Raw genomic sequence first — 109,679 nt, 5'->3', positions numbered from 1 at the left:
GCACAGTCTCTGACCTTGCCCTGCTATAGATCCCAGTCTGGGGATTCAAAGCTGGATGACATTGTCCAGCACTATGCCATTTCTTCACACCCAGCTGACCTCCATCCCCCAACACCATGGCCCATTTGCCTACAGTGAAGGCCAGAAGCAGCTTCCCACCATGGCTGGCAGGAGTGGGTGGAGAACACCCCAGCTCTCTCACCCTGTAGGAGGGCTTCTACTAGTAGCATGATCTACATGGACCCCAGCACTCCTTATCAGAACTGTGCTTAGTCACTCAGTGACAACAACTGGCTGGTACACCCTGTCTTCCAGTTCCTAATCACTTCCTGTTCCCACCTGGAGTTTTCTAGCATCACCTCCCAAGAAAACTACTTGCTAACAAATCTGGATCACAGAGTCTCCATTTTACCTCAGGGAAGCCAGAGCATGAAAGAAGGTTCTAGAAAGATATACAGTGATCCCAGTCTATCTGGCCATTTTGTGCCTGAATTTATAGTACTCCTTGGCTGCTCTGATTGCCCTGATAGGTTTAGGAGAAAAGACAAGCCATATTTTGGGATGTAAAATGCATTCAGGCCGAGTCACTTTCACTCAACCTACCAAGTAGGAGTAGAATCTCATGAAATTTTAAGTACAACAGAATGCCAAATGACTACTCATTCCAGTGAAGACATGCTGCAAACAAGACTTAGAGAAGTGTCCTCAGAGAAGATTCTGTCATTCTGCATTTGTTTCTGAAAGTTGAAGCACACAGTTCTAATGAGCCCAGGAAGAGGTTGATACCCATTTGAGTTGGCATATGATGTGCCAGAGCTCAGGACTTCAGGGCTGCTGTCAGGTGGTTCCCGGGCTCTTCTGGTCCTCACCTTCACTCAGTGTCTTTTTGTTGGTGATGTAGTTCAGCAATGGATTACTGGCCCAGAGACTTGTTCAGTATTGCTCCGTAGGAGCAAAACACTGTTACCAGTTGTAGGAAGCCAACTCCAGGTGAGAAACTTGATAGATGTTAATGCTCACGGCTTCACACCAGCAACCTGCCCCTCAGTGATCATGCTCTCTAAAATATACATCATGCTAAATTGTGTGGAAGCATTCTAGGTCTAGCCAAACGACACGATCTTTCAAAAACAGCCCAATAACATTTAGAGGATTCACTCTCCAAAGCAAGCTTGCCAATGCCTGAGCGCCCACACACTCTATTGGCGCCAACCTCACCTCCTTTTAGAATGCACACATCCACCAAGATACCACTGCCTGTGGTGGTTGAGCAGCCTTTCCAATGGACGAGGTGGATGTGAATGTAACACGTGAAGGAATTAGCATTTACCAACAACTGGAAGAAAAAAATCCATTCTCTAAGATATGATGACGGAGCTGCTCTGTGATCTAGACCATCCCCCTCTCCTGCATCCTCTCTCTTTTCTTCTGCCTCGATGGACCTCCAACTGAGCCCAGAAAGATGTGTCCTTTCTAGTCAGAAGCCCTGTCATGGCTTCCATTTCCAGGCCCTGATTCCTGGTTAACTGCAGCCAGAGCTCGCTTTCAAGGTAGTCTCTTCAGATCCCTTCCCTACCCTAACCACAGTGTGGGCTCTGGCCCCACCCTTACTCTCTACACCACCATTCCACATTAGGGTCTTCCTGTCCCTCTCTGTGACCCAGGACTGCCCATGACTGACCCCACCCAACAACAAGCTGTTGAACCAGGTGCCATCAAAGGGAAGAAATGACCAGAGATGGCTAACTTGAAGATTTCACAGAATAGTCCATGAGACAAGGAATATCCTGAACCAGTGAAATGACATAAGAGGAAGTCAATGAATTCTAACCTCAAGGGCAAATCCTACAGTACACTGGCTCTCAAATTCAGCTACACACTGGAGCCACCTGGGAGCTGTGCATAGTACTGACCGCTGGACCACCCACTGGCCCTGGGCTGATGGAATGGCTCTAGGCTAAGATGGGACACTGGGGTTTGTAAATTACCAGTTGAGTATAATATAAAGCAAACTTTGAGAACATTGCTTTTTTCCCCACATGAAGAATTGTGTGCATACAGATGCAGAAGTACACAAATCTGCAGCATAAACCTCCTTGAGGGCCATAGATTAAATGCACTGCAGTCACCAGCATCCTGGCTAGGAACACCACCAGCCTCCTATTTCCACCTTCCAGGTGATTGCAGCCCCGCCATCCAAGCATGGAGGAGTCCTCCCTGCTGAGAAATTTCAGTGTGCAGAATGGAGAGCCCTCTCTCCTAGGAGTCCCTGCTTTGACAATAAGTGCACTGGAGAAGTTGAAATCAAGTGGGAGGCACATGGGCAGGCTTCCTGGATGAGGCCCTATTGAAAGAAGGATGGGATCTGAGGAGTGGACCAGAGAGAGGAAAGATGGGAAGTACAGCAAGTACATTCAGAGCCGAGGTCAGGCCCAAAATCCAATGTTGGCTGACAAGAGAGCCCTTGCACCAGGATCAACAATTTTGAGAAGGCAATGAGGACTGCCTGAAAAGATCAATTCCACAAAATTCCATGGAAACCCACTCATCACACCTTTCTGAAAACACTGGAAATGTAGGTTTCATGCAAAGAACTCTGGGTGGCAGATGGCAAAGTTTGCCAAATGCAAACATGCCTACCAGCTCTGAGAAGCCATTCTCATTCACACTGCTTCAACCAGGGAAAATCCCCAGGTGCTCACTGAGAACAAGTTAGCTTGTGCCACTTGAAGCTGCTTCAACAAACAGCTTCACTTCTGCACTTCTAAGCTGTTCTCCTCAAGAACTTTCAGAGCACAGTTCAGGCATGAAACACAAAGGGTGCCAGAAAGAGATCTCTTGAATCTAGCATCACCAACGTGCAGTGAAAAAGAGGACCAGCTGAGAAGATCAGTTCTCCAAAGTCTCACTGACATCCATTTGTCACACTCATTTACAACATTCACTTGAAGTGCAGGTGCCCACATGAGTGAACTGTTTTTTTTTTATCAATGGCACAGAGGCTTCAATGTGTAAGCATGCCTGTCACCTGTAAGAAGCAGTTTTGAATTCTTCTAGGTCCACAGGAAAAAAAAATAGCATGTGCTCACTTACAACAAAGTTAATCAACAAAGCAAATTGAAACTGCTTGCAGCAAACAGCTTCCATTCTCCCATTCCCCAGCTATTTTCAGCAATCGCATCCAGAGTCCAATTCCAGCTCAATATAAAATGTGTGCTCCCAAGGAAGCCTGTATAATTGACATCACCCAACTTGGGGAGGCAAGGGGAATGCTGAGAAGATCAGTTCTTCAAAACTCCTACTTTTTCAGAAAACTCATTGAAAGGCAGGGTACCCACTTGCCGCCATCAGTGGTTGACAGATGGCACAGAGGCTTCAATGTGAAACCGTGAATGCCAATCATTACAAGTGCTTCTGACACACTCTAGTGCAACCTGGGACACCCCAAAGTGCTCAACGAGAACACACTTTGTTCCTGCAAGTGGAAGCAGCTTGCATGAACTGTTTCAATCAGGAAATTCCAAGCTCTTCTCAGCAATCACATTCAGAGCACAGTTTTGGCCCAATAGAAAAAGGGTCCTAGCAAGAGGGTCCCACACCTACGATCACCTTCATAAGGTAGCTTCCCATCTTCTGTGTGGAAGTGGGTTTCTCCTTGGCCCTTATGCTGTAGAGGAGACCACTAGGAGCTAAGCTTCATGCAGGACCATCTGACCCGGACTTTTTGCAAGCCCTATGAAGCCCTCACACAAGCTCAAATGCTACAGGACACTGCAGACCAGTCCATGCAACAGTAGACATTCATTCATTGTCTAGAGTCTACAGGTTCCTAAATGCATGGCATTCATTATCATCAAATGCACAATTTTGACCAAAAACCATCACAGTAGATCAGGTAACAAATCATCACAGTAGATCAGGTAACAAAAACATATATATTTTAAAATAATAATATATTAATGGGAACAACAAATACAGGATAGAGTAACAACTGTGTTACTAAACAAGGTCAAAGACAATGGCAAACTATAGATTCAAACTTTGAAGCAAATAGTAATCAATGTAAATATTCCTGGGCTGCCTCAGCCCCGCCCAGGCACACAGCAGCAGAATGGTTTTGCAAGCATCCTCAGGAGGGCTGGAGCCTTCTTTGCAGGACGAGAGGGAGGTTGAGGCTGGATCCACTCATCATTCTTTTGGGAGAGGCTCCTTTTCCTCAGCACGAAGTTGGGTTTCGTGTGAGGGTTCTTTGCGTAAAATACGTTGGCCTGCGCTGGAATCCTCAGCTCTGGGGAGAGAGGGGTGTACAAAATAAGGTGGCTCAGGAGGTGCTCCCTGGGACACCCCAACATCTGAGAGCCTGTGCCAGAAACGAACTGAGCCACACACCTGAGAGCTCTCCAATTCAGCACCAATACCAACAAGACAGCCTCCACAGTCCTCCCTGAGGAAGAACTAGGCAGAGCACTTCAACAGACCTAATGTCTGTTCCTACCAAAGGCTTTGGACTCCAAAACATCCCAGGTCCTCTTGCGTCTGCCAAAGCACACCACTAGGGTTTGCATCTGAAATCTCCCACAAAAGTGCCGAAGATTCAGACCCCACATGAGCCATCTTCACAGATGGGTTTGGAAGGAAGCATTGGATGGTGAGTGCTCTGATGTCAACATGAAATTCTCATTCAAGATGAATACACTACTGGGAGGTGGGAGGGACTGGAAGAAAGGTTGAGCATGCTTGGAGGAAGACCTAAACAGGAGTGCGCCCTGGGCACCAGTACCTTGTCCCTGTTGGCTCCACTGAATCCTCAATTCTCCAAGTAGAGGTCCTCCTTCTCCTCTCCGTCTTTCTCTCTCTCCCTCTCTCCCAGCCTTGTTCTCTCTCTCCCAGTCTATGCCTTTGTGGCAAGGGCTGAGGAGCTCTCCACTGCCACACACTAGAGCTTTATGGACAGCCTCAGTGCACAACCAAAGAGAAAGTTGTGAAACCCAGAGAAAAGGCCTAGGATTCTCAAGTATGGCCACGGTGAGGACAGGCTGACCAGCACGGATACCACATTAGAGCCACGCTTCTGCGTTGGTGGAGCCTGCTTCCATGTGAACCAGGCTTCTGAGAATGGAGGCCACATTCCAAATGCTGCCCTCCTGAGAACAATGATTCCAAAGACCAGCAAAGGGACTGCTTCCCTCCGACATGGTGTATGGCCCAGTGGTGCCATGACCCCGAGTGGGGGAATACAACAGCCAGCTTCTCCTTCCTCTGAACACCTCTTTCCTGTCGCCCTCCTCTAACCTAGAGCCTGTTCTCTATCCCTTCTGGGTTGGATGTGGGGATCTCTGCTATGAATTTCTTAGGCTACCAAGGCCCCAGACAGACTTCCTCTTCCATAGACTCTACTAACCTAACAGAAGGTTAAGATAGGAGACAAGTGATCCTAGAACTCATTGGGATGGTGGTCTTCAGCGTACATAGGCTGGGATAATGGCTGCTGAGGTGTTTGGCTCACAAAAGCCAACCAACCAACCAATGAAAAAGCGCTGACATTATTATCAGATGAGCTCTGTGGCTACGTGCTCAGGAAGCCCTCATCTGACTCTAGTTAGGGATCATAACCTGGCTATTGGGATCACTCCTTGGCTAGTGGACTCAGGTGCGGAAGACCATGGAATTGATGCAAAAACAGATGATTCAAGCTGTCTCCCAGGCTGTGTTTTCTTCCCAATTTCATCCTGTTACTGCTTGCTAGAATCTTGGCAATGCTCTGCCCAGGCAGTGGTTTTCTGGTCACACAGAAGGTTTTCAATCCTACTGCTTCAGTCCACAAAATGCCAGTTCCATCTTTAGCCCATGCATTCCCATGTTCCTCTGAAACCACTCCTATCTCAGACCACAGAACCATACTGCTCCTGGAAAGAGGCTTTCCTCCTCACTCCTCAATGATGTCAGCTTTGCATGCGTCTTCATGTCCTGGGCAGGGCACCTGGTGGGGAGCCGCACTAGCCACTGGGGTATACCAAAACACCTGGAGAGCTTACACCAGCAGAAGTGCAGTTGGCTTTGTGCACGAGCCCAACACACCCTGTTGGAGTGTTCTTGGGGGTCAGAGACTGCTCTTTGGTGCTAAGAGTCGACCTGAGTCCACATCCTGACCCTTGCTCTCTGTCATCTGATTGTCCCACTTACTCTGACGGTGAGAGATGATTTGGCCCAGCTCATATTCCTCCGGCTTCTCCTGAGTAAGCAAGTGTAGCTCGAGGGCCCTGCGGATGACGACAGGAGCCCGATCGTGGCAGGTCACCTGGAGCAGCATGGAAGACAGGCCTTCAGGAAATGGGCCTTGAAGTGACTACTCAAGGACAGTGGGCAGGGGCATTCTGGAGGCACCTCCACTCTAAATACAAGGGCAACATCCATGACCCTACTACCTGAGGCTGACCTCCTGCTCATCGCGTGGGCTCTTCCCATAGGCTACTAGCCCAATCCTTGTACATAGGACTTCCTGGACCTGCCATTGCTCTTTGTGGAGCTGCACTTCTCTCCAAGTGAAAGGACCCCACTACCTGCATACAGATGCAATCTCATCCCACAAGTTGGGAGGAATGGGACAATAGCCTCCAAGATCCTAGGTCTGCCCGAGGATGCAGGCGGCATTGGGAATGGCCTAGGCACAAAACCTAGAGGCTTTGGTCTGGATTGCCAGGGCCCAAATCAGACCCAGGAACATGACCACACACAGGAGTGACGAAAGATAGCCATGAGAGCTCCTGACCTCCAGAGGCTCAGTGCTGGCTGGGGTGTTCGAGGGCACCTGTTCCGCCAAGGGTGGTCATTGGGTTACCTGGACATTTAGTGTACTTGCTCCACATCCATACTGACTCTGCAGAGAGACCCTCTCAGCTCCTTGTTCAAGGAACATGCAGAACCTCATACTGGTGTCCTGCTCCATAGAGGCCAGCATCCCATACAGAGGAACCTGCAACCTAGGTCCTGGCCTGTTCTCATCTGTCACCCATACCTGCCTCTGCCCTTCTGGACTGCATGCTGCCACCTGACACACAGACTCCCTCAGACATGGCGGTGGACAAGCTGCTGTTCTCCCTCATCTCAGCTCCAGCCCTTCACACTGACCTCTTCCTTCTTGATTCCCATCTATCCTCCTGATCATCCAGAAGCTCCAAATCAAGAGGGCATGAGTAGTCCATGGTATTGGACCAGTGTCTGCTCCCCACCCAGGTGTAAGCACCAGGGGACATTCCTGCTCCCAGGCTTACCAAAACAGTCTTGGCCATCTTTGGACTTTGTGTTTCTAAGTGGACACGAATTAAGCAGGTGTCTCCCACCTGCCTGTGGGAAAGCGGCCTGGAGGACTTGCAGGTTGATTCTGAGAACTGTGGGGGATGGAACATCAGCAAACCCAGAAACAGAAAGCCACCCCAGCCTGTCAGTTGGCTCTATGGGCTTCTAGCACATATGTCCAGGTGCTCAGGCTTCTCATTTCCCCAGGTGGGAGTGGAATGGCAGCACAAGTACAGCTTGAATAAGGTAGGTGTTTACCTCCTTTCCCTTGACCTCGCGGCGTTTCCTCACGATGAAATAATATTTGATTTGTGGATTCATGGACAGATACATCAGTGAGTGGTCAGGGACCTTGATTTCTGCAGAGCAAAGTGGAGAGAATTGTTAGGTGGCACTCAAGGATTAGACCACAAAACACCCACAACCCCTGAGAGTCTCCGCCAGGGCGAACCTGCACCAGAATTGAGAGCCCTCCTATCCAGCTACAGTGCCACCAAAGACTCCCTCAGTGATTCTTCCCTGGAGAAGATGATGTACAGGATTCTAAACCAAAAGAGCACCTGGCAATGGAAACAGCACCTTGGGCCCAGAACTTCTCAGTGCAGGTTGGATCTGCCAAAGGGACACTGCCAGGATCTGCATCAGGATTGGCAAAGGCTCCTGTGCTTAGGCCTTTCTCCCCAGGGCAGCCATGCTCACACATGGGCATTCAGGGAAGCGTTGGATGGTGGGGGAATTCATCCCCTTGCCCTGGATGAATCCACTCATGGATGAATACACGGAGGGGAGGTGGTATCCATCAGAGGTGTGTTGGGCATGGACATGGGAGGACTTGAGCAGGGTGGTGCCCTGGAGAACTCTATTGTTTTCTAGGATCGCTCTCCTTCCCCTTGTTTCTCATCAGGAGCTGTCTGCTTGGTACTTCTATTCTGGTTCTTGTTCTACTTCTGGCTCTTCTTTCTGTCCTGCATCTTCTTGTAGTTCTTTCTGGGTCTTTTTCCTGTTCTTACATGATTCCTTCTTGTTCTTCTTCTTGTGTATCTCCCTCCACCCTTCCTTCTGTTCACCTCCTTCTTTTTCTTCTTCTGCCTCCTGCTCTTTATCGTGTGATCCTCTCCCCACTCAGGAGTGTCTCTTTCTCCTCCTCCTCCTTCTCCTTCTTTCTCTGGCAATGGTGGGGCGTCCTGAGGAGTTCAAATCTATCACACTCTTCTGCCCAGATGCAGCCTCCGTTTAGTAGTCCAAGATGAAATCAGTTCTCAATCAATGGCCAGGAGTGAAACCAAGACCGAAGACAAGTGACTTCCTTTCTTGGTCATTGTCACAGTCAGGAAAGACTGAATAACAGACACCGCATTCTGGATAGGCTTCTACCTGTGGTAGTCAGCACCTCATCTGGACCAGGATTGCTAAAATAGATTCCACCTCCATAAAGCTTCCCCAATGAAAACAAGGTTTCCAAAATCTAGGAGAGGGCCAGCATCACTGCCACCCTCCTGCCATAAGGCATAGATGCCATCACACCTAGTGGGTTCCAGGCCCCCCGTAGTCCTCCCTTTTGACGTCTGTTACACACAAAGCTCCCCTGGTCTGGAGCCTGCTCTCAACTGATGCTTGGGTTGAAAGTCTGTTTCTGAAATCACCTTTGTAGATTCTCGGTTTGGTAATTCCTTTTGACTGGCTTATTTTTTTACTAGGGATAAAACCAGAGGCACTTAAGCACTGAGACCATTCCCAGGCCTTTTGACTTGGGTACAGGGTCTCCCTAAGTTTCTGAGGCTGTTTGGAAATCCCCATCCCCCTGCACTGCCTCCCAAGGCCCTGAGATTCGCAGACACTGCCCCTTGCCCAGCTCCTTGCACCTCAGTCTTCCTCATGTGTGAGACAGAGCCAACTCAAATGAGGCAGTGTGTGAAAATGGGAAAACTCACTTACGTGCCCGACAGATGGTGGGTTCTACTGTGGACAGGCTGGGATGGTGGAGGCTAGGAGTGTCGGGCTCACAAGAAAGGAAAGAGCACTGGCATTGTGGACAGCTCAGCATTGTGGCCTCTGTTCTTCAGATGCCCTTCTTTGTTGCTGGAAGGAATAATACCCTGGCCATTCTGATATCTTCAGGAGATGGGCACCCAGGCACAGAGGACTTGGAATTGTTCCAAAAAGAACCCAAACAGGCTGTCCCCTGGCCTTGACTTCCTCTTCACTGAGTGTTGTTCCCAGTTGCTGCAATCCTGACATTCTTGAGTAGGCAGGACTTCTCATATCCTGGCCATGGATTGGGACCTGTGCGGCTTCCGTCCATAGCAATGCTGATCCAATCAGGACCCATGCTCTGCTCCTCTTCATTTGAAGGCATCCTTATCAGTGAGCCATAAACCAAACTGATGATGGATTGAGCCTCTCTCTGCCTTGCCCTCATCGATATTAGCTTTGCATTGCCAGACCAGGTCCAGGGGAGAACACGTTTAGGGAGGTCCAGCAGCCCCCTGGGGCCGCACTGAACACCTCCACATTGGACACGCCCATCACTGCACTTGGTTTCCTGCACCAGGCCCACCACACTCTGGCTATTTTAGGGCCAAGGCCCACTTTCTCTTGGCTGTGAGTTATCCTGAGCCCACTGTGGATCATGTCTCCCCACTGTCTGATTGTCCTACTTACTGTCATGCAGAGACATCATTCTCAGCAGCTCAAAGTTGTCCACATCCTCATGCTGCAAAAAATTTTGGTCCAAGGCCCTGCGGATGAGGCTTGTCACCCTCTCCTGACACGTCACCTAGATCAGGGTGGGACAAATGTCATCAGAGAATGGATTTTAGAGGAGCTACCCAGAAGACTGTGGTCAAACATTCAGGAGAAATCTCAGCTACATATACAAGGGCACAATCTTGTTATCCTGCTACCTGAGTGTGTCCTCCATATACCCCCTGGGTTCTTGCAACGTGCTACTAGAACAATCCTGGTACAAATATCTGCCTGTACCTTCCATCTCCCCTCTCCCTGGGGAGCCACATTCCACTCAGGTCAAAGGACCAAACTGCCTATGCACAGACACACTCTCATCTCATTGAGATGACAGCAGTGGGCCAGGGATCTGTGCACCAAGTGTGCTCTGGGATGCAGGCTGCCTTTGTGGGTGGAAGAGGCAGATGCACTGAAAATTTTGGTCCTGACTGCCACTACACAAAACAGACTCAGATACAAGAGTGTGCACTTGAGTGCTTCATGATAGCCTGGAGAGGCCCTGGGCTCTGGAAGCTCGGTGCGGGTCTGGTTCTAATGATGTACTTGACTCAGCACTGGCAGTCACTGAACATGTCTCCTCTGCAGCTGGACACCTGCAGCATTAGCGTGTCTACTGCACATCCATAGAAATTCTGCCAAGAACCCCTTTAGTTCTGTATTTACATACATGCAAAGACTGACATTCCGAAGCTGTGGCATGACCCCCCAGGTGATCCCGACCCCACATTTCCACACCTAGTCATGCTAAGGAGGTTCTCTTTCCTGCCACCAGGAACACACCCCTCCTACACATTTGACAAGTCACTGCCAGTTCCTCTGCTCCAACCTCACTCATTGAGAATACCAAGTTCTAGGCACTGCAGCCTGCACCCTGGACATATCTCTGCCTTCATCTGTCCACAGCACTTCCGTCTGCACTTCTGGCCTGCCAAACCCACAATACACAGGCCCACTCACCGCTGCAGCTGGGCATGCTGAGGCTCTCCCCACTCAGGTCAAGCCCTTAAGACTGACCTCTCTCTTCTTAATTTCCCACCACAGCCCCAGGGTTAGCTGTGTCTCCTGCCTTCCACTGTGGGGACACCCAGGAGGCAGCCCTGCTGTCGGGCTTACCAGGATGCGCTTTGTCTCCCTCAGGCTCTGACCCTCTAGGAGGACGTGGACAAAGCGGCTGTCTTCCACCTGCTCGCTGGAGTGAAGCAGTGAGGAGCTGCTACTGGTGACTTTTCTCATGCACCGCTCATTGGTTTGGGTGGCCTGGGGCAATGGTCCTGCAGCCACCGCAGAGCTGCTGATCACAGCTGCTGGGATCCTGGATGCCACTGCCACAGAAGGCTGCAAGAACTGTGGGGGATGACAACATCAGCAAAGCCCAGCACCTGCACCCCACCCAGCCTGGCATTGGCTCTGTGGGCATTCTACAACATCCATCCAGAACCTGAGGTTCTTGTCCCCTTCAAGGATGTGGAGTGGCACCAGGAGTAAAGACTGAAGAAGGTGGCTGTTTACCTCCTTTGGCTTGACTTTAAACAACTTGCTGGCAGCTGTTTCCCGAAGAAGAAAGTTATAATCCACTCTGCCATCCAGGGCGTAATATACGTTTCCATCTGCAGGGATCCTCAGCTCTGGAGAGGCAGGGGCAGAGGTGTGGTAGGTGACACTCAAGGAATACACTACCCAACATCCCCCACAACTGAGAGCCTCTGCCAGCTCAGGTCTCACACACAGACCTGAGAGCCCCCGAATCCAGCTACTGTTGCACCAAAGACTCCCCACTGATTCCTCCCTGAGGACCCTCTATGCACAGGAGGTCCCCTACAGGAACACCTTTCAAGGAAATAGCCCCTTGTACCCCAGACCCTCTTAGTTCACGTTGGACCCACCAAAGACAAACAGCTACACTTTGTATCTAGATTGGTCCCCCAAGACTCATGTGTTCAAATTTTTCTCCCCACTGCAGCAATGATCACAGGTGGGTTTGGGGAAAAGCACTTGATGGTGGGTGCCTCCACCTTGCCAGTGGATTCATCCACTCATACAGGGCTACACTAATTGGAGGGGTATGGTTTGGAGGTGTGTTGAACGTAGGTGGAGGATGTCCACAGCAGGGCTGTGCCATCCAGAGATATATATTTCTCTTGAGTTCCCCACTTCTGCATTTTCTCCTCATGAGTCTAATTCTCATTCACATTTTTAATCAATTTATTGTTATACTTCTTGTTCGGCTTGTGTTTCTCCTTCTTGTTCTTGTTCTTCTTCATCTTCTCCTCATGCTTCTTCTTAAAGTCATCTTGACCTTCTTATTCATGGTCTCCTCCTTCAACTTATTTTCATTTTTCTACTCCTCCTTCTCCTCCTCCATGTCCTCTTTCTCCTCGTCCTCCTCATCCTTGTCCTCCTCCTCCTCGTCCTCCTCCTCCTTTTCCTCCTCCTCTTTCTTCTTCTTCTTTCTCTCTTTCTCTCTCTCTCTCTCCAAGAAGAGTTTACAAGCTGTGAAGGGTTCTCTTCTACCACACTCTTCTCTCTAGAAATGGCCTCTGGTCCTAAGTAAACTCAGTTTGCAATGAATAGAAAGATTGGAAGCCAGAAATGATTCTTCATTGAACTGCTTTTCTCATGTACTCATCTAGGTCAGGAAAGGCCACCAAATAGGCACCCTGTGGTTGTCTGTCTTCTTTGACACAAGACAAAGAAGCCTCTCTTCTTGGCCCCTTGTGGATAATAGCTTTGCAATGCCTCCTCAGGCCAAGGAAAGAACACATGATAGGCAGGTCCACAGCCCCTGGGGAACATGAAGAACCTGCAGATTTATGCCCCATCATTACACTTTGTTTTATGCACAAGTCCCACCATACTCATCCTGGGCACTGGGTCAATGCACACTGTGTTCTGGCTCCCAGTTATCGTGAGCCCACTGTGACTCACTGCTCCCTACCCTCTGATGGTTCCACTTACTCTGATGGTTCGAGAGAATTTGCAGAAGCTCGTAGTTTTCTGGGTCCTCCTGCTGGAGCAAGTGTGCATCTAAGGCCCTGCGGATGATGACTGGAGCCCTGTCCTGGCAGGTCACCTGAGCAGGGTTGGAGAAAGCTCATCAGAGAGGGAATTTGGGAGTAGCTACCCAGAGGACAGTGCTCAAGGACAATCAGAGACAAGTGAGCTCTCAACACAAGGGCACCATCTTGATACCCTGCTACCGGAGGCCTTCATGTGATCATGTGGGGGTCTTCCTATGAGCCTCTAGTCCAATCTTGGTACAAGAGTTTGCTTCAACCTGCTATGCCCTACAGGGACAAGGGAATAAGGACCAAAAGACTTTGTACAGACACACTCTAGTCCCATCAAGATGGGAGGAATGGTCCAGTGCACTTCCATATCCCTGCTCTGGTCTGGGATGCAGCTGCATTTTTGTGTGGACCAGGCACAAACCCTAGGTGCTTTGGTCCTGACAGCCAGGGCACAACACACACTAGGACTCTTTAATGATAGGCATGGAAGCTGCTGGGCTCGAGAGTGTCAGTGCTTGCTAGGGTGTCAGGAGGTTCGGACCCAGCAGGTGCAGTGGTTCAACATAGCTCCCCTGGAGGTGGACACCAGAGTCTCATGATGGATACTCCACACCCAGGAAAATTCTGCAGAGAGAGCCGCTAAATCTCTATTCACATACATGCAAACTAGGACACTAATGGGCCCCTCCAAGGCCCCCAGTTCTCTGTGACCCACACCTACCCACCCTAATCATTCTACAATGGCTCCCTTCCCTTCAACCAGCAACATATCCCCTCCCACACACAAGAAAATGACTGCCAACTCCTGTGCTTCAACCTCCACGGTTCAATATACTCCTCCTCAATACCAAGGTCAGTAGAGGATGGCCTGTACCCTCGATATTTCTCTGACCTCCTCTGAACCCAGCACTCACTCCTGCACTTCTGACCTGCACATCCCAAAACACGCAGGCCCACTCGCACCCAGACCTGGCATGCTGCTGCTCTCCTGCCTCTCTCTTCCTCACTTTCTGCTCTCCTTCCTGACCTTCCAGAAGCTCCAGTTCAAGAAGACAGGCCTAGTCCAAAGTGTTTGCTGTGGACTCGGTCTTCCCCACTGTGGGCTCCCAGGAGACTCCCCTGCTCGAAGACTCACCAGGATGCTCCTATACTGTGTTGTCCTTTCCTTTTCCAGGTAGACGTGAATGAGGCACCTGCCTCTCATCCGCTTGTTATATTGGGGCCTTGGGGAGGACCGAGTAGAGACCCCTGATGTCCTGGACTCCGGCTCTGCCCCTTCCCTGGGAGAAGGCTCTGGCTCTGGGGTTGGCTGAGGAGCCGTGACAGGAACTGAGCTTGTAGCTAGAGGAGAAAAGATGCCAACATGACTGCCTTGCCCTGACCTTCCCACAGACAGACAATACCTCTGCTGCCAGGAAGAACTCAGGCCCTTGGCCCACACAGGACCTCTTTGCAGACTGGGGTCACTTCCTGAATGGACAAAGGCTTGTCCTAATTTCCAGCCCAACACCAGGCATACAGACTCCCTGCAGTGGGACAACAGTTGGACCTTTCCTCATATACCCTTAGGTACTCACCACAGTCCGCCTGGCTCTCAGGCTTTGCCTGGCTTGATTTGCCATCTTCAATTGCGGCCAGGAGGTGGTGTGCTTGGTGTTCCAGGTTCAAGCCTCCCAGCAGGAGCCACATGGATAGCAGCTGCTGCAGACTCAGAAAGCCTGGAGGCTGATGGGAAGCCTCGGAGTAGAGGTTCACCCAGGTCCCCAGGAAGGAAGGTGAGGCACTGTGGGGAGGAAGGTGTGGAGTCAGCAAAACCCTGGCCTTGCCTTCACCACGGCCTCCAGAGAAAACCTCTGACCCTACACTGGGGAGAGCAGTCTTTCCTCAGCCTTCCCAAGTCAAATCACCTTGCAGGTCCCTATTCTGGAAACAGGAGCCCACCCTCTTGACCCCAAGCCCATTCCATGTTGAAGTTGGTCCAGGGGTCCACCATAGTCACTGAAGAGGACAACGTGCACTTATGCCCCATGGAGTCAGGGATGCAGTCACATGTAGGATATGTACTCATGGCACCTGCGGTTTGAGGCTGACCCCCATGAAAAGGGACACAATGGCAGTCATTTGCACCCTATTTTTCAATGAATTATGAAATGTGACTGGAAACGTGTCTTCACACAGTGGGTGCTTTCTCCATGTTCATCAGTGAATGAGCCCAAACTGCTGATTCCCACATATCTCTGGGTGTGGGAGCCGCCATGTCCAAAGCCCCTGTCCAGCTATGTCCCAGCTAGGATGCTCTGTCCCACTATGGAAATTAACATGTCTTTATTAACCCAAAAGTGCTTTTCCCAAGGCCTGAGTTTTGAGACGCCTCTGGCACAGATCTACGTTCTTCACAAAGCCAATATCACACCAGAAAGACCACCTGGCCTCGCTGAGTCCACCTGGGAATGAGCTCAGTGCACACCATTGAGCTGTGGTGCCCAGTGTGTGGGGACTGCTCCACGGACCTCTGTGGATCAGCTGGAGTCAGGATGGTTTCTCTGCCTGAGAGCGGAGTTCACTCCCCTTGCAAGGCTGTGGCAGGCACCTCCAGGACTCGTCCCATTCGGGACTGACATTCCACTATGAGTGTGGTCCTCTATCTCATTAGGTATCACAAACCTTTGGGTCCCTGAGAGGTACATGGCAGCCCCAAGACCCAGGCATGAGGGGGCTACACACTTGGGCTTGGTGGTCTGGTGCTTACCTTGGGAACAAGAGATCCAGCACCTGATGGGTGGGGATGGAATCCCAGGAGATTAACCCCATGTTGCCGCTGAAATGTAGGTTCCTCCCACAAATGACAGGCAGGAGCTCATTCCTAAGCTGGTCCTGCCTGTAAGGTTCAAGGCTCTGTACCCTGAAGGGCTCCTCCGTGTTCTCATCATTTTCACCCTGTGTTGGGACCAAGAATGTTGGTTTAAAATGGAAATGGTGACAAACAGAAAAATGACTTGTGCCAATACACTAGAGTCAAAGCACAATGGGACAGTTCCCATCAGTACAAACACACACACACACACACACACACACACACAGTCAGAATAGGAGTCCTGGGCCATTCATCAGGGATCAGACTAGAGGGCCTGCTGGGCTCACCTGCCCTGTGCTACTCACTGTTACTCTTGAGCTCCTCTGCGACAATCGCCAGAGGCTCTGGCGTCTAAGATGAAGCCTCACCCAGTGCATCCACAAAAGGGCTAGTTGGCCCCCCTGAGATTCCTGGGAGCCTGAGGCTCGGCATTGTTTGCAACCACAGGAGAACATCCTTCTCCCTCCAGTTTCTCCAACCAAATGAGCTCGGATGGCTTGGTCAGTTAAGTGGGTGCCTGGATACCAGGGTTCCATGTTCTGTTTGATCCATTGTCAAGGCAATGATGTCATTTCCTGTGCCCATACCTGAGCCTCTTTTCACATAAGACCACTTTCAAAAGCCCTATGAGCTGCTGATTTCTCCTCCATGCCTAAACATCTCAGGTGCGCAGGTGTTCACCAACAACTACCCAAACATCCCCACCAGCATCTGCCCTGCTTGGTGCCACTAGAGTTCCAGCTTGGAGCCTTCAAAAATGCATTCACAACCAGTCCTTCCCTCTCAGCAGCTTTTGGACCCTGGTCCCATCATTGTGCAACTCATGGTGTGCCCAGTCTTTTCTGGAAAGTAGGGTAGCATCTAATCTCTAGGGTTTATTGTGTCTATTGGCCCATAACACCCTCTATTCTCTCTGAAACCAGAGATGGGACTCACAGGTGGCTAAAGCACAAATGTAGAGATGGGACAATCACAAGAAGGGCAGAGACAAAGAATGCACCCCAACTCAATCAGGCCTGTGTCCCACACAGGGACGTGGCCAATGTCCGTCCCATCGTGGCTGCAGTTCCCTCTCTACACCATGGCAAGTTGGAGGGGACTGAGATGCAGAGGCTGCTCCCCTCTGCCATACAACTTCCCAAGGCTTCTCCTAAGATTTCAAAAGGGCCAAGTGTGTCTAGTGTTGGGGTCTCACAGAGACTCCAAGGTACCACAGCATCCTGCTGCCCAGAACCGGTTCACCCCTCACCTCAAGGGGGCTCAGCCTCTGCATTCATGGGAATTGAAGTGGGTACAGGTGATGGGATATCACCTCCAAGACTGAGTTATGCCAAGTCTATGACCCCTGTCTGCATCCCTGTCTCCAGCACCACTCCCTTCTCTCTCTTTCCTCCCCAGAGCAAACAAATCCATTTAGCAAGTGTGTCCTGTGATAAAGACATGACAGTCACCCATCCTCTCATTGCAAAAACACTGAGGCTCAGCCAACATGGATCCTACCAGGAACACAGGCATAAACTCAGAGTCCGATCCTCCCAGCCCAGCCTCAGTGGAGCCTGGACTCCCAGCCTCCTGAGTCAAGGAAACAGAGGTGCCTAGCCGAGCCACCTTGGATGCAGCCACACACAAACTGAACTCATCAATGCCCCTTGCTCTCAGTTGTGAGTAAGAGGGGAGGTGGTGTTTCACAACCCTGGACATCAAGTGCAGTCTCCAGGCTTTGGGGTGTGCCCTGGCCTCTCTCTATCTGCCCAGGCCCTCCAACTCACACTGGCCTTTTACCCAACCTCCTCCTAGGGCCAAACTCAATCCTGCCTCTCAATTTCTTCTGCCTTCCCCAACACACTGCTCCGCAAAATGAGCAGGGCTGGCTCTCTGTTATCACGCTGGTGTCAGCAGCAATGCCACCCCACTGACATAATTCTGAGTCCCAACCTAGGCACTCCAGCTGTCCTTGCCACATGTGGCCCTGTTTGGGCTCTGGCTCTTGCTCTTTTCTTTCATGTGCATGTGTTTTGAGGTTTTGAGTTTCTCCCACTGCAGAACTGCAGCTGTGGCAGGGTAGAGCTCATGAAGGTGACATTCTGAGCCACATCCAATCCCATCAGGACTGTGAACTGGGGTGATGCTGGAACACAGTGATGAGTGAACACATGGGAGGTGGTTGGACCCACCTTGCCTCTGAGTGGTTTCCTTTCAGGACAGGAATGTAGGGATGGGAGCCCCTGGCGTGGGGTGCTTTGCACAAGGCGTGACCACGGGCTCTTTCCTGGCAAAAACTGGCTCCACTCAGCATGGAAAGCACTGTCATTCCTGGTGGCTAACAACAGCCCTGGACCCCAGAAAGGAACCCACACTCAAGATTAACGTCTGAGTGTGCGTGTCCTCGAGGAAATGAGGTCTCCTGATCCCAGGTGCAAAGGGGTAAGTCCTCTAACTCCAGGGGCCATGAAGGGACATCTGAGATTCCCTTGTCCTTCTTTCCCTCTCTGAACCCATGGTGTCCTCACACTAACCACAGTTAGGACCCTGGCCTCATTCCCCAGTTGGGATCATTAGGCTCCATAAAGGACAGTCTCTAAGATGCTCAGTAAACCACCACCCTCTGCACAACCCATAACCCTATTCACCCAAGAGGCAAGAGGATTTCTATTCAGGAAAACCAGGACAGGGAGAGCCTTTCTCAAGGACACAAGGACATTAGTGAGTGAGGGAGTGATTAATGGATGGAGAACTATTTCCACCACCAACTTCCAGGAGCATATATGGCCCTTTGGGCACAGGTACGGACCCTTTTTTTCCAATCAACTTTTTCAGAGAAGTGAGGCTGCCTTCTAGATGGCACCTCCACACTAAGGGGGTCTCCTACTTCTTCCACATGTACATATTGCAACGGGCCTCCCACTGTGCATCTGAGAACACTCTGTGGGCATCTGTAGCCTTTCAAGACCCCAGAAACCATGCGGGCACCCCAGCACCAGCAGAGCATTTGTGCACATCACAACAATCACCCCGGGTGAGAACTCTCCGTTCCACTCTGTACTAGGCCCTGCCATCTGTACTGATCAGTCCAACCCCTCTCCTTCCTGTTTCTTGATTATACTACCATGGTTCCCACACATGGATGCCAGGGTGCTTGTGGCCCCCCCAAACATTTGAGTTCCAGGAACAGTGGAATGTGTTTGGGAACTTCTGGATGACGGGAAGTCCCACCCTCCAGGGTTTCATCTTCAATGTAATGAGTGCAGAGGGAGCCAGGAGGGCTCTGTCAGGTAGAGAGAGGTGGGAGCTGATGGAGCCTCAACTAAGTGCCCAGGACTCTGGGTTCAGAGCTGGTGTTATGTGGAATTGTTGAGGGACGTGAAGAAAACCCAGCTCACTGTACACAGAGACAGCAGATGCCCTCACGTGGTCAGGCTGCTGTGCTAATCAGAGCCCCAAGATGTTCCACAGGTGTGCAGGTGGGGAACCCACGTGCCAGCCCAGGCTGTTCCTGAGCACCTCTACCTGGATTCGGAGCACGTGACTCTGCATCAGCGTCCTCACATCAATGTATCCCGGCCCCCCACCCCAAAAGTTCTCTCAGAGACAGTGAGGTTCCACTGCTCTGGACTTGCCCTTTTCTCTGGGATTCTGGGGTTCCATTAATTAGGAGGTCACAACAATTCTCAGCACACAGGCTGAGCCTACTGAGATCCCAGGAGTATCCAGGCATTGCTTCTATTTATAGTCCATCATGTCCCACCACACTGTGGACACGTATTGCACTCACCTAAAGAAACCACCAGGCCCAGGGCCTTCGTGCCACTGGCCTGCAGACACCTGGAGGAACAGGCAACCTATAGGCTGCGTGGAACCAAAGACCCTAGATCCTGGGATCTGAGCTGGACACACAGCTCATGTGCACACAGTCACCACCGTCACCGAGAGTGCAATTGAAACACCCGCAGAGTTAGCAGTGGACCTGATATGCCCACGAGTGGGGGTGAACTGCATCCCTTGAAAATGATCGTGTCCAGAGAAAGGCAAATTTTGTAGGATTTCACTTATCTCAGATTCTCAATTATCAGGTTCATAAAAAGATAAAGTACAATGTTCTTTTCCTGGGCCTCAAGGGCACTAGAATTCTGCATTGATGGCAAGAGTATGTCCACGTGACTTCTGGAGATGCATGGTGGTGACGCCTATACACCAACATGAACATGCTTAATGCCACTCAACTGTGTCCTCCAAAATGGTTTAATTACAAAACAGATGTTCGGTGTCAATTACCACAATGTAAACCCTTGGGAGACTGCTGATTGACTCATCTTAGCGTAAGTCAATGAATAAAGGTCCTAAGGTGCGAAGCTACAAAATGAGGGATGAGCATGGATGAGGATGGGCGGGAGAATCCTCCCCCTCTAACACAATTAGGGAAGGATGTGCTGCCCTCAAGTGGCTGGGGGGCCTGGGATCCTGCCACAGAGGGGGATTCCAAACCTCACATCCCCTGACCCAGGCCAGAAGACCAGGTAGAGTCCAAGGACCCTGGGGTGGCCCAATGGCAATAAAGGTCAAAAGGAACTGGGATCTGCCTGGACCCTCAATCCCCTACTCTGAGCAGGGCTGCATTATGAGGCCAGAGGCCATCCACAGCAATCTGCCTTTACAGGAAAACAGGGACTGCAGGCTGCCTCTGGCTCACTGACTCAGGATGGTGTTTTCATAAAGCAAGACCACTTCCTCACATTTGACCAGCAGCTCATGCGCTGACAGCACAATGGCTGGCTTGACTCAGGCCCTGAGAAATGAAATAGAAAATTCATAGCAAACCCATCTTCAGCTCTTCCACATCATCAGGGGGTGTGATTCATTTCCATCAACAAAGATGTCTGAAATGATGTCTAAACATGCTGGGGACTCACCTCCGTGTGGAACTTTTCAGGAAAAAGGGGATCAAATCTCATGAAGCAACTCTTCTCTCCTCTAGCCCATGGGCAATGCAAGGAACCTGCATGTTACCAGAGGCTCACTCTCTCTTCTCATGTCTTCTGGAAAGGATTCATGAATGCTTCCTTCAAGGTGAAGCAGAAGCCTGCATTCCCAGCTGCACAGAAGTGTTTGAGGGCAGTGTCTCCCTTAAAACCCAAGAAGAAAAACAGGTCATTAAACAGGCACATGGATTAGAGTACATGATCAATGATCCCTCCTCCCTGAAGCCTTCCACATGCCCACCTTCCACATTCACAGAGAAATGCTTGGCCATTCTCAAGACCAGGAGACCATGATGCTCATCACCAGGACGTCAATAGGAACATGAACAGAGCAGCATGGATTGCACAAGGTGGCACACCAAGGATCTGCAGCACAGCTGCTAGAACACCAGAGCTGAACTTCAGTATTGACTTTCTGCCACCTGCCGAGTACGATGGTAATGTCAAGCACAACATGCAGATATGCAAGTAGTGGGTGACACGGTGCATCCATTCACAGAAGTGGGCAACATCTTCATTGGAACAAGGAAGTATCTTATCCTTACTCATCAAAATCATCACAAAGAATAAAATGGATGCAAGACTTCTCATTTCACTATCATGTAGCTGTTGGATTTCCCTATTAAATAATACCTCCTCCAAAATAAAAAATATCTCAGATGTGTGTCAACTATTCGATGGATGACATTTTAAAAACTAGGCCTTTCCTTCATATTTATGTATGCTATAGCCCTGCCTAAGGCTCTTTGAGAAAGGAGCACATAGAATTGGATCTTTGAAAATCTCACATTTGCCGATAAATATTACCGACAATGTCAGGCATGGCGAAGTGAAAAGTGGGACTTTGGATACTCAAAGAATGCTATGTTGTGAGATTGGTGTCTCTGACTCATAGACAGCATGTGGTTTCTATGAAAGCTGGTGAGGGAGCAGGAGTAACGAAGCTCATGGAACAGATGACCTCAGGGAATACTGACAGATAGGCCAAACTGGAGAACATGTTCCAGCTAACATTGGTATTTGGGCTCCTGAGCCCAGTCCTGTTTTAAAAAAAGTTGCAGACAGGCAGTGTTCATGTACAAAATGTCTACCATGTAAAAGTGGGTAATTGAAATGTCATCTAGGTACACATCTGATAGAATGGTCTGCCAACCTATGGATTTCATTCTAACAAATAAAAAGAAAAACACAGACATGAGACAAAAAGATAAAACCTTGTCTTCACCAGGATGCCTAAAAATAAGTTTTATTTGCCTCATGCAAAGAGCTTTCAATAGAACTTCTGATTTCTGAATGAACCCATTCAATTTTATAATGCACAGATCATAAGGTTTTCTTTACAGAATATTCTCTTCTTCTTCTTCTTCAAGCCTCACATAGAAAATGTCTCACAGGACATAGGAGGGGAATGACCCAAAGGATGAGAGAATGGCTGGAACCGTTCTCAAATGTGCCCATGTAGCCTAAAGTTTGAAGGCACCTAATTGTACTCTAAAACAATGATGAACCTATTTGATCCATTAATTAATAAATAGCACCGCTTTACCACTTGAACCAAATCACAGAAAAATGGAAACAGATGATCGAATTCCTCTTCTCCCATCACCTCCTGGCCCAGACTCTCCCCAGAGGTGGCTCTGGTCATCTGTCTATTAGGGAGTCACCCGTGGTCCCCTATCTCTCAGAAAAGAAAATCACCTCAGCTACTGTCCCTAAAGCCAAGTGATGGCTGCGGTTTCCACACCGTGTGGATCTGGAGAGATGCACAGTGCCGCTGGACCAGCCTATGTTCAGGGCTGTGTCTGTGTCCCACAGCTGAAACATGTGGTCCAGGGTCTTCTTTCCACCCACAGGTCCTAAGAACTTGCAGTCAGCACGTGCCTCCTTATTCACTGTGGCCACAGACTTCCTGCCAATGGCCATTGCATTGTACACGTCTTATAATTTAACACGGCATTGAAATGAACTTCCTTCTGGGAGCTTCCCAGGGCACGTCCCAAGACCTGAATTTCTGTGTTGTAGGGAGCATAGCATTCGTGCATTTTTTAAGTTTCATGGATAATGTTAAATGTGCCTCCAAAGTGTATGAAAAAAGCTTATCTTCCTATCCCCTCCCAGCACATATTATCAACATCCTTAATTTGGGTAAAAAATAAATAAATAAAACACATCATTTGAGCCTGTGTTCATCTTCTTGCCAGCTGTGTTCCAGTGACCTCCTCCCGTGCATAGTGCTCATCTGTGTTTCTCCTCGTGCCTCCTATTCTACTGGGTTGCCATTTCCTCCCAATCGGTCCCTCTGTTTTGACAATGTTTGGGGCATATTTCGTTGGAGAGTAGTTTCTAACGTGGATGGTCAATTGAACCATCTTGACAGCTTTGGGTTTTGAGGATTGAAGCCAACCCTCCCCATTTCTAGGCCACAGCCTCTTCTCCTAGATTTCTACCAGTATTCCAGTAAATATTTCATTGAATTTGGTTGGTCTCTGTGTCTGGGTTCAAGACTTAGGTCCTGCACTTGCTAGCAGGGACATTGTGCTTTCTGGTTTGTTGTGTTGGCTTCTTGGGGACACTGTGAGGATCAGGTAGGCAAGGCAGGTAGAGTGGCTGGCCTAGAGCATGGCCCAGAGGGAGCGTTTGATCAACATTATTTGTAAAATGACAGCTGTCAATTATCACAACCAACATGAAAGGCCATCCTAACAATCATCATTATGAAAATATTGGTCACAATAATGTTTTCTACTTCTATGGTACATCTGTATTATACTCTCCATGAGTGAGGTCACAGGCCATGTGTCATTGTGTGCCTGCTTCTGTCATTTAGCCTGGAGGCCCCTGGCATAGTTTGCGCTTCAGGACTGGAAGCTCTTTTACGATACAGTTTTCAAGTGGCCATTGGTCGCCTGATGGTACTCCATGGGGTCATCTGAGCCTGGCTTGCATCTGGCTCCTGCAACCAACATCCTGTTTTGCTAGAAACTCCATCGAAAGAGGCTTGGAACTCCTGCTCTCTTGTTCATCTCTGAAGTTCTGCCATTTCTTCTCAGATGGCTCCACAAACCTTTCAAAACCCTCCCCTGCTCCAGGGCTTTGAAGCGGTTTCTTTGGAAGCTTCTGCACAGGGTTAAGGACAAGCCATTCCTCACATGCTCCTTCCACAGGAGGAAGAGAGGGGCCAGAGGGGCCACAGGGAGCAACCTCCTGCTCTGTTCCAGGCAGCCACTTCCAGGCTGGGGCTGCAGCCTGGGGCTCTCAGGACGGCTCTGGCTAAGGGGGAAGCCCTACCCAAGCCTGGGTCACAGCCTCCCATGCCCCAGGGCAGCTGGTGAGCACTGGTAAAGGGTGGAGGGGAAGGCTTGCACCCCAGGAGTCGGGTCTGGACAGCATTCAGGTGGGAAGAGACCACTGGTCACCAAGGGGATGTGAAGCAGGGGGTGACCCAGGGCAGCCATGAGATCTCCTCTAAAGACCACTGTGGTCCCAGCAGTACAAAGGGACTGAGTGACATTATTACTCTTCCCTGTTTTAAGGACAGAGGTGTGGAAGGGATTCCTGAGAGTCACAGAAAACGTGGCTCACAGGTTTCATTTTGCCATCTAGGAGTGACCTTGGCCGCACTGGTGGCAATTCCCCGGACCTTTGATGAGCCCCCTGGCATCCTCCCAGTGAGTCCTCCCAGGCCCAGTCTCAGGGGCAGACAGCTGCTCTGACTGCTCTCCCTGGACCTGAGGATCACATGGGGTTTTGAAATTCTTTTTGTTGCCGCACTGGGCATTGAACCCAGGGCCTTGCACATGCTAGGCAAGTGCTCTACCGCGGAGCTCACCCAGCCCTGAGGGTGACAGGTTTGGAGAGCATTTGCTACCTGAGTCTTGGTGAGGTGAATCCTCATAGCCCTGAAGTCAACACGTTTCTCTACCAGCTGCGTTTGCAGGGTTAAGATCTTAGCTTGAGTTTTGTTTTCCCTTATTTCTTCACTTCTCTCTCTCTCTCTCTTTTGGTACCAGGGGTTGAACCAAGGGGTGCTTTACCACTGAGCCACATCCCCAGCCCTTTTTAAAATACTTCATTACAGACAGAGTCTCACTGAGTTGCTCAGAGCCTCACTAAATGGCTAAGGTTGGCTTCAAACATGCCATCCTCCAGCCTCAGCCTCCAGAGTGTCTGGGATTACAGGCATGTACCACTGCCCCCCAGCTCTGCACTATTCTTAATCAGAGAACCTGTGGGGCTATGTTTACTAGGTATGAATTGAGTTGCCCTCCAGAGAAAAGAAAAAGTAACAAAGCACTGCTGTGTGGGCAAATCAGGGATGACCCCAGGACAGGGTCAGCTTTCTCTCCAAGGAAACCCCACTGCCCAAAAGGAGCCCCTTGGCCAACGCAGTGGTGCACTCCTGGAATCCCTGCACCTCGGGAGGCTGAGGCAGGAGGATCAAAAATTTCAAAATCAGCCTTAGCAATGGCAAGGCACTAAGCAAATCAGTGAGACCCTGAGCCTAAATCAAATTCAAAATTGGGCTGGGGATGGGGTTCAGTGGTCAAGAATCCCTGAGATCAATCACTGGTACCACCCCCCGTGAAATAAAAGAGCCTCTGCTAAGGACTTCCATGTTGGCTGAGGCAGCTGCCTACAGTGGGTGTCCTGCAGAATGCAGTCAATCTCCCCAGGCCTGGCCTGTGGGGAGGGGTTGGCCCGGAGACCGGGGGTTAGCCCCCAGCTAATGATCACTTGGTATTGTGGTTTGGATGTCAAATGTCCCCATTGCCCATGTGCTAAAGGCTTGGTCACCAGCCTGTGGCCCTTGGGACATAATGGAAACTTTAGTAGGTGGGGCCTCCTGGAAGGAATGAGATCATTAGGGGTGTGACCTTGAGGGGGATATTGGGACCCAGCCCAGTCCTACCCACCCTCTTCCCAGTTACCCAGAGATGAGCAGCCTCCTCTGTCATGTGCTCCAGCTGCCAGGATGTCCTACTGTGCTGTCACAGGCCCAAAGCAACAGGGCTAAGGTGCCATGGACTGAGACCTATGCAGCCATGAGCCAAAAGAAACCCTGTTTCCTTTTAAGGGGATTCTCTCAGATGCTTTGTCACAGCAACAGAAAGCTGACAGCACCCTTGGTCTGTGCCCCTGCTTTATACATAGGGATGCTGAGGGCCCACAGGAAGCCGAGCAGCCCCAGGTCACATGGTCCCATAAAAACAATTATTATCTATTCATTCACTGACTACATGGCAGGAGCTGGACTCCAGATCTCAGTGTTTGAAAAAGTTGTGTTTCCTTCCTGCCCCTTAGTCCCTCGCTCTCTCTTTTTGTATGAATCCAAGAAGGACCTTCAGGAGATTGCAATGCCATCCAGTCATCCTAGCCAGATTTGTACTTGAACATGAAATTCATGGGATGTTTCTGCTTCACATTGTGTTAGTCACTAGTCATCAGAGAGCTCTGTGCTTTCACCTACAGAGTGCCACCCCACTTCCCTGCTGCAAGGGCTCTTCCTGCCAGGTCACCTGCTGGATGGAGGGCACTGCCCAGTGCCCTAGATCTCTCCTGAATGTCCTGTGACCAACCCACTGCAGGCCAGGCAGACATCCACAGAAAAAAACAGCGAGAGGGTCTGGCGCCCCCTTCAGGTACTGTTATATAGATGCCCACAGAACATTCCTCAAACCTGCAGCAGCTTGGACTGCATCCAAATGCAACCACAGGCCGAGCACAGTGCCACCCACCTGTGATAGAGTGACTCAGGAGGCTGAGGCAGGAGGATTGTGGGTTTGAGGCCAGGTTTAGCAACTTATTGAGGCACTGTCTTAAGATAAAGAATTAAAAGGGCTGAGGATGTAGCTCAGTGGCAGAGCCCCTGGTCCAATCCCCAGTACCAAGAGGAGGTGGAGATACCAGAGATGGGAACTTATGAGTTGGGTCAATGGTAACTCCAAGCCCAATGAGACTGAATGCACAGGGGAAGCTTTAACCCGCAAAAGAAAAGGAGGCAGGGAGCTTCAGCTCCAGGTAAAGGACTAGGAATTGAACCCGGGTGCCTTACCACTGAGTACACCCCAATCCTTTTTATTCTTGTTTTGAGAAGGGGTCTTGCTACGTTGCTGAGGGTCTCACAAAATCACCAAGGTTGACCTCAAGTGATCCTCCTGCCTCAGCCTCCCGAGAATCTCTGGGATTACAGGCATGCACCACCATGCCCAGCAAGAAAGGAACTTTTATCAGTGCAGCCACACGGGGAAGGCAGGGGACCCACATCTTAGCCTGTCTTCAGGGGGTGACAATGACTTGGAGCTTTTATAGAGAGGGGAATGAGGGCAAGGGCTTGGGCTTTGCACAGCTGCCAAAGCAGGTGGTCCTGACCAGTTGAGGTCTGTCCATCTTCCCTGGATTGGCCAGGTGGTGCCTTGTCAGGAGAGCTGTGTCACCTGCTTTGGCTCTCAGATGCACATCAATCAGACCTTGTTTCTGGGACATGAAACAGACTGCATGGGGGTGGGGGTCTGGATTCTGAATTAAGAGCAACTTTCTTCTGCTGAAAATAGAGACGGGCTGCAACCCTACTCCCACCTCAGGAGCCAGGAAAGCTAAGATGGGTCCCGCCCTTCCTCAAGCCTGGGCACAGGCCATCTGCCTAGGCATTTTCTGTGTTTTTCCCATTTTTGCTTTTCTTCAGGCCAAGGAAATTCACGGATGTAGATCACTTGGGTTTTGTTTCTATAAACTGTAACCACTTCTGTGGGTCAGGGGCTTCTTCCAAGCCTTCTGGCTGCTTCTCCCCAGTTTGATCAAAGTTCTTCATTTTTTCCTTTTTATTTCTTTTTTTTTCCTGTTCCTTGTGCTGGTGGGCACTGATGCAGCCAGCAGGGTCCAGTAACAAATCCAAGGTGACTCAGGCAAAGGGGATGGATGGGCCATATATTGAGGCAGAGATGCTGCCCTTCTAATTCTGCCTTTAGCCATCCATTGGATGTCTGCGGGTAGAGGTGGAGGGCTGGAGTCCTCCTTACAAAATCCTTACAACTCAAGTCAGCAAACACTGAAAGCCCTGTCGCCCTCAGGGACAGGGCACCAGACAGTTCCTCGGTGCCTCCCAAAGGCTGCCAAGGGAGAAGTCACTTGGGGCCCGACTCCAGGAGGATCATCAAGGGGCGGGACAGGGGGACTTCAGGTAAAAAGCCGCAGCCAGCTCGCCCTAGGACCCCAGCCCTCACCAGCCCCACCGCTTTCCTGGACAGAAAGGTTTCCTCGAGCATCCTCACTGGGTGTCCCTGCAGCAGGGCCCCAAGATTGTTCTGGAAAGGGACCTGTCAGGTGGGAGCGACAGAATCTCATGAAATTTTAAGTACAACAGAATGCCAAATGACTACTCATTCCAGTGAAGACATGCTGCAAATAAGACTTAGAACACGTGCTGCAAACAAGACTTAGAAAAGTGTCCTCAGAGAAGATTCTGTCATTCTGCATTTGTTTCTGAAAGTTGAAGCACACAGTTCTAATGAGCCCAGGAAGAGGTTGATACCCAGTTGAGTTGGCATATGATGTGCCAGAGCTCAGGACTTCAGGGCTGCTGTCAGGTGGTTCCCGGGCTCTTCTGGTCCTCACCTTCACTCAGGGACTTTTTGTTAGTGATGGAGTTCAGCAATGGATTACTGGCCCAGAGACTTGTTCAGTATTGCTCCGTAGGAGCAAAACACTGTCACCAGTTGTAGGTAGCCAACTCCAGGTGAGAAACTTGATAGATGTTAATGCTCACGGCTTCACACCAGCAACCTGCCCCTCAGTGATCATGCTCTCTAAAATATACACCATGCTAAATTTTGTGGAAGCATTCTAGGTCTAGCCAAACCACACGATCTTTCAAAAACAGCCCAATAACATTTAGAGGATTCACTCTCCAAAGCAAGCTTGCCAATGCCTGAGCGCCCACACACTCTATTGGCGCCAACCTCACCTCCTTTTAGAATGCACACATCCACCAAGATACCACTGCCTGTGGTGGTTGAGCAGCCTTTCCAATGGACGAGGTGGATGTGAATGTAACACGTGAAGGAATTAGCATTTACCAACAACTGGAAGAAAAAAATCCATTCTCTAAGATATGATGACGGAGCGGCTCTGTGATCTAGACCATCCCCCTCTCCTGCATCCTCTCTCTTTTCCTCTGCCTCGATGGACCTCCAACTGAGCCCAGAAAGATGTGTCCTTTCTAGTCAGAAGCCCTGTCATGGCTTCCATTTCCAGGCCCTGATTCCTGGTTAACTGCAGCCAGAGCTCGCTTTCAAGGTACTCTCTTCAGATCCCTTCCCTACCCTAACCACAGTGTGGGCTCTGGCCCCACCCTTACTCTCTACACCACCATTCCACATTAGGGTCTTCCTGTCCCTCTCTGTGACCCAGGACTTCCCATGACCGACCCCACCCAACAACAAGCTGTTGAACCAGGTGCCATCAAATGGAAGAAATGACCAGAGATGGCTAACTTGAAGATTTCACAGAATAGTCCATGAGACAAGGAATATCGTGAACCAGTGAAATGACATAAGAGGAAGTCAATGAATTCTAACCTCAAGAGCAAATCCTACAGTACACTGGCTCTCAAATTCAGCTACACACTGGAGCCACCTGGGAGCTGTGCATAGTACTGACCGCTGGACCACCCACTGGCCCTGGGCTGATGGAATGGCTCTGGGCTAAGATGGGACACTGGGGTTTGTAAATTACCAGTTGAGTATAATATAAAGCAAACTTTGAGAACATTGCTTTTTTCCCCACATGAAGAACTGTGTGCATACAGATGCAGAAGTACACAAATCTGCAGCATAAACCTCCTTGAGGGCCATAGATTAAATGCACTGCAATCACCAGCATCCTGGCTAGGAACACCACCAGCCTCCTATTTCCACCTTCCAGGTGATTGCAGCCCCGCCATCCAAGCATGGAGGAGTCCTCCCTGCTGAGAAATTTCAGTGTGCAGAATGGAGAGCCCTCTCTCCTGGGAATCCCTGCTTAGACAATAAGTGCACTGGAGAAGTTGAAATCAAGTGGGAGGCACATGGGGAGGCTTCTTGGATGAGGCCCTATTGAAAGGAGGATGGGATCTGAGGAGTGGACCAGAGAGAGGAAAGATGGGAAGTACAGCAAGTACATTCAGAGCCGAGGTCAGGCCCAAAATACAATGTTGGCTGACAAGAGAGCCCTTGCACCAGGATCAACAATTTTGAGAAGGCAATGAGGACTGCCTGAAAAGATCAATTCCACAAAATTCCATGGAAACCCACTCATCACACCTTTCTGAAAACACTGGAAATGTAGGTTTCATGCAAGGAACTCTGGGTGACAGATGGCAAAGTTTGCCAAATGCAAACATGCCTACCAGCTCTGAGAAGCCATTCTCATTCACACTGCTTCAACCAGGGAAAATCCCCATGTGCTCACTGAGAACAAGTTAGCTTGTGCCACTTGAAGCTGCTTCAACAAACAGCTTCACTTCTGCACTTCTAAGCTGTTCTCCTCAAGAACTTTCAGAGCACAGTTCAGGCATGAAACACAAAGGGTGCCAGAAAGAGATCTCTTGAATCTAGCATCACCAACGTGCAGTGAAAAAGAGGACCAGCTGAGAAGATCAGTTCTCCAAAGTCTCACTGACATCCATTTGTCACACTCATTTACAACATTCACTTGAAGTGCAGGTGCCCACATGAGTGAACTGTTTTTTTTTTATCAATGGCACAGAGGCTTCAATGTGTAAGCATGCCTGTCACCTGTAAGAAGCAGTTTTGAATTCTTCTAGGTCCACAGGAAAAAAAAATAGCATGTGCTCACTTACAACAAAGTTAATCAACAAAGCAAATTGAAACTGCTTGCAGCAAACAGCTTCCATTCTCCCATTCCCCAGCTATTTTCAGCAATCGCATCCAGAGTCCAATTCCAGCTCAATATAAAATGTGTGCTCCCAAGGAAGCCTGTATAATTGACATCACCCAACTTGGGGAGGCAAGGGGAATGCTGAGAAGATCAGTTCTTCAAAACTCCTACTTTTTCAGAAAACTCATTGAAAGGCAGGGTACCCACTTGCAGCCATCAGTGGTTGAGAGATGGCACAGAGGCTTCAATATGAAACCGTGAATGCGAATCATTACAAGTGCTTCTGACACACTCTAGTGCAACCTGGGACACCCCAAAGTGCTCAACGAGAACACACTTTGTTCCTGCAAGTGGAAGCAGCTTGCATGAACTGTTTCAATCAGGAAATTCCAAGCTCTTCTCAGCAATCACATTCAGAGCACAGTTTTGGCCCAATAGAAAAAGGGTCCTAGCAAGAGGGTCCCACACCTACGATCACCTTCATAAGGTAGCTTCCCATCTTCTGTGTGGAAGTGGGTTTCTCCTTGGCCCTTATGCTGTAGAGGAGACCACTAGGAGCTAAGCTTCATGCAGGACCATCTGACCCGGACTTTTTGCAAGCCCTATGAAGCCCTCACACAAGCTTAAATGCTACAGGACTCTGCAGACCAGTCCATGCAACAGTAGACATTCATTCATTGTCTAGAGTCTACAGGTTCCTAAATGCATGGCATTCATTATCATCAAATGCACAATTTTGATCAAAAACCATCACAGTAGATCAGGTGACAAATCATCACAATAGATCAGGTAACAAAAACATATATATTTTCAAATAATAATATATTAATGGGAACAACAAATACAGGATAGAGTAACAACTGTGTTACTAAACAAGGTCAAAGACAATGGCAAACTATAGATTCAAACTTTGAAGCAAATAGTAATCAATGTAAATATTCCTGGGCTGCCTCAGCCCCGCCCAGGCACACAGCAGCAGAATGGTTTTGCAAGCATCCTCAGGAGGGCTGCAGCCTTCTTCTTTGCAGGACGAGAGGGAGGTTGAGGCTGGATCCACTCATCATTCTTTTGGGAGAGGCTCCTTTTCCTCAGCACGAAGTTGGGTTTCGTGTGAGGGTTCTTTGCGTAAAATACGTTGGCCTGCGCTGGAATCCTCAGCTCTGGGGAGAGAGGGGTGTACAAAATAAGGTGGCTCAGGAGGTGCTCCCTGGGACACCCCAACATCTGAGAGCCTGTGCCAGAAACGAACTGAGCCACACACCTGAGAGCTCTCCAATTCAGCACCAATACCAACAAGACAGCCTCCACAGTCCTCCCTGAGGAAGAACTAGGCAGAGCACTTCAACAGACCTAATGTCTGTTCCTACCAAAGGCTTTGGACTCCAAAACATCCCAGGTCCTCTTGCGTCTGCCAAAGCACACCACTAGGGTTTGCATCTGAAATCTCCCACAAAAGTGCCGAAGATTCAGACCCCACATGAGCCATCTTCACAGGTGGGTTTGGAAGGAAGCATTGGATGGTGAGTGCTCTGATGTCAACATGCAATTCTCATTCAAGATGAATACACTATTGGGAGGTGGGAGGGACTGGAAGAAAGGTGGAGCATGCTTGGTGGAAGATGTAAACAGGAGTGCGCCCTGGGCACCAGTACCTTGTCCCTGTTGGCTCCACTGAATCCTCATTCTCCAAGTAGAGGTCCTCCTTCTCCTCTCCGTCTTTCTCTCTCTCCCTCTCTCCCAGCCTTGTTCTCTCTCTCCCAGTCTATGCCTTTGTGGCAAGGGCTGAGAAGCTCTCCACTGCCACACACTAGAGCTTTATGGACAGCCTCAGTGCACAACCAAAGAGAAAGTTGTGAAACCCAGAGAAAAGGCCTAGGATTCCTCAAGTATGGCCACGGTGAGGACAGGCTGACCTGCACGGATACCACATTAGAGCCACGCTTCTGCGTTGGTGGAGCCTGCTTCCATGTGAACCAGGCTTCTGAGAATGGAGGCCACATTCCAAATGCTGCCCTCCTGAGAACAATGATTCCAAAGACCAGCAAAGGGCCTGCTTCCCTCCAACATGGTGTATGGCCCAGTGGTGCCATGACCCCGAGTGGGGGAATACAACAGCCAGCTTCTCCTTCCTCTGAACACCTCTTTCCTGTTGCCCTCCTCTAACCTAGAGCCTGTTCTCCATCCCTTCTGGGTTGGATGTGGGGATCTCTGCTATGAATTTCTTAGGCTACCAAGGCCCCAGACAGACTTCCTCTTCCATAGACTCTACTAACCTAACAGAAGGTTAAGATAGGAGACAAGTGATCCTAGAACTCATTGGGATGGTGGTCTTCAGCGTACATAGGCTGGGATAATGGCTGCTGAGGTGTTTGGCTCACAAAAGCCAACCAACCAACCAATGAAAAAGCGCTGACATTATTATCAGATGAGCTCTGTGGCTACGTGCTCAGGAAGCCCTCATCTGACTCTAGTTAGGGATCATAACCTGGCTATTGGGATCACTCCTTGGCTAGTGGACTCAGGTGCGGAAGACCATGGAATTGATGCAAAAACAGATGATTCAAGCTGTCTCCCAGGCTGTGTTTTCTTCCCAATTTCATCCTGTTACTGCTTGCTAGAATCTTGGCAATGCTCTGCCCAGGCAGTGGTTTTCTGGTCACACAGAAGGCTTTTAATCCTACTGCTTCAGTCCACAAAATGCCAGTTCCATCTTTAGCCCATGCATTCCCATGTTCCTCTGAAACCACTCCTATCTCAGACCACAGAACCATACTGCTCCTGGAAAGAGGCTTTCCTCCTCACTCCTCAATGATGTCAGCTTTGCATGCGTCTTCATGTCCTGGGCAGGGCACCTGGTGGGGAGCCGCACTAGCCACTGGGGTATACCAAAACACCTGGAGAGCTTACACCAGCAGAAGTGCAGTTGGCTTTGTGCACGAGCCCAACACACCCTGTTAGAGTGTTCTTGGGGGTCAGAGAATGCTCTTTGGTGCTAAGAGTTGACCTGAGTCCACATCCTGACCCTTGCTCTCTGTCATCTGATTGTCCCACTTACTCTGACGGTGAGAGATGATTTGGCCCAGCTCATATTCCTCCGGCTTCTCCTGAGTAAGCAAGTGTAGCTCGAGGGCCCTGCGGATGACGACAGGAGCCCGATCGTGGCAGGTCACCTGGAGCAGCATGGGAGACAGGCCTTCAGGAAATGGGCCTTGAAGTGACTACTCAAGGACAGTGGGCAGGGGCATTCTGGAGGCACCTCCACTCTAAATACAAGGGCAACATCCATGACCCTACTACCTGAGGCTGACCTCCTGCTCATCGCGTGGGCTCTTCCCATAGGCTACTAGCCCAATCCTTGTACATAGGACTTCCTGGACCTGCCATTGCTCTTTGTGGAGCTGCACTCCTCTCCAAGTGAAAGGACCCCACTACCTGCATACAGATGCAATCTCATCCCACAAGTTGGGAGGAATGGGACAATAGCCTCCAAGATCCTAGGTCTGCCCGAGGATGCAGGCGGCATTGGGAATGGCCTAGGCACAAAACCTAGAGGCTTTGGTCTGGATTGCCAGGGCCCAAATCAGACCCAGGAACGTGACCACACACAGGAGTGACGAAAGAGAGCCATGAGAGCTCCTGGCCTCCAGAGGCTCAGTGCTGGCTGGGGTGTACGAGGGCACCTGTTCCGCCAAGGGTAAACATTGGGTTACCTGGACATTTAGTGTGCTTGCTCCACATCCATACTGACTCTGCAGAGAGACCCTCTCAGCTCCTTGTTCAAGGAACATGCAGAACCTCATACTGGTGTCCTGCTCCATAGAGGCCAGCATCCCATACAGAGGAACCTGCAACCTAGGTCCTGGCCTGTTCTCATCTGTCACCCATACCTGCCTCTGCCCTTCTGGACTGCATGCTGCCACCTGACACACAGACTCCCTCAGACATGGCGGTGGACAAGCTGCTGCTCTCCCTCATCTCAGCTCCAGCCCTTCACACTGACCTCTTCCTTCTTGATTCCCATCTATCCTCCTGATCATCCAGAAGCTCCAAATTCAAGAGGGCATGAGTAGGTCATGGTATTGGACCAGTGTCTGCTCCCCACCCAGGTGTAAGCACCAGGGGACACCCCTGCTCCCAGGCTTACCAAAACAGTCTTGGCCATCTTTGGACTTTGTGTTTCTAAGTGGACACGAATTAAGCAGGTGTCTCCCACCTGCTTGTGGGAAAGCGGCCTGGAGGACTTGCAGGTTGATTCTGAGAACTGTGGGGGATGGAACATCAGCAAACCCAGAAACAGAAAGCCACCCCAGCCTGTCAGTTGGCTCTATGGGCTTCTAGCACATATGTCCAGGTGCTCAGGCTTCTCATTTCCCCAGGTGGGAGTGGAATGGCAGCACAAGTACAGCTTGAATAAGGTAGGTGTTTACCTCCTTTCCCTTGACCTCGCGGCGTTTCCTCACGATGAAATAATATTTGATTTGTGGATTCATGGACAGATACATCAGTGAGTGGTCAGGGACCTTGATTTCTGCAGAGCAAAGTGGAGAGAATTGTTAGGTGGCACTCAAGGATTAGACCACAAAACACCCACAACCCCTGAGAGTCTCCGCCAGGGCGAGCCTGCACCAGAATTGAGAGCCCTCCTATCCAGCTACAGTGCCACCAAAGACTCCCTCAGTGATTCTTCCCTGGAGAAGATGATGTACAGGATTCTAAACCAAAAGAGCACCTGGCAATGGAAACAGCACCTTGGGCCCAGAACTTCTCAGTGCAGGTTGGATCTGCCAAAGGGACACTGCCAGGATCTGCATCAGGATTGGCAAAGGCTCCTGTGCTTAGGCCTTTCTCCCCAGGGCAGCCATGCTCACACATGGGCATTCAGGGAAGCGTTGGATGGTGGGGGAATTCATCCCCTTGCCCTGGATGAATCCACTCATGGATGAATACACGGAGGGGAGGTGGTATCCATCAGAGGTGTGTTGGGCATGGACATGGGAGGACTTGAGCAGGGTGGTGCCCTGGAGAACTCAATGTTTTCTAGGATCGCTCTCCTTCCCCTTGTTTCTCATCAGGAGCTGTCTGCTTGGTACTTTTATTCTGGTTCTTGTTCTACTTCTGGCTCTTCTTTCTGTCCTGCATCTTCTTGTAGTTCTTTCTGGGTCTTTTTCCTGTTCTTACATGATTCCTTCTTGTTCTTCTTCTTGTGTATCTCCCTCCACCCTTCCTTCTGTTCACCTCCTTCTTTTTCTTCTTCTGCCTCCTGCTCTTTATCGTGTGATCCTCTCCCCACTCAGGAGTGTCTCTTTCTCCTCCTCCTCCTTCTCCTTCTTTCTCTGGCAATGGTGGGGCGTCCTGAGGAGTTCAAATCTATCACACTCTTCTGCCCAGATGCAGCCTCTGTTCAGTAGTCCAAGATGAAATCAGTTCTCAATCAATGGCCAGGAGTGAAACCAAGACCAAAGACAAGTGACTTCCTTTCTTTGTCATTGTCACAGTCAGGAAAGACTGAATAACAGACACCGCATTCTGGATAGGCTTCTACCTGTGGTAGTCAGCACCTCATCTGGACCAGGATTGCTAAAATAGATTCCACCTCCATAAAGCTTCCCCAATGAAAACAAGGTTTCCAAAATCTAGGAGAGGGCCAGCATCACTGCCACCCTCCTGCCATAAGGCATAGATGCCATCACACCTAGTGGGTTCCAGGCCCCCCGTAGTCCTCCCTTTTGACGTCTTTTACACACAAACCTCCCCTGGTCTGGAGCCTGCTCTCAACTGATGCTTGGGTTGAAAGTCTGTTTCTGAAATCACCTTTGTAGATTCTCGGTTTGGTAATTCCTTTTGACTGGCTTATTTTTTTACTAGGGATAAAGCCAGAGGCACTTAAGCACTGAGACCATTCCCAGGCCTTTTGACTTGGGTACAGGGTCTCCCTAAGTTTCTGAGGCTGTTTGGAAATCCCCTTCCCCCTGCACTGCCTCCCAAGTCCCTGAGATTCGCAGACACTGCCCCTTGCCCAGCTCCTTGCACCTCAGTCTTCCTCATGTGTGAGACAGAGCCAACTCAAATGAGGCAGTGTGTGAAAATGGGAAAACTCACTTACGTGCTCGACAGATGGTGGGTTCTACTGTGGACAGGCTGGGATGGTGGAGGCTAGGAGTGTCGGGCTCACAAGAAAGGAAAGAGCACTGGCATTGTGGACAGCTCAGCATTGTGGCCTCTGTTCTTCAGATGCCCTTCTTTGTTGCTGGAAGGAATAATAACCTGGCCATTCTGATATCTTCAGGAGATGGGCACCCAGGCACAGAGGACTTGGAATTGTTCCAAAAAGAACCCAAACAGGCTGTCCCCTGGCCTTGACTTCCTCTTCACTGAGTCCTGTTCCCAGTTGCTGCAATCCTGACATTCTTGAGTAGGCAGGACTTCTCATATCCTGGCCATGGATTGGGACCTGTGCGGCTTCCGTCCATAGCAATGCTGATCCAATCAGGACCCATGCTCTGCTCCTCTTCATTTGAAGGCATCCTTATCAGTGAGCCATAAACCAAACTGATGATGGATTGAGCCTCTCTCTGCCTTGCCCTCATCGATATTAGCTTTGCATTGCCAGACCAGGTCCAGGGGAGAACACATTTAGAGAGGTCCAGCAGCCGCCTGGGGCCTCATTGAACTCGTCCACACTGGACACGCCCATCACTGCACTTGGTTTCCTGCACCAGGCCCACCACACTCTGGCTATTTTAGGGCCAAGGCCCACTTTCTCTTGGCTGTGAGTTATCCTGAGCCCACTGTGGATCATGTCTCCCCACTGTCTGATTGTCCTACTTACTGTCATGCAGAGACATCATTCTCAGCAGCTCAAAGTTGTCCACATCCTCATGCTGCAACAAATTTTGGTCCAAGGCCCTGCGGATGAGGCTTGTCACCCTCTCCTGACACGTCACCTAGATCAGGGTGGGACAAATGTCATCAGAGAATGGCTTTTAGAGGAGCTACCCAGAAGACTGTGGTCAAACATTGAGGAGAAATCTCAGCTACATATACAAGGGCACAATCTTGTTATCCTGCTACCTGAGTGTGGCCTCCATATACCGCCTGGGTTCTTGCAACGTGCTACTAGAACAATCCTGGTACAAATATCTGCCTGTACCTGCCATCTCCCCTCCCCCTGGGGAGCCACATTCCACTCAGGTCAAAGGACCAAACTGCCTATGCACAGACACACTCTCATCTCACTGAGATGACAGCAATGGGCCAGGGATCTGCGCACCAAGTGTGCTCTGGGATGCAGGCTGCCTTTGTGGGTGGAAGAGGCAGATGCACTGAAAATTTTGGTCCTGACTGCCACTACACAAAACAGACTCAGATACAAGAGTGTGCACTTGAGTGCTTCATGATAGCCTGGAGAGGCCCTGGGCTCTGGAAGCTCGGTGCGGGTCTGGTTCTAATGATGTACTTGACTCAGCACTGGCAGTCACTGAACATGTCTCCTCTGCAGCTGGACACCTGCAGCATTAGCGTGTCTACTGCACATCCATAGAAATTCTGCCAAGAACCCCTTTAGCTCCGTATTTACATACATGCAAAGACTGACATTCCGAAGTTTGGCATGACCCCCCAGGTGATCCCGACCCCAAATTTTCACACCTAGTCATGCTAAGGAGGTTCTCTTCCCTGCCACCAGGAACACACCCCCTCCTACACATGTGACAAGTCACTGCCAGCTCCGCTGCTCCAACCTCACTCATTGAGAATACCAAGTTCTAGGCACTGCAGCCTGCACCCTGGACATATCTCTGCCTTCATCTGTCCACAGCACTTCCGTCTGCACTTCTGGCCTGCCAAACCCACAATACACAGGCCCACTCACCGCTGCAGCTGGGCATGCTGAGGCTCTCCCCACTCAGGTCAAGCCCTTAAGACTGACCTCTCTCTTCTTAATTTCCCACCACAGCCCCAGGGTTAGCTGTGTCTCCTGCCTTCCACTGTGGGGACACCCAGGAGGCAGCCCTGCTGTCGGGCTTACCAGGATGCGCTTTGTCTCCCTCAGGCTCTGTCCCTCTAGGAGGACGTGGACAAAGCGGATGTCTTCCACCTGGTCGCTGGAGTGAAGCAGTGAGGAGCTGCTACTGGTGACTTTTCTCACGCACCACTCATTGGTTTGGGTGGCCTGGGGCAATGGTCCTGCAGCCACCGCAGAGCTGCTGCTCACAGCTGCTGGGATCCTGGATGCCACTGCCACAGAAGGCTCCAAGAACTGTGGGGGATGACAACATCAGCAAAGCCCAGCACCTGCACCCCACCCAGCCTGGCAGTTGGCTCTGTGGGCATTCTAAAACATCCATCCAGAACCTGAGGTTCTTGTCCCCTTGGAGGATGTGGAGTGGCACCAGGAGTAAAGACTGAAGAAGGTGGCTGTTTACCTCCTTTGGCTTGACTTTAAACAACTTGCTGGCAGCTGTTTCCTGAAGAAGAAAGTTATAATCCACTCTGCCATCCAGGGCGTAATATACGTTTCCATCAGCAGGGATCCTCAGCTCTGGAGAGGCAGGGGCAGAGGCGTGGTAGGTGACACTCAAGTAATACACTACCCAACATCCCCCACAACTGAGAGCCTCTGCCAGCTCAGGTCTCACACACAGACCTGAGAGCCCCCGAATCCAGCTACTGTTGCACCAAAGACTCCCCACTGATTCCTCCCTGAGGACCCTCTATGCACAGGAGGTCCCCTACAGGAACACCTTTCAAGGAAATAGCCCCTTGTACCCCAGACCTTCTTAGTTCACGTTGGACCCACCAAAGACAAACAGCTAGAGTTTGTATCTGGATTGGTCCCCAAAGACTCATGTGTTCAAATTTTTCTCCCCACTGCAGCAATGATCACAGGTCAGTTTATGGAAAAGCACTTGATGGTGGGTGCCTCCACCTTGCCAGTGGATTCATCCACTCATACAGGGCTACACTAATTGGAGGGGTATGGTTTGGAGGTGTGTTGAGCGTAGGTGGAGGATGTCCACAGCAGGGCTGTGCCATCCAGAGATATATATTTCTCTTGAGTTCCCCACTTCTGCATTTTCTCCTCATGAGTCTAATTCTCATTCACATTTTTAATCAATTTATTGTTATACTTCTTGTTCGGCTTGTGTTTCTCCTTCTTGTTCTTGTTCTTCTTCATCTTCTCCTCATGCTTCTTCTTAAAGTCATCTTGACCTTCTTATTCATGGTCTCCGCCTTCAACTTATTTTCATTTTTCTACTTCTCCTTCTCCTCCTCCATGTCCTCCTTCTCCTCGTCCTCCTCATCCTTGTCCTCCTCCTCCTCGTCCTCCTCCTCCTCGTCCTCCTCCTCCTCTTTCTTCTTCTTCTTTCTCTCTCTCTCTCTCTCTCTCTCTCTCTCTCTCTCTCTCTCTCTCTCTCTCTCTCCAAGAAGAGTTTACAAGCTGTGAAGGGTTCTATTCTACCACACTCTTCTCTCTAGAAATGGCCTCTGGTCCTAAGTAAACTCAGTTTGCAATGAATAGAAAGATTGGAAGCCAGAAATGATTCTTCATTGAACTGCTTTTCTCATGTACTCATCTAGGTCAGGAAAGGCCACCAAAGTAGGCACCCTGTGGTTGTCTGTCTTCTTTGACACAAGACAAAGAAGCCTCTCTTCTTGGCCCCTTGTGGATAATAGCTTTGCAATGCCTCCTCAGGCCAAGGAAAGAACACATGATAGGCAGGTCCACAGCCCCTGGGGAACATGAAGAACCTGCAGATTTATGCCCCATCATTACACTTTGTTTTATGCACAAGTCCCACCGTACTCATCCTGGGCACTGGGTCAATGCACACTGTGTTCTGGCTCCCAGTTATCGTGAGCCCACTGTGACTCACTGCTCCCTACCCTCTGATGGTTCCACTTACTCTGATGGTTCGAGAGAATTTGCAGAAGCTCGTAGTTTTCTGGGTCCTCCTGCTGGAGCAAGTGTGCATCTAAGGCCCTGCGGATGATGACTGGAGCCCTGTCCTGGCAGGTCACCTGAGCAGGGTTGGAGAAAGCTCATCAGAGAGGGAATTTGGGAGTAGCTACCCAGAGGACAGTGCTCAAGGACAATCAGAGACAAGTGAGCTCTCAACACAAGGGCACCATCTTGATACCCTGCTACCTGAGGCCTTCATGTGATCATGTGGGGGTCTTCCTATGAGCCTCTAGTCCAATCTTGGTACAAGAGTTTGCTTCAACCTGCTATGCCCTACAGGGACAAGGGAATAAGGACCAAAAGACTTTGTACAGACACACTCTAGTCCCATCAAGATGGGAGGAATGGTCCAGTGCACTTCCATATCCCTGCTCTGGTCTGGGATGCAGCTGCATTTTTGTGTGGACCAGGCACAAACCCTAGGTGCTTTGGTCCTGACAGCCAGGGCACAACACACACTAGGACTCTTTAATGATAGGCATGGAAGCTGCTGGGCTCGAGAGTGTCAGTGCTTGCTAGGGTGTCAGGAGGTTCGGACCCAGCAGGTGCAGTGGTTCAACATAGCTCCCCTGGAGGTGGACACCAGAGTCTCATGATGGATACTCCACACCCAGGAAAATTCTGCAGAGAGAGCCGCTAAATCTCTATTCACATACATGCAAACTAGGACACTAATGGGGCCCTCCAAGGCCCCCAGTTCTCTGTGACCCACACCTACCCACCCTAATCATTCTACAATGGCTCCCTTCCCTTCAACCAGCAACATATCCCCTCCCACACACAAGAAAATGACTGCCAACTCCTGTGCTTCAACCTCCACGGTTCAATATACTCCTCCTCAATACCAAGGTCAGTAGAGGATGGCCTGTACCCTCGATATTTCTCTGACCTCCTCTGAACCCAGCACTCACTCCTGCACTTCTGACCTGCACATCCCAAAACACGCAGGCCCACTCGCACCCAGACCTGGCATGCTGCTGCTCTCCTGCCTCTCTCTTCCTCACTTTCTGCTCTCCTTCCTGACCTTCCAGAAGCTCCAGTTCAAGAAGACAGGCCTAGTCCAAAGTGTTTGCTGTGGACTCGGTCTTCCCCACTGTGGGCTCCCAGGAGACTCCCCTGCTCGAAGACTCACCAGGATGCTCCTATACTGTGTTGTCCTTTCCTTTTCCAGGTAGACGTGAATGAGGCACCTGCCTCTCATCCGCTTGTTATATTGGGGCCTTGGGGAGGACCGAGTAGAGACCCCTGATGTCCTGGACTCCGGCTCTGCCCCTTCCCTGGGAGAAGGCTCTGGCTCTGGGGTTGGCTGAGGAGCCGTGACAGGAACTGAGCTTGTAGCTAGAGGAGAAAAGATGCCAACATGACTGCCTTGCCCTGACCTTCCCACAGACAGACAATACCTCTGCTGCCAGGAAGAACTCAGGCCCTTGGCCCACACAGGACCTCTTTGCAGACTGGGGTCACTTCCTGAATGGACAAAGGCTTGTCCTAATTTCCAGCCCAACACCAGGCATACAGACTCCCTGCAGTGGGACAACAGTCGGACCTTTCCTCATATACCCTTAGGTACTCACCACAGTCCGCCTGGCTCTCAGGCTTTGCCTGGCTTGATTTGCCATCTTCAATTGCGGCCAGGAGGTGGTGTGCTTGGTGTTCCAGGTTCAAGCCTCCCAGCAGGAGCCACATGGATAGCAGCTGCTGCAGACTCAGAAAGCCTGGAGGCTGATGGGAAGCCTCGGAGTAGAGGTTCACCCAGGTCCCCAGGAAGGAAGGTGAGGCACTGTGGGGAGGAAGGTGTGGAGTCAGCAAAACCCTGGCCTTGCCTTCACCACGGCCTCCAGAGAAAACCTCTGACCCTACACTGGGGAGAGCAGTCTTTCCTCAGCCTTCCCAAGTCAAATCACCTTGCAGGTCCCTATTCTGGAAACAGGAGCCCACCCTCTTGACCCCAAGCCCATTCCATGTTGAAGTTGGTCCAGGGGTCCACCATAGTCACTGAAGAGGACAACGTGCACTTATGCCCCATGGAGTCAGGGATGCAGTCACATGTAGGATATGTACTCATGGCACCTGCGGTTTGAGGCTGACCCCCATGAAAAGGGACACAATGGCAGTCATTTGCACCCTATTTTTCAATGAATTATGAAATGTGACTGGAAACGTGTCTTCACACAGTGGGTGCTTTCTCCATGTTCATCAGTGAATGAGCCCAAACTGCTGATTCCCACATATCTCTGGGTGTGGGAGCCGCCATGTCCAAAGCCCCTGTCCAGCTATGTCCCAGCTAGGATGCTCTGTCCCACTATGGAAATTAACATGTCTTTATTAACCCAAAAGTGCTTTTCCCAAGGCCTGAGTTTTGAGACGCCTCTGGCACAGATCTACGTTCTTCACAAAGCCAATATCACACCAGAAAGACCACCTGGCCTCGCTGAGTCCACCTGGGAATGAGCTCAGTGCACACCATTGAGCTGTGGTGCCCAGTGTGTGGGGACTGCTCCACGGACCTCTGTGGATCAGCTGGAGTCAGGATGGTTTCTCTGCCTGAGAGCGGAGTTCACTCCCCTTGCAAGGCTGTGGCAGGCACCTCCAGGACTCGTCCCATTCGGGACTGACATTCCACTATGAGTGTGGTCCTCTATCTCATTAGGTATCACAAACCTTTGGGTCCCTGAGAGGTACATGGCAGCCCCAAGACCCAGGCATGAGGGGGCTACACACTTGGGCTTGGTGGTCTGGTGCTTACCTTGGGAACAAGAGATCCAGCACCTGATGGGTGGGGATGGAATCCCAGGAGATTAACCCCATGTTGCCGCTGAAATGTAGGTTCCTCCCACAAATGACAGGCAGGAGCTCATTCCTAAGCTGGTCCTGCCTGTAAGGTTCAAGGCTCTGTACCCTGAAGGGCTCCTCCGTGTTCTCATCATTTTCACCCTGTGTTGGGACCAAGAATGTTGGTTTAAAATGGAAATGGTGACAAACAGAAAAATGACTTGTGCCAATACACTAGAGTCAAAGCACAATGGGACAGTTCCCATCAGTACAAACACACACACACACACACACACACACACACACACAGTCAGAATAGGAGTCCTGGGCCATTCATCAGGGATCAGACTAGAGGGCCTGCTGGGCTCACCTGCCCTGTGCTACTCACTGTTACTCTTGAGCTCCTCTGCGACAATCGCCAGAGGCTCTGGCGTCTAAGATGAAGCCTCACCCAGTGCATCCACAAAAGGGCTAGTTGGCCCCCCTGAGATTCCTGGGAGCCTGAGGCTCGGCATTGTTTGCAACCACAGGAGAACATCCTTCTCCCTCCAGTTTCTCCAACCAAATGAGCTCGGATGGCTTGGTCAGTTAAGTGGGTGCCTGGATACCAGGGTTCCATGTTCTGTTTGATCCATTGTCAAGGCAATGATGTCATTTCCTGTGCCCATACCTGAGCCTCTTTTCACATAAGACCACTTTCAAAAGCCCTATGAGCTGCTGATTTCTCCTCCATGCCTAAACATCTCAGGTGCGCAGGTGTTCACCAACAACTACCCAAACATCCCCACCAGCATCTGCCCTGCTTGGTGCCACTAGAGTTCCAGCTTGGAGCCTTCAAAAATGCATTCACAACCAGTCCTTCCCTCTCAGCAGCTTTTGGACCCTGGTCCCATCATTGTGCAACTCATGGTGTGCCCAGTCTTTTCTGGAAAGTAGGGTAGCATCTAATCTCTAGGGTTTATTGTGTCTATTGGCCCATAACACCCTCTATTCTCTCTGAAACCAGAGATGGGACTCACAGGTGGCTAAAGCACAAATGTAGAGATGGGACAATCACAAGAAGGGCAGAGACAAAGAATGCACCCCAACTCAATCAGGCCTGTGTCCCACACAGGGACGTGGCCAATGTCCGTCCCATCGTGGCTGCAGTTCCCTCTCTACACCATGGCAAGTTGGAGGGGACTGAGATGCAGATGCTGCTCCCCTCTGCCATACAACTTCCCAAGGCTTCTCCTAAGATTTCAAAAGGGCCAAGTGTGTCTAGTGTTGGGGTCTCACAGAGACTCCGAGGTACCACAGCATCCTGCTGCCCAGAACCGGTTCACCCCTCACCTCAAGGGGGCTCAGCCTCTGCATTCATGGGAATTGAAGTGGGTACAGGTGATGGGATATCACCTCCAAGACTGAGTTATGCCAAGTCCATGACCCCTGTCTGCATCCCTGTCTCCAGCACCACTCCCCTCTCTCTCTTTCCTCCCCAGAGCAAACAAATCCATTTAGCAAGTGTGTCCTGTGATAAAGACATGACAGTCACCCATCCTCTCATTGCAAAAACACTGAGGCTCAGCCAACATGGATCCTACCAGGAACACAGGCATAAACTCAGAGTCCGATCCTCCCAGCCCAGCCTCAGTGGAGCCTGGACTCCCAGCCTCCTGAGTCAAGGAAACAGAGGTGCCTAGCCGAGCCACCTTGGATGCAGCCACACACAAACTGAACTCATCAATGCCCCTTGCTCTCAGTTGTGAGTAAGAGGGGAGGTGGTGTTTCACAACCCTGGACATCAAGTGCAGTCTCCAGGCTTTGGGGTGTGCCCTGGCCTCTCTCTATCTGCCCAGGCCCTCCAACTCACACTGGCCTTTTACCCAACCTCCTCCTAGGGCCAAACTCAATCCTGCCTCTCAATTTCTTCTGCCTTCCCCAACACACTGCTCCGCAAAATGAGCAGGGCTGGCTCTCTGTTATCATGCTGGTGTCAGCAGCAATGCCACCCCACTGACATCATTCTGAGTCCCAACCTAGGCACTCCAGCTGTCCTTGCCACATGTGGCCCTGTTTGGGCTCTGGCTCTTGCTCTTTTCTTTCATGTGCATGTGTTTTGAGGTTTTGAGTTTCTCCCACTGCAGAACTGCAGCTGTGGCAGGGTAGAGCTCATGAAGGTGACATTCTGAGCCACATCCAATCCCATCAGGACTGTGAACTGGGGTGATGCTGGAACACAGTGATGAGTGAACACATGGGAGGTGGTTGGACCCACCTTGCCTCTGAGTGGTTTCCTTTCAGGACAGGAATGTAGGGATGGGAGCCCCTGGCGTGGGGTGCTTTGCACAAGGCGTGACCACGGGCTCTTTCCTGGCAAAAACTGGCTCCACTCAGCATGGAGAGCACTGTCATTCCTGGTGGCTAACAACAGCCCTGGACCCCAGAAAGGAACCCACACTCAAGATTAACGTCTGAGTGTGCGTGTCCTCGAGGAAATGAGGTCTCCTGATCCCAGGTGCAAAGGGGTAAGTCCTCTAACTCCAGGGGCCATGAAGGGACATCTGAGATTCCCTTGTCCTTCTTTCCCTCTCTGAACCCATGGTGTCCTCACACTAACCACAGTTAGGACCCTGGCCTCATTCCCCAGTTGGGATCATTAGGCTCCATAAAGGACAGTCTCTAAGATGCTCAGTAAACCACCACCCTCTGCACAACCCATAACCCTATTCACCCAAGAGGCAAGAGGATTTCTATTCAGGAAAACCAGGACAGGGAGAGCCTTTCTCAAGGACACAAGGACATTAGTGAGTGAGGGAGTGATTAATGGATGGAGAACTATTTCCACCACCAACTTCCAGGAGCATATATGGCCCTTTGGGCACAGGTACGGACCCTTTTTTTCCAATCAACTTTTTCAGAGAAGTGAGGCTGCCTTCTAGATGGCACCTCCACACTAAGGGGGTCTCCTACTTCTTCCACATGTACATATTGCAACGGGCCTCCCACTGTGCATCTGAGAACACTCTGTGGGCATCTGTAGCCTTTCAAGACCCCAGAAACCATGCGGGCACCCCAGCACCAGCAGAGCATTTGTGCACATCACAACAATCACCCCGGGTGAGAACTCTCCGTTCCACTCTGTACTAGGCCCTGCCATCTGTACTGATCAGTCCAACCCCTCTCCTTCCTGTTTCTTGATTATACTACCATGGTTCCCACACATGGATGCCAGGGTGCTTGTGGCCCCCCCAAACATTTGAGTTCCAGGAACAGTGGAATGTGTTTGGGAACTTCTGGATGACGGGAAGTCCCACCCTCCAGGGTTTCATCTTCAATGTAATGAGTGCAGAGGGAGCCAGGAGGGCTCTGTCAGGTAGAGAGAGGTGGGAGCTGATGGAGCCTCAACTAAGTGCCCAGGACTCTGGGTTCAGAGCTGGTGTTATGTGGAATTGTTGAGGGACGTGAAGAAAACCCAGCTCACTGTACACAGAGACAGCAGATGCCCTCACGTGGTCAGGCTGCTGTGCTAATCAGAGCCCCAAGATGTTCCACAGGTGTGCAGGTGGGGAACCCACGTGCCAGCCCAGGCTGTTCCTGAGCACCTCTACCTGGATTCGGAGCACGTGACTCTGCATCAGCGTCCTCACATCAATGTATCCCGGCCCCCCACCCCAAAAGTTCTCTCAGAGACAGTGAGGTTCCACTGCTCTGGACTTGCCCTTTTCTCTGGGATTCTGGGGTTCCATTAATTAGGAGGTCACAACAATTCTCAGCACACAGGCTGAGCCTACTGAGATCCCAGGAGTATCCAGGCATTGCTTCTATTTATAGTCCATCATGTCCCACCACACTGTGGACACGTATTGCACTCACCTAAAGAAACCACCAGGCCCAGGGCCTTCGTGCCACTGGCCTGCAGACACCTGGAGGAACAGGCAACCTATAGGCTGCGTGGAACCAAAGACCCTAGATCCTGGGATCTGAGCTGGACACACAGCTCATGTGCACACAGTCACCACCGTCACCGAGAGTGCAATTGAAACACCCGCAGAGTTAGCAGTGGACCTGATATGCCCACGAGTGGGGGTGAACTGCATCCCTTGAAAATGATCGTGTCCAGAGAAAGGCAAATTTTGTAGGATTTCACTTATCTCAGATTCTCAATTATCAGGTTCATAAAAAGATAAAGTACAATGTTCTTTTCCTGGGCCTCAAGGGCACTAGAATTCTGCATTGATGGCAAGAGTATGTCCACGTGACTTCTGGAGATGCATGGTGGTGACGCCTATACACCAACATGAACATGCTTAATGCCACTCAACTGTGTCCTCCAAAATGGTTTAATTACAAAACAGATGTTCGGTGTCAATTACCACAATGTAAACCCTTGGGAGACTGCTGATTGACTCATCTTAGCGTAAGTCAATGAATAAAGGTCCTAAGGTGCGAAGCTACAAAATGAGGGATGAGCATGGATGAGGATGGGCGGGAGAATCCTCCCCCTCTAACACAATTAGGGAAGGATGTGCTGCCCTCAAGTGGCTGGGGGGCCTGGGATCCTGCCACAGAGGGGGATTCCAAACCTCACATCCCCTGACCCAGGCCAGAAGACCAGGTAGAGTCCAAGGACCCTGGGGTGGCCCAATGGCAATAAAGGTCAAAAGGAACTGGGATCTGCCTGGACCCTCAATCCCCTACTCTGAGCAGGGCTGCATTATGAGGCCAGAGGCCATCCACAGCAATCTGCCTTTACAGGAAAACAGGGACTGCAGGCTGCCTCTGGCTCACTGACTCAGGATGGTGTTTTCATAAAGCAAGACCACTTCCTCACATTTGACCAGCAGCTCATGCGCTGACAGCACAATGGCTGGCTTGACTCAGGCCCTGAGAAATGAAATAGAAAATTCATAGCAAACCCATCTTCAGCTCTTCCACATCATCAGGGGGTGTGATTCATTTCCATCAACAAAGATGTCTGAAATGATGTCTAAACATGCTGGGGACTCACCTCCGTGTGGAACTTTTCAGGAAAAAGGGGATCAAATCTCATGAAGCAACTCTTCTCTCCTCTAGCCCATGGGCAATGCAAGGAACCTGCATGTTACCAGAGGCTCACTCTCTCTTCTCATGTCTTCTGGAAAGGATTCATGAATGCTTCCTTCAAGGTGAAGCAGAAGCCTGCATTCCCAGCTGCACAGAAGTGTTTGAGGGCAGTGTCTCCCTTAAAACCCAAGAAGAAAAACAGGTCATTAAACAGGCACATGGATTAGAGTACATGATCAATGATCCCTCCTCCCTGAAGCCTTCCACATGCCCACCTTCCACATTCACAGAGAAATGCTTGGCCATTCTCAAGACCAGGAGACCATGATGCTCATCACCAGGAAGTCAATAGGAACATGAACAGAGCAGCATGGATTGCACAAGGTGGCACACCAAGGATCTGCAGCACAGCTGCTAGAACACCAGAGCTGAACTTCAGTATTGACTTTCTGCCACCTGCCGAGTACGATGGTAATGTCAAGCACAACATGCAGATATGCAAGTAGTGGGTGACACGGTGCATCCATTCACAGAAGTGGGCAACATCTTCATTGGAACAAGGAAGTATCTTATCCTTACTCATCAAAATCATCACAAAGAATAAAATGGATGCAAGACTTCTCATTTCACTATCATGTAGCTGTTGGATTTCCCTATTAAATAATACCTCCTCCAAAATAAAAAAATATCTCAGATATGTGTCAACTATTCGATGGATGACATTTTAAAAACTAGGCCTTTCCTTCATATTTATGTATGCTATAGCCCTGCCTAAGGCTCTTTGAGAAAGGAGCACATAGAATTGGATCTTTGAAAATCTCACATTTGCCGATAAATATTACCGACAATGTCAGGCATGGCGAAGTGAAAAGTGGGACTTTGGATACTCAAAGAATGCTATGTTGTGAGATTGGTGTCTCTGACTCATAGACAGCATGTGGTTTCTATGAAAGCTGGTGAGGGAGCAGGAGTAACGAAGCTCATGGAACAGATGACCTCAGGGAATACTGACAGATAGGCCAAACTGGAGAACATGTTCCAGCTAACATTGGTATTTGGGCTCCTGAGCCCAGTCCTGTTTTAAAAAAAGTTGCAGACAGGCAGTGTTCATGTACAAAATGTCTACCATGTAAAAGTGGGTAATTGAAATGTCATCTAGGTACACATCTGATAGAATGGTCTGCCAACCTATGGATTTCATTCTAACAAATAAAAAGAAAAACACAGACATGAGACAAAAAGATAAAACCTTGTCTTCACCAGGATGCCTAAAAATAAGTTTTATTTGCCTCATGCAAAGAGCTTTCAATAGAACTTCTGATTTCTGAATGAACCCATTCAATTTTATAATGCACAGATCATAAGGTTTTCTTTACAGAATATTCTCTTCTTCTTCTTCTTCAAGCCTCACATAGAAAATGTCTCACAGGACATAGGAGGGGAATGACCCAAAGGATGAGAGAATGGCTGGAACCGTTCTCAAATGTGCCCATGTAGCCTAAAGTTTGAAGGCACCTAATTGTACTCTAAAACAATGATGAACCTATTTGATCCATTAATTAATAAGTAGCACCGCTTTACCACTTGAACCAAATCACAGAAAAATGGAAACAGATGATCGAATTCCTCTTCTCCCATCACCTCCTGGCCCAGACTCTCCCCAGAGGTGGCTCTGGTCATCTGTCTATTAGGGAGTCACCCGTGGTCCCCTATCTCTCAGAAAAGAAAATCACCTCAGCTACTGTCCCTAAAGCCAAGTGATGGCTGCGGTTTCCACACCGTGTGGATCTGGAGAGATGCACAGTGCCGCTGGACCAGCCTATGTTCAGGGCTGTGTCTGTGTCCCACAGCTGAAACATGTGGTCCAGGGTCTTCTTTCCACCCACAGGTCCTAAGAACTTGCAGTCAGCACGTGCCTCCTTATTCACTGTGGCCACAGACTTCCTGCCAATGGCCATTGCATTGTACACGTCTTATAATTTAACACGGCATTGAAATGAACTTCCTTCTGGGAGCTTCCCAGGGCACGTCCCAAGACCTGAATTTCTGTGTTGTAGGGAGCATAGCATTCGTGCATTTTTTAAGTTTCATGGATAATGTTAAATGTGCCTCCAAAGTGTATGAAAAAAGCTTATCTTCCTATCCCCTCCCAGCACATATTATCAACATCCTTAATTTGGGTAAAAAATAAATAAATAAAACACATCATTTGAGCCTGTGTTCATCTTCTTGCCAGCTGTGTTCCAGTGACCTCCTCCCGTGCATAGTGCTCATCTGTGTTTCTCCTCGTGCCTCCTATTCTACTGGGTTGCCATTTCCTCCCAATCGGTCCCTCTGTTTTGACAATGTTTGGGGCATATTTCGTTGGAGAGTAGTTTCTAACGTGGATGGTCAATTGAACCATCTTGACAGCTTTGGGTTTTGAGGATTGAAGCCAACCCTCCCCATTTCTAGGCCACAGCCTCTTCTCCTAGATTTCTACCAGTATTCCAGTAAATATTTCATTGAATTTGGTTGGTCTCTGTGTCTGGGTTCAAGACTTAGGTCCTGCACTTGCTAGCAGGGACATTGTGCTTTCTGGTTTGTTGTGTTGGCTTCTTGGGGACACTGTGAGGATCAGGTAGGCAAGGCAGGTAGAGTGGCTGGCCTAGAGCATGGCCCAGAGGGAGCGTTTGATCAACATTATTTGTAAAATGACAGCTGTCAATTATCACAACCAACATGAAAGGCCATCCTAACAATCATCATTATGAAAATATTGGTCACAATAATGTTTTCTACTTCTATGGTACATCTGTATTATACTCTCCATGAGTGAGGTCACAGGCCATGTGTCATTGTGTGCCTGCTTCTGTCATTTAGCCTGGAGGCCCCTGGCATAGTTTGCGCTTCAGGACTGGAAGCTCTTTTACGATACAGTTTTCAAGTGGCCATTGGTCGCCTGATGGTACTCCATGGGGTCATCTGAGCCTGGCTTGCATCTGGCTCCTGCAACCAACATCCTGTTTTGCTAGAAACTCCATCGAAAGAGGCTTGGAACTCCTGCTCTCTTGTTCATCTCTGAAGTTCTGCCATTTCTTCTCAGATGGCTCCACAAACCTTTCAAAACCCTCCCCTGCTCCAGGGCTTTGAAGCGGTTTCTTTGGAAGCTTCTGCACAGGGTTAAGGACAAGCCATTCCTCACATGCTCCTTCCACAGGAGGAAGAGAGGGGCCAGAGGGGCCACAGGGAGCAACCTCCTGCTCTGTTCCAGGCAGCCACTTCCAGGCTGGGGCTGCAGCCTGGGGCTCTCAGGACGGCTCTGGCTAAGGGGGAAGCCCTACCCAAGCCTGGGTCACAGCCTCCCATGCCCCAGGGCAGCTGGTGAGCACTGGTAAAGGGTGGAGGGGAAGGCTTGCACCCCAGGAGTCGGGTCTGGACAGCATTCAGGTGGGAAGAGACCACTGGTCACCAAGGGGATGTGAAGCAGGGGGTGACCCAGGGCAGCCATGAGATCTCCTCTAAAGACCACTGTGGTCCCAGCAGTACAAAGGGACTGAGTGACATTATTACTCTTCCCTGTTTTAAGGACAGAGGTGTGGAAGGGATTCCTGAGAGTCACAGAAAACGTGGCTCACAGGTTTCATTTTGCCATCTAGGAGTGACCTTGGCCGCACTGGTGGCAATTCCCCGGACCTTTGATGAGCCCCCTGGCATCCTCCCAGTGAGTCCTCCCAGGCCCAGTCTCAGGGGCAGACAGCTGCTCTGACTGCTCTCCCTGGACCTGAGGATCACATGGGGTTTTGAAATTCTTTTTGTTGCCGCACTGGGCATTGAACCCAGGGCCTTGCACATGCTAGGCAAGTGCTCTACCGCGGAGCTCACCCAGCCCTGAGGGTGACAGGTTTGGAGAGCATTTGCTACCTGAGTCTTGGTGAGGTGAATCCTCATAGCCCTGAAGTCAACACGTTTCTCTACCAGCTGCGTTTGCAGGGTTAAGATCTTAGCTTGAGTTTTGTTTTCCCTTATTTCTTCACTTCTCTCTCTCTCTCTCTTTTGGTACCAGGGGTTGAACCAAGGGGTGCTTTACCACTGAGCCACATCCCCAGCCCTTTTTAAAATACTTCATTACAGACAGAGTCTCACTGAGTTGCTCAGAGCCTCACTAAATGGCTAAGGTTGGCTTCAAACATGCCATCCTCCAGCCTCAGCCTCCAGAGTGTCTGGGATTACAGGCATGTACCACTGCCCCCCAGCTCTGCACTATTCTTAATCAGAGAACCTGTGGGGCTATGTTTACTAGGTATGAATTGAGTTGCCCTCCAGAGAAAAGAAAAAGTAACAAAGCACTGCTGTGTGGGCAAATCAGGGATGACCCCAGGACAGGGTCAGCTTTCTCTCCAAGGAAACCCCACTGCCCAAAAGGAGCCCCTTGGCCAACGCAGTGGTGCACTCCTGGAATCCCTGCACCTCGGGAGGCTGAGGCAGGAGGATCAAAAATTTCAAAATCAGCCTTAGCAATGGCAAGGCACTAAGCAAATCAGTGAGACCCTGAGCCTAAATCAAATTCAAAATTGGGCTGGGGATGGGGTTCAGTGGTCAAGAATCCCTGAGATCAATCACTGGTACCACCCCCCGTGAAATAAAAGAGCCTCTGCTAAGGACTTCCATGTTGGCTGAGGCAGCTGCCTACAGTGGGTGTCCTGCAGAATGCAGTCAATCTCCCCAGGCCTGGCCTGTGGGGAGGGGTTGGCCCGGAGACCGGGGGTTAGCCCCCAGCTAATGATCACTTGGTATTGTGGTTTGGATGTCAAATGTCCCCATTGCCCATGTGCTAAAGGCTTGGTCACCAGCCTGTGGCCCTTGGGACATAATGGAAACTTTAGTAGGTGGGGCCTCCTGGAAGGAATGAGATCATTAGGGGTGTGACCTTGAGGGGGATATTGGGACCCAGCCCAGTCCTACCCACCCTCTTCCCAGTTACCCAGAGATGAGCAGCCTCCTCTGTCATGTGCTCCAGCTGCCAGGATGTCCTACTGTGCTGTCACAGGCCCAAAGCAACAGGGCTAAGGTGCCATGGACTGAGACCTATGCAGCCATGAGCCAAAAGAAACCCTGTTTCCTTTTAAGGGGATTCTCTCAGATGCTTTGTCACAGCAACAGAAAGCTGACAGCACCCTTGGTCTGTGCCCCTGCTTTATACATAGGGATGCTGAGGGCCCACAGGAAGCCGAGCAGCCCCAGGTCACATGGTCCCATAAAAACAATTATTATCTATTCATTCACTGACTACATGGCAGGAGCTGGACTCCAGATCTCAGTGTTTGAAAAAGTTGTGTTTCCTTCCTGCCCCTTAGTCCCTCGCTCTCTCTTTTTGTATGAATCCAAGAAGGACCTTCAGGAGATTGCAATGCCATCCAGTCATCCTAGCCAGATTTGTACTTGAACATGAAATTCATGGGATGTTTCTGCTTCACATTGTGTTAGTCACTAGTCATCAGAGAGCTCTGTGCTTTCACCTACAGAGTGCCACCCCACTTCCCTGCTGCAAGGGCTCTTCCTGCCAGGTCACCTGCTGGATGGAGGGCACTGCCCAGTGCCCTAGATCTCTCCTGAATGTCCTGTGACCAACCCACTGCAGGCCAGGCAGACATCCACAGAAAAAAACAGCGAGAGGGTCTGGCGCCCCCTTCAGGTACTGTTATATAGATGCCCACAGAACATTCCTCAAACCTGCAGCAGCTTGGACTGCATCCAAATGCAACCACAGGCCGAGCACAGTGCCACCCACCTGTGATAGAGTGACTCAGGAGGCTGAGGCAGGAGGATTGTGGGTTTGAGGCCAGGTTTAGCAACTTATTGAGGCACTGTCTTAAGATAAAGAATTAAAAGGGCTGAGGATGTAGCTCAGTGGCAGAGCCCCTGGTCCAATCCCCAGTACCAAGAGGAGGTGGAGATACCAGAGATGGGAACTTATGAGTTGGGTCAATGGTAACTCCAAGCCCAATGAGACTGAATGCACAGGGGAAGCTTTAACCCGCAAAAGAAAAGGAGGCAGGGAGCTTCAGCTCCAGGTAAAGGACTAGGAATTGAACCCGGGTGCCTTACCACTGAGTACACCCCAATCCTTTTTATTCTTGTTTTGAGAAGGGGTCTTGCTACGTTGCTGAGGGTCTCACAAAATCACCAAGGTTGACCTCAAGTGATCCTCCTGCCTCAGCCTCCCGAGAATCTCTGGGATTACAGGCATGCACCACCATGCCCAGCAAGAAAGGAACTTTTATCAGTGCAGCCACACGGGGAAGGCAGGGGACCCACATCTTAGCCTGTCTTCAGGGGGTGACAATGACTTGGAGCTTTTATAGAGAGGGGAATGAGGGCAAGGGCTTGGGCTTTGCACAGCTGCCAAAGCAGGTGGTCCTGACCAGTTGAGGTCTGTCCATCTTCCCTGGATTGGCCAGGTGGTGCCTTGTCAGGAGAGCTGTGTCACCTGCTTTGGCTCTCAGATGCACATCAATCAGACCTTGTTTCTGGGACATGAAACAGACTGCATGGGGGTGGGGGTCTGGATTCTGAATTAAGAGCAACTTTCTTCTGCTGAAAATAGAGACGGGCTGCAACCCTACTCCCACCTCAGGAGCCAGGAAAGCTAAGATGGGTCCCGCCCTTCCTCAAGCCTGGGCACAGGCCATCTGCCTAGGCATTTTCTGTGTTTTTCCCATTTTTGCTTTTCTTCAGGCCAAGGAAATTCACGGATGTAGATCACTTGGGTTTTGTTTCTATAAACTGTAACCACTTCTGTGGGTCAGGGGCTTCTTCCAAGCCTTCTGGCTGCTTCTCCCCAGTTTGATCAAAGTTCTTCATTTTTTCCTTTTTATTTCTTTTTTTTTCCTGTTCCTTGTGCTGGTGGGCACTGATGCAGCCAGCAGGGTCCAGTAACAAATCCAAGGTGACTCAGGCAAAGGGGATGGATGGGCCATATATTGAGGCAGAGATGCTGCCCTTCTAATTCTGCCTTTAGCCATCCATTGGATGTCTGCGGGTAGAGGTGGAGGGCTGGAGTCCTCCTTACAAAATCCTTACAACTCAAGTCAGCAAACACTGAAAGCCCTGTCGCCCTCAGGGACAGGGCACCAGACAGTTCCTCGGTGCCTCCCAAAGGCTGCCAAGGGAGAAGTCACTTGGGGCCCGACTCCAGGAGGATCATCAAGGGGCGGGACAGGGGGACTTCAGGTAAAAAGCCGCAGCCAGCTCGCCCTAGGACCCCAGCCCTCACCAGCCCCACCGCTTTCCTGGACAGAAAGGTTTCCTCGAGCATCCTCACTGGGTGTCCCTGCAGCAGGGCCCCAAGATTGTTCTGGAAAGGGACCTGTCAGGTGGGAGCGACAGAATCTCATGAAATTTTAAGTACAACAGAATGCCAAATGACTACTCATTCCAGTGAAGACATGCTGCAAATAAGACTTAGAACACGTGCTGCAAACAAGACTTAGAAAAGTGTCCTCAGAGAAGATTCTGTCATTCTGCATTTGTTTCTGAAAGTTGAAGCACACAGTTCTAATGAGCCCAGGAAGAGGTTGATACCCAGTTGAGTTGGCATATGATGTGCCAGAGCTCAGGACTTCAGGGCTGCTGTCAGGTGGTTCCCAGGCTCTTCTGGTCCTCACCTTCACTCAGGGACTTTTTGTTAGTGATGGAGTTCAGCAATGGATTACTGGCCCAGAGACTTGTTCAGTATTGCTCCGTAGGAGCAAAACACTGTCACCAGTTGTAGGTAGCCAACTCCAGGTGAGAAACTTGATAGATGTTAATGCTCACGGCTTCACACCAGCAACCTGCCCCTCAGTGATCATGCTCTCTAAAATATACACCATGCTAAATTTTGTGGAAGCATTCTAGGTCTAGCCAAACCACACGATCTTTCAAAAACAGCCCAATAACATTTAGAGGATTCACTCTCCAAAGCAAGCTTACCAATGCCTGAGCGCCCACACACTCTATTGGCGCCAACCTCACCTCCTTTTAGAATGCACACATCCACCAAGATACCACTGCCTGTGGTGGTTGAGCAGCCTTTCCAATGGACGAGGTGGATGTGAATGTAACACGTGAAGGAATTAGCATTTACCAACAACTGGAAGAAAAAAATCCATTCTCTAAGATATGATGACGGAGCGGCTCTGTGATCTAGACCATCCCCCTCTCCTGCATCCTCTCTCTTTTCCTCTGCCTCGATGGACCTCCAACTGAGCCCAGAAAGATGTGTCCTTTCTAGTCAGAAGCCCTGTCATGGCTTCCATTTCCAGGCCCTGATTCCTGGTTAACTGCAGCCAGAGCTCGCTTTCAAGGTACTCTCTTCAGATCCCTTCCCTACCCTAACCACAGTGTGGGCTCTGGCCCCACCCTTACTCTCTACACCACCATTCCACATTAGGGTCTTCCTGTCCCTCTCTGTGACCCAGGACTTCCCATGACCGACCCCACCCAACAACAAGGTGTTGAACCAGGTGCCATCAAATGGAAGAAATGACCAGAGATGGCTAACTTGAAGATTTCACAGAATAGTCCATGAGACAAGGAATATCGTGAACCAGTGAAATGACATAAGAGGAAGTCAATGAATTCTAACCTCAAGAGCAAATCCTACAGTACACTGGCTCTCAAATTCAGCTACACACTGGAGCCACCTGGGAGCTGTGCATAGTACTGACCGCTGGACCACCCACTGGCCCTGGGATGATGGAATGGCTCTGGGCTAAGATGGGACACTGGGGTTTGTAAATTACCAGTTGAGTATAATATAAAGCAAACTTTGAGAACATTGCTTTTTTCCCCACATGAAGAACTGTGTGCATACAGATGCAGAAGTACACAAATCTGCAGCATAAACCTCCTTGAGGGCCATAGATTAAATGCACTGCAATCACCAGCATCCTGGCTAGGAACACCACCAGCCTCCTATTTCCACCTTCCAGGTGATTGCAGCCCCGCCATCCAAGCATGGAGGAGTCCTCCCTGCTGAGAAATTTCAGTGTGCAGAATGGAGAGCCCTCTCTCCTGGGAATCCCTGCTTAGACAATAAGTGCACTGGAGAAGTTGAAATCAAGTGGGAGGCACATGGGGAGGCTTCTTGGATGAGGCCCTATTGAAAGGAGGATGGGATCTGAGGAGTGGACCAGAGAGAGGAAAGATGGGAAGTACAGCAAGTACATTCAGAGCCGAGGTCAGGCCCAAAATACAATGTTGGCTGACAAGAGAGCCCTTGCACCAGGATCAACAATTTTGAGAAGGCAATGAGGACTGCCTGAAAAGATCAATTCCACAAAATTCCATGGAAACCCACTCATCACACCTTTCTGAAAACACTGGAAATGTAGGTTTCATGCAAGGAACTCTGGGTGACAGATGGCAAAGTTTGCCAAATGCAAACATGCCTACCAGCTCTGAGAAGCCATTCTCATTCACACTGCTTCAACCAGGGAAAATCCCCATGTGCTCACTGAGAACAAGTTAGCTTGTGCCACTTGAAGCTGCTTCAACAAACAGCTTCACTTCTGCACTTCTAAGCTGTTCTCTTCAAGAACTTTCAGAGCACAGTTCAGGCATGAAACACAAAGGGTGCCAGAAAGAGATCTCTTGAATCTAGCATCACCAACGTGCAGTGAAAAAGAGGACCAGCTGAGAAGATCAGTTCTCCAAAGTCTCACTGACATCCATTTGTCACACTCATTTACAACATTCACTTGAAGTGCAGGTGCCCACATGAGTGAACTGTTTTTTTTTTATCAATGGCACAGAGGCTTCAATGTGTAAGCATGCCTGTCACCTGTAAGAAGCAGTTTTGAATTCTTCTAGGTCCACAGGAAAAAAAAAATAGCATGTGCTCACTTACAACAAAGTTAATCAACAAAGCAAATTGAAACTGCTTGCAGCAAACAGCTTCCATTCTCCCATTCCCCAGCTATTTTCAGCAATCGCATCCAGAGTCCAATTCCAGCTCAATATAAAATGTGTGCTCCCAAGGAAGCCTGTATAATTGACATCACCCAACTTGGGGAGGCAAGGGGAATGCTGAGAAGATCAGTTCTTCAAAACTCCTACTTTTTCAGAAAACTCATTGAAAGGCAGGGTACCCACTTGCAGCCATCAGTGGTTGACAGATGGCACAGAGGCTTCAATGTGAAACCGTGAATGCCAATCATTACAAGTGCTTCTGACACACTCTAGTGCAACCTGGGACACCCCAAAGTGCTCAACGAGAACACACTTTGTTCCTGCAAGTGGAAGCAGCTTGCATGAACTGTTTCAATCAGGAAATTCCAAGCTCTTCTCAGCAATCACATTCAGAGCACAGTTTTGGCCCAATAGAAAAAGGGTCCTAGCAAGAGGGTCCCACACCTACGATCACCTTCATAAGGTAGCTTCCCATCTTCTGTGTGGAAGTGGGTTTCTCCTTGGCCCTTATGCTGTAGAGGAGACCACTAGGAGCTAAGCTTCATGCAGGACCATCTGACCCGGACTTTTTGCAAGCCCTATGAAGCCCTCACACAAGCTTAAATGCTACAGGACTCTGCAGACCAGTCCATGCAACAGTAGACATTCATTCATTGTCTAGAGTCTACAGGTTCCTAAATGCATGGCATTCATTATCATCAAATGCACAATTTTGATCAAAAACCATCACAGTAGATCAGGTGACAAATCATCACAATAGATCAGGTAACAAAAACATATATATTTTCAAATAATAATATATTAATGGGAACAACAAATACAGGATAGAGTAACAACTGTGTTACTAAACAAGGTCAAAGACAATGGCAAACTATAGATTCAAACTTTGAAGCAAATAGTAATCAATGTAAATATTCCTGGGCTGCCTCAGCCCCGCCCAGGCACACAGCAGCAGAATGGTTTTGCAAGCATCCTCAGGAGGGCTGGAGCCTTCTTCTTTGCAGGACGAGAGGGAGGTTGAGGCTGGATCCACTCATCATTCTTTTGGGAGAGGCTCCTTTTCCTCAGCACGAAGTTGGGTTTCGTGTGAGGGTTCTTTGCGTAAAATACGTTGGCCTGCGCTGGAATCCTCAGCTCTGGGGAGAGAGGGGTGTACAAAATAAGGTGGCTCAGGAGGTGCTCCCTGGGACACCCCAACATCTGAGAGCCTGTGCCAGAAACGAACTGAGCCACACACCTGAGAGCTCTCCAATTCAGCACCAATACCAACAAGACAGCCTCCACAGTCCTCCCTGAGGAAGAACTAGGCAGAGCACTTCAACAGACCTAATGTCTGTTCCTACCAAAGGCTTTGGACTCCAAAACATCCCAGGTCCTCTTGCGTCTGCCAAAGCACACCACTAGGGTTTGCATCTGAAATCTCCCACAAAAGTGCCGAAGATTCAGACCCCACATGAGCCATCTTCACAGGTGGGTTTGGAAGGAAGCATTGGATGGTGAGTGCTCTGATGTCAACATGCAATTCTCATTCAAGATGAATACACTATTGGGAGGTGGGAGGGACTGGAAGAAAGGTGGAGCATGCTTGGTGGAAGATGTAAACAGGAGTGCGCCCTGGGCACCAGTACCTTGTCCCTGTTGGCTCCACTGAATCCTCATTCTCCAAGTAGAGGTCCTCCTTCTCCTCTCCGTCTTTCTCTCTCTCCCTCTCTCCCAGCCTTGTTCTCTCTCTCCCAGTCTATGCCTTTGTGGCAAGGGCTGAGAAGCTCTCCACTGCCACACACTAGAGCTTTATGGACAGCCTCAGTGCACAACCAAAGAGAAAGTTGTGAAACCCAGAGAAAAGGCCTAGGATTCCTCAAGTATGGCCACGGTGAGGACAGGCTGACCTGCACGGATACCACATTAGAGCCACGCTTCTGCGTTGGTGGAGCCTGCTTCCATGTGAACCAGGCTTCTGAGAATGGAGGCCACATTCCAAATGCTGCCCTCCTGAGAACAATGATTCCAAAGACCAGCAAAGGGCCTGCTTCCCTCCAACATGGTGTATGGCCCAGTGGTGCCATGACCCCGAGTGGGGGAATACAACAGCCAGCTTCTCCTTCCTCTGAACACCTCTTTCCTGTTGCCCTCCTCTAACCTAGAGCCTGTTCTCCATCCCTTCTGGGTTGGATGTGGGGATCTCTGCTATGAATTTCTTAGGCTACCAAGGCCCCAGACAGACTTCCTCTTCCATAGACTCTACTAACCTAACAGAAGGTTAAGATAGGAGACAAGTGATCCTAGAACTCATTGGGATGGTGGTCTTCAGCGTACATAGGCTGGGATAATGGCTGCTGAGGTGTTTGGCTCACAAAAGCCAACCAACCAACCAATGAAAAAGCGCTGACATTATTATCAGATGAGCTCTGTGGCTACGTGCTCAGGAAGCCCTCATCTGACTCTAGTTAGGGATCATAACTTGGCTATTGGGATCACTCCTTGGCTAGTGGACTCAGGTGCGGAAGACCATGGAATTGATGCAAAAACAGATGATTCAAGCTGTCTCCCAGGCTGTGTTTTCTTCCCAATTTCATCCTGTTACTGCTTGCTAGAATCTTGGCAATGCTCTGCCCAGGCAGTGGTTTTCTGGTCACACAGAAGGCTTTCAATCCTACTGCTTCAGTCCACAAAATGCCAGTTCCATCTTTAGCCCATGCATTCCCATGTTCCTCTGAAACCACTCCTATCTCAGACCACAGAACCATACTGCTCCTGGAAAGAGGCTTTCCTCCTCACTCCTCAATGATGTCAGCTTTGCATGCGTCTTCATGTCCTGGGCAGGGCACCTGGTGGGGAGCCGCACTAGCCACTGGGGTATACCAAAACACCTGGAGAGCTTACACCAGCAGAAGTGCAGTTGGCTTTGTGCACGAGCCCAACACACCCTGTTGGAGTGTTCTTGGGGGTCAGAGAATGCTCTTTGGTGCTAAGAGTTGACCTGAGTCCACATCCTGACCCTTGCTCTCTGTCATCTGATTGTCCCACTTACTCTGACGGTGAGAGATGATTTGGCCCAGCTCATATTCCTCCGGCTTCTCCTGAGTAAGCAAGTGTAGCTCGAGGGCCCTGCGGATGACGACAGGAGCCCGATCGTGGCAGGTCACCTGGAGCAGCATGGAAGACAGGCCTTCAGGAAATGGGCCTTGAAGTGACTACTCAAGGACAGTGGGCAGGGGCATTCTGGAGGCACCTCCACTCTAAATACAAGGGCAACATCCATGACCCTACTACCTGAGGCTGACCTCCTGCTCATCGCGTGGGCTCTTCCCATAGGCTACTAGCCCAATCCTTGTACATAGGACTTCCTGGACCTGCCATTGCTCTTTGTGGAGCTGCACTCCTCTCCAAGTGAAAGGACCCCACTACCTGCATACAGATGCAATCTCATCCCACAAGTTGGGAGGAATGGGACAATAGCCTCCAAGATCCTAGGTCTGCCCGAGGATGCAGGCGGCATTGGGAATGGCCTAGGCACAAAACCTAGAGGCTTTGGTCTGGATTGCCAGGGCCCAAATCAGACCCAGGAACGTGACCACACACAGGAGTGACGAAAGAGAGCCATGAGAGCTCCTGGCCTCCAGAGGCTCAGTGCTGGCTGGGGTGTACGAGGGCACCTGTTCCGCCAAGGGTAAACATTGGGTTACCTGGACATTTAGTGTGCTTGCTCCACATCCATACTGACTCTGCAGAGAGACCCTCTCAGCTCCTTGTTCAAGGAACATGCAGAACCTCATACTGGTGTCCTGCTCCATAGAGGCCAGCATCCCATACAGAGGAACCTGCAACCTAGGTCCTGGCCTGTTCTCATCTGTCACCCATACCTGCCTCTGCCCTTCTGGACTGCATGCTGCCACCTGACACACAGACTCCCTCAGACATGGCGGTGGACAAGCTGCTGCTCTCCCTCATCTCAGCTCCAGCCCTTCACACTGACCTCTTCCTTCTTGATTCCCATCTATCCTCCTGATCATCCAGAAGCTCCAAATTCAAGAGGGCATGAGTAGTTCATGGTATTGGACCAGTGTCTGCTCCCCACCCAGGTGTAAGCACCAGGGGACACCCCTGCTCCCAGGCTTACCAAAACAGTCTTGGCCATCTTTGGACTTTGTGTTTCTAAGTGGACACGAATTAAGCAGGTGTCTCCCACCTGCTTGTGGGAAAGCGGCCTGGAGGACTTGCAGGTTGATTCTGAGAACTGTGGGGGATGGAACATCAGCAAACCCAGAAACAGAAAGCCACCCCAGCCTGTCAGTTGGCTCTATGGGCTTCTAGCACATATGTCCAGGTGCTCAGGCTTCTCATTTCCCCAGGTGGGAGTGGAATGGCAGCACAAGTACAGCTTGAATAAGGTAGGTGTTTACCTCCTTTCCCTTGACCTCGTGGCGTTTCCTCACGATGAAATAATATTTGATTTGTGGATTCATGGACAGATACATCAGTGAGTGGTCAGGGACCTTGATTTCTGCAGAGCAAAGTGGAGAGAATTGTTAGGTGGCACTCAAGGATTAGACCACAAAACACCCACAACCCCTGAGAGTCTCCGCCAGGGCGAGCCTGCACCAGAATTGAGAGCCCTCCTATCCAGCTACAGTGCCACCAAAGACTCCCTCAGTGATTCTTCCCTGGAGAAGATGATGTACAGGATTCTAAACCAAAAGAGCACCTGGCAATGGAAACAGCACCTTGGGCCCAGAACTTCTCAGTGCAGGTTGGATCTGCCAAAGGGACACTGCCAGGATCTGCATCAGGATTGGCAAAGGCTCCTGTGCTTAGGCCTTTCTCCCCAGGGCAGCCATGCTCACACATGGGCATTCAGGGAAGCGTTGGATGGTGGGGGAATTCATCCCCTTGCCCTGGATGAATCCACTCATGGATGAATACACGGAGGGGAGGTGGTATCCATCAGAGGTGTGTTGGGCATGGACATGGGAGGACTTGAGCAGGGTGGTGCCCTGGAGAACTCAATGTTTTCTAGGATCGCTCTCCTTCCCCTTGTTTCTCATCAGGAGCTGTCTGCTTGGTACTTTTATTCTGGTTCTTGTTCTACTTCTGGCTCTTCTTTCTGTCCTGCATCTTCTTGTAGTTCTTTCTGGGTCTTTTTCCTGTTCTTACATGATTCCTTCTTGTTCTTCTTCTTGTGTATCTCCCTCCACCCTTCCTTCTGTTCACCTCCTTCTTTTTCTTCTTCTGCCTCCTGCTCTTTATCGTGTGATCCTCTCCCCACTCAGGAGTGTCTCTTTCTCCTCCTCCTCCTTCTCCTTCTTTCTCTGGCAATGGTGGGGCGTCCTGAGGAGTTCAAATCTATCACACTCTTCTGCCCAGATGCAGCCTCTGTTCAGTAGTCCAAGATGAAATCAGTTCTCAATCAATGGCCAGGAGTGAAACCAAGACCAAAGACAAGTGACTTCCTTTCTTTGTCATTGTCACAGTCAGGAAAGACTGAATAACAGACACCGCATTCTGGATAGGCTTCTACCTGTGGTAGTCAGCACCTCATCTGGACCAGGATTGCTAAAATAGATTCCACCTCCATAAAGCTTCCCCAATGAAAACAAGGTTTCCAAAATCTAGGAGAGGGCCAGCATCACTGCCACCCTCCTGCCATAAGGCATAGATGCCATCACACCTAGTGGGTTCCAGGCCCCCCGTAGTCCTCCCTTTTGACGTCTTTTACACACAAACCTCCCCTGGTCTGGAGCCTGCTCTCAACTGATGCTTGGGTTGAAAGTCTGTTTCTGAAATCACCTTTGTAGATTCTCGGTTTGGTAATTCCTTTTGACTGGCTTATTTTTTTACTAGGGATAAAGCCAGAGGCACTTAAGCACTGAGACCATTCCCAGGCCTTTTGACTTGGGTACAGGGTCTCCCTAAGTTTCTGAGGCTGTTTGGAAATCCCCTTCCCCCTGCACTGCCTCCCAAGTCCCTGAGATTCGCAGACACTGCCCCTTGCCCAGCTCCTTGCACCTCAGTCTTCCTCATGTGTGAGACAGAGCCAACTCAAATGAGGCAGTGTGTGAAAATGGGAAAACTCACTTACGTGCTCGACAGATGGTGGGTTCTACTGTGGACAGGCTGGGATGGTGGAGGCTAGGAGTGTCGGGCTCACAAGAAAGGAAAGAGCACTGGCATTGTGGACAGCTCAGCATTGTGGCCTCTGTTCTTCAGATGCCCTTCTTTGTTGCTGGAAGGAATAATAACCTGGCCATTCTGATATCTTCAGGAGATGGGCACCCAGGCACAGAGGACTTGGAGTTGTTCCAAAAAGAACCCAAACAGGCTGTCCCCTGGCCTTGACTTCCTCTTCACTGAGTCCTGTTCCCAGTTGCTGCAATCCTGACATTCTTGAGTAGGCAGGACTTCTCATATCCTGGCCATGGATTGGGACCTGTGCGGCTTCCGTCCATAGCAATGCTGATCCAATCAGGACCCATGCTCTGCTCCTCTTCATTTGAAGGCATCCTTATCAGTGAGCCATAAACCAAACTGATGATGGATTGAGCCTCTCTCTGCCTTGCCCTCATCGATATTAGCTTTGCATTGCCAGACCAGGTCCAGGGGAGAACACATTTAGAGAGGTCCAGCAGCCGCCTGGGGCCTCATTGAACTCGTCCACACTGGACACGCCCATCACTGCACTTGGTTTCCTGCACCAGGCCCACCACACTCTGGCTATTTTAGGGCCAAGGCCCACTTTCTCTTGGCTGTGAGTTATCCTGAGCCCACTGTGGATCATGTCTCCCCACTGTCTGATTGTCCTACTTACTGTCATGCAGAGACATCATTCTCAGCAGCTCAAAGTTGTCCACATCCTCATGCTGCAACAAATTTTGGTCCAAGGCCCTGCGGATGAGGCTTGTCACCCTCTCCTGACACGTCACCTAGATCAGGGTGGGACAAATGTCATCAGAGAATGGCTTTTAGAGGAGCTACCCAGAAGACTGTGGTCAAACATTGAGGAGAAATCTCAGCTACATATACAAGGGCACAATCTTGTTATCCTGCTACCTGAGTGTGGCCTCCATATACCGCCTGGGTTCTTGCAACGTGCTACTAGAACAATTCTGGTACAAATATCTGCCTGTACCTGCCATCTCCCCTCCCCCTGGGGAGCCACATTCCACTCAGGTCAAAGGACCAAACTGCCTATGCACAGACACACTCTCATCTCACTGAGATGACAGCAATGGGCCAGGGATCTGCGCACCAAGTGTGCTCTGGGATGCAGGCTGCCTTTGTGGGTGGAAGAGGCAGATGCACTGAAAATTTTGGTCCTGACTGCCACTACACAAAACAGACTCAGATACAAGAGTGTGCACTTGAGTGCTTCATGATAGCCTGGAGAGGCCCTGGGCTCTGGAAGCTCGGTGCGGGTCTGGTTCTAATGATGTACTTGACTCAGCACTGGCAGTCACTGAACATGTCTCCTCTGCAGCTGGACACCTGCAGCATTAGCGTGTCTACTGCACATCCATAGAAATTCTGCCAAGAACCCCTTTAGCTCCGTATTTACATACATGCAAAGACTGACATTCCGAAGTTTGGCATGACCCCCCAGGTGATCCCGACCCCAAATTTTCACACCTAGTCATGCTAAGGAGGTTCTCTTCCCTGCCACCAGGAACACACCCCCTCCTACACATGTGACAAGTCACTGCCAGCTCCGCTGCTCCAACCTCACTCATTGAGAATACCAAGTTCTAGGCACTGCAGCCTGCACCCTGGACATATCTCTGCCTTCATCTGTCCACAGCACTTCCGTCTGCACTTCTGGCCTGCCAAACCCACAATACACAGGCCCACTCACCGCTGCAGCTGGGCATGCTGAGGCTCTCCCCACTCAGGTCAAGCCCTTAAGACTGACCTCTCTCTTCTTAATTTCCCACCACAGCCCCAGGGTTAGCTGTGTCTCCTGCCTTCCACTGTGGGGACACCCAGGAGGCAGCCCTGCTGTCGGGCTTACCAGGATGCGCTTTGTCTCCCTCAGGCTCTGTCCCTCTAGGAGGACGTGGACAAAGCGGATGTCTTCCACCTGGTCGCTGGAGTGAAGCAGTGAGGAGCTGCTACTGGTGACTTTTCTCACGCACCACTCATTGGTTTGGGTGGCCTGGGGCAATGGTCCTGCAGCCACCGCAGAGCTGCTGCTCACAGCTGCTGGGATCCTGGATGCCACTGCCACAGAAGGCTCCAAGAACTGTGGGGGATGACAACATCAGCAAAGCCCAGCACCTGCACCCCACCCAGCCTGGCAGTTGGCTCTGTGGGCATTCTAAAACATCCATCCAGAACCTGAGGTTCTTGTCCCCTTGGAGGATGTGGAGTGGCACCAGGAGTAAAGACTGAAGAAGGTGGCTGTTTACCTCCTTTGGCTTGACTTTAAACAACTTGCTGGCAGCTGTTTCCTGAAGAAGAAAGTTATAATCCACTCTGCCATCCAGGGCGTAATATACGTTTCCATCAGCAGGGATCCTCAGCTCTGGAGAGGCAGGGGCAGAGGCGTGGTAGGTGACACTCAAGTAATACACTACCCAACATCCCCCACAACTGAGAGCCTCTGCCAGCTCAGGTCTCACACACAGACCTGAGAGCCCCCGAATCCAGCTACTGTTGCACCAAAGACTCCCCACTGATTCCTCCCTGAGGACCCTCTATGCACAGGAGGTCCCCTACAGGAACACCTTTCAAGGAAATAGCCCCTTGTACCCCAGACCTTCTTAGTTCACGTTGGACCCACCAAAGACAAACAGCTAGAGTTTGTATCTGGATTGGTCCCCAAAGACTCATGTGTTCAAATTTTTCTCCCCACTGCAGCAATGATCACAGGTCAGTTTATGGAAAAGCACTTGATGGTGGGTGCCTCCACCTTGCCAGTGGATTCATCCACTCATACAGGGCTACACTAATTGGAGGGGTATGGTTTGGAGGTGTGTTGAGCGTAGGTGGAGGATGTCCACAGCAGGGCTGTGCCATCCAGAGATATATATTTCTCTTGAGTTCCCCACTTCTGCATTTTCTCCTCATGAGTCTAATTCTCATTCACATTTTTAATCAATTTATTGTTATACTTCTTGTTCGGCTTGTGTTTCTCCTTCTTGTTCTTGTTCTTCTTCATCTTCTCCTCATGCTTCTTCTTAAAGTCATCTTGACCTTCTTATTCATGGTCTCCGCCTTCAACTTATTTTCATTTTTCTACTTCTCCTTCTCCTCCTCCATGTCCTCCTTCTCCTCGTCCTCCTCATCCTTGTCCTCCTCCTCCTCGTCCTCCTCCTCCTCGTCCTCCTCCTCCTCTTTCTTCTTCTTCTTTCTCTCTCTCTCTCTCTCTCTCTCTCTCTCTCTCTCTCTCTCTCTCTCTCTCTCTCTCTCTCTCTCTCTCTCTCTCTCCAAGAAGAGTTTACAAGCTGTGAAGGGTTCTATTCTACCACACTCTTCTCTCTAGAAATGGCCTCTGGTCCTAAGTAAACTCAGTTTGCAATGAATAGAAAGATTGGAAGCCAGAAATGATTCTTCATTGAACTGCTTTTCTCATGTACTCATCTAGGTCAGGAAAGGCCACCAAAGTAGGCACCCTGTGGTTGTCTGTCTTCTTTGACACAAGACAAAGAAGCCTCTCTTCTTGGCCCCTTGTGGAAAATAGCTTTGCAATGCCTCCTCAGGCCAAGGAAAGAACACATGATAGGCAGGTCCACAGCCCCTGGGGAACATGAAGAACCTGCAGATTTATGCCCCATCATTACACTTTGTTTTATGCACAAGTCCCACCATACTCATCCTGGGCACTGGGTCAATGCACACTGTGTTCTGGCTCCCAGTTATCGTGAGCCCACTGTGACTCACTGCTCCCTACCCTCTGATGGTTCCACTTACTCTGATGGTTCGAGAGAATTTGCAGAAGCTCGTAGTTTTCTGGGTCCTCCTGCTGGAGCAAGTGTGCATCTAAGGCCCTGCGGATGATGACTGGAGCCCTGTCCTGGCAGGTCACCTGAGCAGGGTTGGAGAAAGCTCATCAGAGAGGGAATTTGGGAGTAGCTACCCAGAGGACAGTGCTCAAGGACAATCAGAGACAAGTGAGCTCTCAACACAAGGGCACCATCTTGATACCCTGCTACCTGAGGCCTTCATGTGATCATGTGGGGTCTTCCTATGAGCCTCTAGTCCAATCTTGGTACAAGAGTTTGCTTCAACCTGCTATGCCCTACAGGGACAAGGGAATAAGGACCAAAAGACTTTGTACAGACACACTCTAGTCCCATCAAGATGGGAGGAATGGTCCAGTGCACTTCCATATCCCTGCTCTGGTCTGGGATGCAGCTGCATTTTTGTATGGACCAGGCACAAACCCTAGGTGCTTTGGTCCTGACAGCCAGGGCACAACACACACTAGGACTCTTTAATGATAGGCATGGAAGCTGCTGGGCTCGAGAGTGTCAGTGCTTGCTAGGGTGTCAGGAGGTTCGGACCCAGCAGGTGCAGTGGTTCAACATAGCTCCCCTGGAGGTGGACACCAGAGTCTCATGATGGATACTCCACACCCAGGAAAATTCTGCAGAGAGAGCCGCTAAATCTCTATTCACATACATGCAAACTAGGACACTAATGGGGCCTTCCAAGGCCCCCAGTTCTCTGTGACCCACACCTACCCACCCTAATCATTCTACAATGGCTCCCTTCCCTTCAACCAGCAACATATCCCCTCCCACACACAAGAAAATGACTGCCAACTCCTGTGCTTCAACCTCCACGGTTCAATATACTCCTCCTCAATACCAAGGTCAGTAGAGGATGGCCTGTACCCTCGATATTTCTCTGACCTCCTCTGAACCCAGCACTCACTCCTGCACTTCTGACCTGCACATCCCAAAACACGCAGGCCCACTCGCACCCAGACCTGGCATGCTGCTGCTCTCCCGCCTCTCTCTTGCTCACTTTCTGCTCTCCTTCCTGACCTTCCAGAAGCTCCAGTTCAAGAAGACAGGCCTAGTCCAAAGTGTTTGCTGTGGACTCGGTCTTCCCCACTGTGGGCTCCCAGGAGACTCCCCTGCTCGAAGACTCACCAGGATGCTCCTATACTGTGTTGTCCTTTCCTTTTCCAGGTAGACGTGAATGAGGCACCTGCCTCTCATCCGCTTGTTATATTGGGGCCTTGGGGAGGACCGAGTAGAGACCCCTGATGTCCTGGACTCCGGCTCTGCCCCTTCCCTGGGAGAAGGCTCTGGCTCTGGGGTTGGCTGAGGAGCCGTGACAGGAACTGAGCTTGTAGCTAGAGGAGAAAAGATGCCAACATGACTGCCTTGCCCTGACCTTCCCACAGACAGACAATACCTCTGCTGCCAGGAAGAACTCAGGCCCTTGGCCCACACAGGACCTCTTTGCAGACTGGGGTCACTTCCTGAATGGACAAAGGCTTGTCCTAATTTCCAGCCCAACACCAGGCATACAGACTCCCTGCAGTGGGACAACAGTCGGACCTTTCCTCATATACCCTTAGGTACTCACCACAGTCCGCCTGGCTCTCAGGCTTTGCCTGGCTTGATTTGCCATCTTCAATTGCGGCCAGGAGGTGGTGTGCTTGGTGTTCCAGGTTCAAGCCTCCCAGCAGGAGCCACATGGATAGCAGCTGCTGCAGACTCAGAAAGCCTGGAGGCTGATGGGAAGCCTCGGAGTAGAGGTTCACCCAGGTCCCCAGGAAGGAAGGTGAGGCACTGTGGGGAGGAAGGTGTGGAGTCAGCAAAACCCTGGCCTTGCCTTCACCACGGCCTCCAGAGAAAACCTCTGACCCTACACTGGGGAGAGCAGTCTTTCCTCAGCCTTCCCAAGTCAAATCACCTTGCAGGTCCCTATTCTGGAAACAGGAGCCCACCCTCTTGACCCCAAGCCCATTCCATGTTGAAGTTGGTCCAGGGGTCCACCATAGTCACTGAAGAGGACAACGTGCACTTATGCCCCATGGAGTCAGGGATGCAGTCACATGTAGGATATGTACTCATGGCACCTGCGGTTTGAGGCTGACCCCCATGAAAAGGGACACAATGGCAGTCATTTGCACCCTATTTTTCAATGAATTATGAAATGTGACTGGAAACGTGTCTTCACACAGTGGGTGCTTTCTCCATGTTCATCAGTGAATGAGCCCAAACTGCTGATTCCCACATATCTCTGGGTGTGGGAGCCGCCATGTCCAAAGCCCCTGTCCAGCTATGTCCCAGCTAGGATGCTCTGTCCCACTATGGAAATTAACATGTCTTTATTAACCCAAAAGTGCTTTTCCCAAGGCCTGAGTTTTGAGACGCCTCTGGCACAGATCTACGTTCTTCACAAAGCCAATATCACACCAGAAAGACCACCTGGCCTCGCTGAGTCCACCTGGGAATGAGCTCAGTGCACACCATTGAGCTGTGGTGCCCAGTGTGTGGGGACTGCTCCACGGACCTCTGTGGATCAGCTGGAGTCAGGATGGTTTCTCTGCCTGAGAGCGGAGTTCACTCCCCTTGCAAGGCTGTGGCAGGCACCTCCAGGACTCGTCCCATTCGGGACTGACATTCCACTATGAGTGTGGTCCTCTATCTCATTAGGTATCACAAACCTTTGGGTCCCTGAGAGGTACATGGCAGCCCCAAGACCCAGGCATGAGGGGGCTACACACTTGGGCTTGGTGGTCTGGTGCTTACCTTGGGAACAAGAGATCCAGCACCTGATGGGTGGGGATGGAATCCCAGGAGATTAACCCCATGTTGCCGCTGAAATGTAGGTTCCTCCCACAAATGACAGGCAGGAGCTCATTCCTAAGCTGGTCCTGCCTGTAAGGTTCAAGGCTCTGTACCCTGAAGGGCTCCTCCGTGTTCTCATCATTTTCACCCTGTGTTGGGACCAAGAATGTTGGTTTAAAATGGAAATGGTGACAAACAGAAAAATGACTTGTGCCAATACACTAGAGTCAAAGCACAATGGGACAGTTCCCATCAGTACAAACACACACCCACACACACCCACACACACACAGTCAGAATAGGAGTCCTGGGCCATTCATCAGGGATCAGACTAGAGGGCCTGCTGGGCTCACCTGCCCTGTGCTACTCACTGTTACTCTTGAGCTCCTCTGCGACAATCGCCAGAGGCTCTGGCGTCTAAGATGAAGCCTCACCCAGTGCATCCACAAAAGGGCTAGTTGGCCCCCCTGAGATTCCTGGGAGCCTGAGGCTCGGCATTGTTTGCAACCACAGGAGAACATCCTTCTCACTCCAGTTTCTCCAACCAAATGAGCTCGGATGGCTTGGTCAGTTAAGTGGGTGCCTGGATACCAGGGTTCCATGTTCTGTTTGATCCATTGTCAAGGCAATGATGTCATTTCCTGTGCCCATACCTGAGCCTCTTTTCACATAAGACCACTTTCAAAAGCCCTATGAGCTGCTGATTTCTCCTCCATGCCTAAACATCTCAGGTGCGCAGGTGTTCACCAACAACTACCCAAACATCCCCACCAGCATCTGCCCTGCTTGGTGCCACTAGAGTTCCAGCTTGGAGCCTTCAAAAATGCATTCACAACCAGTCCTTCCCTCTCAGCAGCTTTTGGACCCTGGTCCCATCATTGTGCAACTCATGGTGTGCCCAGTCTTTTCTGGAAAGTAGGGTAGCATCTAATCTCTAGGGTTTATTGTGTCTATTGGCCCATAACACCCTCTATTCTCTCTGAAACCAGAGATGGGACTCACAGGTGGCTAAAGCACAAATGTAGAGATGGGACAATCACAAGAAGGGCAGAGACAAAGAATGCACCCCAACTCAATCAGGCCTGTGTCCCACACAGGGACGTGGCCAATGTCCGTCCCATCGTGGCTGCAGTTCCCTCTCTACACCATGGCAAGTTGGAGGGGACTGAGATGCAGAGGCTGCTCCCCTCTGCCATACAACTTCCCAAGGCTTCTCCTAAGATTTCAAAAGGGCCAAGTGTGTCTAGTGTTGGGGTCTCACAGAGACTCCGAGGTACCACAGCATCCTGCTGCCCAGAACCGGTTCACCCCTCACCTCAAGGGGGCTCAGCCTCTGCATTCATGGGAATTGAAGTGGGTACAGGTGATGGGATATCACCTCCAAGACTGAGTTATGCCAAGTCTATGACCCCTGTCTGCATCCCTGTCTCCAGCACCACTCCCTTCTCTCTCTTTCCTCCCCAGAGCAAACAAATCCATTTAGCAAGTGTGTCCTGTGATAAAGACATGACAGTCACCCATCCTCTCATTGCAAAAACACTGAGGCTCAGCCAACATGGATCCTACCAGGAACACAGGCATAAACTCAGAGTCCGATCCTCCCAGCCCAGCCTCAGTGGAGCCTGGACTCCCAGCCTCCTGAGTCAAGGAAACAGAGGTGCCTAGCCGAGCCACCTTGGATGCAGCCACACACAAACTGAACTCATCAATGCCCCTTGCTCTCAGTTGTGAGTAAGAGGGGAGGTGGTGTTTCACAACCCTGGACATCAAGTGCAGTCTCCAGGCTTTGGGGTGTGCCCTGGCCTCTCTCTATCTGCCCAGGCCCTCCAACTCACACTGGCCTTTTACCCAACCTCCTCCTAGGGCCAAACTCAATCCTGCCTCTCAATTTCTTCTGCCTTCCCCAACACACTGCTCCGCAAAATGAGCAGGGCTGGCTCTCTGTTATCACGCTGGTGTCAGCAGCAATGCCACCCCACTGACATCATTCTGAGTCCCAACCTAGGCACTCCAGCTGTCCTTGCCACATGTGGCCCTGTTTGGGCTCTGGCTCTTGCTCTTTTCTTTCATGTGCATGTGTTTTGAGGTTTTGAGTTTCTCCCACTGCAGAACTGCAGCTGTGGCAGGGTAGAGCTCATGAAGGTGACATTCTGAGCCACATCCAATCCCATCAGGACTGTGAACTGGGGTGATGCTGGAACACAGTGATGAGTGAACACATGGGAGGTGGTTGGACCCACCTTGCCTCTGAGTGGTTTCCTTTCAGGACAGGAATGTAGGGATGGGAGCCCCTGGCGTGGGGTGCTTTGCACAAGGCGTGACCACGGGCTCTTTCCTGGCAAAAACTGGCTCCACTCAGCATGGAGAGCACTGTCATTCCTGGTGGCTAACAACAGCCCTGGACCCCAGAAAGGAACCCACACTCAAGATTAACGTCTGAGTGTGCGTGTCCTCGAGGAAATGAGGTCTCCTGATCCCAGGTGCAAAGGGGTAAGTCCTCTAACTCCAGGGGCCATGAAGGGACATCTGAGATTCCCTTGTCCTTCTTTCCCTCTCTGAACCCATGGTGTCCTCACACTAACCACAGTTAGGACCCTGGCCTCATTCCCCAGTTGGGATCATTAGGCTCCATAAAGGACAGTCTCTAAGATGCTCAGTAAACCACCACCCTCTGCACAACCCATAACCCTATTCACCCAAGAGGCAAGAGGATTTCTATTCAGGAAAACCAGGACAGGGAGAGCCTTTCTCAAGGACACAAGGACATTAGTGAGTGAGGGAGTGATTAATGGATGGAGAACTATTTCCACCACCAACTTCCAGGAGCATATATGGCCCTTTGGGCACAGGTACGGACCCTTTTTTTCCAATCAACTTTTTCAGAGAAGTGAGGCTGCCTTCTAGATGGCACCTCCACACTAAGGGGGTCTCCTACTTCTTCCACATGTACATATTGCAACGGGCCTCCCACTGTGCATCTGAGAACACTCTGTGGGCATCTGTAGCCTTTCAAGACCCCAGAAACCATGCGGGCACCCCAGCACCAGCAGAGCATTTGTGCACATCACAACAATCACCCCGGGTGAGAACTCTCCGTTCCACTCTGTACTAGGCCCTGCCATCTGTACTGATCAGTCCAACCCCTCTCCTTCCTGTTTCTTGATTATACTACCATGGTTCCCACACATGGATGCCAGGGTGCTTGTGGCCCCCCCAAACATTTGAGTTCCAGGAACAGTGGAATGTGTTTGGGAACTTCTGGATGACGGGAAGTCCCACCCTCCAGGGTTTCATCTTCAATGTAATGAGTGCAGAGGGAGCCAGGAGGGCTCTGTCAGGTAGAGAGAGGTGGGAGCTGATGGAGCCTCAACTAAGTGCCCAGGACTCTGGGTTCAGAGCTGGTGTTATGTGGAATTGTTGAGGGACGTGAAGAAAACCCAGCTCACTGTACGCAGAGACAGCAGATGCCCTCACATGGTCAGGCTGCTGTGCTAATCAGAGCCCCAAGATGTTCCACAGGTGTGCAGGTGGGGAACCCACGTGCCAGCCCAGGCTGTTCCTGAGCACCTCTACCTGGATTCGGAGCACGTGACTCTGCATCAGCGTCCTCACATCAATGTATCCCGGCCCCCCACCCCAAAAGTTCTCTCAGAGACAGTGAGGTTCCACTGCTCTGGACTTGCCCTTTTCTCTGGGATTCTGGGGTTCCATTAATTAGGAGGTCACAACAATTCTCAGCACACAGGCTGAGCCTACTGAGATCCCAGGAGTATCCAGGCATTGCTTCTATTTATAGTCCATCATGTCCCACCACACTGTGGACACGTATTGCACTCACCTAAAGAAACCACCAGGCCCAGGGCCTTCGTGCCACTGGCCTGCAGACACCTGGAGGAACAGGCAACCTATAGGCTGCGTGGAACCAAAGACCCTAGATCCTGGGATCTGAGCTGGACACACAGCTCATGTGCACACAGTCACCACTGTCACCGAGAGTGCAATTGAAACACCCGCAGAGTTAGCAGTGGACCTGATATGCCCACGAGTGGGGGTGAACTGCATCCCTTGAAAATGATCGTGTCCAGAGAAAGGCAAATTTTGTAGGATTTCACTTATCTCAGATTCTCAATTATCAGGTTCATAAAAAGATAAAGTACAATGTTCTTTTCCTGGGCCTCAAGGGCACTAGAATTCTGCATTGATGGCAAGAGTATGTCCACGTGACTTCTGGAGATGCATGGTGGTGACGCCTATACACCAACATGAACATGCTTAATGCCACTCAACTGTGTCCTCCAAAATGGTTTAATTACAAAACAGATGTTCGGTGTCAATTACCACAATGTAAACCCTTGGGAGACTGCTGATTGACTCATCTTAGCGTAAGTCAATGAATAAAGGTCCTAAGGTGCGAAGCTACAAAATGAGGGATGAGCATGGATGAGGATGGGCGGGAGAATCCTCCCCCTCTAACACAATTAGGGAAGGATGTGCTGCCCTCAAGTGGCTGGGGGGCCTGGGATCCTGCCACAGAGGGGGATTCCAAACCTCACATCCCCTGACCCAGGCCAGAAGACCAGGTAGAGTCCAAGGACCCTGGGGTGGCCCAATGGCAATAAAGGTCAAAAGGAACTGGGATCTGCCTGGACCCTCAATCCCCTACTCTGAGCAGGGCTGCATTATGAGGCCAGAGGCCATCCACAGCAATCTGCCTTTACAGGAAAACAGGGACTGCAGGCTGCCTCTGGCTCACTGACTCAGGATGGTGTTTTCATAAAGCAAGACCACTTCCTCACATTTGACCAGCAGCTCATGCGCTGACAGCACAATGGCTGGCTTGACTCAGGCCCTGAGAAATGAAATAGAAAATTCATAGCAAACCCATCTTCAGCTCTTCCACATCATCAGGGGGTGTGATTCATTTCCATCAACAAAGATGTCTGAAATGATGTCTAAACATGCTGGGGACTCACCTCCGTGTGGAACTTTTCAGGAAAAAGGGGATCAAATCTCATGAAGCAACTCTTCTCTCCTCTAGCCCATGGGCAATGCAAGGAACCTGCATGTTACCAGAGGCTCACTCTCTCTTCTCATGTCTTCTGGAAAGGATTCATGAATGCTTCCTTCAAGGTGAAGCAGAAGCCTGCATTCCCAGCTGCACAGAAGTGTTTGAGGGCAGTGTCTCCCTTAAAACCCAAGAAGAAAAACAGGTCATTAAACAGGCACATGGATTAGAGTACATGATCAATGATCCCTCCTCCCTGAAGCCTTCCACATGCCCACCTTCCACATTCACAGAGAAATGCTTGGCCATTCTCAAGACCAGGAGACCATGATGCTCATCACCAGGAAGTCAATAGGAACATGAACAGAGCAGCATGGATTGCACAAGGTGGCACACCAAGGATCTGCAGCACAGCTGCTAGAACACCAGAGCTGAACTTCAGTATTGACTTTCTGCCACCTGCCGAGTACGATGGTAATGTCAAGCACAACATGCAGATATGCAAGTAGTGGGTGACACGGTGCATCCATTCACAGAAGTGGGCAACATCTTCATTGGAACAAGGAAGTATCTTATCCTTACTCATCAAAATCATCACAAAGAATAAAATGGATGCAAGACTTCTCATTTCACTATCATGTAGCTGTTGGATTTCCCTATTAAATAATACCTCCTCCAAAATAAAAAAAATATCTCAGATATGTGTCAACTATTCGATGGATGACATTTTAAAAACTAGGCCTTTCCTTCATATTTATGTATGGTATAGCCCTGCCTAAGGCTCTTTGAGAAAGGAGCACATAGAATTGGATCTTTGAAAATCTCACATTTGCCGATAAATATTACCGACAATGTCAGGCATGGCGAAGTGAAAAGTGGGACTTTGGATACTCAAAGAATGCTATGTTGTGAGATTGGTGTCTCTGACTCATAGACAGCATGTGGTTTCTATGAAAGCTGGTGAGGGAGCAGGAGTAACGAAGCTCATGGAACAGATGACCTCAGGGAATACTGACAGATAGGCCAAACTGGAGAACATGTTCCAGCTAACATTGGTATTTGGGCTCCTGAGCCCAGTCCTGTTTTAAAAAAAGTTGCAGACAGGCAGTGTTCATGTACAAAATGTCTACCATGTAAAAGTGGGTAATTGAAATGTCATCTAGGTACACATCTGATAGAATGGTCTGCCAACCTATGGATTTCATTCTAACAAATAAAAAGAAAAACACAGACATGAGACAAAAAGATAAAACCTTGTCTTCACCAGGATGCCTAAAAATAAGTTTTATTTGCCTCATGCAAAGAGCTTTCAATAGAACTTCTGATTTCTGAATGAACCCATTCAATTTTATAATGCACAGATCATAAGGTTTTCTTTACAGAATATTCTCTTCTTCTTCTTCTTCAAGCCTCACATAGAAAATGTCTCACAGGACATAGGAGGGGAATGACCCAAAGGATGAGAGAATGGCTGGAACCGTTCTCAAATGTGCCCATGTAGCCTAAAGTTTGAAGGCACCTAATTGTACTCTAAAACAATGATGAACCTATTTGATCCATTAATTAATAAATAGCACCGCTTTACCACTTGAACCAAATCACAGAAAAATGGAAACAGATGATCGAATTCCTCTTCTCCCATCACCTCCTGGCCCAGACTCTCCCCAGAGGTGGCTCTGGTCATCTGTCTATTAGGGAGTCACCCGTGGTCCCCTATCTCTCAGAAAAGAAAATCACCTCAGCTACTGTCCCTAAAGCCAAGTGATGGCTGCGGTTTCCACACCGTGTGGATCTGGAGAGATGCACAGTGCCGCTGGACCAGCCTATGTTCAGGGCTGTGTCTGTGTCCCACAGCTGAAACATGTGGTCCAGGGTCTTCTTTCCACCCACAGGTCCTAAGAACTTGCAGTCAGCACGTGCCTCCTTATTCACTGTGGCCACAGACTTCCTGCCAATGGCCATTGCATTGTACACGTCTTATAATTTAACACGGCATTGAAATGAACTTCCTTCTGGGAGCTTCCCAGGGCACGTCCCAAGACCTGAATTTCTGTGTTGTAGGGAGCATAGCATTCGTGCATTTTTTAAGTTTCATGGATAATGTTAAATGTGCCTCCAAAGTGTATGAAAAAAGCTTATCTTCCTATCCCCTCCCAGCACATATTATCAACATCCTTAATTTGGGTAAAAAATAAATAAATAAAACACATCATTTGAGCCTGTGTTCATCTTCTTGCCAGCTGTGTTCCAGTGACCTCCTCCCGTGCATAGTGCTCATCTGTGTTTCTCCTCGTGCCTCCTGTTCTACTGGGTTGCCATTTCCTCCCAATCGGTCCCTCTGTTTTGACAATGTTTGGGGCATATTTCGTTGGAGAGTAGTTTCTAACGTGGATGGTCAATTGAACCATCTTGACAGCTTTGGGTTTTGAGGATTGAAGCCAACCCTCCCCATTTCTAGGCCACAGCCTCTTCTCCTAGATTTCTACCAGTATTCCAGTAAATATTTCATTGAATTTGGTTGGTCTCTGTGTCTGGGTTCAAGACTTAGGTCCTGCACTTGCTAGCAGGGACATTGTGCTTTCTGGTTTGTTGTGTTGGCTTCTTGGGGACACTGTGAGGATCAGGTAGGCAAGGCAGGTAGAGTGGCTGGCCTAGAGCATGGCCCAGAGGGAGCGTTTGATCAACATTATTTGTAAAATGACAGCTGTCAATTATCACAACCAACATGAAAGGCCATCCTAATAATCATCATTATGAAAATATTGGTCACAATAATGTTTTCTACTTCTATGGTACATCTGTATTATACTCTCCATGAGTGAGGTCACAGGCCATGTGTCATTGTGTGCCTGCTTCTGTCATTTAGCCTGGAGGCCCCTGGCATAGTTTGCGCTTCAGGACTGGAAGCTCTTTTACGATACAGTTTTCAAGTGGCCATTGGTCGCCTGATGGTACTCCATGGGGTCATCTGAGCCTGGCTTGCATCTGGCTCCTGCAACCAACATCCTGTTTTGCTAGAAACTCCATCGAAAGAGGCTTGGAACTCCTGCTCTCTTGTTCATCTCTGAAGTTCTGCCATTTCTTCTCAGATGGCTCCACAAACCTTTCAAAACCCTCCCCTGCTCCAGGGCTTTGAAGCGGTTTCTTTGGAAGCTTCTGCACAGGGTTAAGGACAAGCCATTCCTCACATGCTCCTTCCACAGGAGGAAGAGAGGGGCCAGAGGGGCCACAGGGAGCAACCTCCTGCTCTGTTCCAGGCAGCCACTTCCAGGCTGGGGCTGCAGCCTGGGGCTCTCAGGACGGCTCTGGCTAAGGGGGAAGCCCTACCCAAGCCTGGGTCACAGCCTCCCATGCCCCAGGGCAGCTGGTGAGCACTGGTAAAGGGTGGAGGGGAAGGCTTGCACCCCAGGAGTCGGGTCTGGACAGCATTCAGGTGGGAAGAGACCACTGGTCACCAAGGGGATGTGAAGCAGGGGGTGACCCAGGGCAGCCATGAGATCTCCTCTAAAGACCACTGTGGTCCCAGCAGTACAAAGGGACTGAGTGACATTATTACTCTTCCCTGTTTTAAGGACAGAGGTGTGGAAGGGATTCCTGAGAGTCACAGAAAACGTGGCTCACAGGTTTCATTTTGCCATCTAGGAGTGACCTTGGCCGCACTGGTGGCAATTCCCCGGACCTTTGATGAGCCCCCTGGCATCCTCCCAGTGAGTCCTCCCAGGCCCAGTCTCAGGGGCAGACAGCTGCTCTGACTGCTCTCCCTGGACCTGAGGATCACATGGGGTTTTGAAATTCTTTTTGTTGCCGCACTGGGCATTGAACCCAGGGCCTTGCACATGCTAGGCAAGTGCTCTACCGCGGAGCTCACCCAGCCCTGAGGGTGACAGGTTTGGAGAGCATTTGCTACCTGAGTCTTGGTGAGGTGAATCCTCATAGCCCTGAAGTCAACACGTTTCTCTACCAGCTGCGTTTGCAGGGTTAAGATCTTAGCTTGAGTTTTGTTTTCCCTTATTTCTTCACTTCTCTCTCTCTCTCTCTTTTGGTACCAGGGGTTGAACCAAGGGGTGCTTTACCACTGAGCCACATCCCCAGCCCTTTTTAAAATACTTCATTACAGACAGAGTCTCACTGAGTTGCTCAGAGCCTCACTAAATGGCTAAGGTTGGCTTCAAACATGCCATCCTCCAGCCTCAGCCTCCAGAGTGTCTGGGATTACAGGCATGTACCACTGCCCCCCAGCTCTGCACTATTCTTAATCAGAGAACCTGTGGGGCTATGTTTACTAGGTATGAATTGAGTTGCCCTCCAGAGAAAAGAAAAAGTAACAAAGCACTGCTGTGTGGGCAAATCAGGGATGACCCCAGGACAGGGTCAGCTTTCTCTCCAAGGAAACCCCACTGCCCAAAAGGAGCCCCTTGGCCAACGCAGTGGTGCACTCCTGGAATCCCTGCACCTCGGGAGGCTGAGGCAGGAGGATCAAAAATTTCAAAATCAGCCTTAGCAATGGCAAGGCACTAAGCAAATCAGTGAGACCCTGAGCCTAAATCAAATTCAAAATTGGGCTGGGGATGGGGTTCAGTGGTCAAGAATCCCTGAGATCAATCACTGGTACCACCCCCCGTGAAATAAAAGAGCCTCTGCTAAGGACTTCCATGTTGGCTGAGGCAGCTGCCTACAGTGGGTGTCCTGCAGAATGCAGTCAATCTCCCCAGGCCTGGCCTGTGGGGAGGGGTTGGCCCGGAGACCGGGGGTTAGCCCCCAGCTAATGATCACTTGGTATTGTGGTTTGGATGTCAAATGTCCCCATTGCCCATGTGCTAAAGGCTTGGTCACCAGCCTGTGGCCCTTGGGACATAATGGAAACTTTAGTAGGTGGGGCCTCCTGGAAGGAATGAGATCATTAGGGGTGTGACCTTGAGGGGGATATTGGGACCCAGCCCAGTCCTACCCACCCTCTTCCCAGTTACCCAGAGATGAGCAGCCTCCTCTGTCATGTGCTCCAGCTGCCAGGATGTCCTACTGTGCTGTCACAGGCCCAAAGCAACAGGGCTAAGGTGCCATGGACTGAGACCTATGCAGCCATGAGCCAAAAGAAACCCTGTTTCCTTTTAAGGGGATTCTCTCAGATGCTTTGTCACAGCAACAGAAAGCTGACAGCACCCTTGGTCTGTGCCCCTGCTTTATACATAGGGATGCTGAGGGCCCACAGGAAGCCGAGCAGCCCCAGGTCACATGGTCCCATAAAAACAATTATTATCTATTCATTCACTGACTACATGGCAGGAGCTGGACTCCAGATCTCAGTGTTTGAAAAAGTTGTGTTTCCTTCCTGCCCCTTAGTCCCTCGCTCTCTCTTTTTGTATGAATCCAAGAAGGACCTTCAGGAGATTGCAATGCCATCCAGTCATCCTAGCCAGATTTGTACTTGAACATGAAATTCATGGGATGTTTCTGCTTCACATTGTGTTAGTCACTAGTCATCAGAGAGCTCTGTGCTTTCACCTACAGAGTGCCACCCCACTTCCCTGCTGCAAGGGCTCTTCCTGCCAGGTCACCTGCTGGATGGAGGGCACTGCCCAGTGCCCTAGATCTCTCCTGAATGTCCTGTGACCAACCCACTGCAGGCCAGGCAGACATCCACAGAAAAAAACAGCGAGAGGGTCTGGCGCCCCCTTCAGGTACTGTTATATAGATGCCCACAGAACATTCCTCAAACCTGCAGCAGCTTGGACTGCATCCAAATGCAACCACAGGCCGAGCACAGTGCCACCCACCTGTGATAGAGTGACTCAGGAGGCTGAGGCAGGAGGATTGTGGGTTTGAGGCCAGGTTTAGCAACTTATTGAGGCACTGTCTTAAGATAAAGAATTAAAAGGGCTGAGGATGTAGCTCAGTGGCAGAGCCCCTGGTCCAATCCCCAGTACCAAGAGGAGGTGGAGATACCAGAGATGGGAACTTATGAGTTGGGTCAATGGTAACTCCAAGCCCAATGAGACTGAATGCACAGGGGAAGCTTTAACCCGCAAAAGAAAAGGAGGCAGGGAGCTTCAGCTCCAGGTAAAGGACTAGGAATTGAACCCGGGTGCCTTACCACTGAGTACACCCCAATCCTTTTTATTCTTGTTTTGAGAAGGGGTCTTGCTACGTTGCTGAGGGTCTCACAAAATCACCAAGGTTGACCTCAAGTGATCCTCCTGCCTCAGCCTCCCGAGAATCTCTGGGATTACAGGCATGCACCACCATGCCCAGCAAGAAAGGAACTTTTATCAGTGCAGCCACACGGGGAAGGCAGGGGACCCACATCTTAGCCTGTCTTCAGGGGGTGACAATGACTTGGAGCTTTTATAGAGAGGGGAATGAGGGCAAGGGCTTGGGCTTTGCACAGCTGCCAAAGCAGGTGGTCCTGACCAGTTGAGGTCTGTCCATCTTCCCTGGATTGGCCAGGTGGTGCCTTGTCAGGAGAGCTGTGTCACCTGCTTTGGCTCTCAGATGCACATCAATCAGACCTTGTTTCTGGGACATGAAACAGACTGCATGGGGGTGGGGGTCTGGATTCTGAATTAAGAGCAACTTTCTTCTGCTGAAAATAGAGACGGGCTGCAACCCTACTCCCACCTCAGGAGCCAGGAAAGCTAAGATGGGTCCCGCCCTTCCTCAAGCCTGGGCACAGGCCATCTGCCTAGGCATTTTCTGTGTTTTTCCCATTTTTGCTTTTCTTCAGGCCAAGGAAATTCACGGATGTAGATCACTTGGGTTTTGTTTCTATAAACTGTAACCACTTCTGTGGGTCAGGGGCTTCTTCCAAGCCTTCTGGCTGCTTCTCCCCAGTTTGATCAAAGTTCTTCATTTTTTCCTTTTTATTTCTTTTTTTTGCCTGTTCCTTGTGCTGGTGGGCACTGATGCAGCCAGCAGGGTCCAGTAACAAATCCAAGGTGACTCAGGCAAAGGGGATGGATGGGCCATATATTGAGGCAGAGATGCTGCCCTTCTAATTCTGCCTTTAGCCATCCATTGGATGTCTGCGGGTAGAGGTGGAGGGCTGGAGTCCTCCTTACAAAATCCTTACAACTCAAGTCAGCAAACACTGAAAGCCCTGTCGCCCTCAGGGACAGGGCACCAGACAGTTCCTCGGTGCCTCCCAAAGGCTGCCAAGGGAGAAGTCACTTGGGGCCCGACTCCAGGAGGATCATCAAGGGGCGGGACAGGGGGACTTCAGGTAAAAAGCCGCAGCCAGCTCGCCCTAGGACCCCAGCCCTCACCAGCCCCACCGCTTTCCTGGACAGAAAGGTTTCCTCGAGCATCCTCACTGGGTGTCCCTGCAGCAGGGCCCCAAGATTGTTCTGGAAAGGGACCTGTCAGGTGGGAGCGACAGAATCTCATGAAATTTTAAGTACAACAGAATGCCAAATGACTACTCATTCCAGTGAAGACATGCTGCAAATAAGACTTAGAACACGTGCTGCAAACAAGACTTAGAAAAGTGTCCTCAGAGAAGATTCTGTCATTCTGCATTTGTTTCTGAAAGTTGAAGCACACAGTTCTAATGAGCCCAGGAAGAGGTTGATACCCAGTTGAGTTGGCATATGATGTGCCAGAGGTCAGGACTTCAGGGCTGCTGTCAGGTGGTTCCCGGGCTCTTCTGGTCCTCACCTTCACTCAGGGACTTTTTGTTAGTGATGGAGTTCAGCAATGGATTACTGGCCCAGAGACTTGTTCAGTATTGCTCCGTAGGAGCAAAACACTGTCACCAGTTGTAGGTAGCCAACTCCAGGTGAGAAACTTGATAGATGTTAATGCTCACGGCTTCACACCAGCAACCTGCCCCTCAGTGATCATGCTCTCTAAAATATACACCATGCTAAATTGTGTGGAAGCATTCTAGGTCTAGCCAAACCACACGATCTTTCAAAAACAGCCCAATAACATTTAGAGGATTCACTCTCCAAAGCAAGCTTGCCAATGCCTGAGCGCCCACACACTCTATTGGCGCCAACCTCACCTCCTTTTAGAATGCACACATCCACCAAGATACCACTGCCTGTGGTGGTTGAGCAGCCTTTCCAATGGACGAGGTGGATGTGAATGTAACACGTGAAGGAATTAGCATTTACCAACAACTGGAAGAAAAAAATCCATTCTCTAAGATATGATGACGGAGCGGCTCTGTGATCTAGACCATCCCCCTCTCCTGCATCCTCTCTCTTTTCCTCTGCCTCGATGGACCTCCAACTGAGCCCAGAAAGATGTGTCCTTTCTAGTCAGAAGCCCTGTCATGGCTTCCATTTCCAGGCCCTGATTCCTGGTTAACTGCAGCCAGAGCTCGCTTTCAAGGTACTCTCTTCAGATCCCTTCCCTACCCTAACCACAGTGTGGGCTCTGGCCCCACCCTTACTCTCTACACCACCATTCCACATTAGGGTCTTCCTGTCCCTCTCTGTGACCCAGGACTTCCCATGACCGACCCCACCCAACAACAAGCTGTTGAACCAGGTGCCATCAAATGGAAGAAATGACCAGAGATGGCTAACTTGAAGATTTCACAGAATAGTCCATGAGACAAGGAATATCGTGAACCAGTGAAATGACATAAGAGGAAGTCAATGAATTCTAACCTCAAGAGCAAATCCTACAGTACACTGGCTCTCAAATTCAGCTACACACTGGAGCCACCTGGGAGCTGTGCATAGTACTGACCGCTGGACCACCCACTGGCCCTGGGCTGATGGAATGGCTCTGGGCTAAGATGGGACACTGGGGTTTGTAAATTACCAGTTGAGTATAATATAAAGCAAACTTTGAGAACATTGCTTTTTTCCCCACATGAAGAACTGTGTGCATACAGATGCAGAAGTACACAAATCTGCAGCATAAACCTCCTTGAGGGCCATAGATTAAATGCACTGCAATCACCAGCATCCTGGCTAGGAACACCACCAGCCTCCTATTTCCACCTTCCAGGTGATTGCAGCCCCGCCATCCAAGCATGGAGGAGTCCTCCCTGCTGAGAAATTTCAGTGTGCAGAATGGAGAGCCCTCTCTCCTGGGAATCCCTGCTTAGACAATAAGTGCACTGGAGAAGTTGAAATCAAGTGGGAGGCACATGGGGAGGCTTCTTGGATGAGGCCCTATTGAAAGGAGGATGGGATCTGAGGAGTGGACCAGAGAGAGGAAAGATGGGAAGTACAGCAAGTACATTCAGAGCCGAGGTCAGGCCCAAAATACAATGTTGGCTGACAAGAGAGCCCTTGCACCAGGATCAACAATTTTGAGAAGGCAATGAGGACTGCCTGAAAAGATCAATTCCACAAAATTCCATGGAAACCCACTCATCACACCTTTCTGAAAACACTGGAAATGTAGGTTTCATGCAAGGAACTCTGGGTGACAGATGGCAAAGTTTGCCAAATGCAAACATGCCTACCAGCTCTGAGAAGCCATTCTCATTCACACTGCTTCAACCAGGGAAAATCCCCATGTGCTCACTGAGAACAAGTTAGCTTGTGCCACTTGAAGCTGCTTCAACAAACAGCTTCACTTCTGCACTTCTAAGCTGTTCTCCTCAAGAACTTTCAGAGCACAGTTCAGGCATGAAACACAAAGGGTGCCAGAAAGAGATCTCTTGAATCTAGCATCACCAACGTGCAGTGAAAAAGAGGACCAGCTGAGAAGATCAGTTCTCCAAAGTCTCACTGACATCCATTTGTCACACTCATTTACAACATTCACTTGAAGTGCAGGTGCCCACATGAGTGAACTGTTTTTTTTTTATCAATGGCACAGAGGCTTCAATGTGTAAGCATGCCTGTCACCTGTAAGAAGCAGTTTTGAATTCTTCTAGGTCCACAGGAAAAAAAAAATAGCATGTGCTCACTTACAACAAAGTTAATCAACAAAGCAAATTGAAACTGCTTGCAGCAAACAGCTTCCATTCTCCCATTCCCCAGCTATTTTCAGCAATCGCATCCAGAGTCCAATTCCAGCTCAATATAAAATGTGTGCTCCCAAGGAAGCCTGTATAATTGACATCACCCAACTTGGGGAGGCAAGGGGAATGCTGAGAAGATCAGTTCTTCAAAACTCCTACTTTTTCAGAAAACTCATTGAAAGGCAGGGTACCCACTTGCAGCCATCAGTGGTTGACAGATGGCACAGAGGCTTCAATGTGAAACCGTGAATGCCAATCATTACAAGTGCTTCTGACACACTCTAGTGCAACCTGGGACACCCCAAAGTGCTCAACGAGAACGCACTTTGTTCCTGCAAGTGGAAGCAGCTTGCATGAACTGTTTCAATCAGGAAATTCCAAGCTCTTCTCAGCAATCACATTCAGAGCACAGTTTTGGCCCAATAGAAAAAGGGTCCTAGCAAGAGGGTCCCACACCTACGATCACCTTCATAAGGTAGCTTCCCATCTTCTGTGTGGAAGTGGGTTTCTCCTTGGCCCTTATGCTGTAGAGGAGACCACTAGGAGCTAAGCTTCATGCAGGACCATCTGACCCGGACTTTTTGCAAGCCCTATGAAGCCCTCACACAAGCTTAAATGCTACAGGACTCTGCAGACCAGTCCATGCAACAGTAGACATTCATTCATTGTCTAGAGTCTACAGGTTCCTAAATGCATGGCATTCATTATCATCAAATGCACAATTTTGATCAAAAACCATCACAGTAGATCAGGTGACAAATCATCACAATAGATCAGGTAACAAAAACATATATATTTTCAAATAATAATATATTAATGGGAACAACAAATACAGGATAGAGTAACAACTGTGTTACTAAACAAGGTCAAAGACAATGGCAAACTATAGATTCAAACTTTGAAGCAAATAGTAATCAATGTAAATATTCCTGGGCTGCCTCAGCCCCGCCCAGGCACACAGCAGCAGAATGGTTTTGCAAGCATCCTCAGGAGGGCTGCAGCCTTCTTCTTTGCAGGACGAGAGGGAGGTTGAGGCTGGATCCACTCATCATTCTTTTGGGAGAGGCTCCTTTTCCTCAGCACGAAGTTGGGTTTCGTGTGAGGGTTCTTTGCGTAAAATACGTTGGCCTGCGCTGGAATCCTCAGCTCTGGGGAGAGAGGGGTGTACAAAATAAGGTGGCTCAGGAGGTGCTCCCTGGGACACCCCAACATCTGAGAGCCTGTGCCAGAAACGAACTGAGCCACACACCTGAGAGCTCTCCAATTCAGTACCAATACCAACAAGACAGCCTCCACAGTCCTCCCTGAGGAAGAACTAGGCAGAGCACTTCAACAGACCTAATGTCTGTTCCTACCAAAGGCTTTGGACTCCAAAACATCCCAGGTCCTCTTGCGTCTGCCAAAGCACACCACTAGGGTTTGCATCTGAAATCTCCCACAAAAGTGCCGAAGATTCAGACCCCACATGAGCCATCTTCACAGGTGGGTTTGGAAGGAAGCATTGGATGGTGAGTGCTCTGATGTCAACATGCAATTCTCATTCAAGATGAATACACTATTGGGAGGTGGGAGGGACTGGAAGAAAGGTGGAGCATGCTTGGTGGAAGATGTAAACAGGAGTGCGCCCTGGGCACCAGTACCTTGTCCCTGTTGGCTCCACTGAATCCTCATTCTCCAAGTAGAGGTCCTCCTTCTCCTCTCCGTCTTTCTCTCTCTCCCTCTCTCCCAGCCTTGTTCTCTCTCTCCCAGTCTATGCCTTTGTGGCAAGGGCTGAGAAGCTCTCCACTGCCACACACTAGAGCTTTATGGACAGCCTCAGTGCACAACCAAAGAGAAAGTTGTGAAACCCAGAGAAAAGGCCTAGGATTCCTCAAGTATGGCCACGGTGAGGACAGGCTGACCTGCACGGATACCACATTAGAGCCACGCTTCTGCGTTGGTGGAGCCTGCTTCCATGTGAACCAGGCTTCTGAGAATGGAGGCCACATTCCAAATGCTGCCCTCCTGAGAACAATGATTCCAAAGACCAGCAAAGGGCCTGCTTCCCTCCAACATGGTGTATGGCCCAGTGGTGCCATGACCCCGAGTGGGGGAATACAACAGCCAGCTTCTCCTTCCTCTGAACACCTCTTTCCTGTTGCCCTCCTCTAACCTAGAGCCTGTTCTCCATCCCTTCTGGGTTGGATGTGGGGATCTCTGCTATGAATTTCTTAGGCTACCAAGGCCCCAGACAGACTTCCTCTTCCATAGACTCTACTAACCTAACAGAAGGTTAAGATAGGAGACAAGTGATCCTAGAACTCATTGGGATGGTGGTCTTCAGCGTACATAGGCTGGGATAATGGCTGCTGAGGTGTTTGGCTCACAAAAGCCAACCAACCAACCAATGAAAAAGCGCTGACATTATTATCAGATGAGCTCTGTGGCTACGTGCTCAGGAAGCCCTCATCTGACTCTAGTTAGGGATCATAACCTGGCTATTGGGATCACTCCTTGGCTAGTGGACTCAGGTGCGGAAGACCATGGAATTGATGCAAAAACAGATGATTCAAGCTGTCTCCCAGGCTGTGTTTTCTTCCCAATTTCATCCTGTTACTGCTTGCTAGAATCTTGGCAATGCTCTGCCCAGGCAGTGGTTTTCTGGTCACACAGAAGGCTTTTAATCCTACTGCTTCAGTCCACAAAATGCCAGTTCCATCTTTAGCCCATGCATTCCCATGTTCCTCTGAAACCACTCCTATCTCAGACCACAGAACCATACTGCTCCTGGAAAGAGGCTTTCCTCCTCACTCCTCAATGATGTCAGCTTTGCATGCGTCTTCATGTCCTGGGCAGGGCACCTGGTGGGGAGCCGCACTAGCCACTGGGGTATACCAAAACACCTGGAGAGCTTACACCAGCAGAAGTGCAGTTGGCTTTGTGCACGAGCCCAACACACCCTGTTAGAGTGTTCTTGGGGGTCAGAGAATGCTCTTTGGTGCTAAGAGTTGACCTGAGTCCACATCCTGACCCTTGCTCTCTGTCATCTGATTGTCCCACTTACTCTGACGGTGAGAGATGATTTGGCCCAGCTCATATTCCTCCGGCTTCTCCTGAGTAAGCAAGTGTAGCTCGAGGGCCCTGCGGATGACGACAGGAGCCCGATCGTGGCAGGTCACCTGGAGCAGCATGGGAGACAGGCCTTCAGGAAATGGGCCTTGAAGTGACTACTCAAGGACAGTGGGCAGGGGCATTCTGGAGGCACCTCCACTCTAAATACAAGGGCAACATCCATGACCCTACTACCTGAGGCTGACCTCCTGCTCATCGCGTGGGCTCTTCCCATAGGCTACTAGCCCAATCCTTGTACATAGGACTTCCTGGACCTGCCATTGCTCTTTGTGGAGCTGCACTCCTCTCCAAGTGAAAGGACCCCACTACCTGCATACAGATGCAATCTCATCCCACAAGTTGGGAGGAATGGGACAATAGCCTCCAAGATCCTAGGTCTGCCCGAGGATGCAGGCGGCATTGGGAATGGCCTAGGCACAAAACCTAGAGGCTTTGGTCTGGATTGCCAGGGCCCAAATCAGACCCAGGAACGTGACCACACACAGGAGTGACGAAAGAGAGCCATGAGAGCTCCTGGCCTCCAGAGGCTCAGTGCTGGCTGGGGTGTACGAGGGCACCTGTTCCGCCAAGGGTAAACATTGGGTTACCTGGACATTTAGTGTGCTTGCTCCACATCCATACTGACTCTGCAGAGAGACCCTCTCAGCTCCTTGTTCAAGGAACATGCAGAACCTCATACTGGTGTCCTGCTCCATAGAGGCCAGCATCCCATACAGAGGAACCTGCAACCTAGGTCCTGGCCTGTTCTCATCTGTCACCCATACCTGCCTCTGCCCTTCTGGACTGCATGCTGCCACCTGACACACAGACTCCCTCAGACATGGCGGTGGACAAGCTGCTGCTCTCCCTCATCTCAGCTCCAGCCCTTCACACTGACCTCTTCCTTCTTGATTCCCATCTATCCTCCTGATCATCCAGAAGCTCCAAATTCAAGAGGGCATGAGTAGTTCATGGTATTGGACCAGTGTCTGCTCCCCACCCAGGTGTAAGCACCAGGGGACACCCCTGCTCCCAGGCTTACCAAAACAGTCTTGGCCATCTTTGGACTTTGTGTTTCTAAGTGGACACGAATTAAGCAGGTGTCTCCCACCTGCTTGTGGGAAAGCGGCCTGGAGGACTTGCAGGTTGATTCTGAGAACTGTGGGGGATGGAACATCAGCAAACCCAGAAACAGAAAGCCACCCCAGCCTGTCAGTTGGCTCTATGGGCTTCTAGCACATATGTCCAGGTGCTCAGGCTTCTCATTTCCCCAGGTGGGAGTGGAATGGCAGCACAAGTACAGCTTGAATAAGGTAGGTGTTTACCTCCTTTCCCTTGACCTCGCGGCGTTTCCTCACGATGAAATAATATTTGATTTGTGGATTCATGGACAGATACATCAGTGAGTGGTCAGGGACCTTGATTTCTGCAGAGCAAAGTGGAGAGAATTGTTAGGTGGCACTCAAGGATTAGACCACAAAACACCCACAACCCCTGAGAGTCTCCGCCAGGGCGAGCCTGCACCAGAATTGAGAGCCCTCCTATCCAGCTACAGTGCCACCAAAGACTCCCTCAGTGATTCTTCCCTGGAGAAGATGATGTACAGGATTCTAAACCAAAAGAGCACCTGGCAATGGAAACAGCACCTTGGGCCCAGAACTTCTCAGTGCAGGTTGGATCTGCCAAAGGGACACTGCCAGGATCTGCATCAGGATTGGCAAAGGCTCCTGTGCTTAGGCCTTTCTCCCCAGGGCAGCCATGCTCACACATGGGCATTCAGGGAAGCGTTGGATGGTGGGGGAATTCATCCCCTTGCCCTGGATGAATCCACTCATGGATGAATACACGGAGGGGAGGTGGTATCCATCAGAGGTGTGTTGGGCATGGACATGGGAGGACTTGAGCAGGGTGGTGCCCTGGAGAACTCAATGTTTTCTAGGATCGCTCTCCTTCCCCTTGTTTCTCATCAGGAGCTGTCTGCTTGGTACTTTTATTCTGGTTCTTGTTCTACTTCTGGCTCTTCTTTCTGTCCTGCATCTTCTTGTAGTTCTTTCTGGGTCTTTTTCCTGTTCTTACATGATTCCTTCTTGTTCTTCTTCTTGTGTATCTCCCTCCACCCTTCCTTCTGTTCACCTCCTTCTTTTTCTTCTTCTGCCTCCTGCTCTTTATCGTGTGATCCTCTCCCCACTCAGGAGTGTCTCTTTCTCCTCCTCCTCCTTCTCCTTCTTTCTCTGGCAATGGTGGGGCGTCCTGAGGAGTTCAAATCTATCACACTCTTCTGCCCAGATGCAGCCTCTGTTCAGTAGTCCAAGATGAAATCAGTTCTCAATCAATGGCCAGGAGTGAAACCAAGACCAAAGACAAGTGACTTCCTTTCTTTGTCATTGTCACAGTCAGGAAAGACTGAATAACAGACACCGCATTCTGGATAGGCTTCTACCTGTGGTAGTCAGCACCTCATCTGGACCAGGATTGCTAAAATAGATTCCACCTCCATAAAGCTTCCCCAATGAAAACAAGGTTTCCAAAATCTAGGAGAGGGCCAGCATCACTGCCACCCTCCTGCCATAAGGCATAGATGCCATCACACCTAGTGGGTTCCAGGCCCCCCGTAGTCCTCCCTTTTGACGTCTTTTACACACAAACCTCCCCTGGTCTGGAGCCTGCTCTCAACTGATGCTTGGGTTGAAAGTCTGTTTCTGAAATCACCTTTGTAGATTCTCGGTTTGGTAATTCCTTTTGACTGGCTTATTTTTTTACTAGGGATAAAGCCAGAGGCACTTAAGCACTGAGACCATTCCCAGGCCTTTTGACTTGGGTACAGGGTCTCCCTAAGTTTCTGAGGCTGTTTGGAAATCCCCTTCCCCCTGCACTGCCTCCCAAGTCCCTGAGATTCGCAGACACTGCCCCTTGCCCAGCTCCTTGCACCTCAGTCTTCCTCATGTGTGAGACAGAGCCAACTCAAATGAGGCAGTGTGTGAAAATGGGAAAACTCACTTACGTGCTCGACAGATGGTGGGTTCTACTGTGGACAGGCTGGGATGGTGGAGGCTAGGAGTGTCGGGCTCACAAGAAAGGAAAGAGCACTGGCATTGTGGACAGCTCAGCATTGTGGCCTCTGTTCTTCAGATGCCCTTCTTTGTTGCTGGAAGGAATAATAACCTGGCCATTCTGATATCTTCAGGAGATGGGCACCCAGGCACAGAGGACTTGGAATTGTTCCAAAAAGAACCCAAACAGGCTGTCCCCTGGCCTTGACTTCCTCTTCACTGAGTCCTGTTCCCAGTTGCTGCAATCCTGACATTCTTGAGTAGGCAGGACTTCTCATATCCTGGCCATGGATTGGGACCTGTGCGGCTTCTGTCCATAGCAATGCTGATCCAATCAGGACCCATGCTCTGCTCCTCTTCATTTGAAGGCATCCTTATCAGTGAGCCATAAACCAAACTGATGATGGATTGAGCCTCTCTCTGCCTTGCCCTCATCGATATTAGCTTTGCATTGCCAGACCAGGTCCAGGGGAGAACACATTTAGAGAGGTCCAGCAGCCGCCTGGGGCCTCATTGAACTCGTCCACACTGGACATGCCCATCACTGAGCTTGGTTTCCTGCACCAGGCCCACCACACTCTGGCTATTTTAGGGCCAAGGCCCACTTTCTCTTGGCTGTGAGTTATCCTGAGCCCACTGTGGATCATGTCTCCCCACTGTCTGATTGTCCTACTTACTGTCATGCAGAGACATCATTCTCAGCAGCTCAAAGTTGTCCACATCCTCATGCTGCAACAAATTTTGGTCCAAGGCCCTGCGGATGAGGCTTGTCACCCTCTCCTGACACGTCACCTAGATCAGGGTGGGACAAATGTCATCAGAGAATGGCTTTTAGAGGAGCTACCCAGAAGACTGTGGTCAAACATTGAGGAGAAATCTCAGCTACATATACAAGGGCACAATCTTGTTATCCTGCTACCTGAGTGTGGCCTCCATATACCGCCTGGGTTCTTGCAACGTGCTACTAGAACAATTCTGGTACAAATATCTGCCTGTACCTGCCATCTCCCCTCCACCTAGGGAGCCACATTCCACTCAGGTCAAAGGACCAAACTGCCTATGCACAGACACACTCTCATCTCACTGAGATGACAGCAATGGGCCAGGGATCTGCGCACCAAGTGTGCTCTGGGATGCAGGCTGTCTTTGTGGGTGGAAGAGGCAGATGCACTGAAAATTTTGGTCCTGACTGCCACTACACAAAACAGACTCAGATACAAGAGTGTGCACTTGAGTGCTTCATGATAGCCTGGAGAGGCCCTGGGCTCTGGAAGCTCGGTGCGGGTCTGGTTCTAATGATGTACTTGACTCAGCACTGGCAGTCACTGAACATGTCTCCTCTGCAGCTGGACACCTGCAGCATTAGCGTGTCTACTGCACATCCATAGAAATTCTGCCAAGAACCCCTTTAGCTCCGTATTTACATACATGCAAAGACTGACATTCCGAAGTTTGGCATGACCCCCCAGGTGATCCCGACCCCAAATTTTCACACCTAGTCATGCTAAGGAGGTTCTCTTCCCTGCCACCAGGAACACACCCCCTCCTACACATGTGACAAGTCACTGCCAGCTCCGCTGCTCCAACCTCACTCATTGAGAATACCAAGTTCTAGGCACTGCAGCCTGCACCCTGGACATATCTCTGCCTTCATCTGTCCACAGCACTTCCGTCTGCACTTCTGGCCTGCCAAACCCACAATACACAGGCCCACTCACCGCTGCAGCTGGGCATGCTGAGGCTCTCCCCACTCAGGTCAAGCCCTTAAGACTGACCTCTCTCTTCTTAATTTCCCACCACAGCCCCAGGGTTAGCTGTGTCTCCTGCCTTCCACTGTGGGGACACCCAGGAGGCAGCCCTGCTGTCGGGCTTACCAGGATGCGCTTTGTCTCCCTCAGGCTCTGTCCCTCTAGGAGGACGTGGACAAAGCGGATGTCTTCCACCTGGTCGCTGGAGTGAAGCAGTGAGGAGCTGCTACTGGTGACTTTTCTCACGCACCACTCATTGGTTTGGGTGGCCTGGGGCAATGGTCCTGCAGCCACCGCAGAGCTGCTGCTCACAGCTGCTGGGATCCTGGATGCCACTGCCACAGAAGGCTCCAAGAACTGTGGGGGATGACAACATCAGCAAAGCCCAGCACCTGCACCCCACCCAGCCTGGCAGTTGGCTCTGTGGGCATTCTAAAACATCCATCCAGAACCTGAGGTTCTTGTCCCCTTGGAGGATGTGGAGTGGCACCAGGAGTAAAGACTGAAGAAGGTGGCTGTTTACCTCCTTTGGCTTGACTTTAAACAACTTGCTGGCAGCTGTTTCCTGAAGAAGAAAGTTATAATCCACTCTGCCATCCAGGGCGTAATATACGTTTCCATCAGCAGGGATCCTCAGCTCTGGAGAGGCAGGGGCAGAGGCGTGGTAGGTGACACTCAAGTAATACACTACCCAACATCCCCCACAACTGAGAGCCTCTGCCAGCTCAGGTCTCACACACAGACCTGAGAGCCCCCGAATCCAGCTACTGTTGCACCAAAGACTCCCCACTGATTCCTCCCTGAGGACCCTCTATGCACAGGAGGTCCCCTACAGGAACACCTTTCAAGGAAATAGCCCCTTGTACCCCAGACCTTCTTAGTTCACGTTGGACCCACCAAAGACAAACAGCTAGAGTTTGTATCTGGATTGGTCCCCAAAGACTCATGTGTTCAAATTTTTCTCCCCACTGCAGCAATGATCACAGGTCAGTTTATGGAAAAGCACTTGATGGTGGGTGCCTCCACCTTGCCAGTGGATTCATCCACTCATACAGGGCTACACTAATTGGAGGGGTATGGTTTGGAGGTGTGTTGAGCGTAGGTGGAGGATGTCCACAGCAGGGCTGTGCCATCCAGAGATATATATTTCTCTTGAGTTCCCCACTTCTGCATTTTCTCCTCATGAGTCTAATTCTCATTCACATTTTTAATCAATTTATTGTTATACTTCTTGTTCGGCTTGTGTTTCTCCTTCTTGTTCTTGTTCTTCTTCATCTTCTCCTCATGCTTCTTCTTAAAGTCATCTTGACCTTCTTATTCATGGTCTCCTCCTTCAACTTATTTTCATTTTTCTACTTCTCCTTCTCCTCCTCCATGTCCTCCTTCTCCTCGTCCTCCTCATCCTTGTCCTCCTCCTCCTCGTCCTCCTCCTCCTCGTCCTCCTCCTCCTCTTTCTTCTTCTTCTTTCTCTCTCTCTCTCTCTCTCTCTCTCTCTCTCTCTCTCTCTCTCTCTCTCTCTCTCTCTCCAAGAAGAGTTTACAAGCTGTGAAGGGTTCTATTCTACCACACTCTTCTCTCTAGAAATGGCCTCTGGTCCTAAGTAAACTCAGTTTGCAATGAATAGAAAGATTGGAAGCCAGAAATGATTCTTCATTGAACTGCTTTTCTCATGTACTCATCTAGGTCAGGAAAGGCCACCAAAGTAGGCACCCTGTGGTTGTCTGTCTTCTTTGACACAAGACAAAGAAGCCTCTCTTCTTGGCCCCTTGTGGATAATAGCTTTGCAATGCCTCCTCAGGCCAAGGAAAGAACACATGATAGGCAGGTCCACAGCCCCTGGGGAACATGAAGAACCTGCAGATTTATGCCCCATCATTACACTTTGTTTTATGCACAAGTCCCACCATACTCATCCTGGGCACTGGGTCAATGCACACTGTGTTCTGGCTCCCAGTTATCGTGAGCCCACTGTGACTCACTGCTCCCTACCCTCTGATGGTTCCACTTACTCTGATGGTTCGAGAGAATTTGCAGAAGCTTGTAGTTTTCTGGGTCCTCCTGCTGGAGCAAGTGTGCATCTAAGGCCCTGCGGATGATGACTGGAGCCCTGTCCTGGCAGGTCACCTGAGCAGGGTTGGAGAAAGCTCATCAGAGAGGGAATTTGGGAGTAGCTACCCAGAGGACAGTGCTCAAGGACAATCAGAGACAAGTGAGCTCTCAACACAAGGGCACCATCTTGATACCCTGCTACCTGAGGCCTTCATGTGATCATGTGGGGGTCTTCCTATGAGCCTCTAGTCCAATCTTGGTACAAGAGTTTGCTTCAACCTGCTATGCCCTACAGGGACAAGGGAATAAGGACCAAAAGACTTTGTACAGACACACTCTAGTCCCATCAAGATGGGAGGAATGGTCCAGTGCACTTCCATATCCCTGCTCTGGTCTGGGATGCAGCTGCATTTTTGTATGGACCAGGCACAAACCCTAGGTGCTTTGGTCCTGACAGCCAGGGCACAACACACACTAGGACTCTTTAATGATAGGCATGGAAGCTGCTGGGCTCGAGAGTGTCAGTGCTTGCTAGGGTGTCAGGAGGTTCGGACCCAGCAGGTGCAGTGGTTCAACATAGCTCCCCTGGAGGTGGACACCAGAGTCTCATGATGGATACTCCACACCCAGGAAAATTCTGCAGAGAGAGCCGCTAAATCTCTATTCACATACATGCAAACTAGGACACTAATGGGGCCCTCCAAGGCCCCCAGTTCTCTGTGACCCACACCTACCCACCCTAATCATTCTACAATGGCTCCCTTCCCTTCAACCAGCAACATATCCCCTCCCACACACAAGAAAATGACTGCCAACTCCTGTGCTTCAACCTCCACGGTTCAATATACTCCTCCTCAATACCAAGGTCAGTAGAGGATGGCCTGTACCCTCGATATTTCTCTGACCTCCTCTGAACCCAGCACTCACTCCTGCACTTCTGACCTGCACATCCCAAAACACGCAGGCCCACTCGCACCCAGACCTGGCATGCTGCTGCTCTCCCGCCTCTCTCTTGCTCACTTTCTGCTCTCCTTCCTGACCTTCCAGAAGCTCCAGTTCAAGAAGACAGGCCTAGTCCAAAGTGTTTGCTGTGGACTCGGTCTTCCCCACTGTGGGCTCCCAGGAGACTCCCCTGCTCGAAGACTCACCAGGATGCTCCTATACTGTGTTGTCCTTTCCTTTTCCAGGTAGACGTGAATGAGGCACCTGCCTCTCATCCGCTTGTTATATTGGGGCCTTGGGGAGGACCGAGTAGAGACCCCTGATGTCCTGGACTCCGGCTCTGCCCCTTCCCTGGGAGAAGGCTCTGGCTCTGGGGTTGGCTGAGGAGCCGTGACAGGAACTGAGCTTGTAGCTAGAGGAGAAAAGATGCCAACATGACTGCCTTGCCCTGACCTTCCCACAGACAGACAATACCTCTGCTGCCAGGAAGAACTCAGGCCCTTGGCCCACACAGGACCTCTTTGCAGACTGGGGTCACTTCCTGAATGGACAAAGGCTTGTCCTAATTTCCAGCCCAACACCAGGCATACAGACTCCCTGCAGTGGGACAACAGTCGGACCTTTCCTCATATACCCTTAGGTACTCACCACAGTCCGCCTGGCTCTCAGGCTTTGCCTGGCTTGATTTGCCATCTTCAATTGCGGCCAGGAGGTGGTGTGCTTGGTGTTCCAGGTTCAAGCCTCCCAGCAGGAGCCACATGGATAGCAGCTGCTGCAGACTCAGAAAGCCTGGAGGCTGATGGGAAGCCTCGGAGTAGAGGTTCACCCAGGTCCCCAGGAAGGAAGGTGAGGCACTGTGGGGAGGAAGGTGTGGAGTCAGCAAAACCCTGGCCTTGCCTTCACCACGGCCTCCAGAGAAAACCTCTGACCCTACACTGGGGAGAGCAGTCTTTCCTCAGCCTTCCCAAGTCAAATCACCTTGCAGGTCCCTATTCTGGAAACAGGAGCCCACCCTCTTGACCCCAAGCCCATTCCATGTTGAAGTTGGTCCAGGGGTCCACCATAGTCACTGAAGAGGACAACGTGCACTTATGCCCCATGGAGTCAGGGATGCAGTCACATGTAGGATATGTACTCATGGCACCTGCGGTTTGAGGCTGACCCCCATGAAAAGGGACACAATGGCAGTCATTTGCACCCTATTTTTCAATGAATTATGAAATGTGACTGGAAACGTGTCTTCACACAGTGGGTGCTTTCTCCATGTTCATCAGTGAATGAGCCCAAACTGCTGATTCCCACATATCTCTGGGTGTGGGAGCCGCCATGTCCAAAGCCCCTGTCCAGCTATGTCCCAGCTAGGATGCTCTGTCCCACTATGGAAATTAACATGTCTTTATTAACCCAAAAGTGCTTTTCCCAAGGCCTGAGTTTTGAGACGCCTCTGGCACAGATCTACGTTCTTCACAAAGCCAATATCACACCAGAAAGACCACCTGGCCTCGCTGAGTCCACCTGGGAATGAGCTCAGTGCACACCATTGAGCTGTGGTGCCCAGTGTGTGGGGACTGCTCCACGGACCTCTGTGGATCAGCTGGAGTCAGGATGGTTTCTCTGCCTGAGAGCGGAGTTCACTCCCCTTGCAAGGCTGTGGCAGGCACCTCCAGGACTCGTCCCATTCGGGACTGACATTCCACTATGAGTGTGGTCCTCTATCTCATTAGGTATCACAAACCTTTGGGTCCCTGAGAGGTACATGGCAGCCCCAAGACCCAGGCATGAGGGGGCTACACACTTGGGCTTGGTGGTCTGGTGCTTACCTTGGGAACAAGAGATCCAGCACCTGATGGGTGGGGATGGAATCCCAGGAGATTAACCCCATGTTGCCGCTGAAATGTAGGTTCCTCCCACAAATGACAGGCAGGAGCTCATTCCTAAGCTGGTCCTGCCTGTAAGGTTCAAGGCTCTGTACCCTGAAGGGCTCCTCCGTGTTCTCATCATTTTCACCCTGTGTTGGGACCAAGAATGTTGGTTTAAAATGGAAATGGTGACAAACAGAAAAATGACTTGTGCCAATACACTAGAGTCAAAGCACAATGGGACAGTTCCCATCAGTACAAACACACACACACACACACACACACACACACACACAGTCAGAATAGGAGTCCTGGGCCATTCATCAGGGATCAGACTAGAGGGCCTGCTGGGCTCACCTGCCCTGTGCTACTCACTGTTACTCTTGAGCTCCTCTGCGACAATCGCCAGAGGCTCTGGCGTCTAAGATGAAGCCTCACCCAGTGCATCCACAAAAGGGCTAGTTGGCCCCCCTGAGATTCCTGGGAGCCTGAGGCTCGGCATTGTTTGCAACCACAGGAGAACATCCTTCTCCCTCCAGTTTCTCCAACCAAATGAGCTCGGATGGCTTGGTCAGTTAAGTGGGTGCCTGGATACCAGGGTTCCATGTTCTGTTTGATCCATTGTCAAGGCAATGATGTCATTTCCTGTGCCCATACCTGAGCCTCTTTTCACATAAGACCACTTTCAAAAGCCCTATGAGCTGCTGATTTCTCCTCCATGCCTAAACATCTCAGGTGCGCAGGTGTTCACCAACAACTACCCAAACATCCCCACCAGCATCTGCCCTGCTTGGTGCCACTAGAGTTCCAGCTTGGAGCCTTCAAAAATGCATTCACAACCAGTCCTTCCCTCTCAGCAGCTTTTGGACCCTGGTCCCATCATTGTGCAACTCATGGTGTGCCCAGTCTTTTCTGGAAAGTAGGGTAGCATCTAATCTCTAGGGTTTATTGTGTCTATTGGCCCATAACACCCTCTATTCTCTCTGAAACCAGAGATGGGACTCACAGGTGGCTAAAGCACAAATGTAGAGATGGGACAATCACAAGAAGGGCAGAGACAAAGAATGCACCCCAACTCAATCAGGCCTGTGTCCCACACAGGGACGTGGCCAATGTCCGTCCCATCGTGGCTGCAGTTCCCTCTCTACACCATGGCAAGTTGGAGGGGACTGAGATGCAGAGGCTGCTCCCCTCTGCCATACAACTTCCCAAGGCTTCTCCTAAGATTTCAAAAGGGCCAAGTGTGTCTAGTGTTGGGGTCTCACAGAGACTCCGAGGTACCACAGCATCCTGCTGCCCAGAACCGGTTCACCCCTCACCTCAAGGGGGCTCAGCCTCTGCATTCATGGGAATTGAAGTGGGTACAGGTGATGGGATATCACCTCCAAGACTGAGTTATGCCAAGTCTATGACCCCTGTCTGCATCCCTGTCTCCAGCACCACTCCCTTCTCTCTCTTTCCTCCCCAGAGCAAACAAATCCATTTAGCAAGTGTGTCCTGTGATAAAGACATGACAGTCACCCATCCTCTCATTGCAAAAACACTGAGGCTCAGCCAACATGGATCCTACCAGGAACACAGGCATAAACTCAGAGTCCGATCCTCCCAGCCCAGCCTCAGTGGAGCCTGGACTCCCAGCCTCCTGAGTCAAGGAAACAGAGGTGCCTAGCCGAGCCACCTTGGATGCAGCCACACACAAACTGAACTCATCAATGCCCCTTGCTCTCAGTTGTGAGTAAGAGGGGAGGTGGTGTTTCACAACCCTGGACATCAAGTGCAGTCTCCAGGCTTTGGGGTGTGCCCTGGCCTCTCTCTATCTGCCCAGGCCCTCCAACTCACACTGGCCTTTTACCCAACCTCCTCCTAGGGCCAAACTCAATCCTGCCTCTCAATTTCTTCTGCCTTCCCCAACACACTGCTCCGCAAAATGAGCAGGGCTGGCTCTCTGTTATCACGCTGGTGTCAGCAGCAATGCCACCCCACTGACATCATTCTGAGTCCCAACCTAGGCACTCCAGCTGTCCTTGCCACATGTGGCCCTGTTTGGGCTCTGGCTCTTGCTCTTTTCTTTCATGTGCATGTGTTTTGAGGTTTTGAGTTTCTCCCACTGCAGAACTGCAGCCGTGGCAGGGTAGAGCTCATGAAGGTGACATTCTGAGCCACATCCAATCCCATCAGGACTGTGAACTGGGGTGATGCTGGAACACAGTGATGAGTGAACACATGGGAGGTGGTTGGACCCACCTTGCCTCTGAGTGGTTTCCTTTCAGGACAGGAATGTAGGGATGGGAGCCCCTGGCGTGGGGTGCTTTGCACAAGGCGTGACCACGGGCTCTTTCCTGGCAAAAACTGGCTCCACTCAGCATGGAAAGCACTGTCATTCCTGGTGGCTAACAACAGCCCTGGACCCCAGAAAGGAACCCACACTCAAGATTAACGTCTGAGTGTGCGTGTCCTCGAGGAAATGAGGTCTCCTGATCCCAGGTGCAAAGGGGTAAGTCCTCTAACTCCAGGGGCCATGAAGGGACATCTGAGATTCCCTTGTCCTTCTTTCCCTCTCTGAACCCATGGTGTCCTCACACTAACCACAGTTAGGACCCTGGCCTCATTCCCCAGTTGGGATCATTAGGCTCCATAAAGGACAGTCTCTAAGATGCTCAGTAAACCACCACCCTCTGCACAACCCATAACCCTATTCACCCAAGAGGCAAGAGGATTTCTATTCAGGAAAACCAGGACAGGGAGAGCCTTTCTCAAGGACACAAGGACATTAGTGAGTGAGGGAGTGATTAATGGATGGAGAACTATTTCCACCACCAACTTCCAGGAGCATATATGGCCCTTTGGGCACAGGTACGGACCCTTTTTTTCCAATCAACTTTTTCAGAGAAGTGAGGCTGCCTTCTAGATGGCACCTCCACACTAAGGGGGTCTCCTACTTCTTCCACATGTACATATTGCAACGGGCCTCCCACTGTGCATCTGAGAACACTCTGTGGGCATCTGTAGCCTTTCAAGACCCCAGAAACCATGCGGGCACCCCAGCACCAGCAGAGCATTTGTGCACATCACAACAATCACCCCGGGTGAGAACTCTCCGTTCCACTCTGTACTAGGCCCTGCCATCTGTACTGATCAGTCCAACCCCTCTCCTTCCTGTTTCTTGATTATACTACCATGGTTCCCACACATGGATGCCAGGGTGCTTGTGGCCCCCCCAAACATTTGAGTTCCAGGAACAGTGGAATGTGTTTGGGAACTTCTGGATGACGGGAAGTCCCACCCTCCAGGGTTTCATCTTCAATGTAATGAGTGCAGAGGGAGCCAGGAGGGCTCTGTCAGGTAGAGAGAGGTGGGAGCTGATGGAGCCTCAACTAAGTGCCCAGGACTCTGGGTTCAGAGCTGGTGTTATGTGGAATTGTTGAGGGACGTGAAGAAAACCCAGCTCACTGTACACAGAGACAGCAGATGCCCTCACATGGTCAGGCTGCTGTGCTAATCAGAGCCCCAAGATGTTCCACAGGTGTGCAGGTGGGGAACCCACGTGCCAGCCCAGGCTGTTCCTGAGCACCTCTACCTGGATTCGGAGCACGTGACTCTGCATCAGCGTCCTCACATCAATGTATCCCGGCCCCCCACCCCAAAAGTTCTCTCAGAGACAGTGAGGTTCCACTGCTCTGGACTTGCCCTTTTCTCTGGGATTCTGGGGTTCCATTAATTAGGAGGTCACAACAATTCTCAGCACACAGGCTGAGCCTACTGAGATCCCAGGAGTATCCAGGCATTGCTTCTATTTATAGTCCATCATGTCCCACCACACTGTGGACACGTATTGCACTCACCTAAAGAAACCACCAGGCCCAGGGCCTTCGTGCCACTGGCCTGCAGACACCTGGAGGAACAGGCAACCTATAGGCTGCGTGGAACCAAAGACCCTAGATCCTGGGATCTGAGCTGGACACACAGCTCATGTGCACACAGTCACCACCGTCACCGAGAGTGCAATTGAAACACCCGCAGAGTTAGCAGTGGACCTGATATGCCCACGAGTGGGGGTGAACTGCATCCCTTGAAAATGATCGTGTCCAGAGAAAGGCAAATTTTGTAGGATTTCACTTATCTCAGATTCTCAATTATCAGGTTCATAAAAAGATAAAGTACAATGTTCTTTTCCTGGGCCTCAAGGGCACTAGAATTCTGCATTGATGGCAAGAGTATGTCCACGTGACTTCTGGAGATGCATGGTGGTGACGCCTATACACCAACATGAACATGCTTAATGCCACTCAACTGTGTCCTCCAAAATGGTTTAATTACAAAACAGATGTTCGGTGTCAATTACCACAATGTAAACCCTTGGGAGACTGCTGATTGACTCATCTTAGCGTAAGTCAATGAATAAAGGTCCTAAGGTGCGAAGCTACAAAATGAGGGATGAGCATGGATGAGGATGGGCGGGAGAATCCTCCCCCTCTAACACAATTAGGGAAGGATGTGCTGCCCTCAAGTGGCTGGGGGGCCTGGGATCCTGCCACAGAGGGGGATTCCAAACCTCACATCCCCTGACCCAGGCCAGAAGACCAGGTAGAGTCCAAGGACCCTGGGGTGGCCCAATGGCAATAAAGGTCAAAAGGAACTGGGATCTGCCTGGACCCTCAATCCCCTACTCTGAGCAGGGCTGCATTATGAGGCCAGAGGCCATCCACAGCAATCTGCCTTTACAGGAAAACAGGGACTGCAGGCTGCCTCTGGCTCACTGACTCAGGATGGTGTTTTCATAAAGCAAGACCACTTCCTCACATTTGACCAGCAGCTCATGCGCTGACAGCACAATGGCTGGCTTGACTCAGGCCCTGAGAAATGAAATAGAAAATTCATAGCAAACCCATCTTCAGCTCTTCCACATCATCAGGGGGTGTGATTCATTTCCATCAACAAAGATGTCTGAAATGATGTCTAAACATGCTGGGGACTCACCTCCGTGTGGAACTTTTCAGGAAAAAGGGGATCAAATCTCATGAAGCAACTCTTCTCTCCTCTAGCCCATGGGCAATGCAAGGAACCTGCATGTTACCAGAGGCTCACTCTCTCTTCTCATGTCTTCTGGAAAGGATTCATGAATGCTTCCTTCAAGGTGAAGCAGAAGCCTGCATTCCCAGCTGCACAGAAGTGTTTGAGGGCAGTGTCTCCCTTAAAACCCAAGAAGAAAAACAGGTCATTAAACAGGCACATGGATTAGAGTACATGATCAATGATCCCTCCTCCCTGAAGCCTTCCACATGCCCACCTTCCACATTCACAGAGAAATGCTTGGCCATTCTCAAGACCAGGAGACCATGATGCTCATCACCAGGACGTCAATAGGAACATGAACAGAGCAGCATGGATTGCACAAGGTGGCACACCAAGGATCTGCAGCACAGCTGCTAGAACACCAGAGCTGAACTTCAGTATTGACTTTCTGCCACCTGCCGAGTACGATGGTAATGTCAAGCACAACATGCAGATATGCAAGTAGTGGGTGACACGGTGCATCCATTCACAGAAGTGGGCAACATCTTCATTGGAACAAGGAAGTATCTTATCCTTACTCATCAAAATCATCACAAAGAATAAAATGGATGCAAGACTTCTCATTTCACTATCATGTAGCTGTTGGATTTCCCTATTAAATAATACCTCCTCCAAAATAAAAAATATCTCAGATATGTGTCAACTATTCGATGGATGACATTTTAAAAACTAGGCCTTTCCTTCATATTTATGTATGGTATAGCCCTGCCTAAGGCTCTTTGAGAAAGGAGCACATAGAATTGGATCTTTGAAAATCTCACATTTGCTGATAAATATTACCGACAATGTCAGGCATGGCGAAGTGAAAAGTGGGACTTTGGATACTCAAAGAATGCTATGTTGTGAGATTGGTGTCTCTGACTCATAGACAGCATGTGGTTTCTATGAAAGCTGGTGAGGGAGCAGGAGTAACGAAGCTCATGGAACAGATGACCTCAGGGAATACTGACAGATAGGCCAAACTGGAGAACATGTTCCAGCTAACATTGGTATTTGGGCTCCTGAGCCCAGTCCTGTTTTAAAAAAAGTTGCAGACAGGCAGTGTTCATGTACAAAATGTCTACCATGTAAAAGTGGGTAATTGAAATGTCATCTAGGTACACATCTGATAGAATGGTCTGCCAACCTATGGATTTCATTCTAACAAATAAAAAGAAAAACACAGACATGAGACAAAAAGATAAAACCTTGTCTTCACCAGGATGCCTAAAAATAAGTTTTATTTGCCTCATGCAAAGAGCTTTCAATAGAACTTCTGATTTCTGAATGAACCCATTCAATTTTATAATGCACAGATCATAAGGTTTTCTTTACAGAATATTCTCTTCTTCTTCTTCTTCAAGCCTCACATAGAAAATGTCTCACAGGACATAGGAGGGGAATGACCCAAAGGATGAGAGAATGGCTGGAACCGTTCTCAAATGTGCCCATGTAGCCTAAAGTTTGAAGGCACCTAATTGTACTCTAAAACAATGATGAACCTATTTGATCCATTAATTAATAAATAGCACCGCTTTACCACTTGAACCAAATCACAGAAAAATGGAAACAGATGATCGAATTCCTCTTCTCCCATCACCTCCTGGCCCAGACTCTCCCCAGAGGTGGCTCTGGTCATCTGTCTATTAGGGAGTCACCCGTGGTCCCCTATCTCTCAGAAAAGAAAATCACCTCAGCTACTGTCCCTAAAGCCAAGTGATGGCTGCGGTTTCCACACCGTGTGGATCTGGAGAGATGCACAGTGCCGCTGGACCAGCCTATGTTCAGGGCTGTGTCTGTGTCCCACAGCTGAAACATGTGGTCCAGGGTCTTCTTTCCACCCACAGGTCCTAAGAACTTGCAGTCAGCACGTGCCTCCTTATTCACTGTGGCCACAGACTTCCTGCCAATGGCCATTGCATTGTACACGTCTTATAATTTAACACGGCATTGAAATGAACTTCCTTCTGGGAGCTTCCCAGGGCACGTCCCAAGACCTGAATTTCTGTGTTGTAGGGAACATAGCATTCGTGCATTTTTTAAGTTTCATGGATAATGTTAAATGTGCCTCCAAAGTGTATGAAAAAAGCTTATCTTCCTATCCCCTCCCAGCACATATTATCAACATCCTTAATTTGGGTAAAAAATAAATAAATAAAACACATCATTTGAGCCTGTGTTCATCTTCTTGCCAGCTGTGTTCCAGTGACCTCCTCCCGTGCATAGTGCTCATCTGTGTTTCTCCTCGTGCCTCCTATTCTACTGGGTTGCCATTTCCTCCCAATCGGTCCCTCTGTTTTGACAATGTTTGGGGCATATTTCGTTGGAGAGTAGTTTCTAACGTGGATGGTCAATTGAACCATCTTGACAGCTTTGGGTTTTGAGGATTGAAGCCAACCCTCCCCATTTCTAGGCCACAGCCTCTTCTCCTAGATTTCTACCAGTATTCCAGTAAATATTTCATTGAATTTGGTTGGTCTCTGTGTCTGGGTTCAAGACTTAGGTCCTGCACTTGCTAGCAGGGACATTGTGCTTTCTGGTTTGTTGTGTTGGCTTCTTGGGGACACTGTGAGGATCAGGTAGGCAAGGCAGGTAGAGTGGCTGGCCTAGAGCATGGCCCAGAGGGAGCGTTTGATCAACATTATTTGTAAAATGACAGCTGTCAATTATCACAACCAACATGAAAGGCCATCCTAACAATCATCATTATGAAAATATTGGTCACAATAATGTTTTCTACTTCTATGGTACATCTGTATTATACTCTCCATGAGTGAGGTCACAGGCCATGTGTCATTGTGTGCCTGCTTCTGTCATTTAGCCTGGAGGCCCCTGGCATAGTTTGCGCTTCAGGACTGGAAGCTCTTTTACGATACAGTTTTCAAGTGGCCATTGGTCGCCTGATGATACTCCATGGGGTCATCTGAGCCTGGCTTGCATCTGGCTCCTGCAACCAACATCCTGTTTTGCTAGAAACTCCATCGAAAGAGGCTTGGAACTCCTGCTCTCTTGTTCATCTCTGAAGTTCTGCCATTTCTTCTCAGATGGCTCCACAAACCTTTCAAAACCCTCCCCTGCTCCAGGGCTTTGAAGCGGTTTCTTTGGAAGCTTCTGCACAGGGTTAAGGACAAGCCATTCCTCACATGCTCCTTCCACAGGAGGAAGAGAGGGGCCAGAGGGGCCACAGGGAGCAACCTCCTGCTCTGTTCCAGGCAGCCACTTCCAGGCTGGGGCTGCAGCCTGGGGCTCTCAGGACGGCTCTGGCTAAGGGGGAAGCCCTACCCAAGCCTGGGTCACAGCCTCCCATGCCCCAGGGCAGCTGGTGAGCACTGGTAAAGGGTGGAGGGGAAGGCTTGCACCCCAGGAGTCGGGTCTGGACAGCATTCAGGTGGGAAGAGACCACTGGTCACCAAGGGGATGTGAAGCAGGGGGTGACCCAGGGCAGCCATGAGATCTCCTCTAAAGACCACTGTGGTCCCAGCACTACAAAGGGACTGAGTGACATTATTACTCTTCCCTGTTTTAAGGACAGAGGTGTGGAAGGGATTCCTGAGAGTCACAGAAAACGTGGCTCACAGGTTTCATTTTGCCATCTAGGAGTGACCTTGGCCGCACTGGTGGCAATTCCCCGGAACTTTGATGAGCCCCCTGGCATCCTCCCAGGCCCAGTCTCTGGGGCAGACAGCTGCTCTGACTGCTCTCCCTGGACCTGAAGATCACATGGGGTTTTGAAATTCTTTTTGTTGCCGCACCGGGCATTGAACCCAGGGCCTTGCACATGCTAGGCAAGTGCTCTACCGCGGAGCTCACCCAGCCCTGAGGGTGACAGGTTTGGAGAGCATTTGCTACCTGAGTCTTGGTGAGGTGAATCCTCATAGCCCTGAATTCAGCACGTTTCTCTACCAGCTGCGTTTGCAGGGTTAAGATCTTAGCTTGAGTTTTGATTTCCCTTATTTCTTCACTTCTCTCTCTCTCTCTCTTTTGGTACCAGGGGTTGAACCAAGGGGTGCTTTACCACTGAGCCACATCCCCAGCCCTTTTTAAAATACTTCATTACAGACAGAGTCTCACTGAGTTGCTCAGAGCCTCACTAAATGGCTAAGGTTGGCTTCAAACATGCCATCCTCCAGCCTCAGCCTCCAGAGTGTCTGGGATTACAAGCATGTACCACTGCCCCCTAGCTCTGCACTATTCTTAATCAGAGAACCTGTGGGGCTATGTTTACTAGGTATGAATTGAGTTGCCCTCCAGAGAAAAGAAAAAGTAACAAAGCTTTGCTGTGTGGGCAAATCAGGGATGACCCCAGGACAGGGTCAGCTTTCTCTCCAAGGAAACCCCACTGCCAAAAAGGAGCCCCTTGGCCAACGCAGTGGTGCACTCCTGGAATCCCTGCACCTCGGGAGGCTGAGGCAGGAGGATCAAAAATTTCAAAATCAGCCTTAGCAATGGCAATGCACTAAGCAAATCAGTGAGACCCTGAGCCTAAATCAAATTCAAAATTGGGCTGGGGATGGGGTTCAGTGGTCAAGCATCCCTGAGATCAATCACTGGTACCACCCCCCGTGAAATAAAAGAGCCTCTGCTAAGGACTTCCATGTTGGCTGAGGCAGCTGCCTACAGTGGGTGTCCTGCAGAATGCAGTCAATCTCCCCAGGCCTGGGCTGTGGGGAGGGGTTGGCCCGGAGACCAGGGGTTAGCCCCCAGCTAATGATCACTTGGTATTGTGGTTTGGATGTCAAATGTCCCCATTGCCCATGTGCTAAAGGCTTGGTCACCAGCCTGTGGCCCTTGGGACATAATGGAAACTTTAGTAGGTGGGGCCTCCTGGAAGGAATGAGATCATTAGGGGTGTGACCTTGAGGGGGATATTGGGACCCAGCCCAGTCCTACCCACCCTCTTCCCAGTTACCCAGAGATGAGCAGCCTCCTCTGTCATGTGCTCCAGCTGCCAGGATGTCCTACTGTGCTGCCACAGGCCCAAAGCAACAGGGCTAAGGTGCCATGGACTGAGACCTATGCAGCCGTGAGCCAAAAGAAACCCTGTTTCCTTTTAAGGGGATTCTCTCAGATGCTTTGTCACAGCAACAGAAAGCTGACAGCACCCTTGGTCTGTGCCCCTGCTTTATACATAGGGATGCTGAGGGCCCACAGGAAGCCGAGCAGCCCCAGGTCACATGGTCCCGTAAAAACAATTATTATCCATTCATTCACTGACTACATGGCAGGAGCTGGACTCCAGATCTCAGTGTTTGAAAAAGTTGTGTTTCCTTCCTGCCCCTTAGTCCCTCGCTCTCTCTTTTTGTATGAATCCAAGAAGGACCTTCAGGAGATTGCAATGCCACCCAGTCATCCTAGCCAGCTTTGTACTTGAACATGAAGTTCATGGGATGTTTCTGCTTCACATTGTGTTAGTCACTAGTCATCAGAGAGCTCTGTGCTTTCACCTACAGAGTGCCACCCCACTTCCCTGCTGCAAGGGCTCTTCCTGCCAGGTCACCTGCTGGATGGAGGGCACTGCCCAGTGCCCTAGATCTCTCCTGAATGTCCTGTGACCAACCCACTACAGGCCAGGCAGACATCCACAGAAAAAAACAGCGAGAGGGTCTGGCGCCCCCTGCAGAAAGCACCGCCGTCCAGGTACTGTTATATAGATGCCCACAGAACATTCCTCAAACCTGCAGCAGCTTGGACTGCATCCAAATGCAACCACAGGCCGAGCACAGTGCCACCCACCTGTGATAGAGTGACTCAGGAGGCTGAGGCAGGAGGATTG

The 109,679-nt window shown here is 50.2% G+C and overlaps 6 protein-coding genes across 8 annotated transcripts; all 6 read right to left on the bottom strand.

The window, feature by feature from the left end:
* Positions 1-3,916: 3,916 nt before the first annotated feature.
* Positions 3,917-11,665, bottom strand: LOC144369241 (uncharacterized). The gene is made up of 6 exons (XM_078028445.1): positions 11,551-11,665; positions 11,155-11,385; positions 9,958-10,072; positions 7,555-7,655; positions 6,184-6,298; positions 3,917-4,288 (listed from the first exon to the last, which is right to left on the bottom strand). The coding sequence occupies exons 2-6, from the start codon at positions 11,272-11,274 to the stop codon at positions 4,083-4,085; spliced, it is 657 nt and encodes a 218-aa protein (XP_077884571.1). The 5' UTR covers positions 11,275-11,385; positions 11,551-11,665; the 3' UTR covers positions 3,917-4,082.
* Positions 11,666-12,303: 638 nt separating this feature from the next.
* LOC144369238 (uncharacterized) lies at positions 12,304-30,390 on the bottom strand. Its single transcript, XM_078028440.1, has 5 exons — positions 20,811-30,390; positions 15,799-15,986; positions 14,627-14,832; positions 14,185-14,390; positions 12,304-13,111 (listed from the first exon to the last, which is right to left on the bottom strand). Exons 1-5 carry the CDS (start codon positions 20,850-20,852, stop codon positions 12,914-12,916), a joined length of 840 nt encoding a protein of 279 aa, XP_077884566.1. The 5' UTR covers positions 20,853-30,390; the 3' UTR covers positions 12,304-12,913.
* A 1,147-nt stretch (positions 30,391-31,537) lies between these two features.
* LOC144369240 (ral guanine nucleotide dissociation stimulator-like) lies at positions 31,538-39,034 on the bottom strand. Of its 2 annotated transcripts, XM_078028443.1 has the most exons (6): positions 38,779-39,034; positions 37,582-37,696; positions 35,180-35,280; positions 34,897-35,013; positions 33,808-33,922; positions 31,538-31,912 (listed from the first exon to the last, which is right to left on the bottom strand). In XM_078028443.1, the coding sequence occupies exons 2-6, from the start codon at positions 37,598-37,600 to the stop codon at positions 31,704-31,706; spliced, it is 561 nt and encodes a 186-aa protein (XP_077884569.1). In that variant the 5' UTR covers positions 37,601-37,696; positions 38,779-39,034; the 3' UTR covers positions 31,538-31,703. The 2 variants fall into 2 exon arrangements, with proteins under 2 accessions (XP_077884569.1, XP_077884570.1); XM_078028444.1 differs by lacking the exon at positions 34,897-35,013.
* A 145-nt stretch (positions 39,035-39,179) lies between these two features.
* Positions 39,180-65,538, bottom strand: LOC144369236 (uncharacterized). The gene is made up of 8 exons (XM_078028438.1): positions 65,249-65,538; positions 62,564-62,947; positions 61,475-61,589; positions 48,476-59,579; positions 43,460-43,647; positions 42,288-42,493; positions 41,846-42,051; positions 39,180-40,772 (listed from the first exon to the last, which is right to left on the bottom strand). Exons 4-8 carry the CDS (start codon positions 48,515-48,517, stop codon positions 40,575-40,577), a joined length of 840 nt encoding a protein of 279 aa, XP_077884564.1. The 5' UTR covers positions 48,518-59,579; positions 61,475-61,589; positions 62,564-62,947; positions 65,249-65,538; the 3' UTR covers positions 39,180-40,574.
* Positions 65,539-66,846: 1,308 nt separating this feature from the next.
* On the bottom strand, positions 66,847-85,751 carry LOC144369237 (uncharacterized). The gene is made up of 5 exons (XM_078028439.1): positions 76,160-85,751; positions 71,148-71,335; positions 69,976-70,181; positions 69,534-69,739; positions 66,847-68,461 (listed from the first exon to the last, which is right to left on the bottom strand). Exons 1-5 carry the CDS (start codon positions 76,199-76,201, stop codon positions 68,264-68,266), a joined length of 840 nt encoding a protein of 279 aa, XP_077884565.1. The 5' UTR covers positions 76,202-85,751; the 3' UTR covers positions 66,847-68,263.
* Positions 85,752-86,889: 1,138 nt separating this feature from the next.
* Positions 86,890-95,798, bottom strand: LOC144369239 (ral guanine nucleotide dissociation stimulator-like). 2 transcript variants are annotated; one of them, XM_078028441.1, is made up of 6 exons: positions 94,131-95,798; positions 92,934-93,048; positions 90,532-90,632; positions 90,249-90,365; positions 89,160-89,274; positions 86,890-87,264 (listed from the first exon to the last, which is right to left on the bottom strand). In XM_078028441.1, the coding sequence occupies exons 2-6, from the start codon at positions 92,950-92,952 to the stop codon at positions 87,056-87,058; spliced, it is 561 nt and encodes a 186-aa protein (XP_077884567.1). In that variant the 5' UTR covers positions 92,953-93,048; positions 94,131-95,798; the 3' UTR covers positions 86,890-87,055. The 2 variants fall into 2 exon arrangements, with proteins under 2 accessions (XP_077884567.1, XP_077884568.1); XM_078028442.1 differs by lacking the exon at positions 90,249-90,365 and having other exon boundaries at positions 94,131-95,796.
* Between the last annotated feature and the right edge of the window lie 13,881 nt (positions 95,799-109,679).

Source organism: Ictidomys tridecemlineatus, chromosome 12 (assembly GCF_052094955.1).
Source record: "Ictidomys tridecemlineatus isolate mIctTri1 chromosome 12, mIctTri1.hap1, whole genome shotgun sequence".
In the NCBI taxonomy this organism is placed as follows: domain Eukaryota; kingdom Metazoa; phylum Chordata; class Mammalia; order Rodentia; family Sciuridae; genus Ictidomys; species Ictidomys tridecemlineatus.
Note: the sequence above shows the minus strand (reverse complement) of the source record. Positions and strands in the feature narration are given on the sequence as shown.

Bases quoted from the DNA above. Each gene is read 5' to 3' on its own strand.
- LOC144369241 (XM_078028445.1), bottom strand. From the start codon at position 11,274: ATGAGAAAAGTCACCAGTAGCAGCTCCTCACTGCTTCACTCCAGCGAG. The intron at 6,299-7,554 runs GTAAACACCTAC...ATGCTGCTCCAG, and splicing joins GCGAGGTCAAGGGAAAGGAG to GTGACCTGCCACGATCGGGC. The intron at 4,289-6,183 runs GTAAGTGGGACA...CTCTCTCCCCAG, and splicing joins AATCATCTCTCACCGTCAGA to AGCTGAGGATTCCAGCGCAG.
- LOC144369239 (XM_078028441.1), bottom strand. The intron at 90,366-90,531 runs GTAAACACCTAC...CATCCCCCACAG, and splicing joins GCGAGGTCAAGGGAAAGGAG to TTCTCAGAATCAACCTGCAA. The intron at 87,265-89,159 runs GTAAGTGGGACA...CTCTCTCCCCAG, and splicing joins AATCATCTCTCACCGTCAGA to AGCTGAGGATTCCAGCGCAG.
- LOC144369238 (XM_078028440.1), bottom strand. From the start codon at position 20,852: ATGAGATTTGATCCCCTTTTTCCTGAAAAGTTCCACACGGAG. The intron at 14,833-15,798 runs GTAAGCACCAGA...TCCTCCCCACAG, and splicing joins CTGGATCTCTTGTTCCCAAG to TGCCTCACCTTCCTTCCTGG. The intron at 14,391-14,626 runs GTGAGTACCTAA...TTTCTCCTCTAG, and splicing joins TGAGAGCCAGGCGGACTGTG to CTACAAGCTCAGTTCCTGTC.
- LOC144369236 (XM_078028438.1), bottom strand. From the start codon at position 48,517: ATGAGATTTGATCCCCTTTTTCCTGAAAAGTTCCACACGGAG. The intron at 42,494-43,459 runs GTAAGCACCAGA...TCCTCCCCACAG, and splicing joins CTGGATCTCTTGTTCCCAAG to TGCCTCACCTTCCTTCCTGG. The intron at 40,773-41,845 runs GTGAGTCTTCGA...AACCCTGCTCAG, and splicing joins CACAGTATAGGAGCATCCTG to GTGACCTGCCAGGACAGGGC.
- LOC144369237 (XM_078028439.1), bottom strand. From the start codon at position 76,201: ATGAGATTTGATCCCCTTTTTCCTGAAAAGTTCCACACGGAG. The intron at 70,182-71,147 runs GTAAGCACCAGA...TCCTCCCCACAG, and splicing joins CTGGATCTCTTGTTCCCAAG to TGCCTCACCTTCCTTCCTGG. The intron at 69,740-69,975 runs GTGAGTACCTAA...TTTCTCCTCTAG, and splicing joins TGAGAGCCAGGCGGACTGTG to CTACAAGCTCAGTTCCTGTC.
- LOC144369240 (XM_078028443.1), bottom strand. The intron at 35,014-35,179 runs GTAAACACCTAC...CATCCCCCACAG, and splicing joins GCGAGGTCAAGGGAAAGGAG to TTCTCAGAATCAACCTGCAA. The intron at 31,913-33,807 runs GTAAGTGGGACA...CTCTCTCCCCAG, and splicing joins AATCATCTCTCACCGTCAGA to AGCTGAGGATTCCAGCGCAG.